The following is a 104458-nucleotide window of genomic DNA, read 5'->3' on the forward strand; positions in this document are numbered from 1 at the left end:
CTTTAGGAATTTTTAAATACGAATGGGTATAAAACCTCCCTTTTCTACATCCCATTTGCACACAATTTGTATAGCCTTCAAATAAGAAGGATTTCTTGTGTTAAAAAAAATGGTAATCCAACCAACTTGACTTACTCAACCCACAAGGAATATGTCAGTTTCATTGCAGGTTTGGTTGTTTATTTCCTTTCTATTTTTTATTTTATGTTTTATGGTTTTCTAGATGAATTATCTCATCAATTAACATTTTTACGAAAATCTATATGAACGTACATAAGAATAAAGCTTTGGATTTGCCACATTCTCTTAATTTATATTTTTTTTTACTGATTTATCAACTTTCTTCTCTAAAAGTTTATAGAATTTAGTATTGTAAATCAATGTAGTATAGTTAATTTTTTTTTCAAACGGTTGCAAAGGAGAATTGTCCAATGTCTAGCAATCATTATTGCATTACACATTTTAAGAACTATTTATGAGTTTAATCTTAAACAACAATCTAAAGGAAAATTAATCCATTAAAAATGAAAAAAAAAGTTGGTACGAGGAAAAAATCAAGCTAGAAAACAAAATAAAAATTAAATACAAATTTAACGTGCATGGCACGTGTTAAGAACTAGTATTTATAAAACTCCTAATTTCTCTCTCTTCCACGACAAAAAATACCAAATCCTTAAATCACCAAATCCTCAACCCTCTCCATCTCATCAGTCGGCCACGTTTCGACCGATGGCAACCCACGACAAGCTAGCGTTTCAACAACCCATGTTTCGACCGTTCACTCCTTGACGTCTTCTCACCGACGATGACCCACTGCTGACGGCGACTCAAAGAGAGGTACACGGTATTCCCTTCATCCCTGCAATAACGATAGTAGTTATCTATCTTTCTTTTCAGAAGAACTTTTAATGAACAAATTCTTCAAAACATAAAGGGACGGGGTGAATATAGCACTATGCACTCCCTCTTGATATACTTACAAACTGCCAGAAGAGATCAATCCCCTATTGTGGTTGGCTACAACTTGATGTCTTGGAATGAGTATACCATTTTCTGTTCTAGCAAGGTACATGAGCTTTCAAATCTTTCTTTAACACGTTTAGATTTTCTAGTTCAATGGGCAATTTTATTTGTTGGTGAAGCAGCTGATTTCTTTTACTTCTAAAGCACTATGTTTGCCATAACTACTAAATACAATGTTATCATACTTGTTTATAGGTGGAACCACCGAAGATGAGTATCTATCGTGAAGAGGCAATGGATGTTCTTATTAACCCTTGACTAGGTATTTTCTTCTTGAACGTGCTAGATTTACTAAATGTCATAGGAAATTCATACAAAGAGATACTATTAGAAGTGCTCCAGGAGAACTTGAACTCACAAGGGTGAGCATTCTATAAATTTTGGACATTTTCTATGTCAATGTTATTTATTGTTATTTCTCTCGAATTTAAACATATTTAAAGTCAGAACTACTGAGAACTGGTTACAGGTTCACGTATCAAGATGCTTTTTCATATTTGAATATTTCATTGATTAGCACGGGCCATTAACTACTCTAATCTTACATAGTTTGTGTCATAGTCCAACAAAGTGAGTCTGCACTAGTAATAAATACAGCATTCAACGAAGTTTCTTGGACATATTCTTTTTCCCTTTTTGTATTTGGTGTTATCTAATTCTGATATTGGTGTTTCTAGTTGGCTTTAATTTTTGAAGGTTTGGGCTATTAGAGGGACTAATCTTCATCTCATACATGAAGTTCAAGAGCACTGTAAGGGAGTCACCAATCTATCTGGAATTCGAAGAGAAACTATATAGATGTTTTATAGGGCTAGGTTTGATAAATAAATTTAAGGAAATGACCAGATAGCTCTTAGCTTCAAGTCTATGGACTTGAATTTAACCAAATTTGAAAAAACATCAACATTAGTTCTAGGGTTAGGTTTGATATGATAAAAGGTTTCGGTCTTAGCTTCAGAACTAGGCACGATTTAACCAAAATTAAAAATACATCAACCATAGCTCTAGAGCTAGTTATATTTTTCATGTTAACTATCTATATTTTATTTATGAAATTTAAATTATAAAACCTATAAAAAAATAATACTTCTTCTTCGATTAAAATTTTTATATTCAAATTGGAAAATAAATAATAATAATAATAACAAAACAATGTGAAATTTGAGAAATACAGTTGTGAAATAATATACGGTTGTGCAAGGGCGAATTTATTAAGGAGTCAGTGTAACAGTACCCCTATTAATTTTCAATATTTTTGTCATATACTATAAATTGTTAGAAGAAAATAATCTATATTTTAATATGTTTTATTTTTTTAATCAAACATATTCTTACTTTTTGTTATTTTACTCGACACCTCAATTATTCTCACACTAATGGACAAATTTCACTAAAACGTGATCTTCTAAATCAATAATCTTCTAAGTGTAATAAATTAGTTGGGAGATAAGCTCCATTATTGTCTAAACTTTCTTGATGTCATAGTTTGATAAGACGCCTACAATTTATAATGAAGAAAAAGTTTCTTGAATGGCCCTCTAAGGCTTTAAATCCTTGATATGGATAGAAATGTTGATATGATCTTGATTCTAGACATATTTACATAAAAGTAACAACAAAATAACTCACCTTCATTCATATTTTGGAACCTTTTTCCACAATAATGTGATTTTAGAAAGTACCGCAAAAAAAAAAAAAGGCTTAAGCTAATATTTTGACAAAAATTGATGAATTTGGGCAAAGTCGTGGACTCCCTTCACGACTTCAGTGATGTGGTTACGTGGGCCTCACACATTTCATCTTCATTCATTATTTATATATGTGTAGCCTCGAATCTTATTCTTTTTTATTATTTTATATATATACTAATTCTATACTCTCAACTTTAAGAATAACTTTACATATTAAAATTAATATCAACTTTTAAATTTTAATTTATTCTTTTTATTTTTTTCTTTTCTTTTTCTTTATATATTAAATATCCCAATATTCAAATTTTCTTACTAATTTCACATTTCTTACATTATTCAAAATTATACATATTTTTTAAATTTTTATTAAAAAACACATGTATTAACAAAATATGTTATTAAATATATTAAAATAATAATAATAATAATTGAGAGAGGTTAAAACTTGACGCCAAAAATAATAGTAACAATAAAAATCATAAAAATTGACTTGGATTTTTTTAAAATTTAGAGTATTTGGAGAATTAGTATAGGGAATTTTTAAAAGTAGTATATTTTACAAAATATTTACAACCTATAGCAAATTTTATCAATGATATTCATTGATATGTTATAGTGATAAAAGACCATTAGTGATAGAATCCAAAATTTTGCTATAGCTTGTAAATATTTTAATTTATTTTGTTATTTTTAAAAATGCCTCATTAATATATATATTTTCAATTGTTATTATTTTTAGAGTAAGCTTCAACTTCTCTTAAATATTATTATTACTATTTTAATTTATTTAATCTATTTTTTAATAACATATTTGGTTAATATATGTGTTTTTTTTTAATATATATATATATAATTTTGATTAAGAAATAATCAAATTAAATTACGGTAAATTTAATTAAAAAAATTGAATATTAAGATATTTTATGAGATATTTAATATATAAAAAAAAGAAAAAATATAATAAAGAATAAATTAAAATTGGAAAGTTGATATTAATTTTAATACGTAAAGATATTTTTAGAATCGAGGGTATGTGAATTAGTATATATATATATATAATAATGAAAAAGAATAAGGTGTGGAGTCTACGTATAATATATATTATATATAAATGATGAATGGAGAAAAGATGGTGTGGGACCACATGATCACCTCACCGAAATCGTGGGGTCCACGACTTTGTTCAAAATTACCTATTTTTGTCAATAATTTTTACCTAAACTTATATTTTTAAAAAGGGATCGATATTAACGTGAGTCAAAACATTATCATCTCATTTATTGTTTATAAGTCTCAAGTTTACACACTATTATATAATAGTGTTTATGTAGTCCATTACTTACTTTGTCTATTTGTCTATAAATAGAATCGTAGATTTCATAAGAACACACAACATTGATGAAATTCCATAAGTTTGGAAGTTAGTGGAGCTTTATACTTTGGAGAAATAGGAGAAATTCCATATTTTTATATAGGAAAATTTTAAAAAATAGTAGATTTTATAAAATATGTACAACCTATAGCAAATTTTGTCACTGATATAATCATTGATATGTTATAGTGATATATCACTAGGGTTAAAATTCAAAATTTTGTTGTAACTTGTAAATATTTTAATTTATTTTGCTATTTTCAAAAATACCTCTTTTATATGTTGTTACTTTTTTTATTCATATCTATATATATTAATAATATATTTTATTTTTAATTGAGTTCTGTTGTGCACTTCAATTTCACAACAAAAATGTATATTTAAATAAGTAAATAAATATACTATAATTTTTAAACTAACATCTAGCATGTTTCTACAAATAATAATAATAATAATAAATAAATAAATAAATAAATAAAAAGAAATTATAGAGAGATTGAAACTTAGGTACATTGTCAACTCTCTCCAAATTTTGGTGACCACTTGGAACCCTAATCTCTAAGCTTGTGTTTTTTATTCGTAGGAACAAAAATTGAAAAGAATTTTTTCCAAAGAGAAATAACTTTTTCTTGATAGAATAAGCTGAGTTTCAAAATATTTTAGAAGCACCACATCTTCTAATCCTACCCTTACTTCCCACTTCTTCATTCGAAATAAGAGGGAGTTAGAGAGATTTTGGAGTGACAATCACTCATGTTCCCTAAATAACTCCCTTGCTTAGGGGAGTTATTAATTTATTTTAATTTAATTAAATTTAAATAATTAGTTAAAATAAAAATTAATTAAAACATATTTAATTAATATTTTATTTAAATGAATATCTCTCCCATAATCAATAATTTTAATTTATTTAATTAATTAAATTAAATTAGTATAAACTATTAATTAATTTTCTAATTAATTAATTGTAGATTAAATATCTTATATTTAATTCATTTAATTTAATTCAAATTTCAATCCTATTCAAATCTATATTTCTATGTACACATATAGTTTTAATATGAATCTAATTCATAATAAATTAATATTTGAATTTATTCCAATATTTTATTCTCTCATAAATTAATTTTGAATATATCTCTAAAATTAAATTTATATAATAAAGTTTGACAAATTTTATATTATAATGTATCACTATACATAAAACTAATTATCAAAGTAATTTTGAAGATTTCAAATTACAACAAATATAAATAAATCTCATTATTTTTTACGAGCTAGGTATGGGACCTAATGGACTATATATCAGAAGTTACAACGACTCAGAGTTGAACTCTTCTCACTGTAGATATATTTTTTTGTCCACGGATATAGACTAATAACAATAAGTTAGTCCTTCACGAGTGTTTGTAACACCAATTGGATCAAATTACCATTTTACCCCTAAGTTACATCTAATCCTTAAATATTAGTGTTTTTCCAATGAACAACCTATTTGTGGTCCAACTAATAAACAAAAACATATCTCGTGTCATAGAGAGGGTAAGAGCCTTTGTTTAAGTCCTAGATACACCATTTAAGGAAACATTCATCTACTTACCCTAAAGTAGGAAATGAGTGAATTCTATGTTGTGTAATTATGTTTCCAGCTCCCCACTCGACCTTGTCCCCAAAATGATAAGCTTGTTGAGTCGGTGCTCTAGCCACTCTCACCTGTATAAATCAAAGGACAAACCTCTGCAAATAGGAGTTCATAATACAGTCAGGATTAGGACTAAGTTACCTAGAAATAGAAACCTAACTAGCTAGTTAACAAAGTTACATCTAATGGTTACTATTTTGCAGTCTAATCTTATGCAAACTCATTGTATAGGATACCCTAACTCGCATGTCAATCACACGAACGCGTTGGATCATTGTGTTTGTATCAAATACGAAGTGAGTCGTACCCATAGTGTTACCAGAAAAAAGGTACCCAACCTTATTCCTATACTATAGACCCTTTAAGCTGATCTCAAATATTGATCTATGTATGTCTTTACATATACTGTTCAATACTCATTAAACAGCTTAGAATGTTAGTTTTTATTGGATTTGGGTTATTAAGACAAAACTAATAATATAATCAATAACAATTCTTACAATAATAACATTTTTTTAACAACGGTCAATGAATTATATTTACAATCTACGAGTTTTAGGACATAAATTCCAACAAATGTAACAACATGTGGTACTTCGTCCTATGTGTTTGAGAAAGATATTGGGAATTAAGTATGAAAAGTTTCAGACAAAGGTGACAAAGCTTAAAGGAGGAAAATGTTGTGTTGAAGTCAACAATTTCGAGCTTCCAAGATCAATTGACTAATATCACGAGATAGCTTGGTGCACAACAAAGCAAGAAAGTGGACCTTCAAACAACTAGGTACGTTTTAACAACTTTGAGTTATGGTTAATGTAGTTAGGAATTTAATTTGGTTGTTGTATGGTTATCGTATAGTTGTTGTAGGCAAGTATAAGCATTTTAGTTCAGTTAAGCACTTAAGTTGTTGTGTGGCTATTCTGGGTAGTCACTTTAATTAAATACACGTGGCTGGTTATGTGGAACTTAGGACACACTAATAGCATTTAGAGTGGGGTGTATAAGTGTTTTAATAGTCTTTTTACATTACATGGTATAATTTATTCCAACGTTAATTGGTCAATTGAGAAAATTCTGGTAGTGATTTTTTATTTTTAAAATTTTAATCTTGCTTTCAAATTCAACTGGATTTCCCTCGCTTCCCATGTCTCAGATTTTCGACCTTTTCCCGCAACCAGAGACAGCGGAAAGTTGGCCGTCAGCTGTGAAGCTTTACGAAAAGGACGAGTTACGTGACCTTTGGGTGTTCAAATTTTTTGTTCAGATTGTTGTTGCTATTTGTTTCCTTTTTCCTTTTCGTTGGCTTTAATTTGAACCTGTCTGAGCTTTTTGTTTAGATACAGAGGATGAGTTTGAATTTTTCTTTACGACTTCCGATGCAAATTGAAAATCATATTTTAAAAATACAGTTCCTGAAGATTAGTTATCCAAAACTAGAGTTCGATGACAAACTATATTGTAAAAAAATTGATAGTTGTTTGGGATAATGAATGTATACCGGAGATTTTCGTTAATCAACATGGCTTGCCATGCCATGACTTGGTCAAAATCGAAGACTTAAGTCGTGTATGAGTATGACTTTAATATTTTTTAAAATTAATTTTTATGTAACAACGCACCACAAAAACTCACAATTTAGATATTCTATAAAAATGGGAGAAATCTTATGTGTTTTCTATATTTAAACTGAGAGCATTCAGTTGCCATTTATATCATAATAATTCCCTTAACTAGGGAAAAAGATTAAAGAAAAAATAAAGAATTTATAATTTGACTAAGCTGGCAACAATTCACTGTAAGAGAGAATTCTTTTGAGCCAACCAACTCCTAAACCGAAGCTTCTCGAATTAGGAAGCAGACCAGGCGGCGGTGGAGCAAGGGGACGACGGAGCGTTGATAGGCGCGACAGTGGACGCGGTGGAGATAAAAGAGAAAATCAAACTGAGGGAAGCGTGAAAGGCAGAGGCGAAAAGGTGGGGGAAGGAAATGGGTTTAGAGAGGTGTGAAAGGAGAGGCATGCCCAAGAGGTTGCAGTAGCCCGATGGTAATTTAACACAAAGTTGTGTATTAGGTACACGACTCCACGTGTGTAGGGTGATCATCTCTTAACGTAGTTTTATACAAAACTCACTATTGGTTTGTATAAAATTGACAATTGATGTTGAGTGGATCCGTTTGGTTTTCTCAATTCAAATTGGTTAGATCAAATATTTATATGATTAATTTTCACAAATATAACAATATGTAAAATATTTACATCTCGTGTAACAAAATAAAAAAGTGCATACAACTCACTTTCTAAAGTTTTTCAAGTTTGTTCATTCTTTTGGTCATCTTTCTTCTCTTCCTCTTGTGCCATTTTTTTCTTTTCATTATTTTTTTTCTCTCTCCAGTTTTTCTTTTATTTTTTTTCAAATTGTTATTTAATTCAAGATCGTGTACCAAATATATCTATTTTTTATTTTATTTTTCAATATTTGGTTGTTCCAAATATAAAACATGATGATAAAAATAGTTGGATATTAGATAGTCAAATCTATACTATTGTGTACCAAAATAGTCAAATCTAAACATCTACAAAAATCTTTAAAAATATCTAAACGATTGTGTTTTAAATATAAACGATTGTGTATCAAATCTAAACGATCGTTTTTCAAATCTAAACAATTAAAAGTATAAACGAGTACCAAAAAATCTTGAAAAAAATCGTTGAGGTTTGGCAACCCAAATTTAAACTATCATTGTAAATGATTGTGTACCAAAAAAATTATTAAAAAAATCACTTAGATTTAAATTTGATTGTTTAGATTTGACTTCTCAATTCTATAGGACCAAATCTAAACGACCGCATAGGAAAGAATAGCCAAATTTAAATAAACGTTTTTCAAATACTAAACTATAGTTTCTGAAATATATTATGCGCTTGATGTCAATTAATGAGAGCATTTTTAAAAAATTTCATTGTGGGCCTGTGACTTTTTTTATTTTCGAAAATTTTCTATATGGTTTAAATATTTTGTCACTTTGTTATATTTTTGAAAGACTCCTATTTATATTATATTTATATAATATAATACTAAATAATATTTATTTAAATATATATATATAACAAATTTTTTAACCCAACTCAATCTATATTTTAACCTAACTCAACTCAACTCTTATAATATGGATTGGGTAGTCCGAGTTATTCGGGTTCAACCCATATTCTTACACCCCTAGTACAGAGAATGTCTGCATAGTGGAATGAGGCATAACACAATGCATAAAAGATGTGTATTGCGCCAGAAAGCCTAAACCAACAAGAAATGAATCGAGAAATTCTCAAGAATGTTGTTGATGAAAAGGTCATCACAGTAGTCCATGCACGAGAATAGTTCATGTCTTTGTGAAAGGAATAATTAGTGATACTAATGTGTATTTATGATTTGCAATGTGTTATTGAATTTAGGTAGTGAGTCTGTGTTAAACGAAAATGATTTATAAACTGTATTTTCAAAACGTTTTCAAAAGCACCATTCACTAAGTCTTTTGACTTACGTTTTAAGTTTTTCCTCCTCGGGTTGTATGAGGTAAGTGATCGTTCAGGTAGCTAAGTGATCATGTTTATTGAAGTGGTAAGCAATCAGTCAAGGAGCTGCAGGATCGAACTAGAAACCTAAATGCCATTGAATGTTGAAGATTTTGAAGACTTTCAACATTTCTTTGTTTAATTCTTGTTGAGAAAATTTGTATCATGTCCAAATTTTGTTGTAGAAATTGTGTTTGATTGAAATTAATAAGAGAAGTTTACTGATTTAATTTTTTGCGTGGTTTTTAGTTAAATTTTATTTAAGTTGTGTTAAATAATTTGAAACAGGGCCTGACACATGCATACATGCCACGACTATTGAAGTAAGTTGTAGATCATTGTTGATTATATGAGTACTAATATTAGTATTTTGTCTACATCAGGTGCAATAGTTACCTATAGAAAATTTAAAACATATTTTTATTTATACTAAACCAAACTCAACTTTGTTTCTTAAACACAAACTTTCTCAAAAAAAAAATATTTCTATTATCCAAACAAAAAGAATTAATATCAACTCAACTTAACCGATCTATACCTAGTCAATACAGACCGTTACTAACAACTTAATTTAACTCACTAAACCAAATCCACCCTTAGAGTTAATCTAACCATTATAATATCCTTCCCATCTACTTGTCATGTAAAAAACAAGTTAATTAAAATAAAAAAAGTCCCCTTTTCTTCCTATACTAAAACTTTTTCTTCAGAATTGGAGTGGGCGAGTGAGGTGAGACGTACAAAGACGTAGGACACTCAAATATGATCCTTTCTCCTTTCTCTAAATTCATGTGGTTTGCCATCAATTTCAGTTGCTATAATCTTTTCTTTAATTTGTTTCTAAAATTTATTACTTTAATTCCAATATATCTTTAGAGAAAGAAAAAAAAAAACTTAACAAAACAATACATTAAATTGTTTGGATTATAGCATAAGTTAAAATGACTTGACAGAGACATCAATAAATGGTTGAAATTGATGTATATGATTAAAAAAAGAAATCAAAATAACAAAAAAGTTAAATTAATAAATAAATATTATTTTAATTTATATTTTACTATATTATAAACCATGAAATGATAATTAATTTTATTAGTTTTCTTTGTTGGGAAAGAATAAATTTAATTAGTTAAGAATAGCTTTATAATTAAGGAATTAATATTTCGTTGAAGGTAATACCTTTGTTAAACTAAGAAATATATACCTTTTCTACTCTCTTTTTCTTTTCATTTCCATTGAGGAAAAAAAAGTTAACCAAATAGCTAGTTTATTAAATTTGTATGTGAGAGATCCATGAATTTTAAAAATAAATAAATAAATAGGTTTTTAACTTTTAAATGTGTCAAATTTAAACTTCAAAATATTATTTTATAAATCTAATATATTATTAACATTTTTAAAATTAATAAGCGTATGATATATAAAAGTTAATTTTATGTATAGAATTGATTATTGTGCTTAACTTGAAACAATTCTATATTTGATTACCTTTTGAAAAATTTTTGAACATACATATGAGAAAACAAAATATGCTGAAAGAACTCGGGTTGGTTTATGGAAAAGACTTTCACTCTAATAAGCCTTTAAAATAAATAAAGATGATGTTGTCAGGTCACAAGTGATGCAAAGAAATGTCGAGATTTTGAATTCTAAATCCTAGTCCAAGTCCAAGACTTGATACGCTACATATCTTGATTTAGAAACCTAAATTTGTAAGTTAATGTTTTAGTTTTTGTTCATTTGTTCGCGGTTTGTTGGTAACTAACAAAATGTACATCCAACTATATATATATATAATAATAATAAAAAAAGAAAAAAGAATATAGTAGCTAGAAGAGGAAATCATATAGGAAAAATATGATGGACAACCAAATAACCATTTAAAAAAATAAAAGATGATGGTTAAAAAAAATTGCAAAAACAAAGAAAAGAAAAGACAAATCTAAAATATTTTTCTAAAAATGACAATTTCAAGTGTTTTTTCTCCTTTCGTTCGACGAACAATAAATATTTTAAATATTGTATTGGTTTGTTATATTTATAAAAATCAACCCTTCATTTTCAAGATAGGAAAAAGAAATAATAAATTTGGTAAATTATTTTTAAATTTGATGATGGTGATGAAGTTGAGTAGTTTGATAACTCTTAATCAATTGGGGGATTTCATTATTAATCCAAAATAAGACTTTATGGACCCACCTCCACAAAAGAAGAAGGTCAACCACATGTTCTCCATTAATATTTTATCTCAAACAAATAAAATCAAATATACCCAAATTAGAAATCTATACCACTGTGGTGTATAACCAATTAATATTTGATATTTTGCAAATATTACGAAAACATCATATATTTATTTATAATTTATTTTTTATTCTATATTTACCCTAAACTATGATCTGATAGAGAGGCAAAAGTGATGATTAGTGAAATAGACATGCAACGATGAATAGATGATGCAAGAGAGGTTGGAGGAAAGAAAGATAGAAAGAGAGAAAAGTGGTGAATGTGGTGACTGGCGTTCGAACATGCATGTGTCAGTCAATAGAGTTACCCGGTGAGAGTAGTGGCCAACAACAGATAGTGTGGAAGAGTGTTGGTGTGAAAGAATGATGTTAGAGGAGGATTTGTTGTTTGGAAGTTTAACATTTTGATTAGAATTAGAAGATAATAATTGTTACCAGATTTCAAAACTTCCTTAGTTTGTTAAGCTCTAATTTTGAAATTTGCAACAGGACAGAATTGGTTTGACATTTTTAAAACTTTACATTCAAAATTTCCCTCCCTCTCCTACATTCGTTCCTTCCTTTCCCTCTTTTCAAATTAACTTTAGAACAAATATAATAATCAATTTTTTGACATTAATGCAGACCATCAACTTTCCATTTTATTACATTTGACTTTAAAACAACTTACTTAACTTTTGCAATTTTAACCTTCAATTCAATTCTTACTGATTCACATACTACTTTTAACAAAAGAAAATCAAATTTTCTTCATAAAACTCGTTAATTTCAATAAAACATTCATGCAAAAGTAAGTTTAACATGTGTCTGAATTAATCATTAAAAAACATTACCAAAATCCATAATTTACAATTAAATAATAATAATGTTGTTTTTACTTCAAAAAAAAAAAAACTATGGATCTATTCATGTAGCTCATTACACGTATAAGAGCTTAAATAGAGCAAAAATCAAGAGTTTATAGTACAAATTGATCTAACTTAATAAGTTAACTTTGCTGCCCATGGTTTAAAAATTAAAATATAACATTAATTTTTTAAAAAATCATAACATTATGTTCTCATTGTCTTTCCTCATTTTGGAATTAAATGGTTGAATGGCCAAAATTATTTGTCATAAATCAGGAAAGTGGTCCATTTGTGTTGGAGATACCCATTGAATTGGTTCATTATTATTTGTCACATGATTCTTCTTCTTCTTCTACTAATAATAATAATACCTTACCTATTATTTATCCCAAATCCCTAACTCAAAACTATTTATAAATACATAAACTACAATCCCAATATTTGTGACAATGCCTCTTTTTTTTCTTTGGTGGGGTCTCAACTCTGAATTCTTCAATTAACATCAAGGGGCTGAGTTCCAATTCCCAATAAAGTTCCAATTCTTGTAAAACTCTTAAATTTATTTGGGAATGATGAAAAAGAAAAGGAAGATGGTATTTTTAATTTCAGGTCAATGGAGTATTGGAGAGAGTGAAAAGAAAGGCTCAATTGGCTGGCACCGAGGGCGAAGGCGGTCCCCAGTGGGCACGGACCCATGGTTATGGGTTATGAGCTTTATGGGGCCAACCCTCACCTGGGTCAGCCACCGATTTCCCTCTTCAAGTTTTCAAAATTAACCAAAAACAAATTTGACTCACTTTTCTTTTATCCTTTTTTCACTCTTTCGTTTCTTTTCCTTTTCGTCCTTTTCATTTTCTTATCTAAATTCCACTTCCTTTATTTCAAATTTCTCCTTTTTTTTTTCCCTTTCATTTCAAATTTGTTGACTAATTTGCCAATTTCCGTTTTCATTACATCATACACATTATATATTAGCAACTTTTGAATAGTTTAGAAAAAATAATAATAAGCTATTGTTTTTTCTCCTCGAAATTGCCCACTTTTGCTATAAACTTTCAAATTTATGAAAGTGATTCTCACACTTACATAAGTAGTACAATCTTAACAAAACGTGGATTCATGCTTGTTCAAAAAATTATGAACACACGTATAGAATAAAATTAACCTTTGTGTTAGTTAAATTCTTATTTAAAGAGATTCAACGGCGGCAGAGCGTCGGATCGCATAACGTCGAAACGCGCGCAAGTCAATTCATCACTCTCATTCAAACATTTGGAAACACAGCTCTCTCCTCGCTCTCCATCTATCTTTCTCCAATCAACGCCCGATCAATTTTCCGACCATCAACTCCGTCCTCTGTTTCCCGCTTTCTTTCTTTCTTTCTTTCTTGCATTTCTCAAACAATACGTCGCCGTCTTTTCCTTAATTCCACATCAGCACCTCTCCGGCAGCCACATCAATCCGTTTCAACTCTTTCTTTTTCTCGCAGTGGTTTTGCAGTTAGCCGCGTGGAGCAACTCCAGCCAATTGTTCCATCGCTTTCTTTCTCTCACCAAGGTATCATCTCTTTCTTCATTCTCGATTACTTATTTCCTGATTTCATTGACGGAATCAAGTGATCAAATAACAGTTTAAAATATAAATAGTTGTGTTGTAAATATTTGAATTATGAATTGGGAATAGAATTATGTATTTCAGCCGAGAGAGAATCTACAGTATGAAGTTAATTCCGCAAAATGAGAAAATATCAGAAGATTGATGAATTTTAGCGCGAATGTTGGATTACTAATTTGCCCTTCCTTGTAGTCGGTAGAGGATCATCGTCACAACCACCGCATGACGTTGGGGCTTGTCGACATATCTAAACACAAATTCATTTTCTCACGCTCCTTGACCTCCTCATGTTCTCAAAAGCCTTCACGTTTAGTAAAAACATTCAGGACTTGGCTTCTGAAATGTTCCCAGGCCAAGTTGAAGCTGCTTTGAAAGAGCCTCCTGGTAACAAAACGGCGCCGGATAGAGTTATCGTCGCTGTCAAGGCTGAGAGAGTGATTTCCAAATCTGCACTGGCTTGGGCTCTAACTCATGTCGTCCGTCCTGGTGACTGTATAACACTACTTGCCGTCTTCTCTGTCGAGAAAACTGGTAATTCAGCCAATTCTTTCCAAATTGTTCTGATATGGGTTCATTACACAACTGTCAAGTCAGATTGAATTATGGTTGATTAAGGCATGTTTGAATATGTGTGTGTTCAGGCAGAAGATTCTGGAATTTTCACAGATGGAGCGGGGATTGTGCGAGTGCTGTCCAAGAGAATCTGCCGGATCGAGTACACGAGATCTCCGAGTCTTGTTCTCAGATGGTGCTTCATTTCCACAATCAAGTTGAGGTACAATTTTCTTTTTCTTTTTTCTTTCACTATGATGGGTTTCTTGTGCCATTGACCCTTTAAACGTCGTCGTTTCAAATTCATTTTTTATGGACCACGCTGTCACTTCTTAGCTAGTTGTCATTGTCTGGTTGGCGGACAAAAAAGTGAAACTTTTCTGATTTACCTTGTTGCTGGATGATTGTGCTATTGAGTTTAGAAGATTCCAGGAGGTGGAAGGGAGTCTGCATTTGTTTTAAGAGAAAATACTAATTAGGTTGATGATTGAAGGACCAGGTTGGAATACATGTGTATTTGGGACCATTGGAACCCTTGAAAAAGACGGTGGGAAAAAGGTTTCTTTTACCTTTTCCCCCCTTTCTCCCATTTCCTTCCACCTTCTTCAATGGGGTTAAATTTTGTAACATGGACCAAAGCCTAAACCAAGCTAATATGTTGATGGTTCCCCATGTTTCAGAGTTTTAAATTTATAGAGTTTGGTAATATCACTGAGCTTTGGATATGTGTAATTGAAGGAATGAGGATGTCGATTACAACATTGTGTGGTGTAGGATGATCATTTTGATGAATTATGATGAATGCTAATAAGAAGACCTATCATCTATCAGCTTTTCATAATTAAACTAAGCATGAGTGATAATTGGCCACTAAAATAAGTGATCGTGGTAAACCCAATTATGTCCCATTGGTTTTCAGGTTCAAGTGAGGATTAAAGTGGTCACGGGAACACAAGGAGGATCTGTCGCTTCTGAAGCAAAGTTAAAAGGAGTTAACTGGGTCATACTAGACAGGTAATTTTCCTCCAGAATGTACTAGCTTTTTATGTTTCTTAGGCTTCTGATCTTGTCCCGCGAATAGACCATTTGATTAACATAATTATTTAGAACTTCATTACAAACTGGGTAAATCATAAGTTACCTCTGGTAGCTTGTTCTGCAGCTTTTATAAACATCGTTAATTAAGAATAAGTGGTTGTGCGAGATTTGTATTCATAGATTGTGGTTCAGTGGTAAATATTATACCCAGTAAACCAATACTTATGGACCTTATCCAAAGTAATTAATTTATTATGTGGATCCTTTTGTATTTTAATTCGAGTTTGATTGTTTGATATCTCTTTTAACAAAATGCTACTTAATTATTATTGATTGTGATTCTTTTTCCTCTTTTCCTTTTTCTTGTTGAACATTAAGACCTATGCTTCCTCTTTTAACTTTTGTTTGGCTCTATTTCTTTTATGACATACTAATAAAAAAGTTTCAAGATCTAATGCCATAGCTAATTGTTGACCAGGAAATTGAAGAACGAGGTAAAGAGTTGCCTGGAAGAACTTAGCTGCAATATTGTTACTATGAAAGGATCTCAACCGAAAGTTCTGAGACTTAACTTGGAGTGCTGGAGTGAACCTCAAACTCCCTTTTTTTCAGCTAATTCTTCTCCTGTTCGAAAAGTTCAACAAAATAGGATGAAGCAGACAACTCCATTAGCAAGCAGACCAGAAGAAGAACCCGGTGCCTCATTCAGGAAATCCTCAAAAGAAGTGTCAAAATTGGGTACTGAGGCGGTGTCTTCTATTTTCCTTGTATATGAGCAAAACCCGCTATATGAAGGAAACTTGAAAGGAAATCATTTGCCAATTAATGAGACTGACGATTTAAGCATGTCATTATCTTCATCCACCCAAATGGAAGAAAAAGTTCTATCTCTACCTCCAACATATGTGGCCTCAAATCAAAAATGTGTCTATTGGATTTCTCAGAACCATAACATTTCGGAAGGAAAAACTTTATCCAAGTCCAAAAGAAGATTCCTTAGATTTGCATCAACTCCGAAGGTGCCATTCAGTAATCCTACAAGTCTTGAGAAGAGTACGACTTTTGAAGATATGAGGCTCAACCAATCTGAGAGAAAAGACTACATTGTGGACTCAAATATCAGGGATGCTGTCTCCTTAGGCAGAGCATCCTCTGCACCCCCTCCTCTGTGTTCAATATGTCAACACAAAGCACCAGCTTTCGGAAAACCTCCTAGACAGTTCTCACTCAAAGAGCTCGAAGAAGCAACCGACAGATTTTCGGATATGAACTTCTTAGCAGAAGGTGGTTTCGGAATTGTTCATAGAGGAATCTTGAGAGACGGCCAAGTTGTAGCCGTGAAGCAGTTGAAATGTGGAGGCTTACAAGCAGATGCTGATTTTTCTCGGGAAGTTCGAGTGTTGAGTTGTGCACAACACAGAAATGTTGTGTTGCTGATTGGATTTTGTATAGAGGACACAATGAGGTTATTGGTTTATGAGTACATATGCAATGGTTCGTTGGATTTCCATTTACATGGTATAGTTCAATGCTTCTTCCTTGATATTTCTTCGACTAATATAATTGGGTTGTTTCATCTGCTTAATATTTTTTAGTTCACCATGACGACATGCTAGCTGTATCTCTAAATTATAATATTTCAATCATGGAGTTTCTAAGCTTCAGTCATTGGTAGGGAATGGAAGCCAGTTAGATTGGCATTCAAGGCAAAAAATAGCAATAGGAGCAGCGCGGGGTTTGCGTTATCTTCATGAAGATTGCAGAGTTGGGTGCATAGTGCATAGAGACATGAGACCTCACAATATCCTCCTAACACATGATTTTGAACCCATGGTACATTGATTCTTGACATCAATCTTGTTCATTTTTTAAGCATTTATTTTCTTTCCCAGGACATCCATTCTTTTAGATGATAGTTCAGACCCATTCTAAAATGATCTTCTCACTTTATTAATTATCCCATCAGGTTGCTGATTTCGGACTGGCGAGATGGCATTCTAAATGGTCTACCAGTGTTGAGGAGCAAGTCATTGGAACTTCCGGGTATTCACTCTACATCTTGTTATATGACAAGCTATCTGTTTATATGCAAAGCTATAACTTGCAAAGATTACGTAGTTGCTTTTCTTAAGTTTTAAATTATTAAAAGTTAAGTCTGTTTTGTTCACTCACACAATAATAAAATAAAATACAAAAATAATGATCAAACGCTAAAGATTTTCTTATTACTAGATTCATCTAGTTACTTCTGATACCCCAGGTATCTAGCACCAGAGTACATCAATGGCGGTATGGTATCACATAAAGTGGACGTTTATGCATTTGGCATGGTTTTATTAGAGTTGATTAGTGGCAAAAGAAGCTGTGAGCTTCACCGTCTAGAGGGAAAACAATTCATATCAGACTGGTTCCACCCCATCTCTGCCTTGCAAATTCAACATTTACTAGCTAGTAGTAATCATTTAATAGATCCATGCATGGCATCTGAGCAATCCCCCGACTTCTATTATCAACTGCATTCTATGGTTCGTGCCGCTTCCTTGTGTCTATGTCCAGATCCTGAATCAAGACCCTCAATGTCAAAGGTTGGTTTTAAATTACCAACTTTTGTTAAACGTTTATTGTGGTAGCTATTTGATACATCTAAGTTGTTTACAGATTCTTCGAGTACTCGAAGGAGGAGATCCAGTTGTTCCTCTTGGTTTAGACTTCGACCCAGTCGGCTGCAGAAGTGCACACTTGGATGGTCTGACGTCTCACAACCAAATCGAAGCAAGAAGAAGCCATACTCGTACACTCTCACAATGAAACAACAATTCAGTTTTGAATAGAAAAGGTAAAAAAATTTACAAATCTCTTTCACATTTGCTCTTCATTTATTTCTCCAATCAATCATAGCCATCACCTAAATTAGGTTCAAAATTATTTAATCTCTCTTTAGTGGTGTGATTGTTTATTTCCATGACTGTATATTTAGATTTGATCAGTAAAGGGATTGAATCTCAAAATCCCCAATGTATTTGGATTTGAGTTGTGAATTGTGATTAATGATTATACACATTACACTTTAGTTTAAGCTGAAACTGTGAGGACCCACAAGAACAATTTGAAACTTGGAACTATTATTGTGAAATACAAAGAAAGAGTAGTGGATTTGGATTTAAAGGAAAATATGATTAGTATGCTTTTTATGATCAATGCAAGAATACACACAGAGTGGAGGGTTAGATCCTTTTTAATGTTCCACAATATACAACGGAAGAGGAGGAAGGTGAGTTTGTTGGTCCAGAAAACAAACAACACATGGGGTCAAAGTCAAACACACACTTTTAAAAAAAAAGTTCACAAAATGTTGAAAGATGATTCACTCTTTGAATTTCTCTTTCATTCACATTCACGGTTGTTTGCTTATGCTGATTGCTCTGTTGGAAGAGGAGAAGCTTCTATCTGATGGCATTGAGTCTGAATCATTCATAAATTGTTGTTGCATCATTGCCACTGCATTCCTATCCGCCGCCATCTCAGATACTCGCCACACCTTAATTGACTTATCCAAGCTCCCACTATACACTATCCACTGCCTGTCCCCATTCTTCGACGACTCATTATCTTCTTCCGCCGCCAAGCATTTAACTGGCCCAGTATGCCCGGTCAGCACTGACAGACATGTATGGACTGCCCCTTCTCTACGCCACACACATATAGTCTTATCAGCTGAGCCACTAAACACCATACTCCCCACTGCCACTAAACATAACACAGTCAGCTTATGCCCTTTCAGAACCCCACCGTGTGTCAATTTCCCTTTTCTTTCCCAGAAATTCACCATCCCATCAGATGACCCACAATACACGACGGTTCCCGCTGCTGTCACTGCCAACGCAGTCACTGCACATTCTTGCTTCAACAATGACTCCAATAGAGTGTGCTTTGTTGCCTTCCCTTTCGCTTCCCTTTTCCACACCTTCACTGTCCCATCTGCTGACCCTGTAAACACCAGCCCTTCCACACTTGCCACAACTGAATTCACTGCATCATCGTGCACATTCAGTGATTCCAAGCATTTTGAATCTGCAATTCTCCATACCTTCAGTGTTCTATCCCATGAGGCAGAGTATAAAAGCAGCTTGTCTTCAGTTAAGCTCAAACAAGACACTGCATCAGAGTGTTTGATCCATAGAGCCCTTCGACGTCCTCGTCCTTCAACGTAATTGTTCGGATTGATTGAGCTTTTGAATATGTCTTTCAATGTTGGCAATGTTCCAGCTCGTTTATGGTCACTTGGGTTCTTTTGTGATACCTTCCAGACGCGGATTTTCCCATCTTGATGTCCAGTAAAAATCTTCTCGCCTGAGATGATAATGGCTTTCACCAACCCACTGCTGGATTTAAATGCAGCATATTCCTTCAAATTCTTCCAAACTCGAATGTTCTTGCTGTCGGAGCCAGTGTAAAGAAGCTCCCCTGAAGCAGCTAAGGAATAGATATGGCCTTCTTCACGAACAAGAGAGCCAATTAATCCATTTTGTGGACCGCTGTTCTCTTCCACTTGAGACCATGGAGATTTAGCAAACATGGAGGTTTGATTCCATGGCGACATTGTCATGGGAGAGCCTTCGCCACTCATACGACTCTGATCATAAAATGCTTGGCCACCAACAGAAGCGCTGCTGTTTCTCATGGCAAAATCTTCTTCCGTTAGGGTGGAGGAAATGTTGGGGTCGGAATGTGCCATGTTGCCACCGTATTTGGCTCGAGGAATGCTGTTGCCTTCTCCAAACATATTGTTTTTTTTTTCTTTTTTTGTTTGTTATTTATGATTCTGCTCCCACCTTCTCTCCGTTTTTGTGGATTGTTATTATATGAATTCCCACATGAGAAGTGAAAATTTCATATACAATTATTAGTTTTTAACCCCAAAAGGTTAATAACCCAAAAGACCCAAGTTAAAATGGGAGTTTTGGGGGTGAAGTAATGGGTTGATGATGGAGAGAAAATACAGGAGAGTGATGCTAAAAATGCAAATCCAAAAGTGTGGACACAAGAGAGTTTGTCTATAATTAGCATATTCTAAATGCCAATACTCAAAGAAAACTAGACAACCAAACCTTCATTTTGGTCAAATCAGAAACATGCTTTTTTTAGGAAACTAAAGGAGAACATATCGCTCCATATGTGGAGTACAAACACAAACAAAAACCATCAAATACTTTCTTTTTCTTCTTTGGAAGGGAATTTGTTTTGGTAATTTATCAAATAGATAGAATTTGAAGTCTTGAACAAAAGAAAAAAAAAAAAGGATAGAATTGTGTAATTTAAAATCTCACATGTACTTCTAGCCACACAAGAACACATATCATTGTGATCACCTTATCAAAGAAAATAGCTGAATGATTAAAACATCTCTACTTCCCCTTCTACTAAGAAGTTAGACTCTTTCGTTACAATCAATCATAAAATGCAAAAGATTTGTTAAACAAAAAAGATAATCACGGAATAATTTAGGGGCTTTGCGGCAGGGAATCTAAAAACAAAAACTTGAAATGAAGTGATTTAATGAAATGAAGTCATTCGCATTTGGTTGTGTTTGGTAGCATATTGTTAGAATTTCTATATTTTTATTTATGTTAATTGTTTTTACTTTTTCCTTATTTGTAAAAGATCTCTTCTCCTATATAAGAACTAAGAAGACCAAATCTCTCTCTTATACATGAAGGCCAAATCTGCCTATATATTAAAAACAATTTAACACTCTCAAGTTTAAATTTAAAGTTTATATTAGAGAGGAAATAAGATTTCAAACAATAAACTAATTTTCTTACAAACTAAACAAAAACCCTAGTTTGTGTTGCTGTCGAACCTCTCTCTCGTCCGCCACCACCTCCAGTAACTCAGAGCTCACCGGAATCTTCAATCGGTGAGCAATCGTTCTCCTTCGCTCGACTTTTTGCCCGCAGGTGGTCCGTTTTATGGTATGGGTTTTGCCTTTACCCGTCGGCCGGTCATATATTAGCAATTGGCGTCGCATTTCGTCATCGTCGATCGCCCATCTCCGACCATTCGCCGCTGACCGCATCGCGCCGCCACTGAATATGGCCGAAAAAATTCGGGTTTTGTTTTGTTTACGTTGATTGTGCTGTCGTGAGCTGCCGTCAATCGTTAAAAGTATACTTGAATCCTAACCCTAGCCATGGTAACTTTTGGCACCGCCAGGGGAACCCTAGCAGCCGAAATTATCGGCTCTCCTACATCCGGTTAGAGTTGTGTTGCCGTCAGAAATCAGTCATCGAGTGGCTCACCCAGTTCAAAGCTGTTTGGTTAATCCAACTCGGTTCGGTCTACTTATCTGGTTTAACTACTTTTGGTCTGGTTTGGTTAATCTTCAGCCGCTTATTTCACAAGATCAAACTCATCAAATCAAATCTCAAGGGTGTGTTTGGGTGAAGGGTTATCATAACCCTTCCTCAATTCCCTCCATCCTTCCTCAAATTCCTCAGTCCTTTCTTATTTCTTATTTAATTCTTTCTTGTTTTTTATTAGTTCGGTTAATTTCAATCTTTTTATTTAAAAAACACAATTTACTTTTAAATTATGATTTTTTTACAATTGCATCCATTTAAAATTTTAATTTCTCCTTCTATTCTTCAATTAGGTAATTTAGTGTGATTGTTTGATCCGTATTTTCTTTTTGGTCCTGCGTTACCAAAACTATTACGATTCAGTAAATTAAATATACAAAATTTGTGTATTGAATTAAGAATACTAATTTTAAAAAATAACAATTTAATCGCATATTGTAAATGGAGGTCGTATTTAAAAAAGTTATTGTAAATTGTTTTACAAAAACGGCTACGATTTGGTAAATTAAATATATGAAGTTTGTGTATTGGATTTAGAATATGAGTTATTTTAAAAAGATGATAATTTAATCGCACCTAATAATTACATGAAATTTTTTGGAAATGGATGTTACTGCAAATTATTTTATGAAAACTATGGTGATTTGGTAAATTAAATATATGAAATTTGTTCGTTGGAGTTGGAATATGAATTATTAAAAATAATAATAATTTTTGTTGCTACGTCGTGTTCCTATTGTAATTGACTTCAATATGTAACTTCAATTCTAGAAACTATTTTGTTCTTCCTATATCGTTTAGTTTGAATGAAATTATGGTGTCGGTATTTGGTTTAAATCAATAGTTAAATATATGCAATTTGTGTATTGCATTTAGAATATCAATTAAAAAAACAAAAATATAGTTTATTCATACTTAACGACCAAACGTTAAAAAAGGTTGAAAATAGACGTCGTCTTTAAATAAATTACTGAAAATTGTTTTACGAAAACAAAGATGATTTGATAAATTAAATATATATAATTTGTGTATTGAAGTTAGAATACGAATTTTTTATTAAAAAAATTATTAGCACGAAAGGCTTACATAAAAAACGTTGAAAATGAACATTGTATTTAAGAAATTTAATGTGTTTTACGAAAATATGACAATTTGATAAATTAAATATACAAATATTTGTGTATTTGATTTAGAATAGGATTTTTAAAAAATAATAATAATAAGGAATTTTTATAATCTTCCTCACTTAATCGTTGCTCAAACAAACGTTATCACATCATCGTCTATTATAATCATTCCCTCAAACACATACTATCATAACACTACCATTTATAATCCTTTTATCAAACACATTTATATAACACTACGATTTTCATAATCATTTTTTCCTATAACTTTTTTCCTCCTCCAAACGCATCCTAGTTTTTTGTATTTCCCTAACTTGCGTAGGTAATTATCCTAAAAGGCTTTTTTTGTGGTAACGTTTTTCCGTGCATCAGATCGTATGATCAATTCTTCTTCTTTCTTCCTATTCCAAAATTAGCTCTAATTGTCGTGTTATATTCTTTCACACTCACCATACTTTTCAACACGAAGAATTGGAGAAGATGATTGGAATGAAAGAGAAACATAAAGAAGTAAGCGGACAAAGTCCAAATGAAAAAAAAAAATCACTTGCAATATTTTAAGAAGATGAAAAAACCCGAATGAAAGAGGAAGAGATTCGGAATGTCCATAAGTGATCTGTAAGAAGATTAAAGGTTTCAAATGATTTTTTTTTTAGGGTTAATGAAATAAGGAAGTAAGTAGGTGACGTCCAAGAAAAGAAATAATCACTTGATTTTAAATTTTGGAGACATGAGGTTGAGTTTCGACAAATTTTCTAATGGATAAATTTTCATGTAGCATATTATTTGAATTATAGTACATCTCGGGTATAGATAAACAATTATATTTTTCATTATTTTTTAGATTGAGTGATTGAGAGATTTTTATTTATTTATTTTTCTAATTTGTATGTTTTGTTATTATAACCATTTAAATTTATGCTAAAATAAAACTTATAATTTACTATTCTTATTTAAAACTCTTTATCAAATATTGTGAATAATTTAGTTCTTTCATCTCTCATGAAAGAAACTGAGTCCATTGAACCGAAGTCGGCCCACTAAGAAGGGGCAATTTGGTCTTTCAAAGAATGAGGAATTTAGACGATAATCTCCAACTGTCTTCTTCACTCTAAAACTTCGAACCATTCTCGGCGGGCTCAGGGTTTAAGGACACATTCCTCTTCTCTAAAACCCTAAAATTATGCACTCTCAATCCTTCTCTCCTGCCCTTACCTCCCCACTTCTCGGATTACAAGATGCCCGTTCTCGCTTTCATCCAATGGTTTGTACTTACCAATACTTAATTTTACGATTGTTCTCTCCGTCTCATTCATTTCTAACCTCATAGTTTTCTTCTCCAGCAACTGGGAAACCCAGTTTCGCCGAGGACACCACGAGTGCACCTTCAATTCTCATCCAAGTGTATGTTTCCAATTATTCTTGAATTTTCACCATCTTAATACTAGTTAATTATTGAGTGAGAGTTGTCTGCTCCAATAATTTGGCAGGGGCTGTGTTGAAGAGGAAGAGATGGGCGTTCATGTGTGTGGCTGATTCTAACAAAAGCCCTCAGTTGGAATTATCTGGAGAGGAAAATCATGCTATGTATGCTAGTAGATTGAATGGAGTGGAGCCCTTTCATGGGAAATGTGGTTCTGTCTCATTTCATGGCCTGACTCACCAGTTGGTAGAAGAGAGTAAATTGATGTCAGCTCCTTTTAGAGAAGAAAAGGGCTCTATCCTTTGGGTACTGGCTCCTGTTGCGTTCATCTCTTCTTTGATTCTTCCTCAAGTTTTCCTTGGCGGTCTAATTGAGGCTTTCTTCAAGAATAGGATTCTCGTAGGTATTTAAGATTCAACTTAGTTCATTTCTATATTGTAATTTCTGGGGTTTCCATATCTCTGGTGTTTGTTTCATATCACTCTGTGCAGTATTATTGGCAGCTGAGTTTATAATTGTTATCTAAACTAATAACACAATACAATTGCATGGTTCAAGCAGAAACTGTGAGTTCATTGGTGTTTGAAGTCTTGTTTTACGTTGGAGTTGCTACATTCCTGCTCGTTACCGAACGTGTTCAAAGACCATACTTACAATTCAGCTCGAAGAGATGGAGCCTCATTACAGGCCTTAGAGGATACTTGTCAACAACTTTCTTCATCGCTGGCTTTAAGGTTATAGCTCCACTATTGGCTGTCTTTGTAACTTGGCCGATGATTGGGCTGGCTGCGCTTGTTGCAGTGTTCCCATTTCTGGTTGGTTGTATCGTTCAGTTAGCATTTGAAACCCTACTTGATAGGTGTGGCTCCGCTTCTTGGCCACTTGTTCCAATCATTTTTGAGGTAGTTCCCTTATAGTTATTAACTCATCCCTCATTTCTTCCAAAGAGGAAACGATATATTTAACAAATTGAATCAACTTGCAGGTATATAGACTTTACCAGTTGACGAAAGCTTCCCATTTTATGGAGAGCTTGATGTTCGAATTGAAAGGTCTTCCGATGACTCCAGACTTGTTGGAGAAAAGTGGAGCTCTTTTTGCTATGATGACAACCTTTCAAATCTTAGGGGTGGTATGTCTCTGGTCGCTACTGACTTTTCTTTTGAGGCTTTTTCCTTCCAGACCCGTGGCAGAGAATTACTAGTGTTGTTACGTTCTGTACATTTTGTTACAAGTAGTTGTTGAACGTTGATCATAATTTGTTGTTCAATGAGCTCCATATTGTTGTATCCCTAGCAATCAATGTCGACAACCTTTCTGATCACAAGCTGAAGGTTCAAATCTTAGGGGTGGTATGTCTCTGGTCGCTAATGAGAATTACTAGTGTTGTTACATTCTGTACATTTTGTTACAAGTAGTTGAACATTTATCATAATTTGTTGTTCAATGGGCTCCATATTGTTGTATCCCTATCAATCGAAATCGACAACCTTTCTGATCACAAGCTGAAGGAAAGATAGGACTTGACTTCCTGTTTCACATGAGCAAGTTTTCTTCAGTTCTTGCTAGTATAGATTACTTCTCTTCTATACAGTGATTTTCTTTGATCCGTTAGTATTATATCCTTTTACCCTTTTTGTTGTTGCTTTAGTTCGGGCAGAAGGTGATACCGGAGAGCCAAGATCACCATGCTGCTGATTTCATTTAATAATCCTTACTCAGTGATACTCTCTGGGATCCACAAGGCTCTTTGACACCCAGAAAAACAGAGCCATGCAGGTTCCCTCTTTCCGCATTTTGTTGATAACTTAAAACATAACTTACTTAAGATGGTATTTATTGTTCTGTAATCAAAATTGGTGTAATCGCAATGAAATTACATTGATACATCTTGTATAAAGCCACAAATTTAAGTGAAATTTTTAACATGCATATTTACAATTATGAATTTGTAGATATTTTGAAACGAGGAAACTAGTTTGAGTAATTTTATATACCTCTCGTGAACCTTTAGATTTGATAGCATCAATTAAGATATCACTTTGAAAATTTTCCTAAAAATTATAGGAAGACACCTCCTGGCACATGAAGCATGTATCTTTTAATCTTAAAAAATGCTCCCAACACTATCTTGATTTGCTATGAATTAAATTTTGTGCTTCCCATATATCATTATCAACAAATCAGATTATAGCGTTTGGGCCTATAAAATCGCCCTTGTGGAAGAGCTCATTGTTAAGTCAAAGCACGATGGAGGGTTGTTGAGGTGAAACAAAGATGGTAAATTTGAATTAACAAAACGAAGATGAAAACTAATAATTAAATGATAACTTTTTATATTCTCAACAATTTGAATCCCCTATTTTAATAGATATCAATTCTCATGTAGTTAGTCATTATTATCTCTTGTTGTGTTGGCCAATTTTTTTTATCTCTTCTTCTGTCATTATTATCTCTGGCCCTTGAGCAAAATGTTAAAATTACAATGTGATTAACTAATGAACATCATACAGTTTTCAAACAATTATCAAGTTTTTGTATATGGTGTATATAACCATTAAAGGTGTAATACAGTTTTAATAAATACCCCTCAAATAAAAGACGGACTTTCTTGGTTGCTTAGTTGTGTATTTTAGGACAATTCTAAACAGATCATCCAAACACGCTTAGTTTTGAAGATTTTATTATTGAACTACCGATTAAGAAGGTGTACTTTGTTGTAGAGATAGTAATCTTTAATTCTTTTAAGTATTTTTTAACTATACTTTTGCGTTCCATGATCCCTCTCATTTAGATTGGTTCATTTATGAACAATTGTCAATATTTTGATTTATTATCATTTTGTCTTTTTTGATTAATTTCAACCTCTCGAGCATAAATCTATATTTTTCTAAAATTCAAGTCACATTTGGAGAATATAGTCGGTCAAAGTTTGACTTTTCAAATTTGAAAGTCGACCCTTTAACTTTTTACAACTTTGATTGTTTTTCTATCATTTTTTATCTTCTGAATATGAATCAACATTTACATTCTTGGTATTTAAATCATATTTAAACATAAAACTCTATCTATTAATTCATACCCGATACTTATATCAAATATATTGTCATGGAATGACTTTTAATGACTCCCGATACTATGATTGTAAATAACTATCATGAATTTTAATCGTGACAAAAAATAATTGTCGTCGTATACCATTTTTGTTGTAGTGACATGTCGGGTTTTCTCTTCTTCCTTAATTCGAACTATTCAAACTAATTCAGTAGCTAATAATGTTCTAAGTTTATTTCATATAAGCGAGAATCTAATGGATCCATAGATTATGTATTTCAATGATTAAAGATTCATTAGTTAGAACCGTTTAGGCCGAATTAATCAATATTTATTAACTAACGAGTTATTTCACTAAAGTCTCGTAGTTGCACTCCTCATTATAAATAATTGGTTTAAGATTCAACATATAAACCAAATTCCTCTTGGCCCAATGAGATGGTAGGACCCCTTATTCAAGACATTAATTCAATCTTAAGAGAACAACCTATCCACTAACTCTATAATCGGTCTAAGTGAATTTTGTCTTACACCCTATGTCTTACGCTATCCACCACCCCTAAAATGGAAAGCTTATTGAACCGGTGTTTGATGAGTTACCATCACCTATGCAGATCTAAGGATAATTCTATGTGAACATGAGTTCATAGTTAGTTTATGATTAAGATTAAGTAGCCTAGGTCATCAATCAAAATAGTTAGTTTTATACAGTAAATGATGTTATAACATAAAAATGATAATTTCATGGTTTCAGACTTGTCTAAACTCTTTACATAGGATGTCCTCATTTTTATGTCTTTAAACGAATGATTCACAATTGCATCTCTTTGTACTACTACAAAGTGGGATCATCCATGCCCAACATTAATCATATACTATAGACCGTTTAGACTATATACTCGAACTTGATCAATGTCTGTAGGTAAAGTTCAAGTCTACACAAAATAGTTGGGATCTTACTTTATTGAATTCAATATTATAATATTCATTTTCATAAGCCCTCAATAACCACTTTATTAAAAAGAAAATGATTTTATATTACAAAATATGAGTTTTATGACATATATAATACCACTTTAAATTCGTAAAACATTTGAAATAATCTTGTATATGTTTTAAATGAACCTTTTACATATACATAAAAATGAAAAATAATTGCAAATGAAAATTTGTAAACATAATACAGTATTAAATATCTCAGACAAAATATGAGACATTTTCAAATATAGTAAAACAAATTAAAATATTTATAAGGTATAACAAAAATTTTGAATTCTATCAACAATAACTATCAATGTCACTAACAGAAGGACATCGTTGCTATCAAATGTTTGTGTTATTGATAGAATATGAAATTTTATAAATATTTTATCAAAATTTTTTTATTTTTAACAATTTCCTAATATATATCTCAAATAAAAACGATAAAGTTAAAATATGAATTATGTATTTGTTTTATATGCATTTAGAATAATTATACGTATTTTCGAAACAACTTTAAAATAAACATGAAATGAGAACCCATAACTAATTAGGATAAACGGATAATCAACATATCATAATCCTTATTTTGAGGAATATATATCACATTAATTAATAAAACAAAATAAGAAACCACTAAATGAGAACATATAATAAATTATGATATATAATAAAACTAATTATTATTAAGAAAATAAAATTGAATGGAGGGCTCTTTTGGTAATTTTAGTACATTTAGTGAGCCCATTGGGCCGAAGGTTTTTTAATTGTGAAGTTGGTATCGTAAGGGCCAAATTCATAGACCTAGCCGCCCTCCCTCCCTCTTTCTTCTTCCTTATAAGTACTCAATCAATTGTTCGTCTATTCATTCATTTTTTACTCCGCCGCGCTTTTTTATTTATTTGAACCTTTTATTTTCTTTTTTTGTGAGCAGACCCTAATCCATTGTTAGCAATTTGGATTCAATCTCTTGTTTTCAGATGCAGAATTTTTATCCAATCCCATATTTTTCTTCTTTTCTGAAAAACGATCTCTTGATAAAAAAAACTTTGAAACAATGTAGAGGTTTTCTTTTCTCGGTGATGATGAAAAAATGATGACGAGTCCGATCTCTAATCCATTCACCCCTGACGACAAAACGAGGCATTTGTCTGAGAGAAATCAAACCTCTTTTTTTATTTTATTTTATTTTATTTTTGCAATTTTCCTTCGTTTTCTCAAATTGTTTGTTCTCGCAATAATATATTCTTTCCGATTTTAAAGAATCTTCTGCTTGAAAAGTGAAAACCTCTGAAGATTGAATAATTTGTTAAGAGTGGAATAAGGATTCAGGATAAGAGTGTGAGTAATCAAAGTTTGGGCTTTCGGCCCGCTATGAAAAGGGCAATTTCGTCTTTCAAAGAAGCAGGAGGATTAGCCCTAGCGTTTCTCTGTACCTATAAATATGAAACATCTGAGCTTGAAACGAAGGAGCAACAAACCCACCGTCTTCGTTCTTCATTCAAGTTTTTATTTTCATTTTTGGTTGAAGTTTGTAATTATTTAGTAATGCGGAGGTTGTTTTCTCTGTGATGATGAAAAATGATGACGAGTCTGATCTCTAATCCATTCACCCTTGATGACAAAACGAGGCATTTGTCTGAGAGAAATCAACCCTCCTATTTCTATCGTTTTGTTTTTTTATTTTTGCGATTTTTTAGGGTTTTTGAAGTTTTGGAAGAACTTTCTCTTGCCTTTGCTTCTATATATACTCTTTAGTTATATACGAACAAGTGCGGCGATGATGAGAAAGCAGACTCAGGTTCAATCGAAACTGAGATTGTTTCTGTGATTATTTTTCAAGCACTTTTGAGCCGTTTGTGATATCTTATCACTTACTTTTTATCAGAAACTGAGATTGTTTCTGTGAAGATTTAGTTCTTCTGAGTTAATATATTAAACCTGTGTTTTATTAATTGTTGGCGAAGATTACAAATTTGTTCTTTTTTTTTAATTGGGTTTCTTTGGTGTTGATTCGGCTGATGAGAAGTCATTCAGGTTTACCTTGTGGTTACATAAGTTGGAAACAGAACCTCTTTACGTATTGGAGTTGAGAAGTGCTTTTCAAAGAGTACGTATATGAAATCAACGTACGAGATGTGTTAGCTTAGAATGACATTGTAGAGAGCAGTATTGTAAATTGTGGAAATAATTTCGATGTAACATATAATATAATATGGTTATTCAATTGGTGAAGCAGTAATAATCTTGTTCTATCTTCTTGATGTGTCCAGAGAGACTTTGTATTTTGAAATTCAAACTAATTAACGCCCCTATGGTATTGTGTTTATAAGTTTCAATTCTTACAAACACCCGAAACATGAATGCATATGAAAATCGTCTATGAAGCACATAACATACTATTGGAGGCTATTGGAGGTTCTTAGAGTATGTATCTGTTTTACGCCGACAATTAATCCCTAGGAGCATCAAATCTCATCTTCACGTTCAAGTTTACTATTTTTGTTATTTGTCAATTTAGATAATTTATTTTTCTCTATACTATTCTCTTAAATTAACTATGAATTAATTTTGTAAATTTGGTTACTTACGGTGGATATTATTTAGTCTTATATTTTAAGTGAAAGAAACTAGGGAACATATTGAAATTCTCCATTCTTAATAAAAATAATAAGCATATATCGTTACATTTCTTCAATAATAAAAAAATGAGAAGTAAAGAGCCGCTATGAACTCCTTTCCCACATGCAAACCGAATAGGCAATCAATAGAAGAAAAGGTCACAACACAACACCGACCCGAGAGCTCTTACACAAAGAAATACAATACCTAATATGGCTGAAGACTGATTGGCTTTTCTACAAATCTTCTCTAGAGTCGATAAATGAGAATTATTGAATGAAACAAAGAATGGCTAACCTCTTCAAAATTATGTATATCCAAGAGAAAAAAAATGAAACCAAAAAGATATACAAGATTATCAGGTTCCCATCATTTTTAGTTCTCTTTACATAGAAGCTAGAAGATCTCTCATTTCTGTCACAGAGAAAAACGTCTCTGTCGGATAAATTTTAGCAACGAGTTGTGCAAAACTATCATACTTGTCCAGAAATTCCTTCTGCCAAACAAATTAAAGGAAATTTGTGAGATACCCTTAACCTAATATGTTCTTTTAAATTTCAATCAAATACTTGTTTTTAGAGAAGAGACTGTACCTTGCACTTATCCCACAAGGAAGGAAGTAGTTCCTCTGATGTTAAGTTCTTTTGCAACTTCTTATACATAGCACTAATGGATTTGTCAACCTAACAACACCCCATCTGGCATTTAGACACGGAATTCAAAATGGAAATATATAAATGTATTGCCCAAAATAATTGTTACTTACTCCGGACAAACTCGATTTTAACATTTTACGAAGATCCATTTTGGACAATCCAAGTTGGAATGGAACCTAAAATATACACCAAGAGAAGAAAACCTTGCGTTAAGAAACTTGACAGAATTCAAGAATCATCACGGACCAACTGAGCAATACATAGTGGATTACTATGATGCATTTTATCTGGGTAGAGCTAAAAGAGCTTTCTTAGAAAGGAAAATCTCAAGCACCGATGGAAAAAAATAGTAGCAAAATACAAACCTCTTCTGGTGGGATGGTGTAAAGCAAGTCTTCTATTCTTCGAGCAAATTGGAATAACCGTTCGAATTGCTAAAAATTAGAAGGATCAAATTTCAAAGTTATTTCCAGAATTCAATGCATTGGGATGGGGGTGGGGGTGGTTGAAAAGGCCAGGGCGAATGACTTACATAGTATATGATCATACTTATATGGCGTGTGCAAGCTTGCTCATAAGCTTCACTTGCCTGGTGATAGAATTTGGCTAGGGTAGGTACAACGTTGGCTAGATCATAGAGACTGCATCCAAGGTATTAGAGTAAGCAAACACAGAAGTATATTGTTCTGATAAAAGTTGAAGATTGACCTGGCAATACATACCTATTCTGGAAAGCTGCATAGTTTTCTAAAAGAAAAATGTCTGCATATTTTGGGTCCGTTTGAGCAATTTTTTCCAGAGTAACGAACATTATACTGACCTATCAAAGCAAGTTACAAAAAAGGCATCCATTAGAGATTATAAAATATGCATGTCAATTTGCAGACTCCAATCATACGGGGGCAGATTGCAGCTACAGCACATGACCGAGAGAGGAATAAAAAAACTCAAGTATAAAATTTTCAGATTGCTGACAGTCATATCACTATAACAGTCATAAATATGTATTAGAAAACTCGAAAAGTTCATAGTTTCTCATTAGGGAAAACTCACAAATTTTGTATATGCTTGATCAACCAAATCCCTGGATTGTCCCTGGATGTACTGCTCCATCCGTGTAGCAAGAGTCGCAAATCTACACACAATAGCATCAAGTAAAACATATGCCCACAAGAAAACTTAAACCTATATATAGTTAATACCACCGCAAAATAATGATCCTTTCCATTTGCCAACACGTGTGTTGCATGAGCTATAGGAATAATGTATAGACGATTAAAGCCAAAACCCTGTAGGAATGTGTTAAGCCACCAATTCTATTTAAATATAGCAGAAGAAAAATGGAGACACATGTGGAGAATCGATCGAGAGAGAGAGTAGTGGGGACCATCCAATGGGGACTGGTAGTTAGTTAGCATAAAAGGAGGAGGAATGAGAGAGAAAGGGGATCAAAGATATTTTCTGGAAAGAACAGGGCTGCATTTCATCCTTGTGAGGGAGAAAGCAGAATGTCTAGGTTTTATTGTTCGGTCTTTTCATTTGGTTGAGGGTATTTGGTATTTCGTTATTGTTGAGTCCTTTACTGCTTTCTGTAATTTCCAGGTGTTAGTACTTGAACATTTGTGATCAAGGTACTATTCTATTGCTGGTTTGATATTGTAATTCGTTGAGGAAATTCAATTTATTAAGATACAACTGTAGTATCTTTACAGAATGTTTAATCAACGTAGTACGATTCTTATCCCTATACAACTAGCTTAAAGCAAATTGAAAAAAATCAGGAAAAAAAAAAGGTCTTTTCCAGATTCAGAAGATGAAGCCAAAATATTGTTTCTAATCATTTACGTAATAGAGAGAGGGCAAAGAAGGTATTAATAATACCATAAGAAGATGATTAATCTACAGACAGACAAGAAAAAAATGACACTGAAATAAGTAGATATCAACTACATATGAAACTATAGCCCCCATCACCCAAGTGTGTGTACTATTCTAGAGTTCAATGACAAGCCAAGAGAAAATATAGGTACACTGATGCCCAAAAGAATGGAAGTGGTTATTCTTCCAAATAATCTTAGAATAACTTATCTTCAGAGTTGAAAGACTTCAATTTACAAAGTTCCCAGGGATTAAATGTAACAGATAGGAACTCAGATCAATACAATTATGTATTAGTGAAAACTAGAACATCATCTTTTCAGCCACCCATTTCACTTCATTGCAATTTACAACATCTGTAGTAGAGAAGTGCAACAAAAGTTCAATGTGATCCCCAAATCCTTTCCAAGGATTATCAACATATGACTTCGTGTATTTTATTGCAAAGATAAGGCTTCGTTTTTTACATTACTCACTGATGAAGTGTATATATCAGGAGAGTGAACGTATCAGCAAGAACTAGAAGCTGCAGCTTCTAAGTTAGGCTACCCAACCAAAGATCCCAATGATTAACACTTCCAGTATCCTATTTCCTGATCCTCAAGATTGACAAAAACTTATAAGAAACAAATGCATGAGCCTTCCAAATGTGATTTACCTCGGAATATAAGATAGTACACCCATCTGCTTAACATTTCTTTCATTTCTTTCTATCTGGTGACAAGCTTCATCCACAAACTGTAAAACATTTGAACATTCAAGAAAGGTCAGCAGTGTCACAAAGTTCAGAAAATAGTGCTAGCATTAGCTTCAATTCAAAACTTACGCGATTGAACTGCATGGAAATTCTTGACTCCAAGTCACCAAGCAAAAGGCGGACAAATCCTGCTGCATCAGCTTTCTGTCCAGAAAGATAACGCTCGGTAATGCCATGCATTGATATGCAGCGCAACGGGTCAATTTTGTATGCCCAGTCCACAACAGCATAAAAATCTTCCTGGTTCACATTTCAAACAAATTGATTGAATAAACAGCCGCCATGTTGATATTTATTCTACGAATATCAGGTTTTTTAGTTTAGGCAAAATAAACTGCATTTCCATTATACCATTTTGACTCTAGAAATTAAAATGGACAAATGACCTTGGTAACACCAAACACATAGAATACATAAAAAAGGTGATCATTAAGGTTTTTAACTATGTCATGTAGCTAGCCTCATGAACTCGCATTGTTTATGCAAAGTATGGGGATAATATTTTCTAGAAGGCTCTCCCGCTGTAAAAAAAAAAGAGTAACATACACAAATAAAAGAATGATATTGCTAAGGGCTATGCAATGGATATCCAAAATCTGTTAAGTTTACTCTCTTTTTGAATTTATGGTAAGATATCAGGACGAAGGAAAAAAGTGGTGAAAACAAAGTGGTAGACATTACCTGAATTCCATCAAGCAAGTCCTGAAGTGATTCATTTAATGCTGCAAGCTCAGCAGAATTTTTCCCTATGACATCGAACAATGTGTCAAAAGAGTTCAAATTAATACAATACATTTCATTACTTATGACTTGACCCCCCACCCCCAAGTCTAGGAGGAACAATAATGATAACAGCCCGTGGAATACCAGATTTACTGTCGTTGTCATCAATATCCATAATTCCCAAATCGTCGTCATCGTCGTCATATCCTGCTTTACCACCATTAACACCACCAGGAGGCACAAGGGCAGGAACTTCAAAGCACATGAAATGTGCAAAAAAAGAACTCTGCATATGTAATTATGGGGAAAAAATCATTTACAGAACAAAAATAATCACACAATCAGTGCATGTAGAACTAGAAATTTTACCTCATCCACAAGAAGAGGGATAAAAATGGTTAACATCTTCCCATAAGCCTCCGAGACAGTAGAGGTGTCAGCTGCATTCACATTCTGACCGGATCCAGAGGAAGCTTCAAGCCAGACAGTTGGATTTCTTGATGCTTTGGTGCTGGCACGAAGCTCATTAGCAAATTCCCGAGCCTAAAGATGAAAAAAAATATCAGATCAAAGAAAATAAATAAACGAAATATAATCTACACAAGTGAATTCAGGCTAACAAGGGAGAACACAAAACTTCCAGAGCCTGTAAAGAAGCAAAATGAGACATGACAGACTGGTGGATATGGATGAATTTCGATAAAGAGATGAAAAAGAGGTAAAAGGAAACTTTTAATTGAAGCATAACGAAGGAAAAAAATTGTGAAAATTATTAGAAAACCTATCAATTCATGATTGAATTTTTAGTATTTTATTTGGCCACATCACTAACTACTTGGGCAATTATTGGCTGGCTCCTTGCTTATTCAACATTGAAATTACCTCAGACAACTATATTTAAGTGACTTCAAATCTAACCAGATACAAAGAGAGTAAGGTAAACTACGCTACTCTTTTCATATTAAGATCATGGCCAACACGTGGTTATTTGAGGCTTATTGAAAGTAATAAACACGAAACCAAGGCTTACGTGGAAACCAAAGAACCAAGAGAAAAACCACGATGTTTTTAGTTTTATTATTTTTCTAATGACTAATACAATAAGCACAAGGGAGAATAAATAGAATATACAAGGAAATAAATAAGGAAAAGATTTAGGAATTAGAAAAAATATTCCCATAATATTTCCATAAATATTTTAAGATTCTAACAAGGCTTTTAGCCATAATTCAAATCTGGTTCTTTTAATATTGAAGTAATAATAGCAAGGCCTTAAAAAATGAACTACCTAACTGTTAAATTTTAAAGATGAATATGAGACTATGAGTTGCCTTAAATAATTTGGATTAAAATGGAGCCTTCTAAGAAATAGGAAATTCAGCACTACTCTCATCTACCCCAAGTAACTACATAAAATTTTAATTGATACTTGTTTAAAAGGGTAAATAAAATATTGAAAAAGTTAATGTATTTTTAAAAAATAGTAAGAAGCTAGGTAGTAAGATATTTTCACTCACCTCCCTGCGAAGAAGCAAGTTGAGTGAGCTACAATAGGCTTTTCTCAACAGACCCAAACAATTCTTATCAAGACTCTACAAGTAATAAAAGAAAAAAGACAAATTAGTACAAAAGGAGGCAATAGAAGCAATCACATAACAAATCCTTTCAAGCAATATGACCTTTAAATGTTGCAAAAGACGAGCATAAGTCCTGCATTTGTAACGCAGGTCAGCATGATCGGGCCTCTTCAGTTGTCCCCTCTACTTAAGAACATAGAAGTCAGCAGTAATTCACATTCAACCTTCAGATTTATGACTAAAAATATATAAATTGTGAAAGTACCTGAGAAAAGTAACTTTTGTCACTTATCATAAAATCCACCAAACTAGCAAAGTAGTTTCTTAAGAACTCCGAAGCTCTTCTAACAAAGGTACTTTTCAGCTTCTCAAGTTCAGCACGCTTCTCCCTAACCTGGAAGAGTGTAGCTACAACACTTGAAAAGATTTTTACTGATGTTCTAAAGACTAAAGAGTTAGCAACTATTACACCACACGGTAGTATCTTAATTGAATGCTTTGCAAACGTCTAAACCACAAATGGCAACTTTACTGTTCAAAGCATTGCACAAAAAGAAAAAAAAAACAATAATAATAAATAAAAATCAGCAACTGCAAGAGCTAAACTTTGGTAGAAATTATGATTCGTGGAGAACACATGCTATCACAAAAAATTAAAATCACAGAAGGAAAGTGTGTTACATACAGATCGCATGTTTGCATATGTAGGATCCAGATTGGGAACGTCAAGGCCGCGCAAAGCACCAGTTAACCACTCACAGGCTTCTACATTTTGAATCATGCGTGCCTCATCAAATGATCCCCCAGTCAAACATGCTGCATACTACAACCAATGAAACGTCATATGAGACTTTCATAAAAATCTCACTTCCTTTAATATCTGATGAATAAAAATACCTCAGAAGGGACACGTAACCGTTCAAGGAGTTTATCAAGCTCCTCTATGAGTGCTTTATTATTCACAGATTGCATCTCCAACTTATTGTTCCGAGTCTCTATCTGTGCATCAAAAGAGTCAAGTTAAAGGTAAGAGGTGTAAAGATCTCACTTATGCGACAATAACTTTTTACTAAAATGGTACATATATCTGATCACCATATTGTTATAGTATTTCATTATCCAACAAAATTAAAAATTTTAAATCAGGAGTTTTCCAAATCATCCTTAATTTTAAAAAAAAGGTGAAATACATAAAAACATGCATACATCTGTATGTATGTAATAAATAAAGGGATTGATTGATTGACAAACAAAACAAACGAAGATGAATAAAAAAAATGGCAAAAATGAGAAAGCAAAAATATTACAAGTTTTTATATGCAAGCAGAAGAAGAAGCATGCAAATGATGCTAGCAAAGTTATTCTACATACTTGGCCACAACAGTGTTTGTATAAAATGCATATTACAACCAGGAAAAGATAAACAAAAACAAAAGAAACAAAATTCATCCAGTATGCATTCAGCATTCGCATCTAGGCCCAAAAGATTGAAGATAAAGACAGGAGGAATTTTCAAAAGAGAACTACAGATAAAATGTTTCTTTTTACCGATTCAATGTCCTCTCTCATGTGTCTAAGTTTCACATTGAAGATTCCCAACCATTCGTCCATGTCATCAACACAATTTGTTGCTGCCTCAAGCCCTTGCAGCACCTAAAAGAACAAGCAGCCAACGTTTACATATACTGGTTTCAATTATGAAAAACTTCATAACATCTGAAGTTGCATCAACAATATTAGTGAGGGCAATAGTCCATAATTAAAGCAATATGTAAAAATTGCTCACAGTAAAACAGTTATACTAGTAGTAATAGTGCCAAGATTAATGTTACGCATCTCAGATACATGTGTCATAATCATTCAGAATCTGCTGCACATCTCTATGCATTGTCCTTTTGCTTTGCAGTTCTGGCATACCATATTGCAGGCCTCTGGTTGGCTGACTGTTTTTTTCTTATAATATGTGTGGCAATCTTGCTTCTTTGTTGGTTGGTTTCATGGCACTAAGAAGACCATCTAACCATTGTTCATGATTTTTTTTGGATCTTGTGGGGCGAGCATATTCATAGATTATACTCTCTCTACTACTCTGTATTGGTGCAAAACTAAACCACCTTTTAATCATTTGAGTCTTTCTTATTTAGTTTCCAATTGGAAATATTTATTTGTAATCACCTATTGGTGCTCAGGGGTTCTTCCAACGAAATGTTTCTTCTCTAAAAAAATGTTAAGCATCTCAGATGCCATTGAGATTAATAGTGATCCACCAGAAGTACGTTTTACTATATATCCATAGATTTAAGGCTTACTGTTTAAGAAAATCATAACCCAGAAGACAAGAGGCTCTAAAATAGTGACGCGTTTTCTTCCATAAAGCAAAAATTGAAAAAGATTCGAGGGGATTAAAAATTTGAATAGTAAAGAATAATAAATAAACAAGAAATTACTTCATCAATCAAAGGTTCGCTTTCCAAAATAGCATGAACATTTGCTGCCTCCAAAGCAAGGAGCTCTCTTTTCAACCTTTCAGAAAAGGCCTCAGCTTCACCAATACCCATCACATAACTGCATACCAATAGTCATAAACAAAACGACAATCATTGTCTACCATCAATCAAGTATCAGCACACAAGAAACTGTACCAGTATTCTAACACTATTCACACAGACTCATCACAACTCACAAATCACAATTGACGTGAAAAGTATGTATTGTAAAAAGACACATGAAAAATGTGGGAAGTCAAACTCACGTGCCCAGAAGTGCCTCCATGTCTTCTTCCTCAGCTTGAGAAACAAGTTCCTTTTCTACCGTGACTTTAAGGTCACTCTCTGTTACTCTAGCCACGGCAGGACCATCCTGATGACTCCTTTGGGTAGGAACTGTAGGTGTATTTTCCTACATTAATTTCTATATGAGCATCAGAAAAAAAAAAACTAAGTGTTTGTAACCAATTACTTTATTTGATTTTCAGAATGAAAATCCTTACATATACAAAATCCTTACCTCTAAAGATTCAAAAGTAAATAAAAATCAAGAGATTATTAGAGCAGGGAAGGCACGTTTCTTCAAGCATATAATCATGCCACAGCAATGAACTAGTAATAGACATTTCCAACCAAAAACGGAACCAAATGTGCAGAAAAGGAAGGTTTTTAAATATAGAAAAATGAGCAAACTTAATTACATCTGCAGCAAAATGTCAATGTCTATTAGTATTTATATATTTTATATTTGAAAATATTTTGCAGTTTTGCCAATTAAAATAATTACCCGAAGAAAATCAAAGCAGTAGTAATATCTATTCATCTAGAAACAAATGAAAGGGATCAAGCCATAAATTATGAACAAGAAGTTTAAAAAAAATGCAAAAACAATAATTATAAGGTTAAGTTTCAAAACTTCCCAAAAAAGAAAAAAAATCAAAACTGCATTGTAAGGTTAAGTTTAAATATAAAAGAAGGGAAACCACATGCACCTTTGCCCAAAGAGCCATCTCCACAACATCTATACCAACAACTTTTGGAAGTCGTTCCAATACATCTTTGCATATGTTTAAGATACAAAGTAGAAGCCGGTTCCTAGATGGAAAAGAATACAAAATCAAAATAGTTCAACTTTATTAGAAATTGATGTAATGAAAATTAGAAAGATATAAATACGAAGTTCTAATAGATTACAATCTCCATATGTGCAATGTCACAGTATGTGCAATCAATTGTTTAAACTATGTGCAATGAGCTAAAAACAAAAATATCAAAATAATTATAATAATATCTTCTCTAGAATCTCACCTGTCATCAATATTACGCATAGTCCACTGGGGAGGGGCAACACTTTGACTTCTTAGGTTATCAAATCCCTGCAAAAATCCAGTTTCATAGAGACGAATGAGCAAAAATTAAGCAGCACCGTAGCCCCAATCTGCATTTATTAGAGACCTAATCACTGTGCCAAGTCTAAAAATTAGACCATGAAAACCAACTTGATATTAACAAAATAAAAATAAATAAAAACATAGAAAGGAGCATTTTTTGGATAAAGAAAACATTACCAATGTAAATGTACATCCACTGGGGTCATTTGCTATAACTTCCACCTTCGAAAGATGCTTTAGTTTATATAACTTTGCAGGCTGCACATGGATTTGATTATCAATCAGGGAAGCAATGAGACCAATTTTGGCCACCAAGAAAATCCTTGAACTTAGAGAAGAGTTAAACCGGCTAAAAAATCATGCAAGGAATACTCAATATGAAACTCAGGGAAGTTTCATTATAAGAAGATTAAAAATTGAAAATCTTCATAAACCAGAAAAAATAATTCAAATTCTAAAATTACCTCTAGAACTCCACCTGTGGAATATTTTAATACTCGTAGAAAAGCTTTTGTTCGTGGACCTTTTTCTTTTGCTGCAAAAAGAAAACCACAAATGAAACTAAAATGACAGTCGTCATGCTTCTAAGATGACAGAAACTACAACCTTGCCAGAGGATCTAATGTAATTAATAATTTTGCAATATTGAATATACAGCAATAAATGGACAGTGGATGCAACAACTTGAACATATCAGTAATCTTAGACTAAACAGTAAGGAATTCAAGGAGTAGCCATAGATGTTGTCAGAGCTAGACCTTCACTGGAGGCCTACATTGCTAAGGGCTAATAGAAACAATCAAACAAACAAAAATGAAACTATGTTCGCTTCACTAGTATTGAACTTGAGTATTCAACAACTCTGAAACATTAGAAGTGTACATTTCAAATTCCATATACAGCTAGCTTTGAAAATGTATGGAACAAAGGACGGATCACGGGTGTAGTTTTCAAGCAATGTCGATGTCAAAGAATATTAATCATTCATCTATCCAGAGTGCAATCGTATCATTCCCTCTTCCCAGCACAAAACATATAGTCTTTATTGTTCCGTGGCAAAAAGTTAGTCATCTCCGGTAGGAGTTTTTAAATGTTAAACTTCAAACTTCCATTAACTACACATTAGAAATCATCATTCGCATTAATTGTTTCCCTGCCGTGCATAAATAATTACACAGTTGCACCCGACCCGACAAATCCAGTAAAAAAAGAGGGACAGAGAGAGAGATAGTCCATATCAGTAAGAAACGACAGTAAAGGAAAGAGTGGTCATATTCCAGAGAGCTCCTGTTGTGTACGTGAGAAACTTAGCATATAAACAAAATTGGTTCCAAATTTATAGAAACGGGAGACTAGAATAGGTAATCAAATTAAAGAGGCAGATATAGGAAGAAACAGTAGAGGGTGATAAATTCCATATTCTCAATTAGAAATTTAGAATTGAAAGAGCGAATTGAGGGCAGGGAGATTATAATGAGTTGAAAAACGAAATTCAAAATATAGGTAAGAAGAATGGAATTAAAGATCAAGAACGTACTGGAAAGAGCAAGAACCCTAGGTTTAGCCATTTGTTGGCGTCCTAACATGCCGGATTTTCCCCAGATCCCTCGGCTCTTTGCAACACGAATGGACATGACAACCTTCTGTTTAGTGCCTTCGATGGCAGCCTCACAAGCTCGCCTCAGCTCGGCGTCATCTGCACTAGATTTCGCCATTTCCGAAGGCGCAGGTGCTGATCTGAACCAATATGGAAATGGAAGTCACAGAGAATAGAAAGAGAGAGAGAGAGAAGAAGCAGAGCAGAAAAGTAAAAATGGATGATGATACGCACCGTTCAGCGACGTACTTGGGACCGGCACACGTATCTCCCACAACCTCCTTTTTTTCTTTTTCTTTTTTTACTTTTTCTCTCCGTATATATTATATAATAATTATATTAATTGAATGATTATGAAAGTAAACGAGCCACAAATGACAGCTTAACTTGTTAATGTAGTTTAGAATCAAACAAATCAATTACAATACTTCCTTTTGTAAACAACGCAAACAAACAAACAAATAGTATAACTTTCCAATCTACTCTCACACTTTTACTAATAATATATAGTTTGATTTCAAACATTTTTATTCTCGAACTAATTAAGATATCTATTATTTATATTACATTTATATTACTAGTATTCTTTTGTCAATTTCATTTTTATGTTTTATAGATTTTTCTATAATACAAATTCATAAAAACTTAAAAGTAGTCGATAAGATTGAGTACTATGGGTACGAGCAAGTTTTAGAAATATATTAAAATAGTATATATGGAGGGAAGTTTTCTTTTTCTTTTTCAATAAAATTGTTGTGCACGCCGACAAAATGAGCTTTTCCTAAAGATACAATCATTTTTTAAAATAAAACCACCTCATACTCGTATTTAAAAAGAAAACAAAGCAAAATTTAACATATTATATTTTCTTACCTTTTTCCTGTTTTGAATTGTATAATGTTTGAGTTTGAGTTTTCAAAACCCTTTTTTAGAATAAATACAGTTAAATGAGTTTTAAAATATATAAAATAACAACTGTTTACCATTTATCGTAAATACTTTCAAATTTTATCATTTACTATAAATTTTCATAAGTATATTTAGTTGGAAGAACTTGTAATGCAGTTTCCACCTTTAGATTGTGCAACTCTTTTAAGAAAACTTGCTATTAGATTGAAGACTAACTTATCCCATGAAAAACTATTCAACGTTTCAACTTCTTTCCAATAAAAAACATTGAGCATTTGTTTGTAGTGAAGAAAACATTCCAAGATGTACAAGTTTGCAATTTCACAACGGTCTCATCATCTTATGAAGGTACGTAAAAAGAGTTTCTGTGTTATTTCTCTTTAATATACTTAAATTCTTGAAAGATTGAATCTCTCAATAAGCATGATTTACACTGTTCATTGGTCAATTCTAAGGATTTTGAAAATGTGGTACAACGAAGACAGATGAATGAAGTAAATTCTTTCATTATAAATTTAATCTTAGACCATTCTAGATGGAACACCAATTGTTCATCTGTGCTATCTTTTACACTCACAATCCTTAGAAAATCTAAAAAGAGTTCCAATGAGCATCTTTTAAAGATAACTATTTGTGATGGTGTTAGATTCTTCACGAATGTTTCAATTATATCTATATCCATCTTTGAGTAATGATGAACTTTCACTCCATGGGATGGAATCCCCTGTCAAAGTATATTTACACTAAGTTAATCAATAAGCAATCAAATGGAGTCAAACATAAGTTAATCATTAGGCAATCAAATGAATTAAAATGTAAGTGAATCAATATATACTTATTTCAGAGTTTTCATCAACATTTTTACTTTTACATAATTTTTTTTTGCGGAACATTCATCATTTTCAATTTGTTTTATTGTTTTTTGCTTCTCTACTTGCTTGCTCTTCCTTTTTCTGCAATAGAAAAAAAAAAGGTGAGCAAAGGTAAATAGATGACAATTAGTTAACTACATTAGAAGCTGCATGCTATGTGAGAGAATACATGTATTCCTACAACAATTAGAAGATAACTACTAACTAACGTGATAATCAACAGACAATCATATGAAAATCAGAAAGCTAATTTTCAGGTAGCAAATAACAATCAAGTAGCAATAAGACAATATGGTTTGATAGTATAAGGTTCCATCTCAAAACCAATCGACAATAAAAGAAGTAGTCTACCTATCTTACAAGGAGCGTGAGGCTATTTGTTTATTTCAATGTTGATATAGTGTTTAGGGACTCACAACATCTCAACATAATATTTTTATGAATTTCAATTAACAATTAAGGAGCAATCAAATGGTAATCTTACATATTTCTACAACAACCATCTACTCAAATGTAAAACACAAAATACCCAATCAAATGATTATCTCCAAAAATAATATTCTATGCAAAATCTGATTAGCAGATCCAGATTCTGAATTAGTAAGAGATTTCAAGAAATATGTTTCGAGAATGATGGAAGAAGCTGAAAAAAATAGGAATGAAGAGATTCAAGCTGCTTTGTTGAATTAACTTCTCACGAATGAAGAAATTGAAGCAGAAATCAATCAAAATCAAATGAAGAAAATAATAAGTTTAAAGACAGTGATGAAGAGAATGCATCAAACTTCCAACTCAGTCAGTCAAATATTGATTTTCGAAATCAACGAAAATACTGAAGAACACAAAAATAATAAAAAAAAGGTGAGAGAGAAACCTCATTTTGGAAAGGATATGAACAAAATCAGAAACAAACGGCACATTGATTACTTCCTTGAACGTGAAGAAGCACAGGAAGGAAATACACACTGATTGTCGAGTGTTGAAGAGAAGAGAAGAAGAGAACGAGAGGAATGAAGATTGAACAAAAATTGGGCTAAGTTTTAAACATTCCCATTTTTGCCAAAAAAGAATATAATGGTCCTAAGGTTTAAAATATCGACCTAATAAAAATATATCAAAATCTTATTTTTATAAAAATATCAATAAACTGTCCATATTAATAGATACTTTTAAAAAGATTATAAAAATAAAAAATTCAAAAACTAAATTGAAACAGTAAATATACAAAATAAGTAAACTAAGATATTTTGATGCATAGGATCACCCATCATATCGATACTGAACCCACGGAAAGGGAAACGTAAAAATATTTGAAAAAATGACAATAGTCACATGTTAATAAAAGATAAGAGTTACATAAATTAGCCTGATATGTGACAATGTGTGGATAGGTCAGCAGATAAAAGCATACGTTCAGTTCAAATTCTATGTTCACCTTAAAAAATGATTTGTATAGGCTTAGGTCACATAACTACTAAAAAGAATTAAAGAAAGAATGAGGTAAATAGTAAATACAAAGCTTGAAGGCTTCAAAAAGAGTAGAATGACAAAGTATCTCAAGATAATCGGCTCACATTCAGAGGCTTAGCCTTGCTTATGTGGCCCATACTATTCACAAGATCTTTGCGAATGCAAACTGGGAACATATTGAGTTTCTTTAAAACTTTTAGTCGCCATAGCACATATGGAAAGCTAAGTTGATCTCTGGACGTAAATCGCACCACCTCATTAAACCACAGGCACATGAACAGATTCACCACCGGAGAGTGCTCCCTAACAATCACAGAGGCCTCTGCAAGAGCTGCAATGATGAAGTAATTCAAATATATAAGCTGCTTTCGCACCTATTAAAATCAGTGGTTGTTAATAATATATTGATCTAGGTCAGGTAATATGGAAATGATAGACTCGAAGGCCCTGAAAATACTACGAGCTGCCCGAAAATGATTTAAGTTGGTTGAATAGGAAATTCACTATGACTATAGTCGTTACTTAATTTACCAAAGGCAAAAATGAATTATTTGATACTATAAATGACTAGTTACAGAGAGACCGAATCTGCTTTTGTTTGTAGGTTAGTTTGGTCTTTTTCCCCCTTGAAATATAAAGAAATTATTTCCCAAATTAAGGATATATTATTATGATAGATAACTAAGTTAAGATGTTTTCACCCTTTTCCAAAGAAAAATGCATTCAGTCATGAAGATTATTATTGTTGTTCGAGCTACTTAATTATAAAGGGTGATCTAGCCAGAGTTTATAAATACCTTTATGGCCATTAAATCTCTTGTCATCTGGGAACTGATCGTGACGGTATTGTTTTATCTGCACGTCAACTTCTTCTGGGGTGGCTTTATGTTTCTTGACCACAGCTTCAGCCTCATCATAGACACTACTACGAGCTCCATGTTGTGATATTGCAAGTTCCGAATTTGAACGCCAAAGAAGAGCTTCAAACACTCCTAGTGGATCTCTACGGAACTGAGACTTTGAATCTACCCAAATGGAGTACTTCACATTAGGGAAGAGACGATGACCCAACATCTAACAACAGCAGCACATGATATAATAATCCATATAGCCAAGTTTATAAATGTAACAAATTGAAGACATGAATTCCAAATTACAATTTCCAGTAATTAGATAAAACTACATTACTGTGAAATAATCAACTGACGAGAGTGAGTTATTCGTGTGAATGTGAAAAAAAATGTTCAAAAGCGATCCAACTACGCATGGAAATCTTTTGAATGTCAAGAAAATATTCTATTTGCATTAGGTTTGATACTTGTTAGCAAGATTTTCATCTCGTATAAAGCCAAATGCAAAACAACAAGAATCAGGGTGTTTGGCACACCGACTTCATAAGTTGGTATTAAATAACTCAAATCTACCAACTTAAATAATCTTCACTATTGAAGGACGCACAAGTATCAAAGAACTTCATATCTTTCTTTTTCCCTCTTTTTGCACAATTATTGAGGAATTTCATCTTCTACCATCTCTTTGCACATTTATTGGAAAAAACTCAACTGTGCACCTCAAACACTTACTTCCTAGGTCCAACTGAAGTTACTAAACAACTTGACATCCCAAATACCGACTTTCTAACTCCCACACATTAACTCCAAATTTCAGAACTCAGCTCAACACGCCAAATACACTTCTAATGAAAACAAAAATGATAGGTGGTCGGTCATAAGTCCAGCAAAGGGAAAAGCAACAGAGCCTAGAATAGAACATTTTTCATGTCAAACAAGAAAGACTTCCAAGGGAAAAGAAACAGGTGAAATCTAATCAATTTCACTCTACAACTTATTACCTTCGGAATTTTGCCATTCAATCTTTGATCACTGAAGGGAAGATCCCTCACAACTACAACACGCCATTTCCCAATAAATCCACCCTCACCAATAACATGTCCCGCTGATTCTTGAACACTTAATGTGATTTCATCCCAAAACGCAACAAAGCAAACCTGCATCAATTATAGACGCCTTTACTAAGTGCACTCTTGAAAAGATGATAAAAGAACAAACATAAAACTTCAAATTTCAAACAACAGGCAATTCAAAAATAGCGCAAGCAATATATAACAACCTTGCGAAGTGATGCCTCTGACATTCCAATAGGTTGATAAAGATCATCTCCACCACCAAATGCACATGTGGACACCACAAAGGTGCATGTTCGCATGAAAGTTTTGTCTTCATTAGAAATTTTGAAACCCCCATCATTGCTGTAAAAACCGCAATGTACCTCAGCAGTTCTATTTACCTGTACCGACGAATTCCTAGAGCTTGAGAGCCAAGACTAGCATTTAAGGAGGTAAACAGAAAAAGGATAAACTTGAAATACCCAACTTCTGTTATAGAGAGGGGAGATTCAATAAATTTCATGGAAGCAAGGAAATGAGTGAAAAGTTGATCATCACCTTATAACTGTTTTCTCTTTGTTCGAGAGTCTGGTATCCAGTAAATAGATTAAATCTTGTTGCATTCATACTTTGACGTGAGAAGTAAGTTTTATCTACTGACAACGAATTGTCACTATCAGTTATGTAGTTCACATCAATCTCGGAAACTGGCGAATCTTCTAGCACAGGAATATCCAATTGCTCAAGTTCATTTGGAGGCAGAATTTTCAAGCAACCTAACACAACCCAAAAGAATTATATCAAGTTCTGTTCTACTTGTGCATCCGTATCATCTTGATAAGCTGAGCTTCTGTCCCTCTCTCTTACATACATACAAGCATTTAAAGTGCACAAGGAGAGATGAATTTTCAGGTAGAAGTTAAATCAATAAATGAAAAAACAAATGCATTTCAGATTATCTCATCTTTCGAAATTTCTAACCACTCTAATGTAAAATCAGAACATATTCTCATTGCAGGAATGTGTAGAGAATACGAAGACAAATAAAAATTTCAAGGTTGATGATAACTTACGTTTTCTTACTCCGGCAACCATCCTAGTAACTGGATCGAGTCTATTCAAATTTCCATCTGGTTTTTTGTCCAATCCCGACTCCTTATCAGTTTCAAGCTCCGATTTCGTCTCCAGCCTCGAATTCTGACCAATTTTTGTTGCCTCAAACAAAAGCAAGCCAGCGGCAAGAAGGAAGAAAACAACAAGCCAATACTTCAACATCATTCTAAAAACTCGAGGAGCCAACTCATTATTGACTCGATTACCTTGTTTTTTCCGCTTCCTCCGAACTCGAACGCGCATCCTTTCCATGTCGTCCAACTCATTGTCGGAAACTGGGATGGATACACTGCTGCTATTGTTGGACATGTACGATATAAGTGATAGAGATTGCAGAGAGCAGAAATTGTGGTAACTGAGAGTGGACTGGGGATATGTTACAAGAATTATTCAGTTAATTGAGAAGATCCAGATTTAGGGCTTGGATCTGGGAAGAGCGGTCGGCAGATCTGAAGAGCAGGATCAGACAGTGGGCAAATAGATGACAACATTCACGGTTACCAACTGAAGCAAACAGATCGGAGACACTAACAGAGAGACAGAGCGTTTGGTAATCGGAGGCAGAAGCTATCTGAAATGCCGGTTCCGAGCGGGAGACTGGGAATGTCGAAGATAATATGAACGGCGGTTACTGTTCGGTGAATGAGCCGATGGGAGTGTAGCGTATTCAAAATAAAACTAAAAATTGAGCAAAAACAAAAAGTTTTCCTACTAAAATCTCCACATTTCAACATAAATATTGTAGAGAAACTCTCGAAAATAGAAACATTCACGAAATATTTAGGCATTGTAATGAATTTGATTGTTTTTAGTGTTCTTTTTTTCAAACAGTTTTTGCGTAATAAAATTAATATAAAAAAACTGTCATTAAAGAGAAATTGGACCAAACTAGCCTCTTAACTCGGAAGTTAGACCAAATCAATAAGTCGGCTCAATTCTCGGATTGAGTCGACTTTCAACACGATAACTATTAAAATTTAAAACAAATTTTATTGATCTTCAAAAATTTTGTATTCTTTTATTATTACTTTTTGTATTCTTTTCAAATCGTAAGTCGAATTTTTTATATAGATAGAGATGACTATCATCTTCTTAAATAGAAATATTAAAAAATATACCAAATGACTCATAGAGTAATTCTTGAGTTACTACCCAAAAATTACACATTCCAAAGTTTTGGAGAGGGATAGGTATTATTTAGTTGTTAAAAAGAATCTTCTTAAATAGTGATGGGAGGACAATCATATGCACTATTTTATTAGTTTTTTTTTTAAATAACATGATTTAAATAAATATTGTAAAAAATAAAGTGATGAGAAAAGTAATGACTATGTGGTGTTCTACTTGCATCTTAACCGTTAGCAAATATATTGTCAATACATAGATAGATATTTGATCGATTAATGCACACTCAATAATAAAATAATATACAAATGAATACTACATATTTTTTTGTTGTTACTTATTTTTGCTTTCTATTTCATATTAATTTGGATTATACATTTCCACACGATATTATAACATTACTCTTTGATCGATGTCACGATGCTCACAAGAAGTTTGGACTTATTTTGACCCTCATATATGTTTGCATATCGTAGTGTGACACTTATCAGATCATTTGTTGCAATAGTTTGGTAAACGACAAGTCGTATAACATCATTGTGTTTTATAGATTCAGCATTACACCAAATTGATTTAAAAAGGTAAAGACAATTAAGATTGACGTGAAAATGCATGAAGATTAGATCATGAATGTAGCATGCACGTCATGATTGTTGTGTACAAAGAGAAACAATACATAACCCAACTGTATCAAACAACTACTTTTCTTAGTGGTACAATTCAATTTCAAGAATATTTATCACATACCCGATGATGCTTACTATTATTGCATGGTAAATTTTTTAATGTAAGACGTTTTTCAATTAAATGACATGAACATTATTAATATTATTATATTTAATTAATTGTACATAATAATTTTGTTCAAGACGTATGCAATATTTCAATGCAACACATTTTATCAAATTTGAGTTTAACGTATGATCAAATCTTAGTAGATGTAGAAGATATTGTTTAACGAACAAGACAAACTCAATGTTATTGATACAAATCGAAGACATTTCAAAGTAGAAAATGACGATTCCACGTAAGAAGAAGATGTGAACTATCAGACAACACAGTTAGTTTGTAATTCCATAACATTTAATTCATATACGGATTATTATTTTTAAACTTTCTTCTAATTCTTACCTTTTTCTTTTCAAGTTTTTTTTTTTTTTTTTTTTTGAGTTCTTAATTTATATAGTTAAATATTGGATAGATACAGTCAACAAAAATGTAATAGAGCACATGAATTCGCTTTAACCTAATTCCAAAAATTAGTGATGGGTGAAAACTAAAAACTTGGTATGATATTTATTTTATTTTTATCTTTTAATATTAGGTCTATAACGATTACAATATATAATTTTCAACTGTTTTTCTTTGTGTGTGTGTGTGTTATCCATTTTTAACCAATATATATTTGTGTTATCCATTTTTAACCAATGTTTTACAAAACTTAAAACTTTAAAAATTAAGAATTCAAATGCTTCTACCTAAGCATAAATTTAAAACTAAAAATGAAATATTATTACGAAAATAAACTAGATTCATGTTAGAAAAATTTCTAGATTGTAAAAGATTAAATATGAATTCAAACATAATTTAGTGATGAATGTTTTGATTACTATTTTTTATTTTAGTTGGAATGTTAAATTCAGGGAAAAAAAGTTCTTTTGTAAAAAGACAAACTAAATGAAATGAAACAAAGTAGAGTGGCATGAAACAAAGATTGCAAGAAACTTGATTCTGAATCTAAAAGTTTTGATGTTCACTACATAGACAAAGTAATGCTAAGTGAGAATGTAAGAAATGTTGAGTTTTGCCAAACTATCAAATATTAGAGGTGCATTGTTAAAAGAAAATGTATAACATATTGAGTCTTAGCAAAATATGAAAGGTATGCCACATTGAAAAAGTTCATAGAATTGATAGGCTACAAAGGACATGATTTTGGTTTCTAATCTTCCTAATTTAAAATATAAAGTTTGGTATACTTACTTAACAGTGTGAACAGTATAATACTCTTATACAATAGATAACTATAATATAAAAGTAATAATTTTTCACATAATGAAATTTTCAAGTTGTGGATTTCTTTTCCTTTGATGATTATTCCCAATTTCTCTATTACTTTTCTGCTTGTTCAGGAGGGCTTTTCGAACGGGGAGATGTTTGTTTTAAAAGAATTAGAATGATCAATTTTGGGTTGACTTCTTTCTTCCCCCCCATATGGAGAAATGTTGGAATAACACTACATCAGGGAGTAAAAGAAAAGTAGAAGAAAACATCTGGGTTGTACAAATAAAGTAGGAAACGAGGGAACGTAAAACAATTGAAGAGGAAAAATGAACCTCAACGCTTGGAGAATTGTGGGGCTTTACGAGCTTTCTTGAGACCAGCCTTCTTTCTCTCCACAACTCTAGCGTCTCTTGTCAAAAGCCCTTCTTTCTTTAGAGGTGATCTGTGATCATCGCTCACCTTTAGCAGAGCACGAGCAATGCCAAGGGAAATTGCCTGTGCCTGGCCAGATAGCCCGCCTCCTTCAGCCTTCACGAATACATCGTAGCTACTTTCATATCCTAATGTTACTAAAGGAATTTTCACATATTGAAGCCACAATGGATTTCCTTGAAGATATTCCTGCAACAAATAGTGTATTCCAATGTAGAGGTGAGTTACAGCTTAAAAACTTCATACAAAACCAATTGGTTGTTGTTATAACAAGTTGTCTTAAATAAATAAAAGAGCTAGAGCCTCAGTGAATATTTGGGTGAATCTTCTACTTACTCCAGAAAGGGTATAGACGAGATAATTCAAGAATCAATGCTAGAAAAACCTGATCTCAGCAGTAATAAATCTTCACAATCCCACTTATTGTACACAACGAAAGAAAAACCTTATAGACATGTACGGGAAAGCGGCATCCTAACAAGAAACGGAACACGTTTCTTCACTATGAGCAAAGCTTGAAAGACATATACATTCGAACAAAAGCCTTGAGGTTCAAATCCCGCCACTCCCTCTCAATGGAAGAAAGAAAGCAAAATTGTGCTAAATTCACTTATTTATAGGTGAAACAAACATCTTAACATATTAAGGAACAAATGTAGGTATTAGTTACACCCGTACAGGACTTGATACTATGATTTCCATCTCTTTAGAACCTAAAGGAGAGAGTTGTACAACCAATAAAACAGATCCTGTTTAAGTAAGGTCCTAAGATTATAGTTGCTATCTCCAGAAACACTATGACAAACGAACACTGGAAAATGGCAAACGAAGGATTTGCAATTGATCTAATTTATCTAAGGATTTCCATATGTGATGTAAGTGGAAGAACGATGGCACATTTTCCCTCCCACACCAACTTAGAAAGAAAAGGAACTACTCAATCCCCGAAATAGATATGTGTTTTGGCATTATGAACCATTTCACTGGAAGCTCAAACTCAAACTTACAAGAAGCACTAGATATGCGCATCAGTCCTTTATCCGAATTTAGTACCAAGCGATGGAATCTTCTAATATAAATTCACCGCACTAGACGAAGAAACAATAGCCTTAGAATTTAATTCTAGAATGTAAAAACTGTTATTCTCAAGTTCATTTCCACTTCAACATAATAAACGTCGCAGATCGATAACAGAGTCGGTGGGGGAAAGCTTAAAGAAAAGTATCAGTTCCATCGCATATAGAAGAGGCTAATCAGGAACATATAACAACAATTGTTGGTTTAATAAAAAAAAGGAAAGAAAACATTTGCATTGCCATCAAACGAACCTAGTCGAATTCAGCAAAAGAAACAAAATCCCTAGATCGTCCAAAGAACAGCCAGCACCAAAAATTAGAAAGAGAAAACGGATTAAATTAAAGGAAAGTAGGCGAAGAAAGGAAAAGATAGAGAACCTTAGCTTCGCGGTAATTGATAATAACTTTGCCAGTGCCTTCACGAAGGACAACACGAGCTACGGCAGATTTCCGGCGACCAGTACCAAAAAGCGTCTGAGCGGCAAAACCACCAGGGAGGCTCGATTTGACGAAAGTCTTAAGGTCGGCGGTCTCGACAACGGCAGCGGCGGAGGCAGTTACGACAAGTGAGGAAGTAGAGGAGGAAGGGGAAATCAGAAGAGATTTTGAACGGGGAAAGGAGAGGGCACTTGGCTTGTGTGATACTTGGGAAGAAAAGGAGAGAGAAGATAGAGAAAATGCAAGAGAGGATATAGAAGTAGCCATTGTCTATCCAGAATGAAGGTATTGAAACTGCAGTGTATGCAAGAACGGGTGAGATGATGAAGCTCGAAGGGGATAATGTGTGTGAATTTACTATATCCTCCTCTCAATTTACAAATTTAATTTTCAGAACCTCAAAAAAAAAATTTTAAAAGAATGAAGTAAATTTTGTTATATTTTAAAATTAGTTTTAATCTTTTTTGTATGTTTACTTTTACGTTCATTCAACTTTCTTTCTTTTTTTTTTTATATTAAATTTTCACATCACTTTACCTAAAAAAATTATTCAACATTCAAAACTTTAGTAATTCTTACATCATTTTACATTAAAATTTCCTAAATTTTATATTATGTTTTGATTATTTTTTATTTCTTTTTAAAATTTATATTTTCATCTCAATGTTTACAACCAAATAGTTATAATAAACATCTAAATATTACAGAAATAAGAACTAAAAATAGTCGATTATAGTTTAAGTAAGTCACCATCAAAGTTTCATTAACTACTTATAACTATTTTAATCAATTACCATAAAGTTTTTCGAAATTTACGTTGATATCAATATTTTTATAAAATTGAGACCTCTGTATTTCTATTGAAATAGACATTTTGGAATGATAACATTTATTTGGAGACGAACTAAGTCATATTGACACAAATTTAATTCACCTACGATTCTCGATGTTGGACAAGGCACACCTTGGATTCCAAGGTGTCAGCCTATTGCAAGATCAAGAGCATTGAGCACATTGGAGTATTCACAAAACCTCGAATTTCATAAAAAAATTTATACCATTAGGAGCATTTCTCAAACAATAATTTCTAATGGCAACACTGAGTCCCACACGAATGGTAGAAGCACAGTAAACATGAACTTTAAGTTAAAAAGTTTGGTCAGGAGGTGGTTCGGTTCTCACCCTACAACCCTTGCAGTTCCATCTCATCCTTCGTATACACTAACTACCAACAGAGGAAAAAGGCACACTATTTTAAGGTGAAAAGTATCACTGTGATGAATAACCTCAGTCATTTGACTTCCAATCTCTTTAATCGACTTTCTCAGATTCATAGTATTCCTATCCCCCACAAACACCAACATCCATCGCAAAAAATCTCCCACACTCAGCAACTTTGAAACACAACGAACAAACCTCCTGCAAAAGGATACCGGCAAACTCAACTTTAATGGGATGTTGTAACAATTTCCACATTGATTTTGACCTCTTGCATTGTATGAAGCTATGATCTCTACTTTGCACACACACACCACTTTTGATTAATGATTTATCGTTTGAAAATATTTTTATTAGAAGCTTTTTGATTCACTCTGAGTTAGGTTGGAAATAATCTAGAAACAGTTTACGCGCTTTTAGTTGAGAAATGCCAATTTTTTTCATGAAATATCAAATCCATCTATTTGATCTTTCAACCTCTAAATCAGAATGGAACAAATAACCTTAGAAATTCGGATACATAACATCACATAAGAAGGAATAATAGCTCGCACAACAACCTTAATTAGGACTCCTTTACCTCCGATGGAAAACCACCACCTGCCACCACCTTTTGAAAATTTAGATTCTTGTTTTTATTTTTAGTGAAATGGGACGGGAAGAAGCAAATATATTTCCCAAAGTTTTCAACCCTTGTCATGGTTAAACATTGTTGGACCTCCTTGAGAAAGAAAAATAACTTCTAGACAACCCGTGTGTTAATTCACCTTGTATTCGTCGGTACGTAGGTTATTAGTATCTCGCCTTGTCTACACAAACCATCTAGACTGACTACTTGTTGTCTCGCCTTGAGTATCGCTTGGTTAATAATTTGTGACTTGATCAAATCATCTATAGTTCAGTACGTCTGGTCAAATTTTCGTGACAAAAACGCCAACAGTCAAATTTTTGTGGTTTTGCTCCTTTATGCAAACAGATTTATATACTCTCGTTGTTCCTAGGATAAAACAATAGTGTTCTTTAATCAAGATTGCATAGTTTGAAATGATGTTTTTCTTGTTTTTCTTATATATCAAAATGATGCAGAAAAAGTGTTTTTTAGTAGAGGGAGATTAAAATAGACATTGATAATTAAATAGGAAAATCTAATTATGGAAATGTTTCTAATTAAGGGAGGATAACATTGAAAATTAAATATTAATCAGAATTGAAACGTTTGATTCGTGTATTAAATATGCAAAGATAATATCATTATTACATTTCATCTTGCCTAGGATGGTGACATGTGCGTGAAGATTATAGCAAATTGCTTAGTCATCTCCCATAAGTATCATGCATTCCCTCGTTCACATTCAGGCTAAATAGAAGATTTAGAGAAATTTGTACAATGACTTGACATCGCCTCATAAGATGTAATAATATATCTTGATTTTCAATCTCTCTTTTTCTCTTTTTTCTTAGCTCAATTGGTACCTTTATGAACCTATGGACATGAGGTCTTGGGTTCAAATCTTCATCCCTTTATTTTTTATAATTTATTTTATCAAGCTCTTGTAGCTCAGTTGGTTAGAGCACCCGTTTAGTAAGCGGGAGGTCTTGAGTTCAACTCTCAACGAGAGCACTATTGATATAACCGTGCTCTAATAATATAAGAATAATTTTGATTTCCAATCTCTCTTAAACATTGGTATTACAAAATAACAAGTTATTTTTCGTAAAGAAAAGATGATAAGATATAATCCAGCTTATGAATAAATAAGGCGAAAGAGGATCCCCTTATCTCGATTGATATATTCTACCTCCAAGCATGCCATGTTGGTTCATATTGAGTTTAAGTTTGACCATACATTTCAATTGTCATTTTCTCATAACCAAATATATTGAATGCATTCACAGTCCACCACAAAGTTATTAGAAATTAACCTTTCAGACACAAACACTCTTTCGATAATGTGTTAGGGTCGTTTCAAGTGCTCGAGTTGGTTCCAAGATGTCAACTCGACCTCATTTCATTTATATATCCTAATTGGTATATATTTCAACAACTCAATTAGTAGACACACGAATCCTAAGACATTTATATTTTTCTTTTGAGGATGTGTGCTCCCCTTTGTGATTTTCGTAGGGATGAAAGTCCTAGCGTAGCAAAAAAATCTTCACAACACAAACTTAAATTAAATAGGAATTTTCAATAATAGATCTATTTAGAGTTCAAAAGTAGAAAGTGCTAAGTAATTATAAAGTGCAACCAAGCTATTTTATGAGTATGAATAACAAGGTAGACTATATACAAGAGATTAAAATGTTTGTTAAAAGATAGGGAGATTGGTAGTCATCCCACGTTGGCTACACATTGTCAAAACACACACACATATAAAACTCAATCTCAAGTCTAAGTCGCCTTTCGTCCCTTTCTTTGTTAGTTTTTCAACACTTCAAATTAATTAAATGTTTCAAATCAATTAAACCCAACTTCCCACCCTCTCCAAATTAACAATAATAAAATAAAATTATAACATTTGTAGCAACACAGTAGAGGTGAACTAATTAAATTAACTAACAAATCACTGCTCCATCAAATACTGTTCTAACCTCTTGAATTCTAATGCTCATATCATATTAGAATTTATTAAAAGTCCTGAAAGCTTAATCAGCTCCCTTCAAGCATAACGTCTTTTCTTTGATTTTCATCATCATTTGAAATATCTTAATAAAAAGAAAAAAAAATATGCTAACACCTAATTTAACCTTTTATTATAACTCCCCTTCCTTAGTTACAAAATTTTGATTTAATTATATGAGAGTTTCTACCCCGCGCTATTCTTTTTTATTAAGTTAGAACAAGGCACAACGTGTTTGTCTTTTGGTTTTTCGTTATAAATTTACGATCCCAGTTTTCATTAACATATATTCACCCAAAAACAAAAGGGAAAATGAAAGGACAACTTATTGGAAGGTTAAATTAGATAGTCAAGTCATCATTCTCAGAAATTCATGATAATCAATTACACCATCGCCATCAACATCAAACACTTTGATCATAGCCATGCACTCTTCTTTTGATTTAACGTATCCAAGCCTCCCAAACATCTTTTGCAATCCTGTTGCCTCAATGAATCCACATCCCTTCTCACCTTCAAACATCTCAAAAGCCCTTTTCAAATCCTCCTCTTCCTCCTCCTCTCCCTTTACCATTCGCTCAAAATCTCCAAGCTCTAGTAACTCGTCACCGTCTCTATCAAAATCTCCAATCACACTCCGAGCATCATTCCATGTCATGTACTCCCCTATCGATGCGAAGTAGGATTGTAGCTCGTTGCAAGAGATTTTTCCATCTCCATCAACGTCGAGATGGCGAAAAGCGACCTCGGCAAGTGGCCGCGGCCCTGGCCCCGACGTAGAAGGTTTAGAGGAAGTTGGTTTGTGTTTGGAGTGAAGGAGAGGGAAGTTGAGCTTGAAATTGGTTTTGGTAAACCATTTGAAGGGAATTACGGCAATGGATGAAATGGCCATTTAGGAAAATTTGGTGGTTTGGAAGGAAGTATGAATGGTGATATAAATATTGTGTAGAAAGGGATATTATATATATATATATGAATAAGTGTAAAAGTCTTTTGGAAAACTTTTGAAGAAATTGCAAATGACCCTACTCGAAATTGCATGGAAATTTCCTTGGAAATTATGTTGTTTTGGAAGGGGAAAAGGATCACTATGAAGTTATTGCGAATTAATTTCTAGATGAGAAATGTTTTGTTACTATATAACGAAAAAAAAAAGGTTAATTGTTTGATATGTACTACTTTTTAAAAGTAAAAGCTAATAGTGGTTGTATTAAATTAAAATGTTTGTTAAAAATAATACAATAAATACATTTTTAACCTTACAAATGACATAACCTAGTTGATACATTTCAATTTACACTCATTTTTGTAAAACTCGTCAAGTCATAAATTTACGTGCGATAATCTATTTTTCTTTAAAAGAATATGTTCTTTTTTCATTTGTGATTAAAGAGATACTTGAGATCGATAGAGTGCATTCAAATATAGAGCTCCATCTAATTTGACAAAACTAAGATATTCATTAAATAAATAACATACCATCATATATTTATAAATAATTTTATGATAGTCAATATCAATTATATCATTTATAGTCAATATCAATTTTATCACTTTTAGAACCATTCAAATTATACTGCTTTGTTTTCGCCATGCCTTGTATTTTAAATTGTTACATTTTTATTCCTTAAACTTTAAATATCATTTCAACTTAATCTTTAATTTTCAAAAATTTTAAATTATTATCATTCAAATTTGAGTTAGTTCCAGCATGTAAGTTTCAAATTTTAAATGTTTTGATTGATGGACTAAATGTTTAAATAAGTATTTACTTAAAAAGAAAACTATTAAAAAGTTAATCTAAATATAGTGCACTTGTCACATTTAAAATTAATTTTAAATTATCTATTTAATAGTTATTTTAAGGAAAAATTGCATCCAACAAAAACATTTAGAAAAAAACTAATATCTTTTTTTTTTTTTTTTGCATATTATGAATATGACAAATGATAAGTAATTTGTAATATCTGACGGCTATCATACGGTCATCGATTCTTAAATTTGCTACTTTTTGCAATTTTGAAAAATATAATGACATGAACTCTATCATCGTAATTTTATTTTTACTATTTTTGCAAAAACCCCTATTTTAAATTGATTAATAGGAATTAATGCAAAATAATAATAATAATAGTAATAATATTAATATTGTGGTCTTTGTTTAGATACTACTATCTTCAAGTTAGTGAGCTAAAGTTGGTTAGAAAGATTTCTTACTTTTCCATTATGTGTACATCTTGAAAAAGTTGTTGGAACATAACCCATACACCACAATGTTCTACTCAACCTCCACGAACTGGACTTCTCTTCAGGGAGCTGATTCAGACTGCTTGTCTCTCCACTTGACGTAAGCTCGAGCAACAAGTGGATCCATTACACTCGAGCCTTTCCCTGCCTTCATCATTTCATTCAAAAGCCCCACGGATTGTTCAGATTTTCCTTCCATGTAAAGACCATGAATCAAGGTAGAATACGTAATAGAAGAGGGACAAATGCCTTCTTCTCTCATTTTATCCTTAAGTTCGAGAGCCTCGGTTGTTCTACCACCCTTGCAATATCCATCGATGAGAGTGTTATACGTAACAACGGTGGGTGATAAACCCTTTCGGGCCAGTTTATTGAACAGTCTCCGAGCTCTATCCAGATTCCCTGACTTGCATAAACCATTTATAAGAGCATTGTACACGACAATATTTGGAACAAGACCTGCATTTATCATGTCATCTCTTAGACAAAAGGCTTCATTCACCTTACCAACAGCAGAGCAAGCATGAATAAGAGAACAATACGTATAATTATCGGGACAAAAGCCTTTAAGTAACAAATCTGACAAAATCCTTCTGACATCATCGATGTTCTTAGACTTGCATAGTCCTGTAATTGCAATATTATACACAATATTGTTCGATATAGGGATGCTCATGGCCTTTTTGCCAAAAGAATCCACAATTTTTTGAGTTTCGAGATGTCTCAAATCAGACTTTGGCAATTCTACAGAGTGTGCATGAGCTGCAATAGGATCAATATCTGCGATTTGATGAAGGATCAAATTCGCTTCATCAATCTTACCATGTCGATACAGACTACTTACAATTTTGCTGCCGATGATAATATTAGGTGCAATCCCTTTGTCGATCATCTTAAAGTATGCATTATATGCTTTGTCCATCATCCCTTTGTCACACCAACCAGCTATAAGGGAGCCATAAGTTACAACATTGGGAGATAGTTCTCGGTTCTTCATCTCAGCTAGAAGACCATTCAATTTCTGTAATTCTTCAGATCTAAAAACACCAGTAATAAGAGAATTGTACATTTCAGTGGAAGAACTTATTCCGTCCCTCTCGGACATGTCCTTCAGTTTTAAGGCTTCTACCAAATTTCCAACCTTACAATATCCATCAATTAGAGTTCGATAAGTTATTTCATCAGGTGGAAAACCCAGTTCCTTCATCTTAAGAAAAATCTCTTGTGCTTGCACTAATTTCTCCATCTTACAAAAGCCACAAATCATGGTGTTATAAAGAGTTATGCTCTTCGTAAAACCCTTCGATAGTGCATCCTTCCATATCATCATAGCTCTATCAAAAGTACCTACTTTAAAAAATGCATCTAAAAGTGTACAATAGGTAACCTCGTTAGGTGCCACACCTCTTTTATGCATCAAGTTCCAAATATGTAAGGCGTGCTCAACATGACCAACATGGAACAAATTCTTAAGGAGGGTATTATAAGTCACAACAGTAAAATTAACTCCTTTGTTATGCATCTCATCACAAAGTTTGAAAGCCTTAATGAAATCTTCTTGTTTACAAAAACCATCAAGAAGTGTGTTATAGCCATAAGAATCCGGTTTCAAGTTCCAATCTTTCATACTAACGAGCACTTCCGCAGCTTTATTAACATGACCAAGCTTACAATACCCATTAATAAGTGAGTTGCAAATTACAGTATTCATTTTTAAGCCTACTTTCAACATTGCATCCCTTATTCTAAGAGCATCATCTACTCTACCAGCGGTGCAATATGCATGTATTAACACTCCATAAACATGCTCGTCGACAAACAAATTCTTCTCCATCATGCACCCAATTAGCTTCTCAGCCTGCTCCATCTGACCTCTCTTGCAATAACCTTTTATCAACAAAGTATAAGTTCTGGAATTTTCAGGAATGCCCTTTTCAGACATCAAAGCTAACACCTTTTTTGCCCCACAAACATCTCCTAGACTGACATAACCATCAATCAAGCTATTGTAAGTTACTACATTTGGCTCACAACATGACCTCTCCATTTCTTTCACAAAATTGAAGGCTTCATCCACTCTCCCTTCCTTGCAATAAGCATTCACCATTATTGTATAACTAAAAATATCGGGAAGAATGCCTAATGCAATCATTTGTTCATAAACAAGCAGAGCCTTGAATGCTTCTCCATTCTGGACCAAATTACTCAATAGACTATTGCAGGACCTCAAACTTGGAACACGACCACACTTACCCATATTGTCAAACACACACAGTGCAAATTTTGTCATTCCTTTCTCAGCAAAAACCTTCAAAATCATATCAAACACAGTAGGAGAAAACGAAAATTCTCTATAAACGCTTACAAGCTCATCCCACACTGCAGATGCAATGTAATTGTTTTTGCATAGAACCACAAGTTCATTCAAATACACCCTAACCTCCTTGTACATTCGAGCCCTCGATAATATATGGACAATCTTGCAATAGGAACTAACATCCGGCCTAAATTTCGGTTGTTTAGATGCCAATTTGAAGAACTCTAAGGAAGCATCAGGGTTTAATCTGAGATTCCGAAGCACCAAATCCATCAGTTCATTGGAGAAACTGAATGAGAGATTGGCGAGAGCATCGAATCGTCGAAGGACTAGGAGACGGGAAATGCGGTCAACCAAATCCGGTTGGCTCAGCTTCAATTCGTCTCTGAACTTCCATTGAAGAGTTCGAGATACGTGAAGCGAGTTCCGAAGAAGTAGATGAGAATATAAGCGATGAATGGGGGTTGAAGAGTACCAGAGCATTAGTGGAGGCGAGGAAGCAGATGAATAGAGAAGGAAGTTGGCGTAGAAGTTGAATTTGCAGCCTCATAGCACGAAAAATGTCCACATAACCGGCCATCAGCTCTACTCCAGTTCCAAAGAGCGCAACATATCCTCGGTTCGGTCGAAGTGATGGATTTTTAATATGTATGAACATTGGGAAATCGGTTTGTCTCGGTTTTCATTTTTGAACCGAACCAAACTGATTCGATTAAGAAGAAGGGGAAGATACCAACCTTGATCTGGAAGCGGTGGCGGTGGCGGTGTCGACGGTCGATGGAGCTTCGTAAGAATCAGGGATGGCGGAGGAGAAAGAAGTGGGAGAGAAGAACAAGAATATGAAGTAAAATTAGAAGATTGTGACGACTTAGGAGTGAGGAGGGATTTTTTAGGGTTTAGGGTTTTCTTGGTTTTTCTTTTTATTATTATTATTTGGGATTATAGTTAGTTTAGTGACTTGGATTTCATGTAGATGAGAAGAAATTTTTTGTTCTCAATTTTGTATTATTTAAGTAGATTTGTTTGTTTCTGATTTGAGTTTTATTGTAATTTTCTTTTTATTTATTTTTAAATTTAAATTTAATTACTAATAAATAGTCTTTCGGTTTAAATGAGATTTGTAAGCCAATGTTCCTACAAAAACGCCCACAAAAAGGATGTAGAGAAATTAATGAGAATTCAAAGATGAAGAGTGTAAAAGTGGGAGACTAAGAGAGAACGGTCAAAAACGTCATTTTTAAAAAAATAACAAAGTGGCATGCTAAATAACTATTTTTCCGTTTTTTATTATTGTTTTGTAATTAAGTATTTTTTTTGATGTAAAAATGTAAAATGTGCTAAGTATATCATAGATCTTGTAATTGAATGATCAAATGAAAAAAATTGTCTTCTCTATTTGTATTATTTCAATAATATATTTTTATTTTAAAAAATAACTAATTATAATTTTTGGAAATTTTATTGAACAATTATACTTAAGAAATATGTTAGAAATATATAAAATTAGCACAAATGTTCACATAATAATCAGTCAATATCGATATCCAAAATTCTAATTCATTTAGACATTCGATATGTAATTGATACAAATATATATAACCTACTAATTGATCTAAAGCTTGATTGAATCGATTGTTTCACAGTCATACTACCAAATTTTTTATATATCTTTTAGTTCATTCGTTTTATACACTCGTTAACAAATCTTGAGTAAAATATCTCTTAAGAAATGAAGTTGAAAAATGTGTTTACAAAAATAATGAGTAAATAAATATAGCTTCATACTATTTGTGTAATTAATTACTCTATTTTTATTTAGTTAAATAAAATAAAAAATTAACGTGCACGGGTTACTAACTAGTATATTGAAATAATCAAATTTTTATACGGGAATAAACTTTTACCTATTATTTTAAAGTTTTGTATTATTTTTTCAACAAAGACTTTTTTCTCTCTAATACAAATTTACTATTTTACTCATTTTTTCATTGATTTTTGTTTTTCTTTTATTTAATTTTTTAAAATAATTGTTTCGTGGTGTAATAATTATTTTCCCATAAGTGATATTCATTTTTCTATTCAAAATTTATTTGAGATTCTAAGTTTTTCTAACGTGGAAAGGTTTTCATTGGTGCAGATTTTGACGTTGAAATGCGATTGTTGAAGTCTAGTACTCGAGACATACAAGATGAGTTAAGAAATGATTGTGTGTTCTACTTTCATAAGAGGTATAACATAATGACAATGATTAACGAACAAGTCTCAAATCCTAATTTTTGTGTTCTAAATATTTGGGATTTACCAACTTTATTGATGCTTAATGTTTTAAGTATGATTGTAGTGACCTATTTATTAGTAACTTAATTTGATTACATATAATTATTTTTAATTTGAAGTTATTTTGTCAAAAATAAAACAAAATGATATTGATAATTAAAGAAAGTTTTTATTATTCAACTTTAAATGTTTTTTTTTTTTTTTTTTACTTTATGAAATGTGAAATAAAATGGTTTTTGGAGAGAATTTTAAATTTTGAATTATGAGATGAGAAAATCAATTTAATCAATTTTGGTAAAAATCAAAACATAATCAATCACATATCATTTTTATTTAATAGAAAATAATCCATTATATAATCAATCACATATTTAGTTTTATTTTTTCTTTTAAATAGGTATTGAATTGTTTACAAATAGTGACATTTGATGACTGTTTTTTCCATGCCTCCTCCATTTCATTTTTTAGAAAAACTTATCCTCCAAAAAAAAGTGTTTTCCATTTATGTATTCTTACTTTTTTTTTTTCCTCTTCTTTTCTAATCAACCTAATTTTATAACGAAAGAAAAACTTAGTTAAAAGTTGCATCTGATAGAAATTTTGATAAGAATCATGATGTTCCGCACAAACCAATTACAAGATCTAAGACATCAAAGATTAACCAATCATTCATTCTTCATGTACAAGAATGGATAGGGTCGGTTCATCCTCAATTCATGTGCCACATTCTGATGATACAAGAGACGAAGGACCATTTGGAGTATTGAACAATAGGTAAACATTAAGCTTCTATCAAGCCAACACTTTGAACATCTCATGGTTTAGTTAATATATCACTTTTGTACGGTATTTCTATTTGTTTTAATTTCACAAGTTAAGGTAACTACCTTTCTCTTTCCATTTGCAAAAAGAAAACTCTTGATTAATGGAATTTGAAACCTCATATTGGAACTATTTTTCTTAAAATTTTGCAATTCTTGGAATTGAGTATATGTGAGTCATTCAATCTAACTTTGATCGTACATTCATTCTTATTTGATATCTAATTAAAATATCTTCAAGTTTTAAAAATGGTCATTTTATAAGTAACAAAATAATGAAACTATTTACAAAATATAACAAAATTCATCGAAATCTTCATTACCCATTTATATTTTTTGTAATATTTTATAAATAATTTCATCCTTTTTATGTTAGGAATAACAATTCCCCCGTTTTTTTTAAAATCTTTTAGTTTAAATTACAAATGATTTTGAAATATTTTTCCTAAATTGTTTTTAAAATAATTTATAAATTTTTGCTTTAAAATTATAATTTTTACCTTTTTCAAAGTTCAAAATTAAATATATGATTTTATAAGGTTTCTTAACCAATCTTTCTTAATAATTAACACCACTTTCCAAAAGAAATCATAAGATGAAATCTAGAAGTCGATGAGAGTTCGTTATTTCTAGATTCTTGAGCTAAGTGATCGATATATTTAGAAGTCTAAGATTTGATCCAAAAAAATGAATTTAATGAATGTTTTAAAAAATCTTTTGTTTAAAGACCATCTCATACAAGATTTTGAAAAAATGTACTAATTTTTCACTTTCTTGAGATAAGAAGATTTGCTTCAATATAATCTAATTAATGGAATGATTTCATTCCTTCAAATATTGGAGTATGGAGTAATGATGGATAAAATAAGACACATTATTTTCAAAAGAAATTAAGGAATATTTTCAATTCAATATATACGATTTGGCAACCATTTTCTAAACGAGTTCTACTGGTGCTAACATCTTTCTCATACACAAATAATTTCGAAACTCAACTCTAGTTTTTTTTTTTGCAGGTGGTGACTACCTTTTTCGTTTTAAATTAACTATTTTTTAGGACGGGTATGTGGCAGACATTGATGTTGCTGAAAGAATGAAATTTCGTTCAAATTTCCATAGCTAAGGCATATGAACGCAAATGAAATTCAATTTGAAAAAAAAAAAAAAAAAAAAAATCAAAGAAAACAAAAGAAAAGCCTAAACACGCTTCTAAGAAGGAAAAAGAAAAACAAAATAACATTTTTGTAGAATCTCCAGATAATTCTTGAACCTCTCAAGAACACTATGAAGTTTTTCTCGTTATTCTAGTAAAAATCATCCGAGAATTTTGGACTCCCGTGATTTGGTTTGATGAAAGAAGTTTGTTTAGTGAGATTTCTTTTCCTTTTTGGAACAGAGAAATTGAGGGAAAATTATGGAATAACTCCCTCTCTCTACTATTTAAAATTATATTATTAAAATAATATAAATTTAAACTATATTATATCTCATATAATATAAACTTTATATTATATATAACTAATGGTTTAGATCTGATATGTGTTATAGTTGTAATATGAATCAAATCCATATTAATTTTAACCTATAATTTATTTATGGATCTTATTCATATTATTATTATTTGAATTTTATTCATATTATTATTATTTGAATCATATTCAAATATTAACTTCTCACGTCAAAATTTTATATTATAATGTATTAAATATATTATATTAATTATATTATAAACCATTTATTCGCTTTAATCAATTGAACGATTTAAATTTAAACCAAAATAAATTGAATTCTCATTTATACTTATTAAACTAAGAATGAGACTTTATGGACCTATAGATTGAAGCTCCAATTATATAAAATTAATTTACTAAACTTTTAAATTAAATTAATCTTCATTAATTAATTATTAGTCATTCCATTAAAGGACAATTGCCCTCTTTCTTATTGTAGATATATTTTTGTATTCATTAGATATAAATAATCAAAAGTGCAATAACCCTTCACAAATTGCTTGTGAGTACAACTAGGTTAAAAATTACTGTTTTGGCCCTATGCTTACATCTAACTCATTAAGTATAGTTGATTTCTCTAATTTAAAATAACTGTAATTAAATTAATTTGATGAGTTTTATGAATTTCAATCAACATTAATATTAATTTTAAGGTCTCTTAGATTCTCCATGAATCATATGAATTCTATTGAACTTTTGGTATTGGGTCCTCTCTAGATTCTGTCTAAGCTTCCTACAGATCCTCTAAAGTCACCATTTGGCTTTTTATGGGTTCTCAAGCTCCACTCAATTTTCTTCATGGATTCTCTAGCTTTACTAACCTTTTCTTTATATAGATCATGATTTGTGTTTCTTTACTGCACTCTTTATTCACTTCACATTTTTGAAAAAAATTAATTCGTCTTATTTGAACTTTGTGTTTTTATTAATTTTAATTTACTGAGTAGAATCTCTAATATATCATCCTTTAATCATTTCTTTTCAAAAATAAATTTTAATCTTTAAAATTTGTTGATCTTTTTTACTGACTACTTTTTGGGCTTAAGGAACTTTTTGGATGATCAACCTTTGAGTTTCTTGATCGTCTTCGATCTTGTATTTAGCTTTTGGATCATTCTTTGGCTTATTGGATCAACTTTAAAACTTCAATAGAGTTATCTTTTTCAAATTAATATTTCCAGCTTTGATCATACCTTTAGAGTCTCAATCTTTACAAGCTAAGAGTTTTAAAGTTTTAGTCCTGAGAATTTGAGTGCTTCTATCTTTAGGAAATTGTAAATTTAAAATCAATTTAAGCTTCAATCTTCTGAAATTCATGGAGGTTTTAGCCATTCAAATATTCAATCTTAGTAAGGTTGTAAAGTTAAAGTTTCATTTAAGCTTTAATATTATGGAATTCAAGAAATGTTTAATCTTTCTAAGTCTTCAAATTTTCAAAACATCGTAATATCAAGATTAATTAGAACTTTAAAGTTTTGAGAGCTTAAAACACTTTAATCTTCAAATCACCAAAGCTTTAATACTTCCTAATCAATTCTACCTATTTCTTCTCCTCAAAATGAAGTAAGGTTTATATTTATAGAGATTTCCATTGGGTCTTACATGGGCTTGGGCTTAAATTTCTGTCATGGGCTTGAGATTGGACTCGAACGATTTAGATATAGCGTAGGAATGGCAAATTTGGATGTAGGAATTGGAAATATAGCAAAAAAAATTGACAAAAAAAGAAAATAAATAAATAAATAAATAAGATTTTTAGCGAATCGAGGACACACAAATTTATGATTAACTTTGACCCTAATTCTAGAATATTTTGTAAGTTTAAAGTACAGTGTATTTTAATATATCGATCAAGGAGAAAGGTGGTCGGATTTGGAAAATACGGTATATTTTATAAACATGATTAATTTGTTAAATTCTAACTAAACTTGAGATTTATTTGTCGGATGAAATTGCAACAAATTTTCTTCTAAGTTTATAGAATATCTGAAATTCATATTCTCAATTAATTAGTAATCTTATTGTATCATAACTATATAATTAATTAATCCATAATATATATATATATATATATATATATATATATATATATATATATATATATTTAATTAGATTTCGAAAGTATTGATTTTTCGAAATATTGTATTTTCTAATAAGTTTTAAAATATGTATTTTAATCTTTTTCCTTTTTATATATTTAGATTTGAATTTTTGAAATAAGTATTTCTAATAAGTTTTGAAAATGTGTTTCTTTTATCTTTTTATTAATTTAAACGGTGTCTTTATATATTTATTTTTTACATGTTCATAATATACATTAAAAAAAATTATTATAATTAGCGTTCGATTCTATCTTTAAAAAATGTTTGAAAGTAGGTATTTTGTTAATACACTAATTTTTACATGAGCTAGTAAGCTTCACTAGATTCTCGTCGTCGATAATATGTGTCTCGTTAGACTTTGTTATGAGTCTTATTGAATTTAGGTATAAGAGTTATTTTTAATTAAAATAATTGAAAGTAAGCATTTTAACTAAGATGGATAGATAAAAGTGAGTTTGTTGATGATAAAAAAAATAAAACTGAAAAGAGAGGTGGCATTTTGAAATTTATAGAGAAAAGAAAAAGTAAAACTCAAAATTAGTGATAAAAATCTTATATATTTAAAAATGAAGAAAAAGGATTGGTAAAAGGATGCATTTTGGAACGGTAAAATTAGGAAAGTAAAAGGGAAAAGGTAAAATGATGAAAAGTGTCGGTTTGAATATGTAGTTTAAATAACATTTTTGGAATTAGGTTTTCATTAAGGAAAAGAGGAAATAATTAAAATGATAAATGATTGGTGTTTCATATAATAAAGAGAGGTAGAGAAGTCATTGTGGTGGTGCATGCACTCCACCAGGTAATATTCTTTTTTGACTTTTCCCTTTTCGTCATTTTCACATTTAATTATTAATCATCTTCAACCGACACCCCCTCTATATTCTCCCTTATTAATTATATTAATCATATCCATATTTTCAACCTTTCCTTCCCTTCAACCATCCTTAATTCAAATTCCATCTCTTCTCAATCTTATGCTCTTTATATGATAACAAAATTTATAAAAAAATTATTCACAATTCTTAGGTTGCATGTTTCATTGTAACTACGTAAAACAAAAAGACTCAAGAATATTAATATGAAAAACAATAACATACCATAGGTAACTATACTTCTGTTCCTAAATTTTAAGATTGAAAAAAGAATACAAATCTTGTAACATTAACTTAAAATCAAACACTTTTTGAAAAAAATGGAGCTAAACTTTTGAGAGAAGTTTTTGTTTTTTTCCTATTTCTTAAATATCTGTTCTCATTACCTATGCATTACAAGTCTACACCTATACATTAACATTGAGTGCCAATTAAAAATTTTGTAGAATCTTCTCAACAATAATTTTGAAGATATCATATCAAATATAATTATTGAAAATTTTCAGAATATATATATATATAATTGTTGAAAACCTACATGAATCATGTCGTCCTTTCAAGTGCAACCATTTAATTTAGAGTCATTACAAATTTATATTTCAAACTAAAAGTAAGACAACTTTTTTAAAAATGATTTTGAAAAAAGGTTCCAATTTTACATAAGAGTGTAGAGCTCCTTCTCTGTACTCTCATATGTTATTATTAATAATTGAGTTTACAAAATATATAATAAGGGAGGTAGAGGAAATGGCAGATAAGCATTCATAAAAAGTTTATTTGAGTTATCAAAATTGAATGGTGAAGAAAAATAATTATCCCTACCTCTATTTTTATTATTATTGTTGTTTTTGTAAAATAGTGAAATAAATAGTATATTGACTCTTGTAAAAAAAAAAAACAAATTAACTAAGTAATTAATTAATAATAATAAATAGTGAACCCCCTTTGATTATATCATTCATCTTGTCTTTAAATATAAGATTTCCAAAACAAAAATACATCCCACGTGTCTATTCTTTTTCTATAACATTATAAATTTATTACACCATTGTATTTGAAGATTCATCCACTATAATTCAGCTTACATTATTGTTCCCAAACAAAACAAATATTCTTCTACTCTACAAAAATTATTAATTTATTTTTACCGATTATAGTACTTTATAAAGGACAATTCATTTTTTTACGTTGTATTTATTTAGTTCAGAGATCAGACCATAATATCACAAATACAGTGTATTTGCAAACGACCATAAAAAATCTTAACTAAAATATTTTCGATTTGGATAAAATTGCTTCTAACATTCTTTAAATTTATGGTCGTAAAATTTATACCAAATTTTTTGTTTCATTGTATGTGTTAATAACTTTTTATTTCTATAATTCATAATATATACATGTTAATAACTATTTGAATTCAAATTTTTTTCTATGCCCCTAATAATTTATCAAATAATACATAATACATTTTTTTTTTGTTCCTAATAACAATTTGAAGTTAGATTTTATAACATTCTTCAAATTTGTCAATTTGATTTCGTTTAAAAAATCATATCCTTAAAATAATGACATATTTTAAATTCAATATTTTTGGATTACTTATATTCCAAAATATTTATAAATTTTTTTAATTTAAATACCTCCAAAATACGTTTTGTTAATAATAATTTTAATTTAAAATTTTATCATTCTTCAAATCGTGCTAATTAGTTGATATCTCTAAAATAATTGCAAACATAAATTCAAATTTTTCATATTATTTATATACCAAAATATTTATAGAAAATTTGAATTTAAATACCAAAAATACGTATTGTTAATAACAATTTGAATTTAAAAAAATATCGTTATTAAAATTTACATCAGAAAGTTCAGTACGTTAGATACAGTATAATTTACATACACATTACTTATCTCATTAATAAAGTACTCAAACCATAAAATCTATAGAATTCAAATACACACTTCTTAGAAGTTACAAATAACTGATGATAACAAACATATCCAATTTGTTCATAACAAAAATATATACATCTCATTGATGACAACATAATTAACATATTTCATGTAGTCAGAGTTACAAATACCATGTAATTGAAATTCACAATTCTTAAAATTTATTGGTTATTCATTATAACAAACATATGCCAAACATATAGTACTATACGACCATTTTTATCCGATCTTCTTTTTTCTTCATTTCATCATATATAACTTTTTTGTCAATTCACCTTATCAACATGTTGATTTCTTCCTCAACATCGCTCTGTGCTCTATTACGATTATGTACATATGTTAGTTACTAAGATGCATTCTAAACTTTATGAATAGATTGTCTATATTCGGTTATTTTCTTTTCCTTATACTGTGAGCCATCTCCCTCTTATCTTTGGGTGATAGGTGTTGTTTCTGATGTGCTTAATTTAGTTTGGCCAGGTTTGACTGCGTTGATTCTATAGAGTTACAATGTATTTGTAAATACTACATGACAATATTATTCTTTTGAAATTAGTTCAACGGTGTTTGACAGGTTGTATAGCATATGTTGTTGACACAATTACATTGTAATTTATGCTTTTAAATAATGTGATAAACTATTTATTCTATATCATAATCACATATTTAAATATTAATATTTATTTGCTCATATAATCATATACTTTCCCAATCCAAAAAACTTAACAATAAGAAGGATTTGTTACAAAACCAAAACAATAAGAACGATGTTCTAAATAGTGTCATTGAATCATAATCACAGTTGTTTAACCAACCACTTTATAATAATCAATAGAATTATGATTTCCTAAACATAGTTTATGTCAAGTATGACTGATGACATATTTGGGAAACACACAAAAAGGTAAAAAAATTATCATCAAGATATAGTATCATTCACTTGGGCATAGGATAATCTATATATTTCAAATACAACTTATTTGAATAATGGAAATAACACGAAGGAGGTGTATTTTGCCAACAACATTCAAATTTGATAAATCTTAACTAAATCCGTTGTTTTGTTGCTGGACAAGATTGTAACAATCCTCTATAATAATGACAAATATATATACAAGATTTTCAGTTTTGTTATATTTTAAAGCTTTTATTAAATAATACATAATATATATTTTTAATAACAATTTGAATTTTAATTTTAATCATTTCTAAATATAAATACAATTTTTCAACTTTTTTTATATTTTAAACAATTTATTAAATAATACATAATATATATTTTTAATAACAATTTGAATTTAAATTTTAATCATTTATAAATATAAATACAACTTTTTTTCAACTTTTTTTTTATATTTTAAACAATTTATTAAATAATACATAAAAAATATATATTAAATTTAAATTTGAATTTAAATTTTAGAATTGTAATTATGATTCAAGTTTTTTTAGTTAGATAGGGGCATTTAAGACAATGCTATAGCTATTTTTTTTCAAAATTTTCTGTTTTGTTATTTTGTCAATTTAAAAATATTTTTGTCATTTATCCAAAGTTAACCTCCTATTTTGTCATTATTCTTGTTAGCCTTAATATTTACATACACAATATTGGGTTAGGTGCAAGAAATTGATAATGACTAGTCCACTTATAATTTGAGAACCATAGAAGGAAACTTGTATTGGCATAATGATATTTTTGATGTTTAGTTAGTATTTAAGGAGATGTGGTATTGAAATGATCTATATAGCACGTATTGATACATATAATGTATTTACATGTACTTAATGAGTAATTCATAAAAATAGAGATTCTACCGGTGATGATTGACATCTCAACTTATAACCAAATTTTGTATGCCAAAATATTTTTTAGATTTTAAAAAAACTAAATGGCTGGAATCAACAAGCTTCCCTAAAGAATCGTTATTTAGCTCATTGTCCGAGTGGAATCCTAAACCTAGCTAGTTGTTACGACTTCTCTTTCTTTCACTCTCATTAGTACAAAGTTTTACAGTTTTGAACAAGAAGGAGCACAATACTCAAATTTCATATTCAACATTATTCAATTGAATCCAAAACAAATGGAGGAATGAACAAGACTGGGATAATGAGCAGAAACAAAACATATTGTTTATTCATATTCAAATTTCATGCAAAAATAAATTGAATCAGTCTCTCTCTATATATATGTACAAAAATCTTATTATTTATCTTTTGTTACAAAAAGAGAAAAAAAAAAATTCAATATAAACTTGTAAAGACCCCACTGATAATCAATCAATTTCTCGAGGTTCATGAATCAATCGAAAATGGGGTCTCTAACAAATCATAGGGAACCCAAAGTGCGTCCAATGGGCAGGGCCGGTTCGCGTCTAACCGAGCCCACGGTTTACCTTTCCCACTCCAATGCAACAAACTGACCGGACCCGGATGCAGATCTCTGCACAGTCCTCTGATATTATCGCCGCCTAGCCCGTGCTGATTCCACCGATGCTCCACCGAAGCAATTCTCCCACCGAAAACCAACAAAAACGGCGGCAAAGATCCCAATTCGTAGATTCTTATCCTCTTTTGCAATTCCATCCATTCCTCAATCTTGGTCGTGTAATCCCCAGCTCGCCACCGGTCCAGATCGATCACCATAACCCCTGTGTTAAAGTAACACGCCTTCCGGTTCGCGAACGTTAAAGACAAAGACGGGTTAGACCAAAACGACGGGGTAAAGTAGGCAGTGAAATTAGCGTTGCAATACTCTGGCGCGGCGAGGACTGAGTCGGCACCGAGCGAGTGAGCGGCGAGTTTGGCAATGTCGTCGACGAGGATCAGGTCGGAGTCAAGGTAGACAACTCGGGCGACGCACGTGGGAAGGAGGTTGGCTAAGTAGCTACGTGCGTAGTTCAAAGGACAGTCCAACGCGGATCGGATTGAGGTAGAGATCAATCGCGAGACGGCTTCGTCATCGAAAGGGTAGAGTTGGAATTTCAGGTAAGGGAATGAGTGAGAGAGGGTGGCGCGTAGAGAGGACGAGTTGGCGGATGCGGAATGGACGAAGTGGAAAATTACGTTTTGAGGACAGGAAGAGTGTTGGAGAACGGAAAGCACGGCGGCCATGGAGCCACGTAGGTAGGCTGTGTCCAACGTCATGGCCACGTGGACGGCGCGATTGAAGCAGAGATGTTGGTCGTTCTCATCTGGGTCCTCGAGGTCGTCGGCGATAGAAGGGCAGTCTGGGGAATTGTAAAACTGGGGGGCTTCCTTGAAAGTTGCGGCATTAGCGGCGACGGAAAGGAGAAGGAGAAGGAGGAGGAGGGGGGAGGGCATGGCGGTGGGAGGAAGGAGAAATTGGAGGAAATGGGAATGGGAAATGGGGATTTAAATGAGAGTGAAGATGGAGAGTGAAAGAGGAGATCTGTAGCTGTACCTTCAGACCGGACTTTGATGCTTCAACACGCTTTTTTCTGCTTCTCTATTATTTTATTTCTTTTTCATTTCATTTGTTAAAATTGTAATAATATTTTCCAATTTGTTTTTCAGTATGGGAATAATTGGCTGATTTAGTCAAAGTCAACAATGTAAAGCTGATATATATATATATTTTTTGGTAAAAATCAATTTTTTTTTTGTCTTAATTTTATGTTCTATTATTAAATTGTGTAACATTACAAATTTAGTTCTTACTTATCCCTATCATTACTGTTTAATCTTTACATTTTAAAATTGTATAATTTTATTATTTAAATTTGAGATTTGTTTTTATTTGTTCTATACATCTCCAGATTTACACTTTAATCTTTTTTAATATTCTCATTTAGTTTCTAATTTTTAGGTATGAGTTAATTAATTTAAAAGAATTATAATGGATTAAACTTTACTGTTTCACATCACTATTAATATTTAATTTCAAATTTTACAATATAATTATAACTAATTTATAAACGTTGATGTCAATGACTAAATGATAGTATTTAATGTAAAATTATGGTTAAAATATAAAGGTATTGAAACATATAGATGAAATTCAAATAAAACACAAATTTCAATAGTAAATTTTGCAACCTTTTAAAATTTAGAATAAAATTAAATTTAATGACTAAAATGTATAATATTATGACATCTCTAAATCAAAATGAAAACTAAACTTAAAGACCAAACAAATATTCTTTCTTAATACGCACATTTCATTAATTTTCCTTTTCATTACTATTTCATTGAATTTTAATTTCAAATTTTAGACTAACGAGGTTGGCCTTGTTGTGTAAATGGTCAAAAACCAAATGAAAAGCTTAAAAATAAAATTATATTATAAACACACACACACAAAAAAAAAAAAAAAAAAGCTTTAAAAAATCATCATATTAATTATTCATTTTGAAGTTTGAATAAAGAATTTGCTGTTCGGGTGAGAAAGTTCTTTCATGATGTTGAAAAATCATTTTCCCGGAAAATGATTTTCTGGGAAAAGTAAACAACGCTGCATGCTTGGAGCCTACGTTTTATTTGGCCTTTCCCAATATTTTCCTTAACACCAACCATTAATTATGTCCTTATTACTGCTAATTAACATGTTCAAATTTTCTAATTACTTTACTTTGTAATATATTATCGTGATATTAACATACAACAACGTGCATAAGAAAAAATAAAATGTATTGGTTAATTTATTGTTTGAATCATATTGAAATCAAAACAATTGCTTCTCATCACATGGTGTGTTAGATTACAGAATATTTTTAGATTTGTTGGAATATATGGGATAACTTCCTATTGTATCTTAATCATTTTGATTTTGGTAGTTGATGAACTCGACCTAGTTGATCTTTTAATATATTGCTATTCTCAATTCGAGTTTATAATTTGATATAGGTAGGATTTATGTTTAGTTTTTGTGAGAGTGTTTTTAATCTTGTGTCACAAAAAAATAAAACTAAAATAACAATCGAAGAGATAAGATTTTAAATATGTGACCGATTAGAGAAGATTGTTGATACATCTTAACCCTTGCATATATATGATAATATATCATAGAGTTCTATGAAACTAAAATTAAACAAAATCTCATACATCAATATTAGTGCATTTAAAGTTTAAATTTACTGGAAAGTATCATTTATAATATACTAAATACATGTTAATTGTTTTATTTATTTTTGTATTTTTGAAAACATAAAAATGAAAAATGAATCACTTACCAAATGAGATCTTACAAACATAAGAAAATCACCCAAAAGACGAGTTGCATAATTACTTTACCTAAAATACTTAAAACATTGAAACTAAAAATAAGTAAGAATTGTGTTAGGAATGAATAAATATAAGATTTGTACTTTATACATAAATGGTTGCATGTATTTTAGTAAGGTAAGGTACAACAATGAATAAAAGCTAAACAAACTACTAAAATAAATAATATAAGATTGTACAATGAATGTTTAAGAGAATTGAAATGAGAGTTTTTAAAATTTAAACTTAAAAAATGTTAAACTAGGTAGAGACCTTCAAACTTAGTATATGGATGATTAATAGGTGATAATTGGAGCATAATTTAAATAGTATAGAGAAAAGAGAGGAATGGATATGGGACGGAAGGTTGAATGAAGGGGAGGGACAGGCTGGTGAATAGACCAAGGCCCATTGACTTAGGACGTCCCTAATTTTGTCTCTCATATCTAATTATGTAAGACTATTGTAAACTTCAAACATCTTTCAAATTTGGTTTCTTATTTTTGTTTTCTTCCATTAATGACTTCTTGTATTGTACTATTTTGTACCTAATTCTAATTCTTAGTCTTATGCTCCATTCCAAACCACTACTCTACTTTTCCCATTTTTCTTCCCTTTTTATATACACTTTCCTTTTTCTTTCCTTTCTTCAAAATCAAATGTTTTTCATCTTTCCCTTTCTCTATTCTTCCTCTTACTGCTTTTTGTATTTCTTTCTAAACAAAGTTCATTTCTTTTTCTTTTTTATTTCACTAGGTTGCAATATGAAATTAAATATTTCACTTATATATATATATATATATATATAGTTGAATCTCATACCATTTTAAGTTTTATATTTACAACCAATAATTGACATGCCATAATAACAAGGTCAAAGTTGAGGCTAGCAAAATAATAAATTAGGCATGTCTTACACATATATGCCTTAACCTATTAATAGGGTAGAAGTGGTATCCACCATTACTACGGTAGAATTGAACATTGGAGCAAAAATTTGGGTGATTTGGATAATTAGGGTTGTTTTAAAATAAAATTGGAGAAAATGGGTAGATTTAAAGGTTAAATTATATTAATAATTTGGTTTTTGAAGCAAATTACATAAATAATGTTGTTTTATTTCTCTTTCTTTTCTTTAAGACTAGCTCTAATTTTTTTTTATTTATTAGTTAAAATATTTATAGTTTGTGTAACGAAATGAAAAAGCCCATTAAACTAATCATTTTTTAAAATCAATATTAAAGGTCTTAAAAATTAAATAAGTTGGAAAAAGCTCCAAATCCTTAAACTCTTTCCAATGCAGGACACAACTTACTTACATGCATGAATAGTTTCATATCCTAGCCCCAAGTCATACAATTTTCGTTTAGCTTCGTAGAATGAACTAGGAACGTTGGTACCACATATTGGAACCACTCTTTATTAAGTCTAACATCATGTCAAATGACTTGTTACTCCAACCGTTTAAAACCTTTATGTGCATCATCTTAACCAAAAGTATTCGGGACAACCAAATTGTAACTCACTACGAGCTTCATTCAATAAGTCATGAAATATGTTTGATGTTTCTTCTTCTATATCTACACCAATCGAAGCTTCTACTTCCCGTTCGTTTTCAATTGGAGCTTGTAAATCGTTAAGCATATCAAAAATTTCATCTTCTTCATCAAAAGGGTAATTACTAGTTTCTTCATAAAAATGGTTACTATTAGTTTCTTCATCAAAAGGGTTACTACTGGTTCCTTCGTCTAACCTTTCAATGCCTCTACATAAGTTCACTAGATCTCCATGATATAACCATTTTGTATAGGAGGGGGATACTTTGATGGTCAATAGATGTCGCTCCACACACCCTCTAATGAGTACCAATTTGAGTTCATACATCTCTTAAATGAACACCTTATTCGTCCGTAAGCATCGACATGCAACTTGGCTAAGAGTTTTGTCAAAGTGTTTGAATGTAAGACCTTTGTGAACATGTCAGCAAATTTGAGCGAATAGGCAGTACTTTAAGGAAGTCATCAACTATTTTGCCTCTTACAAAGTGGCAATTAATTTATGTGTGTTTGGTTTGTTCATGAAATGTTGGGTTACAGGCTCTATCAATTTGAGCTTGATTATCAAAGAACACAACAGTTGCATCAATGAAATGATATTCAAGTCTTTTAAAAGTTAAGAAATCCACGTTAACTCATTGGTTACTGTGGCTAAAGCTCTATACTCAGCTTTTGCAAAAGATCTTGAGACGGTTTTCAACCTTTTCGACTTCATGATATGAGGGAATCTCCCAAGAAAATGCAAAAATCTAAAGTAGATCTTCTGGTGTTGAGGCAAGCTTCCCAATTTGCATCATCATAAGCTTTAAGGTGGAATTCATTGGCTGGTTTGATTAAAACGCCTTGTCCTTGTGACTTCTTCAAGTACTTTAAGAAGATGATGTGTGACATTTAAGTGATCATTAGTTGGTTTTTATAGAAATTGGCTAAGGCGATGTATAGCAAAGCACAAGTATGGATCGTGAAATTTGTAAATACAAGAGCAGATCAATCGACCGTCAATAGTTAGTTGCTTCTTCATCTATCAATGTTGTTCCTTTGTCCTTTGACAGTTTAATGTTCGAATCCATGGGCAACGAAATAGGCTTGATATCTAGATAACTAGTGTCTTCCAGGATCTATAGTGAGTACTTGCATTGTGAAAGGAGCAAGCCTTGTTTACAATGAGATAGTTCTAGTCCTAAGAAGTATTTTGCTTATCCATAGTCTTTTGAGCTTAAAATGGCTCCTAAGAATCTCATTAACGACATTAATTTCTTCAGAAAATGGACTGGTTAGAAGTATGTCATCTACATAAATTAGTAATGCCACAAATTTTGTATCATTTACACGGGTGAAGAGAGAGTAGTATGATTTGGATTGGATGAATCCATGGGCTGATAATGCTTAAGAGAATTTTACAAACCATTGTTTGGATGCTTGTTTGAGGTAATAGATGGAATTGTTCAATCGGCAAACAAGTTTTTCACCATTAGTTGGTACAATTGATGTTTTATATTCCATGAGTAAGGACATGTATACTTTTTCAAATAGATCTCCATTGAGAAATGCATTGTTTAAATCCATTTGAGCAAGTTGCCAATTAAAAGAAATCACTAAGGTTAGAAGTACCTTTAGTGTAACTATTTTGGCAACAGGTGAGAATGTATCAAAAAAGTCAATGCCTCCTTGTTGGTTGTACCCTTTTGCAACGAGTCTCGCCTTATAGCAATCAACATTTCAATTGGGGTGATAGTTTACTTTGTAGACCCATTTATTTTCTACTGTGATGACTTTTCGACAAAGAGGTTACTGTCCATGTGTTGTTTCTTTCCATTGCATCAATTTCCTCAACCCTAGCACCTCTCCAATTTTAGAACTTGACAGCTTGGTGATAGATGGTTGGTTTATAAACAGATGCAACATTAAACAAAAAATGTTGTGACTTGGTGAATATGCTTCAAAGAAAAGATACTTTCCAACAAAATAAAGAGTTGTGCATGTGTTTATGGTTTATTGTGTTGCAATGGAAATCTTTAAGGTATGAAGGAGGACAAGTTGACCTGGATGACTTTCGAATAACTATAGGTATGTCATTGTTGTTTGTATTCTCGAGAGGCAGAGTCGTGTGTTCATGGGCTAAATGTCAACCAGATCGAACTCATTAGTGCAAAACTAAGGATTCTGATCATTGTGTCTCTCATTACATTATGTGATGTTGGGAATTGTATGGTTCTAAGGTGTACTACTGCTTGAACTTGTTTTAGGCACATCAAATAGTGGACAAGGTAGAACAAACTAGTCCAAAAAGTCACGATTTTTCTGCAAGGGCTCTCTAATATGAGTTTGAAAAGAAAATAAGTCTTCAAAAAATAGGACATCTTTGGATACAAGAAATGTTTTCTTAGTCATATCAAATAATTTATAACCTTTTATGCCTGGAGGATATAAAAAAAATGCATGGATGAGCTCGTGATCAAACTTAGTACAATTGGTAGATAAAGTGGAGGCATATGCAAGACAACCAAACACTTTATGTAAAGAATAGTTAGTGGGCTTTCCAAATAAAATTTCAAAAGAGTATTGTTCTTCGAACAGAGTCAAGAAATGTTTAAACTAGGCGTTTCATCACCAAGCGTTCTGTTTCTAGGCATCTAGATTCAGACGCTTAACTTATGTCTCAATGCATTATTTGCAATATCAGTTCCAATAGAACCAAAACTCTTTCGCGATAATCCTACAAACCAAAACTCTCTCGATAATCCTACATCTCTAACCATATAATGAAAACACTTATAGAAAAATTCACTAAAATGACGATGAACCAAAACTCTTTTAATTCTATACGGTGTGAGATGTAGGGTTCAAGAGACACCATACTGTTGCGATTCAATTTTTGGATAGTTGTTATAGGTATATGTATAAAAATGAAGGACAAGATACGAATTTAAATTAGATTCTCTCCATTTGATCTGTTTTATACAGGGTATAGATATAAATAAATGTGTGACATGCCATCCATTTCATTTGAACAATTTTTATAAAGAAAGAACTATTGATAATAATAATAATAAAAAAAAATCACTAAAATTAAATTTCACTTTCCATCTAAAAAAAGAAAGTAGAGAAATTTACATCATCTTTTTTACCCCCGTTTTCATAAACACTTCATAGTTGTATGCATCAAGTCCAAATCCGTTTTAAACTACAAATTTTCACAATAGAAGTGAAAATGTTGGGAGTAATTAAAATAAAAAAGTACTACGATAAAGCATGAGGGGAAGAAATGAAGGGTCCGTCTTGATGTGGTAAAGGTTGTGTATGGTATGGATAGCAAATTGTTCTAAGTTCATTGTAATTATTGATATCAAAGTTATGAGAGGCCATGAGTTTGGTTTGCTTGGCTTTGAAACGACGTCGGAAGAATCCTTCAAATGTGGGTTCTGTGGAAGTTTTGAGGAAGAAGGCATAGCCAAGTGCAAAGTGAAGGGATGTTACGAAGAAGCAGATGGGCTCCATTACGTCCCAACTCAACTCCCAAAAAGTTAGCCTCATGAAGCCCAATGTTTGCCCTAGTATAAGGCCCAATCCGCAAATTAGCTCGGCTTGTACTTGGGCCTTGGCCTTTTTGTCAATAATTGCTTTCTGTTTCTCCATTTCTTGTAGTTGTTTCAGTCTTGGGTCGTTTGGTGTTGCTATTGATCCACTTATCATTCTCTCCATTGATCTTGCCACCTGTCAATGTTTCAAATGGACCCAAATCAAATCAACTAAATCTCCCTTCTTATTTTCTTTTTTTTTTTCTAAATTAAAAATTTATTCGGTTCTTCTTAACGTGACGTGAAAGATTTGAACCTTAAATTTAGTTTTAGTGAAGAGTTTACGTTTTAACTACCTTACTTAAAGTGTGAATTCTAATTCTTCATTTTGCTACGTGTAATCTTTTTGTTTCTTACCATTTTTTTCTTTCTTTCCGTTGGAATTTGAAAGTTAATGAGATTTAACGATATATCTATTTGTCTATTTTTAGTTTAATCTTTTTTTTTTTGTTAAGACGTGGGTATGAATCTTCAAACTTATATTGATTAAAGACGACTTAATAAAGATTATTCAATCTTAGTTTCTTTTGAGGATTAGTCCTTCTTAATTACAATCTTATTCCATGTTTAAAATATAGAAATTATTATTGTTTTACTAATCAAACAAAAGTTCAGTTTCTTTTGATGTCTCTATTGTATTAATTTCAGCCAAGAAACTTTTGCCGTTCAAAAAATATTTATCAGAATTGTAATAAATTTACTCAAATTGAAAAACTAAACACAATAAATAAATAAAAGGCTTTAAAAGGTCATTTCAAAAAATTGCTAAAAAGGACTCTTGACAAAAGAAAAATTAGGTAGTACCAAAAATCCTTGGGGAATTGACAAAAATAGGCCAAAAATGGGGTAGAAATAGAGTTTTAGGATTGATTGTAGAAAAGTTGAGATTTAGGATAAATTGGAGGTGAAATGACGAAAATACCCTCTTTTATTTTCCTTCCTCTTTTCTTCTTTTTCCTTTTCTTCAACCCGAAGACAGAAGGCCGTTCAAAAGAAAAACGTAAACTCGCATTTGAACTCTCCCGCGTCTGCAGTTACCCTCTTCAACTCTCTCCCGGCTCCGGTGAACGTTTTTCTCTTCCGTCCATTTCTTCTCCACTTCCATCCATTTCTTCTTCACGACTCTCCGCTATATTTTCCGATTTCAACTTGTTCACCGAACGTCTCCATTTCTTCTGCACGGGTCTCCATTTCGACTTCATCTCCGGCGGACGCTTCTCCACTTCCATCCATTTCGATTTCAGGTTTGTTTTCACCGGACCTCTCCATTTCTTATCCACTCCTCTACATTGGCAGTGCCGTATCCATCATCTTTGAAGTCAAGTGAGTAATAAAATCTCAGTTTTTTTTTTAGAGTTAGTCTGTTGTAGCTTATTTATTATTACAGTATTCCATCTTGTTTGTTTAAGTTGTCTGTTAAGATGTGAGTTTTTTGTTTTTTGGCACATTTTGGAGAAGAAATGCATGTCATATGCACACAGACATAGAGAACCGTGGGAGCCATTCTGTTTTTAGGAAGAAAAACCATTTCCTTTGCAATGTACTGTAATAATAGAAAAACCATACCTTGGAGTTTAGAACTTGAATTCGAACATATATTTGGTATCCCATATAAACTCTGCAAAGTTACCAGTACAATAGATATGTGCTAAACATGCATTCTAAATATTGTATTCTAAAGACATTATCATAAGCTGCATTGTTGAAAGACCATTTCCTTTGCCTTGAAGTTTTCCATCATCTCTCACCTATCAGCACCTATCTCTCACCTTCCAAAATTTTGAGTAGAAGTCCCAATATAAGAGTGTTAACTTCCTAAACCGTTTAGAATGCATGTTTAGCTAGTCTACTAGGTGTTAAGGCTATAGGGTTAGCAATTGTATTAGACTTAGCAACTTTGCCTTGAAGTTTTCCATCATCTCTCACCTATCAGCACCTATCTCTCACCTTCCAAAATTTTGAGTAGAAGTCCCAATATAAGAGTGTAAACTTCCTAAACGGTTTAGAATGCATGTTTAGCTAGTCTACTAGGTGTTAAGGCTATAGGGTTAGCAATTCTATTAGACTTAGCAACTTTGCCTTGAAGTTTTTCATCATCTCTCACCTATCAGCACCTATCTCTCACCTTCCAAAATTTTGAGTAGAAGTCCCAAGATGCTAGTGCATCCATGTTAAGTAAGTCTCTTATGCAATTATATTTAATTAGTTTTTTTTTTTTATGCAGGTCTCAGTATGGCTTCGACATCAACTAACGGTCCCATGTACAAGATTGACCCTGCTCATCATTTTCAGTCTATAGTAAGTAGTTTAGCACATTTAGAAAACAGTACACGTACAATAAAGGCTAAATTGAAACCGGATCAATTAACCTTATTTAGAAATACAAAGTTCGGCCACTTTTTGGATCTGAATATAATCTTTAATGGGCCGCTCATCCACTACTTATTGTTAAGAGAGGTGGAAGATGAAAGGGTTGATCACATAAGTTTCAAGATAGGAGAAGTCGTGTGCAGTTTTGGAAGGAGAGAATTTAATATGATGACGGGTCTATGGAGTTCTCAACCAGAGCCTATTGATTTGGTTGGGAATAGTAGGTTGTTGGAGAAGTTCTTCGAACAAAAAAAGTGTATTTATATAAGTGACTTAGAGGACACATTTGTGGAATACGAGGGGGATGACGATGACGATGACATAGTTAAATTAGCTCTAGTTTACTTTATAGAGATGTCATTGTTAGGAAAAGATAGGCGGACGAAAGTGGACCGAACTTTATTTAGGATTGCAGATGATTGGACCACATTTAACAATTACGATTGGGGAGGGTTGGTTTTTGGACGTACACTTTCTGCCTTAAAACGAGCCTTGGACATGCAACATGCGAAGGGAAAGAATAAATCAACTAAGACAAAATATACTGTCATGGGATTTCCGCAGGCGTTACAGGTATGTTACTTTACTTCCTATGCACATATTTATATATACATATATCTTGGGACACTTGCTAAACTTGTTTTGTTGAACATGGAATAGGTTTGGGCATATGAGTCTATACCAACCATCACTGAATGTGGTGTACATAAAGTAAGCAACGATGCAATACCACGAATGCTGAGGTGGGTGTGCGAACTATCGCCGAAGTCTCATGTCCTACAGAGGCAGGTGTTTGACTCACCAATGGTAAGTATCAACAAACAGTAACTTACCGAATGCATGACTTTGTTCCTTTATGTTTTGACTAACTAACTACATTTCCACTTTGTAGTTCTTAATTAACGTGGTAATTGAGATGATGCCTGAAGAGGAGGAGCATCTAAGAATGTCTTCAGGGGAACTTGTTGAGAAAACTCATCCATATAACACCGTTTCTGAGAAGAATGGTGATTCAAAACGACCAGGAGAAGCTAGTAATGATGACAATGACTGCAAAAAGAGTAAGAAAAAGAAGAAGTGGAAGTCTAAGATGAAAGAAGTTGTTCGAAAACTCAAATATCGAGTAGCGGTTCTCGAGAATGAACGTGAAAGCCTAAAATCAATGCTGTCGACTATATTGAAACACCTTGAAGTTCAAAAAAAGGTTAGGAATCAAAGTTTGTTTAACATTTTCAAAGTTTGTTTAACGTTACCAATACATTTTGACATTTCCAAAGGGTGAAGAAGGAGACTGCACGGGAGTTGAAGGTCATGATGCCCAGACCGAAGATGTTGACACACCCGGTACACCTTCTTGGTTGAGGATGCCCAAGGAGGATGACACAAGTGATGGGGTGAAACATGTTGAACGTCAAAAGCAGGTTAGGAATCAAAGTTCTGTAGTGGGGTGAAAATCATCCTTACTAATGCTTTATCCTTAGTAATGCATTTTGACCTTCCATAGGGTGTCGAAGCAAACCGCACGGAGGATGACACAATGGATGAGTTGGATAAGAAGGTTCATATTCATTCGGAGGAGCCAGTAGACGTCGTTGACGATTTGAACGAGGAAATTGGAGTAAAAAGTCTTACTTATTTTGATTCAGACGTCATGGAAATAGAACCATTATCCACTGAACGACCACATGTTCGGCCCGCACGTAGCAAGCGTGCAAGTGTATACTTGTCAACCCCCTTCACAGCTTTAGATAAACGGACTACAAAATCAATCACCACCACCTCTCAGTCTCAACCATCCGTCTATGATCCTATGCACAAAATACCTGACGCCCATTTAGATCGACTCAGAGCTTGGATCACAGACAAGCGTACGAAAGATGAGGTGCGTGAAACTTTTCACGGGAAAAAATCGAAGGAGTTTTTCAGAGACTTGTTCATGTGTCGTCGGTGGTTGGCGGATGAGGTTAGAACTTTTCTCATTATTTCTTATTTACAGTTTTAGAGCACTTAGTACCTTCAAGAAGTTGGTTTGATCGCATAACCGAATTAAATGCTTTATTTTGTTTCTATTAGCATTTGGATGCACTGTTTCTTCTCATTCGCTTCAACATTAAGACAGCCATGATACCTACTGCTCAAAACTTCACAACTGTAGACACACTATTCATGGTTTGTACTCGCAACCATACTTTATGTACTGAGTTTGCTTTTGATATTTGTCTTATTGTCTCATTGTATACATGCATGTGTGTTTTTTTTCCTTCCAGCGACTATTAGTTGCGAAGTGGCCTGAATACCAAGAATGTATTAAAGAGAATCGACCATTTCACTGGAAGGAGGAGTATCGGTTGGTTGACTATGTTGTCGGATCAAAACAAGACTGTCAAGATCCTTGGGTGAATGTTGATTACATTTACTCTCCATTCAATATCCATGGCAATCATTGGATTCTATTATGCTTGGACTTCAAATGCAGCAAGGGCTGAACCTTTAAGTAATCAGCAAGGGCTGAACCTTGTAAAAACTAACAGAGGCTGAACCTTGAAGATGAATGTAAAAACTAAAAGTAATCAGCAAGATTTGCATCATTAATACTGCAGTAGCAAAAGGAGAGCATTTATTGAGTTCTAAAGCACACAATATTGTCATAATAGGATTTCAAGTCTTTCTCAAAAAGCTTGAAATGCCAAAGGAGTAAATATTCTATAAACAGTTCACTGTAGGATAAAAAAAAAAGAGAAGGAAAGTCTTGAAGTTGCAGAAGAAAAGTCTTCAACTTAGAATTGTCAGTGAGATGACTTTAGTGATCTTGCAAACAACACAGGACACAATTTTATAAGCATCTTCCACCTGCATTAAAAAAATGAACCTTTTTTACATCGTGATCATGCAAACAACGCAAGCACAAACCAAGCAAGTATAAAACTATTACTACGTACCAAGACGGGTACTAATCTTGTATGCTCGACTTCTGGATGTATGAAATTGGATTGGTACACGTTAATCTATTGTGGCCTGTTTCTTTACATCGACCACATTTATGCAATTTTGGTGCTTCACCGACACTTGGAATCCTCTTTTTCTTCGGTCGACCAACTCTTTTGACTACTTTCGGAGGTAAGACAGTCATATGTACATATTCTTCGGTTGTCTTCCATTCCGACTGATTCCCAACTGGGTAGACGGCCTCCGAATATGCTGCCAACAAACATTCATTAGTGTAATAGTTAGCACATAAGCTATAAACATTTATATTGCGATCCCGTGCAACAGCAATGGCATGTGCGCATGGTAGTTGCTCAGCTTGAAACTCCTTACAAGTGCACTCTTGAGTATGAAGATTTATGACCTCCTCTTTATCTAAATCTTTAACATGGAATTGGTAACAATCAATTGGGTTGACTTTCATTGTCAAAGCTCGTTCTTGTTTCTTTTGTAGAACTAACTCTGCCCATTTAGTCAATGTAGACGTCACTTTAATGCCTTCTTCTCGACGCTCCCAAAACCAACGTTGTAGCAAAGCTCGAACATGTTCAAGGAATGAAGCAATAGGCAAATCTCTAGGTTCTTTCAGTATAGAATTCATGGACTCTGCTATATTTGTTGTCATCATATTATATCGTCTTCCTGGACAGTGAAAACGAGACCAACGTGTTATTCCAACATCGTTTAAATATTTTCCTGAATCATTAGGAAATGCAAGAATACTTCTCCACGCTTCTGAGAACGTTGATTCACGGTATGTTCTAGATGCATTGTAAAACAAAGTAGCTATAGTGTCATTCTTGTATTTATCATTCAAATTTTGAGTCAAGTGTTGGACACAAAGTCCATGGAATGCGGAGGGAAAAACCGATGCAATACACTTAGAAAAACATGTTTTTCGATCTGTCACGAAGCCTAGATTAGGCACCTCTCCTATTGCACCTTTCAATTTCTCTAAGAACCACTGTATTGAAGCATCTGTTTCTCTGTCCACCACTCCAAAGGCAAGAGGATAAATTTGATTGTTACCATCCAAGCAAACAGCAACTATCAACTGACCCCGATATTTGTTCTTAAGGAATGTTCCATCCATGACTATAACCGGTCTAATGCAGTTTAAGAATCCTCGAACACATGGACCAACAGCCATAAAAAGATATTTGAAGAAACGATTATCTTCAAGTTCCATGTGAAATATTGTACCTACATTTGCAAGTTTGAGAGCTTCACCATATCTAAGCAATAGATTATATGACTCTTCAGGACACCCGCGCACTCGTTCATACGCATTTTCTCTAGCGCGCCATGCTTTTTCATAACTCATATTTATGCCATAGTCTTGCCTCATGTCTTCTATGATATCACGCGGTTTGTATAGACGACCGACTCCCTTGAACTTTGACTTTATTAATTCTCCAACAACCCAAGATTTTGCTTGCCTATGGTCACGATTCAAAACGTCAAGAGAACACGAATGAACTTTGACATACTTTTTAATCTTAAATATATTTGAATCCTTCAATCTCATCGCTCGCAGTCTCCAACCACACTTGTTGTCAATGCATCTAACAAAGAGAACCTCTTTTGTAGACTTTTTTACTACAAACTGAAAATTTTTTTTCATTGCCAAGACACTTAATCTCATTGACAAATCTTTTTTGGAAAAAAATATTTGTCCTACATCAAACTCCTCACTTGTAGAGCTTTCTTCGGACCAATCATTCATGTCTGTCTTCAACTTTTGGCTAGAAGAGCTGTAACGAACTTTAGATTTTCCTTTGCAATCTTTTGTAGGACCATCTCTATGTTGTGGGATGTCAAATGATTCACTATTCATCTCTACTGGCTCCCATGTAAAAGTCTCATCTTTCGAATCATATGACTCATATGATTCCCATATAGCCGAAGTGGTCCCTATCACGTTATCACACAAGCCAACTTCAACTTCACGAACATGGACTTCATTCTCATTTAATGTATCCATTACAATTGGAGGATGAGGGTTTAAGTTATGAGCTTGGTTGCTGCCAGATACTGAATTGTAATCTTTGCTTAACACTTTTTTGCTTTGATTACTTTTAGGCTCAAATGAGACGTATAAAGGGACCTTTAATGGATTTTCACTAAGAAGATAAAACTTCAAATCACGGTCATTGCTTAACTCAAATGTAGGAGCTTCGTGTTCCACTTTTATCTCATATATGCATCTTATCATTACGTCGAACTTTGAAGGGTCAACTTCTGCAAGGTCATATAATTCTGCCTGTAAATCTTTATGTGTTATTTCTTTACTGACAACGATGCCTTTTAACATGCCTCCTTCGTATTTTCTTCGCCTCTCATCCCACATACCACCGTAACGCACTAACATGGGAATATGTGACATCCTTAAACCACCTTATACTTTTCAATTGCTGCAAAAAATGATTTGAAGTTAGCATTTGACATATCACATAAACAAAGTTTATTAAAAAACAGTAGGTAAATACTAAATAAAACGTGCATAGTCACACCCTACATGTTTACGATCTTGACAGCTACAAAATGTTTAGGATATTGCGAGATACAAAAAACAATAGCTAAAAGTCACCCTAAATCAATTCATTTCAGATTAAACATTTCAATTTAAGAACCTGCAAGATGTCTGCGAGATGTTTGCGAGATGTCTACCAGATGTTTGCGAGATAAAATAATAATAATGATAAATTGCTAACATCATTTGAAACATCTATAAAGCAACCTTAAATCAACCCTAAATCAACTTGAAACAATAAAAAATAATATTTGATTTATACATTTAAGATGCAAAAATATATATACATATAACACAACACAATTCAGATTCGGATTTAAAAATTAAAACAAACCACAATGCGTGAGATGTTCGCCGGAGTAGATGATGAACGACACCGGAGTAAAGCGGAAAGTTGACAAACTTTTGAGAGAGGAGAAGAATCGCAAATGAGTTTTTCTTTTTTCTTTTTCCTTTACATAATCTATGAGAAGGAGGAGAAATGCTTCTTTTTTCTTTACGTAATCTATGAGACTGCAAGAGAAGGATTCTTCTTTTTTTTTCCCTTTACGTAATCTATGAGGAGAGGAGAAGAAGGCTGCGTTCGCAATTCTGTTTTTTTTCTTCACGTGAATGACATTGAAGAGAGAGAGAGAGGGGTTGGAAAAGAAGAGAAGAGCAAATGTGAATTAAAATTAAAAGAGGGTATTTTCGTCATTTCACCTCCAATTTATCCTAAATCTCAACTTTTCTACAATCAATCCTAAAACTCTATTTATACCCCATTTTTGGCCTATTTTTGTCAATTTCCCAAAATCCTTTATAGTAAATTATAAAATGATTAAAAATACTTATAAAATATATTAAAACTTTAAATTAAATTGTTATCTAGATGGATTTGATATTGAAATATATGAAATATTGTTATATTTTACAAATATCTTGTTATATATATATAAAAAAAAAACTAAAAGGAAGTTTATATATTCTTAAAAAAAATTAAATAACAAAATTGTTAATAACATGTACCAAATGCAATACTCTACTAATAAATATAAATAATAATAGTTTATGGTAATATGGTAATTGTTTTACTAATTTGTAAATATATTTTTAGTTTGTATTGGTATAGTTGAAGAACAATCCATGTTTGTTAGGTCCAAGTTAAAAGTTGTTCAAATAGTAGTTATGAATTTTAGTCTGCACATTCCTCCAGTTATATAACTCTTCATCTTCATCTTCCTCCTCCGCTTAAATCAGAATTCCATTTCCATAAAACAATGAATTGAATTGTCCCAAATTCTTAACTCTTCATATTGGTTAATCAAAATTTTTGAATTCTTAATTATACCTGATCCGGACGAAGAAACACAATATTCCCAAGAACAATAACGCTTCCAGATTCATCCAACAACTTAGCAAATTCCGCACCCTGTTCCTCATTATTCCCACAATCTTCAGCACAGATCCGAGTATACTCCGAGTAAGAGATGCAACTCTTCCCAACATTTCTCAATTTGTTCTTAATCTTCTCAACCTGCGATAGCCTTATGATCTTCCTAGCATCATCGATTGAAATTCCACATCCAGAAACAGAGCGCTCGGACGCCGGGTGAATAAGGCCATCAAGACGAATTCGATCTCCACTAGTAATGTTGCTACCTCCGACTCCGAGCTTCTCTCGAAGCTCATCGCCAACAGGCATGGAAAAAAGCTCTGGAATCCGAGAGGCGGAAGGTGAATGAAAGATGGCTCTCCTCTGAAGGAAGCGTCGGAAAACAGACTTGCCGGCAGAATCGGCGGGAGGAGAGAGGTAGTGGCGGCGGAAGATAGAATAGAAAGGGGAAGGGGAAGGGGAAGTGGAAGTAGAAGGACGAAAGGCATTGGAAAATGATCGGCGGAGCGCCATTGATATGGAGAAATTAGAAGGAGATAGCTATGGAATGAGGAAAGGAAGAATGGAGAAAGGGTTTAAATATCCGAAGGTAGAGGAAGTGAAAGCTAGAGTGGGTCCAGCAGTGTCATTCGTATCTTTTTATCAAATCTTACCTCAGCATTCAATCAAATTTTACAATATCTCAATCATTTGTCATTTTTTTTCTTACCATAAAAATATTATTACAAAGGTTAATTTATTTTTTATATAAAATGCTAAAATATTTATAGGGACATGTAACAAAAAAAAAAAAAAAAAAAAAAAAAATCATTTTGTTTTTAATATTACAAAACAAACAGAGTCAGAAAAGTGAAATATGAGGAAACTAAATTCAAATAAATGATTTTAATTACACATTCTCAAATTCCTCCCTTAGAAATATATATAACCTTTATATTATGTATCAACTATGAACGGATTACGAAGATTTATTACAAACATTCAAATTTTAAAATAGTAAAAAACGATAAATTAACTATTTAATCTCATAAAAACCTAACATTTTATATATACTGATATTTTCTACGTCAATTATTCCACAGTAGTTACTAACATGTTTCTATATATTACTTAAATTTATTTTTCTTCTTTCTTCTCTATAACTTATGCATCTTTCAATAATCTTTCATAATATAATATAATTTAAAGATATAATATAACTTTTTTAGAAAATAAATGAAATGTTATCACATTTTCATATCTAACTCAACTTGAAAATAAGGAGACTAACTAAAATGAATATTAAAAATGAAATATTAATTCTAAATAAAAGTAACGAGACATAACTCTACATTAGATAAATATGAAAATATAATTCTTGGTCAAATGCTACAATAACTTATATTGTTAATTTTATATTTTAAAAAATAACATGACATCCACGTGCAACATACGTACAAAAACTAGTAAAATAAAAGTGGAGTTCAACTATTGCGTTTTCATATACAAATTTGTAAAATCCTAAACCCTGTTTTATTTTTAATTTTACAATAACCATCATCCAACTTGGATATTTTATTAAAATATTGCTATTTTTAAAACTTATTATCAAAATATTGCTTTTTTTTTTTTTTTAATTTGCATAAAGAGGGGGACTTACTTAATTTAAGGGAAAAAAAAGGAGTAGACGGGCGAGTCTCACCCTCTTCACACTTTTATTATCATTGTAGCATGTCGTGCCTATTAGTGATAGAATTTAAAAAATTTGCTATAACTCGTGAATATTTTGTAAAATTTGCCAAAATCATATCCTAATTCTGATTTAATCAAAATAAATCCTACTCAAATTCCGTATGACGGTTCCATATTAGTTATCTAATAATTTTCAAATATAATATCAAAAGCAACATTACATGTAAAAATGTTGTCAAGAAATACATTAGTTTCATTTCATTTTTTTCTTGTCGTGACATAAGTTATTGAGATCTCATTAGTATACTCAGTTGTTTTATTTTCTTTGATATTTTTGTCAAAAGTTAAATTTTGGATTTCTTTTTGAAAATCCACATCTTTAATCGAGTTATTGACTTGATTATTTTTTCAAGGATTTTTATCTTTGAAACCTACTAGTCTACCACACTTTTGACATGTTCCAGATTCATAATGACAACTTGTTGTGTAGAGATATTAATCTTTGGTGGAACATTTGCAGCTACTATATATGATTTTGTTACTTTCTTTGCATCTACAAATGCATCTGGTAACTGATTTACTATAGTTTGCAAATGAATTATTTCCTTAAATTTAAGTTCACATTAATTTGTACAAGGACCTAAATGAGACAATAATAAAACATCCTATGTAATTTCTTTTTTCAACTTCTTAATTCTTCCCCCTAATGTTGAAAATTTTGTCTAATTAAAATGGCAATTAGCAAATCGTGCAGTAAACACATCACCTATTAGGGGTTCAAGATATTTAATAATTGATGGAAAATCAAATCCAACATATATTTTTAGCCTACTTTGAGGACTCATCTTAGTACGTTGTGGTAGAGTAATTGAAATGTATCAAGAAATATAAAATAATTGTTTTATGATGATCATATTCTTAATAACATTTCATTGTATCAAACTTCCATGATAAATAATTATTACTTTTAGAATCAAACAACATTTATTATATTAATTATAATGAGTAAGAAAAAATCGACATACTCTTAGGACAACTAGAGCTCATGCTGATAATGTGTTGTGAAAATGAGGCACAACCAGAATACGCAAACCGAAAAAATATAATATTAAAATAATAAATAAAGAAATAAGAAAATTAGAAAAATTAAAATTTCTCCACTTTCTCCAACTAATTTGGAATTAACTCCTCCAATATGAGTGCATCTTACAATTCTACCAAAATGCCACTATTTATAGGCAATTTGACAAGCATAAGGTAAGTTACATAACCATTAAAGGTGTGTATCTTATAAACACATAGGATGAACGTTGGATGATTGATAGAGATAAAACATGTGACTTTAGCCACTAAACACACTAATAAGCATCTATTTAATAGTATTTATAACAATTTCGTTATTTTCCCTATTTTTTCAAAATATAAGTAACATTATTACCTTTAACGATGTTTGCATAAATTCTTGGAGATTTTGGATAGAAAGTTTGAAGAGTTGTGAGTATTTTATTTTTGTAGTTTAATAATTTATAAAATATTAAATGAATGAGAAAAAGGGAGTGGTCCAAAGGCATTGGAGCATAGTGCGTGGAGGGGGTGGGCTAGCAGCCTAGCAATGTACATACCACAATACATCTTCCTAATGTTTTAAGTTTAGAGTTTTGTTATTACTTGTTCCTCACGATTCAACACCCTCTTTTTTGTTTTTCCAGCTTCATCCCTTTTAGACCATTTCTTTTTATTAATTAGCTTTGCCTTTAATTCCCACATTTTATTAAAATATATTATTTTAAATGATGGACAAAGGGGTGGGATGTATGAGATTCCTAAAACAAGGGGAGGAAAACTTGTGAGATTCAGATTCCAAAAATTAGAATTCCCAAATCGAAGGAAAAGTAAATAGAACAAAACATATAATTTGAAGTTGTAGCTACAAACGAAGATGCATTGCCAAATAGAGGGAATCCGAACAATTTGGGGATTTTTGGGACACTATAATATTTAATTTTACTCATGTCCCTCTCACAATTCCATTGTTTATTAATTTATATATGCATGGCTGCCTCTCTACCGCTCTGCCTCTCGACTTTGTGCTTAGTGGAATATCTATTTGCCCCATTATGGTCACGTGATTTCAGCATGGATTATTATTCCTCCCTCCCTCTTTCATACCTCACACATCACTCCACTACTCCCCCTTTCCCTTTTATCCCACACCCCCCCTCTCATATATATATATACATAATTAATATCCACAAAACTATAATATCATATCATCTAACTTTCATACTTACTTATTTTTCTCCTATTGCTTCCCAATTCTCTAAACAACTCAACTTCAATAATAGCAATAATTCAACATTATAAAAAATGATGGACTAAAATAGTTGATAATTCAAAATTATATTTTAAAACCAATTGGTAAGTTTTGATTCATTTGTAAAAGAAATTAGAGTAAATTGAAATAATTTTTAAATATGTATTTGAGTTATTGGTTAAATACACTCAAAATCTGAAAGTGTATTATTATATTATGATTATTATTTTTGAATATTTTCAAATATAAAGAATTAGATTCACAAAATTTTAAAAATATAGCAAAATCTTTAAGACTATCGATAAAAGTCTCTGTTAGCAGAAGTCTTATCTAATAAACTTTAGTATATTTGTATTTTTTTTAAAAAAGTTATTGTACATTTAATTATTATTTATTATAATTATGCATGCTTTTTAAAAATAATTAATATTTTCCTTCCTTCTTTATATATATTTGTATTTTATGATGTGTCATTATATTTTATTGTTCTCATGCTCCCTGCCACGTTTCTTCTATCCAGATGAGTTTCCCATATTATATTCTTTATATCATGATCATCTTATTTCTCCTTTTTTTTTTTAGGTACAATATAAATTATGAAATGAGGGTAAATTTAGTACATTACATCTTGTATATAAATAATATCTTTAACTAGTTGAACTATATATATATATATATATATAATAACTTCCGTTCAATTAAATAATTAAATAGATTATAGTGCTGGTTGCTATTTTCTTTGTTTTCTTTCTAGCAATTTATTTATTCATTAATTTTAGTGAAAAACCATATTTTAGGTTTATAAAAATTAATTGCAATCTTACAGGTCCTCTAAATATATATATGGTAGGTTGATAGACGATGGATCTAGATAATGAGAACAGTACAATTCTAACAACATAGTTAACATCTTTCACTGAAAGAAAGTATTTTTAATAATTATATAATTCAACTTTAAATTAATCTTGAGGAATTAAATATGTGTTTTAGAGTGGACTAAAACATGAATTTGAAAGTCAGTCTGAAACATATATTATAAGGAAGACTAAGACGCTAAATTCACTATTGAATCAACTTTTTGTATAATAAAAAATGGTACAAGAACAATTGGAGGATAGCAAGTGGCTGCATATAAGACCCCAGGAAGATTATTAAAAAAAAAAAAAAAAATCTCACGTATGTTTGTTCTCTCTTCCTAATGTTTGTGCCAATTAAATATGGTATGGATGAAATCAAAAGATCATTATAAAATGATCCATATCAATTTATATCATCAAATTTAAAAATAAAATTCACAAAAAATATTTACAGTTGATATAATGAAATTTTAGTGATATTTATGTTGAGAGTAAATAATTTGCAAAAAGACCAATAGATTCAATATTAAAGCAACAGACACATATAATTAAAATAATTGTTTTGGTATGGGAAGAATTGATGAGATAAATGGGAAAGTTAGGCATGAAATGGTGATCCTTTGTTGAAAGGAAAAGAACTCAAAACTCCCACTTGTTGATTGTTAATGTTATTATTATGATGAAGCTGTGCAGGGTAGCGTTGTCCGTGAAGGGAGAGATTGAAAAGGTAAAGAAGAGAGGTGAGAAGCGTGAGAGTGCGTTAAAATGAGGGGTTGGGTGGGGAAAGAAGGAATATTGGAAGGGCGTTTATGTAAAATGGAGAAAGTGGTGAGTCGAGTGGGAATCCAATCCAAGTATGAATAACAACGTGACGTCGGTTTCAATTTAATTAAGGTACTAATAGAATAGAATAGAATAGAATAGCCACCATACCAATGTACCATACCAACACACAATTGTCAACCTTCATTGTAAAAGAATATTATATGATTATATCCTCTAAATCATTTCATTTCTCCCTTTCTCAATCATTAATACTTTCCCACCTCTATCAATTAACTCCTAACCACATTTCCTCCCCTACACACTATTTTTCTACTTCATTCAACAACATCTCACTAACAAACAATCATCAACCATCCCCAACTCAACTGCTAGGTCTTTTTTATTACTTCTTTCTCACTAGCCAACCTTACAAGACATATATAGAACCATTCATATAAGGAAATAACAAATACCAACCATAAAAGCCTCCCACACCCTTACGCATCAAATTAACAAGAAAAGTTTAAAATAAGGGATGCTGCTAAAATAACCACCAAATAATAAAAGAAATTTTTTACTGCCAATCAAGAACAATAAAAGTGTGAAATTATGTTTTGAAATAGTTTAAGATACGGTCAAACTGGTTTTAACGGTTTTCAAATCACTCCCAAACATATAGTTAAAAGTATGAGAGATGATAAAAAGAATTATCTTGAAAACAAGAAAAATTAAAATATTTGTAATATATTATTGTAGTTTTAATTAATTTGAACTATTTTCAAATAAACGAAGATAGTCTACTATTTGTGTCTATATGTATCATAATAGACAATGATAGATAGTAATCATGTCATTTAGAATAATTTTTCTGTTAATTTTGTTTGAGAATATGTTTTAGTTATGTGATGATTTTTATCAATGATTTTGAAGGTCAAAACATACATCACATAATTTTTAGAATGATAGCTAGTGTTTTACCAATTAAGTATTAAAGATTAATGTTACTAACATAGTATTTAATTTTTATTAGATTGTAGATATTTTCATCGATAATTCCACTTTTCCTTGATATCAGTTAAGAGACGAGTGGATATTTTTATTATTTGTCATTAAAAAAATCAACAAAACATAATAATTAAATAACAAAATGTATGTAATATAACATAAAATCATAACAGGCCTATTTACTCATTTAAGTTTAGTTTCTATTTACTCATTTAAGTTTAGTTTTTTAATTTTTTTAAAAATATTTATAGAGATGGATATTTTAATTGAAATTTTGGTGAAATTAAAACCTTGATATTTATTTGTTTATTTTTTTAAAAAAAACAGAATGTTGATGAGTACATATGATTAGAAATTTGAAAGAAGTTTTTGGTTGGTAATTAAAAGGAATCAACGTAAGCCCACTAAAGAACGTGAAAGCCAAGTAGACTATTTCTTTATTTTTGTGAGAAATCCCATTCTTTTGTTCTTCTGACGATGTCCACTTTTTATTTTCTCATTTAAAGTTTAAATACATTATTTTATATTTCCAAACCCAACTATTTTTTTAATCCATTTGTACACCTTTATTATACTCTACATTTTAAATTATTCTATATTTGTACACTCTTTTATTTTTTAAGAATAAATTAAGAAAATAAAAAGTAATTTAGGTAAATTCCCCATTCTTCTTTTTAAAATAGCATTTTATTTCAGAGTTAAAATTTCTCCAACTCCCCTACTTTAAATTATTTTAAATATATATATATATATATATATATATATAGCTCTTATTTTAACATACATTGGTTTCTTAATTTTTAGCTAAACTTTAAACAAGTAATAACAAAATTATTGTCAACAATGTACTTTCACAATAACACTTAGTTGGGAGTGAGTAATGTAAAAATTTTCAAAAATAAAAATAAAAATCAGTTAGATATAGTAAAAGAAATATAAAATCCGTATAAAATACTTTTTGTAGAGAAAAAAAAATTAAACTAATTTGGATTGAAAATTAGAAATGGAATAATTTTGTGTTTGAAATAAACATTTATTCAAAGAGAAAAAAATGTGTAGAGTAAAATAGAAGGCAAAAGTAAAAATAATTGTAAAGAGTATTGTAAACAAAAATAAGTGCCCATGGGACCAAGGGATATGAATCTTTAATAGAATATTTATATCAACTTTTTCTTTTTTTTTTTAACTAAAACCCATGATTTCATTGGTTCCTCAATTTTTTTTCTTAAAGAAAAAATGTTAGTTCTTGAATTTGATGATGGATGACGAGTTGTTCTCAATTATAACAATCACATATAATTAGAGCCAAATTCTAGAAGCCAAATTCTAGGTTTATTTTTTCGTTTTGATTTATAAAAGTTTTTAATTTGTTGGATTTTTTGGTTGAGGAAATTTGATTGAAGTATTTTTAAATATAGTAAAATAAGTTAAAATATTTATGAGTTATAGCAAAATTCTAGATTCTATCAATGATAGAACTGATAAACTTTTATCATTGTCTATCATGTCACTAATTGAAGTATATCAGTGTCTATTAATGTTTGTTGTTGAATAAAATTTCAAATTTTGCTACACGTTAGTAAATATTTTATCAAAATTTCTACTTTTTACCATTGTCTAGTCTAATTTGTTTTTGGATAGTATATTTTCAATTTAATATGATTTTTATTTTAGTATTTTAAATTTTTAGAAGGTTCGTTCTAGACTATTAATTTTTCTAAAAAGAAAAACAACTATTCCACTCTACTATAATTTTTTTTATATATTTATAAATTTTTTTAACATTTTTTTATTTAAAATAATTATTCTATTATATGATTTCTTCAAATATTTTATTTAAAAGGTTATTGTCTCTACCTTACTTCATTTGAATTATGTTCACGATACACTCACTCAAAACTATATACTATTAATTTGTCAAAAATAAATTAAAAACAGCTGTTTATTAGAAAATTAAAGATAGAAATTGACATTTTAAAATCCAAGCTGCTAAAATGGAACAAATTTAAAAATTAAAAACGGGTGCTTCCATAAATAGTAAAAAATTTATAACATTTTTTAAATTATAAAAATATAGTAAATTTAAAAATTAATAATATTTATTTAGTATGATTATAATTATTTGTTATATTTGTAATAGGTAAAAAGAAATGTATTATCGACTGTTTTTTAAAAATATTTTCATCGTATATACAATTTTTCAATTAAATAAATATTTAAAAAGTTGATGGAGCCAAATGAAATAAAGTTAAATGGAACAATAATACAAATTTAAGGACTTAAAAAAATAATTTGAAAATTTATTGAGTGAAGTGAAACAAAAAAACAAAAAAAAAAAAGGAAAAGAAAATGAGGATTTAAAGCTAATAAATAGTTTTCTATAGAATAAAAAAAAGTTACATTTCTATCTTATCTTTGTGATAATTGTGAGGTGTGGAACACCTAAGACGATTGAAATAAAGAAGCGCCCATTTCTACTTACCGCCACCTCCTAAACTAACTTTTGCCTCTTCTCTATTCCTTTTTTTAATTATTATTATTATTTGGAAAAAAAAAAAAAGCATCTCTTTTTCTTTAACATTTAAATTTCATACTTTCCTCTCTATTTTGAATTTGAATTTTCAGTTTTATCACATTAATTAGTCCTAAAAAAAGAAATAAACAGACGTTCTGATCTAGCAATTGAAAAGTTAAAGTTGTCGGTTGTAAATTTCATTCTTTGTTTAACCTAAAACATTTATGATATCTACCATTAAAGACTAAGTCATGTTATATTTTATTAACTTCTTCTATTGTAGGTGTCAACAGTACGCAACCCCACTTACTAAACAGATATATATTGGATGTCAAGAGTACACAACTTCTCTTACTAAACTTAACCACCATAATCCTCATTTTTTAATGACAAAAATATAGATTATGAAAAAAATTATTTGCATGAATGCTTTTTTTTCCTCCCTCTATCTATCTATTCTGTTAGGGAGATTCTTCTTAAAGATAATGAAAGTTTGGAGTGATGTAGACAAAGAGTTCGTTAAAATTGAACGAACATTTTTGCATGATATTTAATATGTTGGCATTAATCCTTTTTGTTTCAGTGTTTGTCTTGTACAAGATAGTGACCCACGTTCTAAATTAGGGGTGGAGGACGGAGACTTGGCGATTAGTGACAAATATGGATGATGTAGACAACTACGATTGAACATAACCTTAAAAAATTAAATTTCGCTACATCGACGCTACCAAGATTTTTATTACCTTTTAGTATAGGTTCCTTTTTTATTATTTTCATTTTATTTGAACTAATTCTTCCCATCTTTTTAGTTTTAGGTTTTTGTGTGAGAGAAAGTGGACAAAATTTTTCTTTACTAAGCCATAGTTTCGTGGTTTTAAGTCCAATTTCTAGATTTTTTTTTTTTTTGTTTTCCTTTAGTTGGTTCTTTGTTTTTCTTTTATATTTATCACATTGGAGATAATGTTAGAAATTTAGAAATTAAGTTAGGTAGGGTACGTCTAATGTTCTGGTTGAAGTCCTTGAGCATCTAAGCTTCGACTATTGTACTTTTGTTCTTGGTTGAATTACCTTGATCATGTTTTGTGTGGTTCATTATGATGCTCGGTATATACACACTCTTAATTGATTAATTTGTTTGATGTTTGAAACATGCAATCATGATTTTTTTTAATGTGTTCTCTCTCGAATATTAAAGAAAATTTGAGTTTTTCAAATTTTCTTGGAGCTTTAGCTTCAAAGTCTTCAACAACTTAAAGAAGTTTTAATCTCTTAAGTCTTTGATTTTTAAATTTTCAAAGCATTGAAGTTTCGATGTTTAGTTTTTCAAACTTTGAAATCTTCAAACTTAAGTAGTTTCAAAGCTTAAGAGGTTAAGTCTTCAAAACTTTTAGAGTTTAAAGACTAAGAATTTTAGAATTGAAGTTTTTTCGATCTCTTCAATTTGAAGAGTAGGGTTTATATTTTAGAGTTGTCATGGTTATTACGTGGACTTAAAACCAAAAAATTGAGTTGAGGTAAAAAGTTAGGCTTGGAGCCAATATTTTTTAATCAACAAGATTGAATTGAGGTTGGACCATAGCCTCGATCAACTAATTTATTTGACACAATCCAATTTATAATATTAGGTGCAACTGGAAAGCTTAATTATCAATCATGTACTTAATCGTGTGGTATTATTTAAGTTACCATGAATTTGTTGTTGTGATCATAACCAAATTGTGTGGTATCATTTAATGTTAGATACTATATTAAATTTTCCTTCATCCATCAACTTAAGCTTTTGGATTGAATTTGTAGTTTAAGATAGTATCAGAGCAGATGGTTCATGAAAGTTGTACGTACAATTTTTGAAAATGGAAATTTGATTGGGATGAGATGGGATAAAATCTTTAAAGAAAATTGAGTATTTATTATTGTATAACTTTATGAGTAGTGAGAGTGTACAAGTTAAAAACCTTCAACCTAGAGAAAATAAAACCAATCCATATATAAAAGCTAATAATGTATTTGTTTATTATTAGTTTTGGCATTGTCCACTCGTAAAACAACACAATATAAACAAATTTAATTATTATGGTTAACCTTAGGCAACCCTATCTACGGTTTCCTTTATTTAACTTATCATCCACCATCTAAATTTGTTCAATTTTAGAAGACCAAGCAAATACATAAATTATACAATCATTTAATTCCTAATTAATTAGTTTTTTTTAATTATTAAGAAATATGAAAATAAAATTATTATTGCAAACAATAAATTAAAATTAATTAAGAAGTCCCAGAGCAGAAATTATTTGTTTAATTGAAAATATGAAGCATGATTGATGTAGCTCCAAATTGAAGCAGCTACATCACCAATACAAACTAAATTTTCATTAATAATATTTTATGTGTAATCAAGTGATTGTGTGTTTGTGAGTGGACAATTTTTGGACCTATTTCTCTTGCAATAATGCTTCATTGTGTCACAAACAACTCAATTCCCCATTCAAAGTTAGTCAAAAAGTACAATAATTGAAAGTTAAATTAAAATTTTAATTATATAGACATATTGTTCCCCATTCAAAAATCAAAATAGAAACATTAGAACTCAACTATATTCTGATCTTTCTTTTTTCATTTTTTTTACTGAAGAGTGATGAAAGTAGAAAAAGTAGGGAAAGAAATGAAGAAAAGAAAATCCCAACATTGTGGAGTGCATAATGACATTATTTTGACCAACTCATTAACACATCCAAATCTTTTTTGATTCAATCATTTAACATTCCAATGTCCTGACAAAATTTGTGTCACTCTTTCATTCACCAAATTATTGAAAAAACAAATAATTCAAGAAATACACCTCATAATTTGAAAACTTTATCATAGTTAGGTGTATGATGGAGACTAAGCTTTTATATAAACCAAAAAACAATTCTATATATTACCAATATGAGGTGGAATAGTTATGTAACCATCTTACAGTTTTTGGCCCTTTCTAAATTTGTTTTTCTATAATACATGAGACCCACAACTTGAATCTATACATATTTAATATCAATTATATTCAAAGATTAAAATACATCTATCTCAATTTTACAAATATTATTATCAATAAATATGGATGTTGATGATGAATATTTATGTAAGTCATAAAACTTATGGATACCGACGGTTAAGATGCTCTTATTATGAAACGTGGGAGAAGGTAGGTAGTGTTAGGGATATTTGTATGGGGTTAGGTGTTGGCATGTGGACTCTCAATATAATTTGTTAGTTTTAATATGTAATTGGGCTTTGGTATTTAATGTGTAAAGAAAAAGGGGAGAGGCCCAAAAGGAGGCCCAATAGGAGGCCCATAAGAGAAAAGGGTAGGGCCCGGTAAAACATGAGAAGCACCGACGACACACTCTCTTTGAATGAAGTTTCCATTTGGGGAAGCGGGAATTCAATTTCATTTAAAATTCAAATTCCACTCACACCTAAGTCAGTAGCGCACACACACACACACTGCGACTTTTAACGGAAACCCCATCACGTCACCCTCCCAACTCCCACACACTTTACTTTTAACATTTCTACTAAACAACCTTTTTTTTCTTTCCATCTAACTTTTTATTTTCTAATACACTTCATTTTAATTTCTCTTTTAACTATTATTACCTATTCCAAAATTCTTACTTTATATATATATTTTTTTTACTAATTACTGTAACATCTTTGCTATGAATTCCTCTACCCCAATTGTTAAACTAAAATATGATCAATTTTAATTATAAAATTGAAGTAACTTTTGTACTATACAAAAGTTGAAATTGTGAAAATTTGAAAATAGATTTCACATTATGGTTCAAATTGATAGGATTAAAATGTATACATTAATGTGTGAATAAAGTTTTATAATTGATATGAATATGATAGTGTTTATGATTTGTAGGGCCGTAATCATAATCTACTAAGTATAAAGAAAGAGGAAAATATTGCGTCCACACTCATTACATACCATTCTTACCTTTCTTGTGTATTTTATTTATGTTGCATTTAATATATATACATATAGATGTATCCTACTCATATATTTTATACCCCACAACAGGAATCAATCTAACCCAAAAATATATATATTTTTGGAATTTGGCTAAGAATTTAATTCTTTTATTTGATAAGTAAGCAAATCATGACAAGTAAGTGAGAACAAGCATACTTCATTTTCAAAAACA

The 104458-nt window shown here is 31.6% G+C and overlaps 11 protein-coding genes and 3 non-coding genes across 23 annotated transcripts; 6 read left to right on the top strand and 8 right to left on the bottom strand.

Annotated features, from left to right (window-relative positions):
* The first annotated feature begins 13385 nt into the window (after positions 1–13385).
* LOC101207605 (inactive protein kinase SELMODRAFT_444075) lies at positions 13386–18673 on the top strand. Of its 2 annotated transcripts, none has more exons than XM_011654097.2 (9): positions 13386–13950; positions 14092–14538; positions 14649–14782; positions 15479–15573; positions 16076–17115; positions 17273–17430; positions 17564–17640; positions 17858–18182; positions 18256–18673. In XM_011654097.2, the coding sequence occupies exons 2-9, from the start codon at positions 14295–14297 to the stop codon at positions 18403–18405; spliced, it is 2223 nt and encodes a 740-aa protein (XP_011652399.1). In that variant the 5' UTR covers positions 13386–13950; positions 14092–14294; the 3' UTR covers positions 18406–18673. The 2 variants fall into 2 exon arrangements, with proteins under 2 accessions (XP_011652399.1, XP_004147800.1); XM_004147752.3 differs by having other exon boundaries at positions 14200–14538.
* Positions 18674–18687: 14 nt separating this feature from the next.
* Positions 18688–20721, bottom strand: LOC101212251 (protein JINGUBANG). Its single transcript, XM_004147771.3, has one exon. It carries the CDS (start codon positions 20378–20380, stop codon positions 18992–18994), a length of 1389 nt encoding a protein of 462 aa, XP_004147819.1. The 5' UTR covers positions 20381–20721; the 3' UTR covers positions 18688–18991.
* A 3452-nt stretch (positions 20722–24173) lies between these two features.
* On the top strand, positions 24174–26043 carry LOC101207359. The gene is made up of 5 exons (XM_004147751.3): positions 24174–24347; positions 24427–24487; positions 24574–24909; positions 25068–25408; positions 25492–26043. Exons 1-5 carry the CDS (start codon positions 24267–24269, stop codon positions 25708–25710), a joined length of 1038 nt encoding a protein of 345 aa, XP_004147799.1. The 5' UTR covers positions 24174–24266; the 3' UTR covers positions 25711–26043.
* Positions 26044–29615: 3572 nt separating this feature from the next.
* LOC116402992 lies at positions 29616–29701 on the top strand. The gene has a single exon (XR_004215724.1). It is a non-coding gene; the product is annotated as a small nucleolar RNA SNOR75 (small nucleolar RNA).
* Positions 29702–30104: 403 nt separating this feature from the next.
* Positions 30105–30189, top strand: LOC116402993. The gene has a single exon (XR_004215725.1). It is a non-coding gene; the product is annotated as a small nucleolar RNA SNOR75 (small nucleolar RNA).
* Positions 30190–31220: 1031 nt separating this feature from the next.
* LOC101207115 (exocyst complex component SEC3A) lies at positions 31221–42551 on the bottom strand. Its single transcript, XM_004147750.3, has 26 exons — positions 42463–42551; positions 42169–42368; positions 41096–41166; positions 40809–40889; positions 40549–40616; positions 40233–40335; positions 39507–39652; positions 39202–39319; positions 38303–38407; positions 37652–37753; positions 37440–37577; positions 37020–37148; positions 36857–36937; positions 36695–36769; positions 35547–35720; positions 35322–35463; positions 35136–35200; positions 34524–34694; positions 34356–34435; positions 32873–32954; positions 32542–32639; positions 32352–32460; positions 32185–32253; positions 31930–31995; positions 31757–31846; positions 31221–31659 (listed from the first exon to the last, which is right to left on the bottom strand). The coding sequence occupies exons 2-26, from the start codon at positions 42344–42346 to the stop codon at positions 31549–31551; spliced, it is 2652 nt and encodes an 883-aa protein (XP_004147798.1). The 5' UTR covers positions 42347–42368; positions 42463–42551; the 3' UTR covers positions 31221–31548.
* Positions 42552–45318: 2767 nt separating this feature from the next.
* LOC101206879 lies at positions 45319–49276 on the bottom strand. Of its 4 annotated transcripts, none has more exons than XM_031883156.1 (7): positions 48705–49275; positions 48459–48582; positions 47944–48161; positions 47610–47822; positions 47332–47487; positions 46277–46553; positions 45319–45810 (listed from the first exon to the last, which is right to left on the bottom strand). In XM_031883156.1, exons 1-7 carry the CDS (start codon positions 48762–48764, stop codon positions 45566–45568), a joined length of 1293 nt encoding a protein of 430 aa, XP_031739016.1. In that variant the 5' UTR covers positions 48765–49275; the 3' UTR covers positions 45319–45565. The 4 variants fall into 4 exon arrangements, with proteins under 4 accessions (XP_031739016.1, XP_011652400.1, XP_031739015.1 ...); XM_011654098.2 differs by having other exon boundaries at positions 47610–47786; positions 48705–49272; XM_031883155.1 differs by having other exon boundaries at positions 48459–49276.
* A 2403-nt stretch (positions 49277–51679) lies between these two features.
* LOC101206632 (30S ribosomal protein S9, chloroplastic) lies at positions 51680–53936 on the bottom strand. The gene is made up of 2 exons (XM_004147748.3): positions 53514–53936; positions 51680–52248 (listed from the first exon to the last, which is right to left on the bottom strand). The coding sequence occupies exons 1-2, from the start codon at positions 53838–53840 to the stop codon at positions 51961–51963; spliced, it is 615 nt and encodes a 204-aa protein (XP_004147796.1). The 5' UTR covers positions 53841–53936; the 3' UTR covers positions 51680–51960.
* Positions 53937–56338: 2402 nt separating this feature from the next.
* Positions 56339–56412, top strand: TRNAT-AGU. The gene has a single exon. It is a non-coding gene; the product is annotated as a tRNA-Thr (tRNA).
* A 1313-nt stretch (positions 56413–57725) lies between these two features.
* On the bottom strand, positions 57726–58355 carry LOC101212011 (probable calcium-binding protein CML41). Its single transcript, XM_004147770.3, has one exon. It carries the CDS (start codon positions 58302–58304, stop codon positions 57762–57764), a length of 543 nt encoding a protein of 180 aa, XP_004147818.1. The 5' UTR covers positions 58305–58355; the 3' UTR covers positions 57726–57761.
* A 1175-nt stretch (positions 58356–59530) lies between these two features.
* On the bottom strand, positions 59531–62861 carry LOC101211773 (putative pentatricopeptide repeat-containing protein At1g19290). The gene has a single exon (XM_011654100.2). The coding sequence runs from the start codon at positions 62457–62459 to the stop codon at positions 59721–59723; it is 2739 nt and encodes a 912-aa protein (XP_011652402.1). The 5' UTR covers positions 62460–62861; the 3' UTR covers positions 59531–59720.
* A 10759-nt stretch (positions 62862–73620) lies between these two features.
* LOC101211531 (probable galacturonosyltransferase-like 1) lies at positions 73621–74950 on the bottom strand. The gene has a single exon (XM_004147768.3). The coding sequence runs from the start codon at positions 74834–74836 to the stop codon at positions 73808–73810; it is 1029 nt and encodes a 342-aa protein (XP_004147816.1). The 5' UTR covers positions 74837–74950; the 3' UTR covers positions 73621–73807.
* Positions 74951–81283: 6333 nt separating this feature from the next.
* On the bottom strand, positions 81284–91666 carry LOC101211280 (calcium uniporter protein 4, mitochondrial). 3 transcript variants are annotated; one of them, XM_031883297.1, is made up of 3 exons: positions 91088–91175; positions 87179–89638; positions 86828–87089 (listed from the first exon to the last, which is right to left on the bottom strand). In XM_031883297.1, the coding sequence occupies exon 2, from the start codon at positions 89608–89610 to the stop codon at positions 87190–87192; it is 2421 nt and encodes an 806-aa protein (XP_031739157.1). In that variant the 5' UTR covers positions 89611–89638; positions 91088–91175; the 3' UTR covers positions 86828–87089; positions 87179–87189. The 3 variants fall into 3 exon arrangements, with proteins under 3 accessions (XP_004147815.1, XP_031739157.1, XP_031739156.1); XM_031883296.1 differs by lacking the exon at positions 91088–91175 and adding an exon at positions 90092–90370; XM_004147767.3 differs by lacking the exons at positions 86828–87089; positions 87179–89638 and adding an exon at positions 81284–82005 and having other exon boundaries at positions 91088–91666.
* LOC116402876 lies at positions 82746–86975 on the top strand. 4 transcript variants are annotated; one of them, XM_031883301.1, is made up of 9 exons: positions 82747–83192; positions 84094–84167; positions 84804–84812; positions 84900–85046; positions 85132–85443; positions 85517–85660; positions 85744–86202; positions 86313–86408; positions 86507–86975. In XM_031883301.1, exons 2-9 carry the CDS (start codon positions 84102–84104, stop codon positions 86723–86725), a joined length of 1452 nt encoding a protein of 483 aa, XP_031739161.1. In that variant the 5' UTR covers positions 82747–83192; positions 84094–84101; the 3' UTR covers positions 86726–86975. The 4 variants fall into 4 exon arrangements, with proteins under 4 accessions (XP_031739159.1, XP_031739161.1, XP_031739162.1 ...); XM_031883302.1 differs by having other exon boundaries at positions 82747–83113; XM_031883299.1 differs by having other exon boundaries at positions 82746–83192; positions 84094–84812.
* Positions 91667–104458: the final 12792 nt, after the last annotated feature.

Source organism: Cucumis sativus, chromosome 3 (genome assembly GCF_000004075.3).
Source record: "Cucumis sativus cultivar 9930 chromosome 3, Cucumber_9930_V3, whole genome shotgun sequence".
NCBI classification, from domain to species: Eukaryota; Viridiplantae; Streptophyta; class Magnoliopsida; order Cucurbitales; family Cucurbitaceae; genus Cucumis; species Cucumis sativus.

Bases quoted from the DNA above. Each gene is read 5' to 3' on its own strand.
- LOC101207605 (XM_011654097.2), top strand. From the start codon at position 14,295: ATGTTCTCAAAAGCCTTCACGTTTAGTAAAAACATTCAGGACTTGGCT. The intron at 14,539-14,648 runs GTAATTCAGCCA...GTGTGTGTTCAG, and splicing joins CTTCTCTGTCGAGAAAACTG to GCAGAAGATTCTGGAATTTT. The intron at 17,431-17,563 runs GTACATTGATTC...TTATCCCATCAG, and splicing joins CACATGATTTTGAACCCATG to GTTGCTGATTTCGGACTGGC.
- LOC101212251 (XM_004147771.3), bottom strand. From the start codon at position 20,380: ATGTTTGGAGAAGGCAACAGCATTCCTCGAGCCAAATACGGTGGCAAC.
- LOC101207359 (XM_004147751.3), top strand. From the start codon at position 24,267: ATGCACTCTCAATCCTTCTCTCCTGCCCTTACCTCCCCACTTCTCGGA. The intron at 24,910-25,067 runs GTATTTAAGATT...TGGTTCAAGCAG, and splicing joins CAAGAATAGGATTCTCGTAG to AAACTGTGAGTTCATTGGTG. The intron at 25,409-25,491 runs GTAGTTCCCTTA...ATCAACTTGCAG, and splicing joins TTGTTCCAATCATTTTTGAG to GTATATAGACTTTACCAGTT.
- LOC101207115 (XM_004147750.3), bottom strand. From the start codon at position 42,346: ATGGCGAAATCTAGTGCAGATGACGCCGAGCTGAGGCGAGCTTGTGAG. The intron at 37,754-38,302 runs GTAAAAAGAAAC...TTTGATGCACAG, and splicing joins TGAGAGAGGACATTGAATCG to ATAGAGACTCGGAACAATAA. The intron at 35,201-35,321 runs GTATTCCACGGG...TCGATGTCATAG, and splicing joins TGACAACGACAGTAAATCTG to GGAAAAATTCTGCTGAGCTT.
- LOC101206879 (XM_031883155.1), bottom strand. From the start codon at position 48,807: ATGTCCAACAATAGCAGCAGTGTATCCATCCCAGTTTCCGACAATGAG. The intron at 47,823-47,943 runs GTGATGATCAAC...CTTAAATGCTAG, and splicing joins AAAGAGAAAACAGTTATAAG to TCTTGGCTCTCAAGCTCTAG. The intron at 46,554-47,331 runs GTAATAAGTTGT...TGCTGTTGTTAG, and splicing joins TGAATGGCAAAATTCCGAAG to ATGTTGGGTCATCGTCTCTT.
- LOC101206632 (XM_004147748.3), bottom strand. From the start codon at position 53,840: ATGGCTACTTCTATATCCTCTCTTGCATTTTCTCTATCTTCTCTCTCC. The intron at 52,249-53,513 runs GTTCTCTATCTT...TATTTGTTGCAG, and splicing joins TCAATTACCGCGAAGCTAAG to GAATATCTTCAAGGAAATCC.
- LOC101212011 (XM_004147770.3), bottom strand. From the start codon at position 58,304: ATGGCCATTTCATCCATTGCCGTAATTCCCTTCAAATGGTTTACCAAA.
- LOC101211773 (XM_011654100.2), bottom strand. From the start codon at position 62,459: ATGCTCTGGTACTCTTCAACCCCCATTCATCGCTTATATTCTCATCTA.
- LOC101211531 (XM_004147768.3), bottom strand. From the start codon at position 74,836: ATGCCCTCCCCCCTCCTCCTCCTTCTCCTTCTCCTTTCCGTCGCCGCT.
- LOC116402876 (XM_031883299.1), top strand. From the start codon at position 84,102: ATGGCTTCGACATCAACTAACGGTCCCATGTACAAGATTGACCCTGCT. The intron at 84,813-84,899 runs GTATGTTACTTT...AACATGGAATAG, and splicing joins GATTTCCGCAGGCGTTACAG to GTTTGGGCATATGAGTCTAT. The intron at 85,661-85,743 runs GTTAGGAATCAA...GACCTTCCATAG, and splicing joins ATGTTGAACGTCAAAAGCAG to GGTGTCGAAGCAAACCGCAC.
- LOC101211280 (XM_031883297.1), bottom strand. From the start codon at position 89,610: ATGTCACATATTCCCATGTTAGTGCGTTACGGTGGTATGTGGGATGAG.